We start from the raw sequence: 125,818 nt of genomic DNA, 5'->3' as shown, positions 1-125,818 counted from the left end.
CTTCTGTTATGTTGTTCTTCAAGCTTGTCAAGATGCCCTGTACCTGCAGTGGTAACCCTGCTATGATGCCTTGTACTTGTAGTGTCAATTGTAACTCTACTATGGCACCTTGCCCCTGTAGTATCACTTGTACCATTAACTTTAACACTCCCCTCAAGAGCAAAGCTCTTGCTGCTTGATTCTATGAAACATACTCAGGGTATACAATGTTAGAAGCAAAGATATTAATCATGCCTAACTTCTTGACCAGTCTCAAAAAGTTGTTTATACAAAGTGCCTTAGTAAAAACATCTGCTAGTTGATTCCTTGTGGAAACATAAAAGGCCTTAATAGTACCATCAAGAGCTCTATTCCTCACTATGTGACAATTTGCCTCTATATGCTTAGACCTTTCATGAAATACTGGATTAGCAGCTATGTGTAGGGCTACCTGGTTATCACGGGGTTTCTCATGGCTAATATGTAAATCTTTCAACAAAAACAATAACCAAGTCAGCTCACAGGTAGTAATAGCCATAGATCCGTACTCAGCTTCTGCTGAGGATCTTGAAACCATAGTTTGCTTCTTTGACCTCCAAGTTATCAATGCATCCCCTAGAAACACACAATAACCGGTAAGAGATTTCCTAATATCAAGGCAGCCTGCCCAGTTAGCATCACAGTAGGCTTTTAGTTGCAAAACAAACTCAACAGGAAAGAACATTCTCTGCCCTAGTGTGCCCTTGACATATTGCAAAATTCTAATAGCTGCTTTCATGTGTGGAACTCTAGGATGTGCCAAATATTGGCTTAATTAACCTATGCACTGCATAGGTTATGTTAGGTCACAAGTTTACTCAAAGTTAGATACATTAGCTTCCCTATTAGTCTTCTAAATTGGCTAGAATCTGGAAGCAACTCTCCACTATCCTTAGACAACTTCAATTGTTGTTCCATGGGTGACTGAATAGGTTTGCATCCAAGCATTCCTGTTTCTTTAAGAATCTCAAGAGCAAACTTTCTTTGATTCGAACTAATACCCTTCTTGCTCCTTGCAATTTCAAGTCCTAAAAAGTACTTAAGTGAGCTAAGATCTTTAATTCCAAACTTCTGATCCAAAACTGACTTTAAGGCAGCAACACATGTTGAATCATTGCTTGTGATGATCATATCATCTACATATACCAATAATGCAGTGAACAAGTGACCTTTACTGTACACAAATAAAGAATGATCAGCTTGAGATTGAACAAAACTAAGTTGTTGGATTGTAGCTAACAATTTTGTATACCACTGCCTAGAGGCTTGCCTTAAGCCATAAAGAGACTTAATTAACCTGCAAACCATAGGAGTGGATAATGAAACAAATGATGAAGATGATGAAACCCCCCCTGTACTATGAAAACCAAGAGGCAAACATTGATGTCCAATTGATGTAAAGGCCAACCTTTAGCTAAAGCCAAAGCAAGTAAGACTCTAACTGAAACAGTCTTAGCCACAGGAGAAAAAGTCTCAAGGAAATCAAGACCTTCTCTCTGTGTGTACCCTTTGGCTACTAGCCTAGCCTTATACCTCTCAATAGTCTCATCAGAGTTCAACTTGACCCTATAAACCCACTTGCATCCAATTGGTGTCTTACTAGGAGGCAAAGGAGTAAGCTCCCAAGTGTGATTCTTCTCAAGAGTTTGAATCTCCTTGTCCATTGCCTCTCTCCTAAGTGGATCCTTGACAGCTTGGTAGAAAAACTAAGGTTCTTGATGACAAGAACTAACTATCAATAGGTAAGATTGATAATCAGGTTCCAAATGAGAATAAGTGAGGCCATCTGCTATGTCATAACGTGCACCAAAAAGTGGTTTGGGAATAAAAGTGAGAGCAACAGCATAAGGGTAGTCCTACAAGTAAGCAGGTGGTTTGGAAAGTCTGGTAGATTTCTTAAGAGGTGCTGGTGTGGGAGCTGGTGCTGGTATAGCAGATGTAGTAGTTGACATAGAAGGTGGAGAAGGTGAAACTGAAACACTAGTAGCGAGTAAAAATGGAATCAATATCAGGAATAACAGTGTCTAAAGGGACTGATTCAGATGAAGAAGGAACAAGAACAGGAACAATAGAAGAATGATTAGGAGTATCAGGTATACCAATTGGAGTAACAAAAGCATCATTACCAACTCTGGAAGAAGTATGAGCATCAACCTCAGAAATTGAAGTAAAGGGATCTGAATCTGCAGTATTAGTAGCAGCAAAAGGAAAAATCTCTTCATGAAAAATAACATCTCTTGAGATGAAAACACTATTAGTGGAAAAATCAAGAACTTTGTAACCCTTCACCCCAAAATGATATCCTAGAAAAACACATTTTTCAGCTCTGTGAACAAATTTAGATCTATTATGAGCAAGTGTTGAAGCATAACATAAGCATCCAAACACCCTTAAGTGAGCATAAGTAGGCACATGACCAAAAAGTATTTCAAAAGGAGTTTTGTGAGAAAGAGGTGAAGTAGGAATCCTGTTGATCAAATACACTGCAGTTAAAACACAATGACCCCAAAGATATAATGGCACATGTGACTGTGAGAGACCTCGAAAGTGCCCCTCAAGAAAGAGAGATTTTTTGAGTGCTTTTTAGGGCACCTCTCTTTTTGGGTAAGTGGTGTGGAGTCGCCACTTATTTTTTATATACAAAAAATAAGAAAAACTAAATAAAAAAATACGTGACTAAATTGCTTCGTTTCATTGTTTGAATAAAAAAAAAGTACATGTTTGAAAAATTGAGAATTACATGGCTTTGGGTCCTAGTTACAAACTACCAAATAATTACATGGCTTTTTATCCTAGTTACAATCTACCCAAAACAAAAATAAAGATAAAGCCTAGATCTACCTATCCAAAGACACTAAATTCGGAGGCTAGGTTACAAAATGGGAAGGTGTTAAGCACCCATTCCGCCTAAACATAATCTGATATTCTAGACTCTTGTAACCAATGTATCGCTTTTATGCATTCTATGAATGACATGTTGTGCATATGAACAAAATTAAATCACACAAACTTATTTATGAATGCATCCTCTTCTTTGAAAAAAAAATTCAACGTTTTTGCAACCAAATGGGTTGGAATTGTGACTTAAATATCTACAACTTTCCAGTTTTGAGTTTTTGGAAATTCACAATTTTTGACGACCAAAATTAACTCACAAGGGGCTGATGTAAATCTGGCCGAAAATTATTATTTTTCTTTGGACACTTTTTACGTTAGGGTTTTGAAGGGAGGCGGTGGAGAACGAATTTGGGAGAGAAAACCTTGTATTTTTCTTTCTCTAATGGTGGCTTAAACTCTTTACTAGGGTTAGGGGTTATGTTTCTTCTATATGGTATGAATATTCAATGTGATTCTCTCTAAACTTTTAGACAATAACATATTTGATTGTTCAATTAGATTTTTTTTGATGTATTAGTTGTTCCATGATTTCAATAAGTTCAATCATGTTTTTCTTATTGTTTAGATGAAATTCTAATAGTTTCAAATAGAAATCACATTTTAAAGTGAATGGTTTTTTCTGAAAATTATTTTAACCGCATTATTAATCAAGGTTATCATGCGTTCTTGAATTGTCTCAGTTCAACCAAATCATAAGTTTTTAAATGTATAAGAACAATCAATTATGAAATATATATTTTCTTAGATCACAAAAAATCTCATATCGATATAGGGAAATACCTCGATGCCCTAGTATTTACATTATTGATTTAAATCAGTTTTTATTATTATTCTTGTTAATAATCACCAAGCAAAAGTATTTTTCTTCTTCACCCAAATTTTTGTTTAATTATATTGTCTTTGAATTAACCCTACTTCTTGTGGTTAAACCTCGGTACTCTGAGAATTATATTGATACGATCTCCTGCACTTGAGAGTGGGCAAGCAGCCACCAAGTGCCCGTGAGGCTGTGATGAATTTGGTATCATATGATCTCTTTGGCACTTTGGTGGAGTGGATATTTTTTAGTTATCCTCTAGCATATTACAAATTTTATTGCATAACATTTTAAAACTAATCTTATCACATAACATTTATAAACTTGTGTATTATCAATCACATAGAAAAAAAAATATTCATTTACTTGATTGAAGTTCATCAATCACGCGAAAAATTATTAGGTACTTCCGGAGTATCATAAATGCATACTCCCTCCTCTCACATGAATAGTGGGTTCCACCATGAATTTAATTAGTGGGGCCCAATATTCATGTGAGAGGAGGAAGTGCGCATTTATGGTACTCCAGGAGTACACAGTAATTTTCTCAATCACGCAAAGAGACTTGTAGCTTAATTAACGCATCTTTGTGCAAGGTTAGCAACATAAAATGTATATATTTCTAACTATTAAAAAAATAATAATAAATAACTTCACCAGTCAACCGCTTACCATAAAAAACATTTGGTTTCTTGAGTGATCCAATGATAAAAGACCAATCATCGTGAAGTAAAAAAAAGAAAAAAAAAAGTAAGGAGAGAGAGAGAGAGGGAGAGAGAGATGGGTCTGGTTTAATGCATTATGGATTCTAGATTGTTGCATTAGCCCCAATAGCAAGGCTAGTTTAGTTGGGGCTTTGTATGTATCGTAATTTTGTTCCTTTTTGGGCCCCGCTGGGCTCCTAACATTTTTGAGCAGCTTCAGACCCGCTCCTTCCCTTTGAGGCCCATGGACTAATCTCATTGGGTCACAATTTACATGGGAAAAAATTACTTTGGACTAGTTTAAAACTTTAAATAAAACAACATCGTATGATTAATTGATTATTTTAACATATATATTGATGGTGTATTAACATTATTTCACTCCAAGTCATTCGATGTCGTTTTGCTTAAGCATTTTTTATTAACATTATCATCATATCATGTCTAATGGGTTGATGATATGAATTGAAAAGTATAGAGTTTGATTAAAAACTCTTTAAAATGTTAGATTTAATTTGAAATCATCTTTAAATTATGAGGTTTTAAATAATATTTCAATAAAGAAAAATTCTTTGAGAAGAAATATAATTTGGTAATTGGTAGCATACGATATGAGTAAAAGTGAAGGCAATCGTATATGGTGAGTTTTACTAAATTCATATTTTTTTAATCAGTTGGGTAATCTTGAAGGCCTCTTTAACTTTCTTTTGTTTTCTTAACACGAGCTGTGTCTAATAATCTTCTTATGTGTTTGACAATCGGCCTCAAGTCATCCTTTATAGATCATATAGGTTTCTTACTTTTTCAATTCGGACCAATCCTGATATGTTTCTTCTTCATCACATGGTATTGTGAAATGAAATTTTAAATATATAAGGTGGTTTTCTTTTTCTTTATTTATTTTTTTTTTTTTTTTTAAGTTTTATTGATTCGACTTCTCTACTTTGACTTAGATATACTTCGATATTTTTCTTTATATTTTGATATATTTCACTACAAAATATTTAGAAATTTTTATATTACATTTTAAATAGATATATTTTTATTTTAGTTTTTTTTTTATTTTACAATTTGATAATTGGAAGATGGGATATTTAAATCCTAGACATCTTCGTTAGAATACTAAGAGTATTAATTGAGCTACAAAATGACGTCTTCGTTAGAATACCAAGAGTATCAATTGAGCTCCTTCTCAAAAAAAAAAAAAGAGTATCAGTTGAGCTACAATAATTTAGCAAAAATCTTTTAATAGAACATGTGTTACATACCACCTCAACTTTAATATCTGTGTTAGGTCTTCTGCATTTATGTTTTTTTTTATTGCTTTTTAAAATAGATGTTAAAAGAGTGATATTAATGTTTAGTTCTTAAGCATAGGTACATAAAAGCTTGTTTTAGCTAAAAATATCAAGACTAAAATGCAAATTGTACCTTTTAAGTTTGACAAAATTTCATTTAAGTTCTCTAATACTACTTTCATTTAATTGAGTCCTCTAAATTTTAAATTTATTCAATTCAGTCCTTATGGCCATTATAAATATTTTTCTCACATGAGAAAAAATCTATAAAATTAATAAAATATTTTATAGATTTTTTATGTGAGAATTTTAAGGGAATTGAATGAAAAGACTTTTTTTTTTTTTTTTGAGAGCCCAGGCCAAAGCAGACAGGGGAATGAAAAGACTTGAGTTAAATAAATTTAAAATTTAAAGGATTCAATTGAATGGAAAGTAAAATTAGAACATTGAAATGAATTTTAGTCAAATTTAAGATGTGCACTTTACATTTTAGTCAAATATCAACTAATTTTAACATGCAATTTACGCACAATTTTGAAAGACTTTTCTTTTAGGCTCAATTGTACTTTTGTATAGCTTATTTTTCAAATAAAATATCACATTCAATTACAATATCATGAAATATTTTTTCTTGAATTTTTTGGAGCTTTGATATAATTCCTTAGGTGATTTATCCTAAAATTTTTAATTGAATTCAGCCATATAATTACATTAAATTTAATTCTATTTGTAATAGATATTAACAAAATTTATATTGTATTAGTCAATCAATACTGCAATGCTTTTAAATTTAATTAGAAAATCTAAAGCACTCCACCAAATTCACCTAAACTTCAGCCCCTTTGTCAATACTCTCGATGCAAAGGAAGTGGTCTCAATCAAATGGCTCCTTTCAATATTAAAATATAGAATTTGGTTTCCATTGTCCCTCCCTTTCTCCTTGTTGATTTGTTTGAGCCAGTCATTTATTAAATAAAGCCCCACTAATTAAGTTAGTTGTGGTTGTGTAATTATTGGTTCACAATGTCAAATCAGCTGAGGAAAAACAAACATATTAAAACTTGCAAACAGGGCTCTTGCTGAAAACCCACCAGACATTCCTCATCGATTATTTTCCACACTTTTTGTCAGTTTGGTTAATTGCTTATTGCTGACTGTATCATCAATAATATTATTTTCTGATTACTTATCAACTACAGTGAGCAATAAGTTTAGCAAAAAAAAAAAAAAACTACAGTGAGCAATAAAGTCTTTTTACACACACACACACATATATATATATATATATATATATATTTTAGTGAGCAATTTTTTTTTTTGAGGTAAATATTTTAGTGAGCAATTGGATAGTAATAGAGTCGACTTTTTTGACTTTGCTACCATAAGCTAATTTTCGTGTGCAAGTTTTATTCTTTAGTTTTTTTTTTTTTCCTTTTTCTCCGCCGCAAAGTGATGCCAATTCCACCTCTTGAGATTAGGATTTGGTATGCATAGAAATAATTTAACAGATAAAAATGATCTTTTTAATTTGTTCTCGTGTCTAATATCTTACTCGTCAAATGTTGGACTATGTCTTAATGGGTTCAGCTTTTTTATAAAATGTCAAATAAAAAAACAAAAAAAAATTGTTATGTAATTCCACCTTTCACAGCCCTTCTATGACTATGAATAAGAATTTATGATCATTATGTAGGAGGTAAGATAATTAAGAGAATGGAATTGAATTTCTTCAATTATGTAAGCTGTTAACAGTTGATTATGACAACAATAAGAATAAGTTTTTTAGTTAAGATAGACCACATTTGATTTTCAAAACTTTTATATATATATATATATATATAATCAATAATAGGGAGTGAAGAATTTGAATTCTAGATGTTTTCATTGAAAACAATAGAAGGTATTAACTAATTGAACTATAAGGTCTAATTTTCAAAACTCAAATAAAAAGAAAAAATATATATATTCCATTCATATTATGTTGGATTATATTTATAAATATTATAGATTTGATTAATCATTCGAGTGAAATGATAAAATCATTTTTATACATTTAAAATTCAATCAATTCTAATAAAAACATCGACTTCCTTTTGCGGATTTCGAATTTTTGTAAATAGCTTTTTAATGCATGGCTTAAATTGTTTTGACCACAAACTTAAAAGGCCTATAGTGCTGGATCCTTTTGTCAAAAACTTCTGCATACATGAATGTACAATGTCTATACGTTCCTACACAGATGTGACTTGAATTCATTAATTTGTAATATGTAACAAATGAAAATGACTCTATCTCACCTTCCTATATTAACTTTTTAACATATATTCAAATGAGCATGGGGGACAGATTTTTCCAGTAGACTTTACGCTCTAAAAACTCCCTCCTCAAACTTTTGTTGTTAAAATATATTTAGATATATTTTTATTTCTATATACTTTACTTTTAGGTAAAGAAAGTACTATTTAGAGTTTAATATAAAGTGGGTAACTGTGTTTGTTATATCCTTGGGACCGCAGACATAATTCCTAGTCTACTACACTAAAAAACTCTGTAAACAACATGTATCTTTTCAAAAGATAAACTTGTTTCACGCCTCAACTCATCCACCTAAAAGCTCATAAAATTGATAGTGATTTTATTTATTATGTTATGAGATGATTTAGAAGCACTAACATGGTAACATCTCTGAACGTGTTCTCTAATTTTATAGTAAATTTTAATTTATGTGAAATGTTATTATTTAAATGATAATTGAAAGATTATGAAATTCAATTCATTTATTTGTTTACGATCTTAGTAATTATAATATGAGCAAGACTTAGGTACAGTACTTAGGTGCTGTTCCTTAGGTTCCTCTCTTAAAATTCTGCCATATGGCTTTTTTCTCATTAATGGAAGTGTATTTTTTAAGTTAAGTAGCCACATGGCAGAATCTTAAGAGGGGAACCTAACAAACAGCACCTAAGGTACTGTATGTAAGTTTTGTCCTTATAATATAAGGAGCATTGAGCAGGATCTCAATTTCTGTGCGAGTGCCTTGTGTGCAAGGAATTCTCTAGTTACTCAGCCAACAAAGAAAACAGGAATTGTCTAGTTTTTAAGCTCAGATATTGACTCCCATGAAATGTCAAGAAATAGAGGTCCTTCCTAAATGGGTTCCAAGTTGCAATCCATTTTATACAAAGAAATGAAATTTCCATCTTATGGGTTCCACAGAAATAATGTCAGCAAGCACAGCGCGCACACACACCTGTCAGACACATTTATAGAAAATATATATATATATATATATATATATATATATATATATATTTCAATTTGGTAGCCTTTTCTGGACGCCAAAAGTGGATTTCCCATAGTGATCAATCGAGTAGACTCAGGGAAAGTTTTGTAAAAAAGGCATGGTTGCATGTGATGTGCCTTTCTTTTGTACTTCTTAGCTTTTTAGTCTCTTCTACAGAAGTTGTTTGTGATTTTCCTGAAATTATATGGAAACTATGAGGAACTTTGTTATGGCTTGGTTGGAAACTATGAATCTGGTTCTGACTTGGTAAAGAAAAATACACATCATCTTTTCCGCTCTCTTTTAAAAATTAAAAGCACCCACAGCGATCAAGACTTGAGTTGAGACAGAGACTCTCTTATTTCAATTCTAAATCCATTCTCATCTACCAAGAGGCACAGTTGAGACTTGAGACTCTTTCTTATTTCAATGAGTAATGCCATGTACCCAAAAACATAATTATTGACGTTGAAAGTTGTAATAAGGAAAACATAATTTTGATATTTTATTATTGAATAATTATTTAGTATATCTAAAGTAATGCTTGTTCCTATAGATTAAATCTATGATGAAAGATCAATAATCTATAAAAGAAACGCTATGTCAAAGGTGTTTTAGGACATTTGCTAATGAATTATTTTTTTAAAATAATAATATAGTTTTTAAGAGAATTGTAAAAACTCGTGAGAAGAAATTGATTATTTTTTTCATAAAATATTTCTAAAAATATTTCATAAATAAATGTTTTTAATATCTATAAACTTTTCTTCTAAACTAAATGTGAAATATTACATGGTATATCATATAATATCCTAAAATATTAATGGATTTGATTGCAGGAGTTTTGATGATCATAAATTCATAATTGCATTTTAAGGAAGAATTCAAGACCTGTAGTCGGTAAGAGAAGGGCTTGTGTCCAATGAAAGTTTCCACTTGACACGTTAAGATTCGGACACGTTTCCAAGAGTGAATACGTGTCTACAATCCAACGTGTCCTGTGAAAACTTCCACTGAACACAAGCTGCACCCAGTCGGCAATAAATTTTTCTAAATTAATTTTTGGAGAATCAGTCAGACCAAAATTAGAAAAATAAGATGCATGAGCAAATGTGACAGATAAAAATGGACAAAAAGACTCCAATTAGTGCCGTGTACTGACTGACACATGCATGTGTGGAAAAAAATCAGAAAAACGCAAATATTTTTTAGAACAGCAGCAAACATGATTCACGGCCAATTTGGCTGCCTGCTGCAAGGAGTGGTGGATTGGCCACGTTCCCATGTCCTTTGGGCATTTGATTGATTTTGATAGCAATTCCTATTCGGTGGATGCTAGCAATGCACACCCCGCAACGAGTATCAAGTATAGAGAAATCTTCTTCTTCTTCTTCTTCTTCTTCTTCTTTTTTTTACCTATAGTGTGAGATTTTTTCAATAAAAATAAAAGGGTAATAGATTTTATTCATTCAAAATCATGTTATACAATAATAAAAAGAACAGAGGAGCACTCATCTAATCAAATGGTCTTCTCATTCTTTTTTGCAACTCTAGCAAGAGTTAGAGCAATACAATTACAGTATATTTTAAAAAATAACAAATTATATAAATAAATTATACACAAATCAGCTAAATATATTCCAAGATTCATGCCACTTCCAAAGAACACATCCTATCCAAAAGATAAATTTATTTTAGCAATTCCAGATCATCCAACAGGCCACACACAGAACTTCAAACACAGATTGAAGTATTTCTAAATAGCTGCATCACTAACTTCTTTAAATTGAACATGCACGGGTAACTTAAAAAGTTCCAAAAAGAAGCTTGAAGCCAAGCAGCTTATGCAAAAGAAACATTCAAATAACAATTAATTACATGAAAATCAGCTGCTTTAGAGCATTAGCATCTGGGATGCCAAAAAAATTATATTTTACAACCTAAAAACCTACTTTATTTATTTTACCATCTCATTTTACAGCTCACCAAATATCTCAGTTTTTATTTTTACATACAACTCTATAAAATAATATAAACTACAAAACAAATAATATACAAATTTATTGATTTCTCTCTCATCTCATCTCTGTCTCTCCTCAACAACCAAACTCACACAAGCCACCAAGCCAACCACCCAGAAACACCAAACCAACCAAACAACAACAACACCACTACCACCTCTAAAACACCATTAAAAACCAAACCAAACCCCCAAACCCACCATTGTAACACTAAACTGAAATCCTAAATCCAAACCCAACCAAATCTCAACCCACAAAACAAATCACAGCTAAATACCCATCACTTGCAACCACCAACAGCAACCCACAACCACCGAAATTTATACCCACCACCGAAACAACACCACACACCACCAAAACTTTGAAACCAACCCAAGAACCACAACCTACTCAAACCCACAACCCATTCAAACCCAAGCCTTAAACATCGATTCAACCCACGGCGACAAACTCTAGCGATCAAAAGCCACAACCCACGGCAAGCAAGCAAAAGCCACGACCCACGACAAGTGAACTCCGACGAGAGAAAGCCACAACCCACGGCAAGCAAGCAAAAATTAATCATAAATTTTAATGTTTTCATGGTTATTATTTTATTTTATTAACTTTCTTATTTAATTATTAAATATATGCTTGAAAATAATTAAATTTCCCTCACATATATAGATATATTAGTCAATTTTGCTAGTTTTATAAATTTAATATCTATATTTAGCCTTTAATTATGACGTCATCACGGTTCAACCTCGATTCAACCTCAAAAACCTTGACCCTCTCCCTTTTACGGTTCAATGAACGGTCCGAGTCTGAAAACCTTGCTCATACCCAGATGAAGCATACTTTTTGAAGTTTTGATTGTAAAGTAGAAACTCAAGGGTGTTTCACACACCCCCCCCCCCCCCCCCAAATGCTAGTGCTCTTAGAACATAAAACACATAAAAAAGAGTTTGAAAATTTCCTAGATTAGAGGTTGAAGTCGTGTTATCTTTGGAAGCATCATCAACGGATATCAAGTCTAGTCTCACAGAGAAAGTGAGATCTAATTAGTTAAATTAGTTTGTGTCTTAATATTACAAAGAAGATATTAATTTAAGATATTAATGATTTAAATTCTATCATATCTATAGTTAGAAAAGTGTTCAAACGCAAATAACTCTTTGAGGTTTGAGTGAGTTGCATACAGAACCCCTTACTATCGATTTTATAGTATTGACTATTAATCCATAAAGTTTAAGAGTTAACCAAATTGACTATTCTCCCTTTATGAATAACAGAAGGTATTATTTTAATTAAAAAAAATGTTTTTTTAACTAAAATTTAATAAATATATATATATATATATATATCATAACAATACAATACAAAAATTTAAAGGAAAAAAAAACACAAAACCTGTTTGGTTAATAAGAAAATAATGAAAATTAAAAGAATGTAATTTGAATCCTATTACAGTTGGATCTTTTTATTTTTAATATATTTACACAATTAAATCTTGCTAGAAGCATTACAAAATTTTTTCAATAAGGTAAAAAAAATTACAAGAACAAGAATAAATAGAACGTAGTACAGATTATACGGAAAAATTACTTGAACAAAAAAATAATTACAACAGAGTATAGAACAAGACACACAAAAAAACTTACAGATCAAACCCACCTAACATACCGCCTTACACACACACACACACAAAAAAAAAAAGACAATACCCATAAATTTTCATCTGTCTTTTTTGAGTTTTTCCCATTCATTTTACTCCATCTTCATAGCCACCAAACAAAGGGCTGAGCAAAAACACTTAAATATTTGAAGTGGAGTTGCATTTAATGGAGGGAAAAGTAGGAATAAAATCTTCTCTCATTCTAATCCTTTAATTCTTAACCATGATATTATAAAATAAAATAAAAATTCTTAGCCATGACATTCGATTAAAATTTGAAGAAATTGAAGGGTTTAAATGAAATGAGATCTTTTCTTTACAAAGTATAATTTATTCTTTATTATATTTTCAACGTGGGACTTGTAATACTTTTTTTCAATATTTCTTTCTTATTTATAGAGGAGAAATCATATCACCTTTCAATTTGGGACTTGCAATATTTTTAAAATAGTTCACAATGCAGTTTTTTTTTTTTTTTTTTTAACTACTTATTAACATAAAATTTTGAGTCTTGTATAATGGGAGTGTGAGGCCTTTTTATAAAGGGGTAATAAGTTTTTTTTGTTAATTTAGTAGTACCAATGTGAATGATCTTAGGCTTAAGGCTTGAGTGGACACTTGATGCTAACCTATTATTGCATATTTTATAGGTCACTTTTGAGTTTGGCAAGCAAAATGATTTTATGGCAACTATAAAACTAATGCTATGTTTGGATGTTGGGGGAAGGAGGGGGAGTAGAGTAGAGGGAGGGAGAGTAATTTAATTACCTCGTTTGGATGTTTTTTAAGAAAAGAGGGAGAGGGGTTTGGAGGGGTTTAAATTACTTCTAACCCCTCATTTTTAATTCCCCCAAATTTGAGAGATTTAGAGGGAGAGTGGAGCATAAAAATGCTTGATCAAATGAATTATCAAATTTACCATTATCATATTAACAAAATTACAAACAAAAAGACTAATTATTCCCCTCCCCTTACTTAATTTTAAAAACACACAAATAAGGTGGAGGATAGTCATACTCCTCTACTCTCCTTTCCACTACTCTCCTTCCCTCTACTCCCCTCTCTCTCAAAACTTCCAAACATAACATAATTTCATGTAGATTATGATATCCACTCGCACAGTATCACAAGATAAATGTTACCACCCAGTGGCATTATTACAAGGAAGTAAATTCGGTTGTAAAATCTGCCTTGTGACACACGGCCTCCTACACTTTTTTTTTAATTTGAATTACTAAATTAAATAATAAATACACAATATATTCATTACATTTTTTTTCGTTCATTTTTTTATGCCAATTTTTACAACCTTGAATCCTTTGGAGAAAAAAATTGAAAAGGAAAATGCTAGAATTTCAAATTTTTTTACAAACTGATAGTATGATGAATGATTATCGATAAGTGAAAAATAATGTCAATAATGGATCCAAATAAGAGCGAGTAAAAGTTTAATATAATAATTTGTAAAATAATTTGTTATTATAACATTACTCAATTGAAGATAATGAAGTTTTTGTCCAATGCACATGTGCACGAGAACAAGTAAAAGTTTAATATAATAATTTGTAAAATAATTTGTCGTCGTAGCATACTCAATTAAAAATGTCAAACACCCTCAAAAAAAAAAAAAATGTTGAAACTTTTGTCCAATGCATATGTGTGCGAGAACGAGTAAAAATTTAATATAATAATTTATAAAATAATTTTTCTTTATAGCATTACTCAATTAAAAATGTTGAAGCTTTTGTCCAATGCATAGTATACACGACCGAGTAAAAGTTTAATACAATAATTTGTAAAGCATTACTCAGTAGGAAATGTTGAAGCTTTTGTCCAAATGCATATTTGCACGGGACACAATATGATGCTGTTGGACACGAGTCCACACAGTATCGCGTCCAGCTGACAAATTCACGGGACAGAAGCGATTGAAAAATGCTATGGATCCATGACTTTAAAGCCTTCACTTTTGCTAATTACAGTGTACCAAAATAATCACCGACAACAGAAATATTGACAACCAAAATATTCTTTAAAAAGATTCTTGGCTTGTATTCCACAACCCTAGTGCTAGTATATAGCTCCAATAAATATTAAAACAGTAGACGATTTCAAATAAGGAAATGGAATCGGTGTAGGTGTAGAGTCTGTAGACTGAGTTAATTATTCATGTTGTCCTTAACCCAAGTACTCACAACTCACAAAGTCACTAGTTGACTTACACTCCTGAAAATTCCATAGATTTGTAGGCGTAGAAGTAGAAGTACCAGCTGTTTAAATTCCCCATCTCCATTCTATTCCACGAGGAAACTGCCCTGTGATTTACCCCTGAACCCCCCAAGAACTCTCTTTTCTATTTCCCAAATAAAAATTCCCTCTCTTTCTCTTTTATATATACATCACTGATCACTGATCACTAGCTAGCTAGCTCCATTACAAGTATCACTATAAGTTGATAGTATCAATCTTAGTAGTATCTGTATCTCTGTGTATCACAATTCAGAACCATGTTGAAGCAAAATCAGCAACCGTTCATCCTAGAAATCACTGTACTATCAGCGGAGGGACTCAGCACCAACTGTTCATCCAAACTCTTTTCAAGGCGAATCAGACCCTTCATCACCTTCACCACGGTGCCACCTAGTCCGTACAACCACCACAGCAGCAAGGGTGATAAGAAGTGCCACGTGTACAGAACAAGGGTGGATGATGAAGGAGGTACAAATCCCAGGTGGGGTGACAAGTTTGATGTCCCTTTAGACCACTCTTTCTTTGCCAACCGATATTCAACCATTCATCTCCAACTCTACACCAAGAGGCTCATTGTGGGCCAGGCCCAATTGGGTTCGTGCCAGATTCCGGTTTACGATTTCGGGTCCTCTCCGGTTGGGACTGTTCGCTACCTCAGTTACCGGCTACGGGCTAGAGACGGTTCTAGGAGCCCCGCAATTGTTAACCTCGCTGTCAAGTTACAAAGTTTTGTCCCGGTTTCCGGCCTTAATTCAGACACGTGTCACACGGTAGTTGGTATACCAGTCACGGTGCTCCCACGTGCTGCAGCTGAGCGCAGTCGTTTATAGATGCTGGTTTAGCTGTAAACACTAGACTAAAATCAAGAGTATTTGTAACTCAATGACATTGAAATGTTCTTGTGTTAAATTTTTCTCATATTCTTGTAACTATTGAGGTTAAAAAAATAAAAAATAAAAAAAGTGTAAAGACTGTTTGGCAATTATTTATTTTTGATAGCTAATTTATATAGTGTTTGTCATAAAAATATAATTTTTTTGTAATTTTAGTATTAAATGAGTAATAAATATCTAAAAACTAATTTATTAAATAAAAAAAAGAAGCTAAAAATTAGATGATTTGTAAAAATATTGGGACAAAAAGAAAAGAGCATTGCCAAAGGCACGCTAAGGAGACTTGGGCGGTTGACAAGTGGGACTCGTGTGATTTGAGCAAATCCAAGTGTTTGGAATTTTCCAATAATTTAGCGGCTAAGGTATCAAAGCCTTATCAAAAGGTCCCGTGTCAATGATTTGGGGTGGGATAAGAGGGCCAGAATTTTCTATTCTACTGGACAATCGCTTTATCGATTGTGTGTAAGAATAAAAGAACAAAAACTACTCAATCATTTTGTTTCTGCTTTTTAAGTGAGTCTGAGTGCACATTTGTGTGGTTTGGCAAATTTTAATTTTAATTTTTAATATATGTTTTTTTTTTTTAATAAAAAAAGTGGCCTCTTGAGCGTGAATTGTCTGTTAATGTTACACGAGTTGCTTTTCCTGGAATCGAGATGAGTTGACTTGGTTTAGCAGTCGGTTCACGTTTTCATCCTGCTGCCGGATGAATAAATTTGAATTCAAACAAAAAGGTGTATAAATATTAGTTGTGGTGGTGGTTGTTGTGATATGCAGCACCGCAGTTTCATCGCAAATGCCTGAGATATATGACTCCCAGTTGTTGACTCCAATAGTACCCATTTGCATGACGAGTAGAGTCTAAGGTAATAAACCTAAGTTGTTTTTCATAGAGATACTAATATGGTTAGCACCAACTTATGACAGTCCTAATCAGGAAAGATCGGGTAAAGTCAAGAAAAAAAAAAATAGAATTGACAAGCGTGATTATATAAAAGTGTTTGGAGTTGGAATTATTGGGTTTACGTGAGCAATGGTTCACACCAGCTCGAAGCTTGGATAATTATTAGAAAAGGATAAGGATCCCCTCCACATGGCCATAACCAGCCTTAGGTCAATTAGTCAACTAGAGCCTATCAACTTATAAAGGTAAATTCTAAAGCTATAAACTATTTTACAAAAACTTATTTACAAATTGCTAATTTAATGAGTAATTATTAATAAGTTAAGTAAATTTAGTGGCAAGTCCAGATAAGCAAATCAATAAAAATTTGTCACATCAATAGTTTGTAAAAATATTGTAAAATAATTTATACCTATAGCATTACTCAAAAGATGAATATGTTGACTGCATATTCCAACTCAAGTCACCACATTAGTACTCAGATCATCAGTAGTGTTCGTGATTTTTGCCTACATGAATGAGAGTAAATGAGTATTATGGTACATGTACAAATTATGTAAGGGGAAGTGTTTTGCAGGAAAAAGCTTTACATGGAATACAAAACTTAGCATGCTAGGAATGCCATCTTAATGACTCGTTTAACTCCTTGAAGAGCAGATTGCTAACAACAGGTTGAGATCTACATTAGAATACAAGTTGCCTTCATAGCAGTACATCGTTAAGTATCATTACCATGCCACGCTCCTGATGTCAGATGTTGCTTCTTTGATTTTCTTCTTGAAAGATTTAAAGCTACTCTGGCTTTTATTGGTCCATTGAAATGAGGAGCTCCGCTTTAGAAGATCAGATATGAGAGGTGATCCAAAAGTCGAATCCTCAGATGGAGTGTCATCATAATCTATGGAAATATAATCAATTAACCAGATTAACGCCTCTAACTTTCAGCATTTGTGCTTCATAATGAAATGTTGTTAACATTTAAGATTAATAGTGATGTTTCTAACAAATATGCCATGGAATAGCGAGGAGAAATTTGGAAAACTCGCTCCCCCGTTCCACCAAAGAGAGGCACCAGGGAAAAATAAACACAACATGGTTATTGTTTAGTTTGTGGTTGGAAGGAGAAAAATCCATCTTGATAAAACCAGCACACTGAAGAACTTCAATCTCTCAGCTGAAGAAACCTCCAGATCAATAACCATTCCTCATCTGAATCATTATTTTTGTACTCCACAATAAAACAAATAGGAAACAAAAAGAAACCTTTTAGATTTGAAAGGGGAACCCCTCTCCAGTAAATAACTTTACCAGAAGAAAGCTTTAGGTATTTATAGGACTCTAAGATACCAACTAAGAATTTCAAGTTTAGTGCATGAAACTGGTTCATTGGGTAATCATTTGAGAAAGAGGTAAGAACGCTAGTAAGAAGACTTTTTTTGGGCGGGGAAGATACCTACCAAGAATTTCAAATTTAGTGCATGAAACTGGTTCATTCGATACTCTTTTGAGAAAGAGGTAAGAAAGCTAGTAAGAAGACCTTTTATTTTATTTTTATTTTTTTTGGGGGGGGGTTGTTTGTGGTAGGGGTGTTGTTGGGTTTGGGAAGAAAAAAAACCAGCAACAACAATAATTAGCCAGCTTTGAAGGATAGGACTTCAAATTACCCTTCAAGAGAGATTGTAAAGGGGAAACATAAAAGGCTGCAATACTGCTTCTATGCATATTTCTAAATGGATAAAGCCCCAAACCCCCATCCCCCCCCCCCCTTTTTTCCCTTCATTTTCTGCGCGCAGAGGTGCTTCACTCTCTAATACAACCGCACTGCAGTTGCCATCTTGCTTATGCATGTTAATACTTATGCTTCTATAACTATTTGAAGATCATGCATCATAGTCTGATAAAGTATCACCTGAAGATGCTGGGAGCTGATACTGTCTTTTTAAGAATTTGGAGGCTTCTCTATCCTTCTTGTGGCATAAGACTCGTATTAAAGTTTGGGCATCTTCCAAGCCCATTTTGTCATGATTATGTGAGTCACGATTAAGTGAATCTAATCCCAATGAAATTTGTTCACTTGCTGTCATCAGCATCTGGATGACAGTACCAGTCTGCCAAAATAAAAGTCACTCTGATGTTAGTTTCAATCATTCAATTCTGGGTATAAAATTCTCAATCACCAGTGACAAAACCTGAAGGGAATACAGGCTTAGTATTTGCTCAGCAAAATTCGCTTCTTGCTCCACTAAAGAACGTGGTAGGCCTTCTCCATCAGCTATAAAGAATTCCTAGAAATTTATGCAGCATGGCTCTATTAGCAACTAATATAAATTGGTAACAGTTTAATAACAGGCGTTGAATATATATATCATGCAAGTTATCAATATGTGTGATCAAGTGCTGGCTCCACAAGATGAGAATCCCACAATTGGTTGTCATTGGCACCCAATCAATGCCACTTTCTAAAACTAATTAGAGGCATATTGAAGCATGTAATAATGGACTAACAACCTAACTAAAGTGCATGGAAGTCCTGGAGTCCCTCAGAGGAGTTAATTATGTATAGGAGCCCACACACAAACAAAAAAAATTTAACTCTGCAGTAAGCTATTGTGAAATTGGAATCACCCTATGGCAGCAATATGTTTCCAGACAACTAGACTAGAATAGAAGCAATAAGTCAACATATATGGAGCAATGCTGAAATAAAATGCGAGGCCAAAACATTGGAAATGTAACTGCAGTAAAAATGACAAGCTAAAGTTTGTTTCTACTCATTGGGTACGTCAGTAATTGTCACCCTACATTGTGCAATTCTTCTGCTCTTTTAATACAACTTTTCACCAACATGAAGAACACCATGTGCTTTGGTCCTATCACATTTAGTTTACAAATTCAATTGCTACATTTGACCCCCTTAAGGTTTGAATTAAAATGAAATCATTAAGGTTCGGTCCCAGTGTTGGTGAAAGCAAGGGGCACACTTAAGCACAAATGTCTCTTGGGGCCTAGGAGCAAAGCACAAGCGCACTTCCTAATTGAAGTGAAATGCACATTTTTAAAAAATAATTCAATAAATTTAAAATAATTATTAATGAGAAATGCAACAATCAAATGATCAAATTATCATATAAATTGAAGTAAAAAAAATTATATAATTAATATAGCATTTAGATAAGCCCTACTTTTGCAATTTTAACACACAAATTGCAAATCAAGTCTTTTTTTTTTTTTTGGATCGGCTAGAGATGAGTACTTCCATTTAATATCCTTTCTTACATCTTCAATATCCATAATGCCCTATGACTAATAGTAATATTAGTTAAGAATTTAATCACTTAATGACTATAAGTCTATAAGAATTAGTCAGCTATATTCAACATCAACCACAAAAGTAACTAAATAATTACCACAAATATATTATATCATTCTTCTTTTTTTAATGAAAGAGCTATAAGAATATGAGCTCCTAGCAATATGGTAACTGGTACCAGGCTGATATCCAAAAGGGAAAAAATAGAATAAGAAGAAGTTGGGTGGCTACTGTTTGAAGGAGAAAAAATCAAGATAAAAATTTAAAAATTAAAATTTTTAAATAAAATAAAATTAAAAAATAAAAGAGAGAAGAACTAAGGGGTTTTGGGTTTCGGGACAAGTTACACTCAAAATAATTTTTTTGATAAGTAAATTACACTAAAAATATGCCAAATCAATGGTTTATATCATTAATGACAAGATCCTATGGTTTTAATTCAGTTTTGGTTTTTTTTTTTTTTGAAAAATATAAAAATAAAAACAAAAAAGTGCAGAAGGCACGCTTTGAGCTTTTTGAAAAAGCGCAAAAAAGCGAGCGTAAAGCATGCTTCTTTGAATGAGACTAGCTTTTGAGGCAAAAAACGCTTGAGGCTTGGGGTTTCGTGCTTTGAGAATAAGCATGCTCTTACCAACACTATTTGGTCCAAAGACCCACTGACAATTTCATTTTAATCCAACTTCAAGAGGTCAAATATAGCAATTGAAAAGTTTAAGGGACAAAATTGTGATAGGACCAAACCACATGGGTAAATTGTAATTGAAAATTTGTCCATAAGATGCAAAATCTGTTAATTTGGACACAACCCTAACAGTTTCACTTTAATTCAAACTTTAGAGTGTCACCTTTAACAACTAAAAGTTAAAGAACTAAATTGTAATAAGACCAAACCGCATTACAAATATTGGGGGTAAGGCTGACTACCAATCACCTCTCCCTAAACCCACAAAAGTAGGAATTTTGTGCAAGAGGTACGACCCTAGTTACAAAATTAGGTTGAGGGAAAGAGGGCAGTAGTTGTGATGTATGGGAAAGGGAATGAACGCTACCTCTGAGCTTATCATATGAATTTGGAGCATTACTTGCCTCATGCAGATTATAGGCATATAGGAAAAAATTTGCCCCGCATTTAGTTGGACACAATCACTTGCATGTGACATGAAAATGTTGTGGAAATCAAGTTTTCTGAAGAAGCTTAACATTGGTATGAAGATGTTTTAATTCAATAAAAATGTGCCCTTTCATTTGTTTTCAGACGGCGGTTTACTTATTCATAGCATAAAACAGCCACATACCTTCAACATATTAAGGTCATCCTCCATAAGTGTGATATCGGAATCAGAAAATGAACGAGAAGGACCTCCATTAAGCAAAACCCAAACATAGGCTTCCTGAACCGTGAATGTATGCAGAATTAGAACCAAAAAGAAAAGGTCCACAACAGATTAAATATTAGGACGAAACCACACCAGTGATGCTCGACAGATGCTGAAAGCCACAAGGTCTCTAAGAGTATCATCAATTAGACCACATATGTGGTCAAGAACCTACATACATGACTCTGATATTAGAAGAATCCAATCAAAGATAAGAAAACACAATCAACCACAACAACTCATCTTTCAAGAGTTGGTATACACTGACATACACATGCACAGAGAAAATTTACTTCAATATCTTACAGTATCAATCTGTGGAAGAACACCATCAAAGCGAGCACCTTCAACATTACCACGATATAAAGAAAAGGGGAATGCATCTCTAAGATCCCAGAACATTACTCTTGCACCTAGACATTAAACTTTAGGCTAATTAGGCTAATTGTCTACATAAGCATCCAAAGCCAAGTAATTAAGTATATGTAACAAGGCAGTCCCTTTTCTATCAAATAAAAATTTTCCAGCACAGAGAAGCTTGTTAAGACAAATGAATTTGATAACTTACCAGTAAAGTCACAAATTTTGTTGATAGAATCTGTGGCAGTATCCCTGATGCTGTTAAAGGTGGTGACAAACAGTTCATCAACTGCTTCACCACATGATGGCAGAGAGTTCTCTGAAGTTTCCAGAGGCTCCTCTTTAGCTGGATGAATTGTCAAGCATGAAATATATTCAACGTGCCAGTTTTTAACAATTTTCATTACAAAATAGTAAAAAATATATATCCAAGAAAACTAAATTACCACATTTAAGTCTGCGACACCACTACCATGAATAGAGTATTATGGAAAAAACAAACAATAGTATCTTGAAGGAAAAAAGAAATGTAACAATTTCTTACTACCTTCAAAAGCAAATTATTTATTTATTTTATTATCAGTAAGATTTGAATCACAGCCCCACACCAAACCCTCTCCAGTTTACTTTCTGAGCAAAAAAGGAAAAGATTTCTGTTTTTAAACTCGTCACTCTGGTTGATGCTATTTGATACAAGTCTAACCTGTCATGATGTGTCATCCATTACAAACATGTATGGATATTCTATCCAGAAGGAGAAAACAACCAAACTTATGAGTTATGAGGAGTTGTGGTCAAAGAGGACACTGTGCAACCCCAAGCAAATTCTATCTTGTTCACTCTTTGTTTCCCTTTGTGTGGGGAGGGGGGGGGGGGGTGTTAATTACATTATTGTGTCTGGGATTTCCATCTTGCACAAACAATACATATATAAAATCAAGGAAATTATGAAATGCTAGGTTTTCCAACGGATCCAACCACAATTAAAAAGAACTAACCCCATCTTTGAGCACCTGATGGTCTGATAAGTGCCCACGACTTTCTAATGCCATCTTCTAGTACTCCAATTTGTTTCAGAATATACTGCAGGAAGAAACAAAATATAATTTGGGGAGAAAATATCAGTATCTGGTGATATGTTTCTTGCAAATAAATTTGTTTATATTCTAGATTATTTTTAATTAATTTTTTTGGAATATTCTAACCAACTTTTTAGTTTTTACTCATTGGTAAATATCAAGGCCACAAGAAGAATAAAAAATAAATAAATAATTCTTAAAAACAGATCGGAAAAGTTATATAATGTAATTCTACTGTATTTCCAAACGTCTTCCAAATTTTACACATTTTCTGAAAATACTTCACAAATGTTTTCCATTTTGGTTGGTTGAATTATCATCTTCAAAGAAATAGCAATTACAAGTAAAAATTGAGAATTCTGAAAATACTTCACAAATTTTTTACATTTCAGTTGATCAAATGATCATCATCAATGAAATAGCAATTACAAGTAAACATTGAGAATTTCATATATAGCCATCTGAACAAACACTTTTCTAATTGGCCCTGCATAATCAATGATATGAAATATAGGATCGTCTCTATTTATAAATCAAGAGTTGTACTTACTTTAAGAGTGTTCAGTCTGACACAGAGTTTGGATACAGTCAATTCATTCAATATGTTGCTCACACCATCCTCCAAAAGTTTATGCTCTAGTACCTTCTTTTTCATTATTGGAATAACTGTCTCCTCATAACGAGTCAAGGGAGGAGCCAAAGGATATAAATGAGTCTTATCAACTGCAGTATTAAATGCACTATGATCAAAATCCAACTCTAAAATAGATTTTTCCAAGAGAACCATCACATTAATCAACTTGAATTTGATGAGATCAAAAAAACTTGTCCCAAAAACTTGTCAATTGCTCAGAAATTATAAAATAACTAGTGGGAGATATGAAAATTTGATCATCCAAGAGAATGTGAGGCTGATGTCAGAGGAGCACATTATAGCCCCTAAAATCCCCAGCAAAAGATGAGACCATATGACCAGAACATTTGATGAATTCATGAGTGATATAAACCTCATAACGAATTTCAAGAATACCACATAGAATGCGAAGATCTCCTCAGACCATGAAAAAAGCATTTAACAATGGAACAACAAGGATGTTGAATAAGCAACGCGTAACTCGTCCAGTGCCAATTAAATCTATGTTGCATTCCCCACCCATAAGGCATTGGATTTTTGTAAGAAATGATTTTTAAAATGGTCCAAATTGTAATTCAACTGAGGATGCCTACGTCTGCAAAAAGACAAGGCAGTCCAACTGGCAGTCATTGGAATCAAAAGTGGCCCATGTATATCAAACTGGATTCCATTTTATTCTGTAAACAAGCAAGGGAACTCTATCAAAACCCTGAATCATAATTACCGAAATTTTGATAAAGATTTTCATTTTGGTTTCTTTTTTTCTTTTTCTTTTTTTGATAGGTAATAAAATTTATTAATGAAAAAAAAAGTACACTGGCAGTATATTAACAGTGCAACAAGCTAGGATCTAAAATTACAAAAGTCAATAAACTCGGGTAATTTTTCTAGCATCATCATTTTTTATAAGTTTTCTTTTTCTTTTTCTTTTTTCTTTTTATAGGTAATTTACACATGCACCCAGTGGATTTTGAACCCGGACATCACGCTCCACTAACACTTATAAGGGGAGGAGGTGCCAATTGAGCTAGAGCTCGTTGGCTATTTTTATAAGTAATTAATTTCATTGGGCACAACCCAAGTACATGTGAAGTATACAATTGTTACACCTACAACTTCTCTATCATCATCATTATGTTATAGTCTTATAGATGTCTACATCAGGATTTATGCAACAAATTTTGTAGTATAAGACCATATGGAGACCTTCAACCAATGACATGACACAATCAACAGAATAACAAATCCAAACAAAAAAAGATCAAATACCTCTTTAGAATTAGTCACAACTGTACACTAAAAGGCAAGCACTACAAAATGAAGTACAAACAACAAGCAATATGCCCAATCTTAAATATGCTGGAAGATGAATGTACACTTTACCTAGCTGGTTGAGCAATTTTAGCAAATAGGCATCCAGACTGTGAAAAATAATAGATAGCAGAGCTTGTAAATGTGTGATATCCATTGAAAGATTCAAGCCAAAGAATTGATCCACAGTCTGCAAGTTATGTTGGATATAAGGGCCTTGAAATGAAACACCTCCACAAGCAGCTCTATGATAAATTTATAAGCAAGCAAACAAGAATGCAATAAAAATAACCCAAATTCAAATATATATATATATATATATATATATATATATATATATAAATTATATAACTAACATGTGAAAGCATATTAACATTGTTATCCTATTCTCCTATTTTCATATGCAATAACAAAACAACAATGATCACGAGAACATGAAGATAGAAAATTCAAAGTGAAGCAAAACACACGCCTGCAAGTTGATGCAGCCTACATAAAGCTACTCACATGTCATGCTATATATTTCAAAAAAAGTCTTGCATGATATCATGAAAAAGAAATATTAAACACTAGTATTTTTTCTTTAAATATTTTTTATAAGATACACCAAATTATTGTCACAGGAATAATATCCACCTCCTCTATGATCCTAAACACTTCAACTATAGATGTTGCCATTCTTTGCTGAGATGATAAAGGCTCCCACTCCTGCACATGAAAAAACTCAAAGTTAGTTTGGCAAGAAATTAAGCAAAAAAATACAGATGATATCCAAAATACACCACTAAAAACATAGTTCTTTCTTGTACTATTTTTTGTCTTCCCTTCTTATCACTTCCTTCTTAAAATAACGTTAGACCAGATGATTTCCAGATTGTATAAGGAAAGTAAACATGACATCAAATTACTTAGCATAAATTGGAGCCAACCTCAAGATCAAACACACGTCCAGTCCATTCCAGGATACGTGAATTCTGAGCAATCACCCAATCAAGAATTATTGGCTTAGCAACTTCTCCAATCTGCAAAGGAAAGGGACAAACAGCTAATTATCTCACTTTTTTTAATCTAGATCATGCTGAAGAATACGAAGCATCTCTTACAAAGTAAATTTTTTTTTGATAAATAATGACTTTAATTGATATGGAGGGGAAACTCTATGTACACAAGGATTTCAGCACAACAAACATTAAACACAAGGGGGGCTATATTCCATGCAAAAAAAGCTCCTCTATTTACCAAACCAATCCTCCAACAAAAACCTTGTAACAAAAAAAACACTCATGTTACAATTATGAGCTCCAGCATGGACACCATTTGAACACCAACATTGACCCGAGAGCAAAAGTAATGCACAATAAACATTGTCTCTAATGCAATCCAGTTCCAGAGTATGAGTGGTAGTAGTCCCAGAACAGAATGATCATCTCAAAACCTCTCTGTTTTGAGAATATATGAGGTCCAACATGCAGGTTAAATGGAAAAGAAGCATGTAAAATGCACAATGAAAATTGTGCTGCTTGATATAAGCTCATCTATTTTACATGTAAAAAAAGGTCATCTATTAAGTAAATAATTAACCCCAGAACAGCATCATCACCTTATTATCATCATTGCAAAAAAAATTAAAGGCAAGCAGTAAACATATGCCCGATAGGAAAGAATTTTTTTTTTTTTTTTTTAATTGTAACAATATTTATGCTCCGTTTGTTTCGAGAAAATATTTTCAATATTTTACCATGTTTGTTTTGTTGTAAAATTTGGTCAACTATACAATATTTTCTAGTCAAACTGTAAAATTAAGGCAAAAAGAAGTAAAATATTTTACACTCGAAATTTTGGTAAAACATTTTACATTTTACAATCTCTCACATGTAGAGATCACATTGAAAGACCAGCCACTCCTAACTCTCTCCCAAGCCTGACAGGGAGAGCACCCACCAGCAACACAATCTAAAATGCCAGAGATGGCATCTCTCCACTGCAAGTCAAGCATCGAAATTGCAATTTGTGTTTGCTGATCTGTATTTTTTTTTTTTCTTAAGCCCTGTAGATCTGGGTATGTTTTGTACAAATCTCTACCGCTAGGCCTTGTCATACAAAAATTCTATAGATCTCCACCTGTGTCACGCAAATTTGGTTTTTTTTTTTTTTTCCTGGTATGCAAAACTATGTTTTTTGGCTTTTTGCAGATCTGATTTTTTTTTTTTGGGGGTTGCAAATCTGTATTTTTTTTATAGCTAATATGAGTTTGGGTGGTTTGATTCATGGCTGTGTTTCTTATTAAAATTTTATAATTTCAACTTAGGATGATGAGAATTTTGAGTTTGTTGTTTCTAATTGAAGATTTTCTTTTTTTCATTTTACACTTGCAAATGAATTTTCAAGTACAAACCCAAACACTGTAAAAGGAAAATATTTTCAGTGTAAAATATTTTACATCAAAACAAACGGAGCGTTAGTGAATTTCAGAAACACATGTAATTAGTGCCAAGGGTAATGAATATGGATGACAGACTAATATGGCAGTTTCTTAATCAAAGGGCATATCAAACAATGAACACAATATAAAAAGAACCCTTACTGTAAAGTTCTGATAGTATATTATGTATATATACACTCAATATCAAGATACCAACATTTCTCCCATTTTAAAAGAAAAGATAATCAAACCGGATAATGGTCCAGATCTTGGTTGAGATGGTGATGCTGCCTGTTTTCTTCACAAGCAGAAATATACAGCTGAGTCAGGTCATCATCCAACAAATGAGCAGCTGGAAGCACCGTTCTGACATCTTCAGAAAGATATGACACTCCCTTGAGAAACGGTTTCTACAGTGTTAAAACCACAGCCGAAAAAAGGTACAGAAAATTAGTGAAGATAAACCAGCTGCGAAGTGTGAGAATGATTATCATTAGAAAATTAGAGAAACCAACCAGTCTTTCCCCATAAATTTGGTGTAGTCGCATGGCTGCAATCATCCCAGATTCAGGACACCAACGACGTAGCACTGGGAAGAACACACTGAACTCTCTCTGAGCAATCAATCTTAGCTCATTTGCAAGCAGGGCCAAAGGATGCGTCCCTAACACTTTAGATTCAAGATCTATAGTGCTTGCTACCTAGCATTAAAATCAAAACAAATTTATCTAACAGAAACATGGTGAGCGTAACATATACGAACATCAATAAGCAAAAATTCAGGTGAAATGATAAATCTGACTCACCCGCCTGTATGCAGCTCTGATTGATCTCTCCACATATGTTTTGAGTTTTCTAGTTGCACTCTCATTTGAAGCATTCAACCTGATTAACTGCATAGAGTAAATATGAAGTATTGCTCCAATGGTCTTAGTCAATGAGACTAAATATGCAACTACTTCCCAGCAACAGCAGAACAAGTAGATAAATAAATAAATAAACACTTTACCATATGAGACTGTACAGCTAAAATCACTATAAACTGTTTTGCTAAAAACTGAGCAGAAACCAAACCCCTCTTTAGGCAGCGAGATGCTTGTTTTATTTTATTTTGTTTTTTTATCTTTCAAAATATTTTCACATATTCTTGAGATTTTGGTGTATCTCTTATTACTTCCCAAGTATGTTGGCTGTGCCCCTTTGTACTCTTTTAAAGAGATTTGTTAGCATTGATGAAAAAGTATTTGAGCTATTTTTATAATTCTCAGTTTTCAGGTATAGGCTTTTGTTTTGATCCACTAGGTCTTATTTTGTGTTTTACCATGCAATGGGTATTTGTAGATTATTAGGTATTTAGTTTGGGCTTAGTAATCAAAGTCCATTAAGTCCAAGTCATATTAGGGTTAGATTGAATTTTAGATAAACATTTAAGTAACTTTTTAAAAAAAATGGTTTAAGCTAAATGGAAAACAGGTTTTATAAGAACCCATCAAGGTGCAGCTTAGTGGTTGGAGGCTTGGGATGAGCTGTAGGCCTAGACATCTTGGGTTCGATCCGGTCTAGGAGTTCCCCTAGATTACTGATACACACATCTGGCGTGTGGGTTGTGTATCCGTGGTTTACTCTCCAAGGATTGGTTCAAAATGCCCTACCTTAGTGGGGTTCCACGTCATTAAAAAAAAATATATATATATATATATATATAAGAATTTTGCAATAATAATTCCCTTGAGAATGTGTAATGCAATCCTTTTCCTCTTCCTTTTTCTTGTCTCCAAAAATTCATCCCGCCTTCAAATACTACAATCCAACCTTGATTTAATGCGCTTAAACCCCAAAAGGCCCAAGTCAACCCACTATCATCTAGGAAACAAAACAATCCAAAAAAGCCTGCTACAGTTATCAGGATCGGTTCCAATTGATAAAAATACCAACAAGGTCCTTGAACCAATGGGAAGAAAACAAGAAATGCCTAAATAGCCAAAACACGCGCAATCTAGCAGCAGCATGACAATAACAAAGAGATAAGCAACTGCCTCAGAATACAAACATGGAAAATCAGCTAACCAAGGCCATGCCTCTATAGGTCTAACTTACTGGCCATTAAGAGCCCATGCAGCAAAGCAAGCTGCAACAATTCTTTCAAAAGTAATAAATTTATTATATTACGCCAAAAGCCTTGTAGCTCAATTGGCACTTCCTAGCTTTTCCAACAAAGAAATCCAGGGTTCAAATTTCTCCTCCCCCAACTACTGAATTATCAAAAATAAAAAATAATTTATTATATTTACAACCCCCCCCCCCCCCAAAAAAAAAAAAAAAAAGAGTTCAGTGGCAGCATGCTCAGTCTCCTCCTAGAAATTACACTCTGAAGTTTAAAAGAACAAGAAAATCCAAAAATGAATTACCATGAACAGTGAACACTGCCTAGAGCATCTATCCAATCATACAAAAATCCCAAATTCCAATTACAAGGATGAAATGCTGCAACATTCTCCACTAGGGTTTGAACAAGAGATTGACTCAGAAATGGCCCTTCCTATCAAGAATCTATCATCTTCTGTTTGTTGATACCCCACAAATTGCTAAATTATTATTTTTGAAATCATGAGGTCAGCACAATTTAGAACTTTCATTCTCAACCAGAAAGGTAAAAGAAGAGAGGAGAGAGGTAGGCAGATTAGCATATTAAAAGACGCCAAAGCGTAGGGGGGGGGGCAGTGCAGGGATTCTACAACAAGGCAAACCAAGAAAGAAAAAGAAAAAATAAACTATTATGGCTTAGAAGGTAGCAAGGGCATAGGAATAGGATTACTGGAGAATATTTATCAGGCACCGGGAGAAAAAGAAATATGTTAGGCCATGAAATTAGTATAAGATTGATTCAACTACCAAAATAAATGTGAACCTACACAGCAGCAAAACGAACCTTGATATCACCAGAATCACCAAAAGTAAGAATTCCAACTGCTGACATCAAGTTCATTATCCTAGAGAAGTTTGTAGGTTCCTGAAACAATAATCTCATAATTAGAAGAACATCTCTGAAAATAATAAGGAACAAGAACACAGTTTACAATGTGTAGGTATATAAGGGACTTCAAAGGATGCAACAATAGCCAGTGAACAATAAAGAACATGAGCATCCAAGTCTACCTATTATTCAGAAATAATAATAATAATAATAATAAAAGTTAAAAATAAAAATAGAGTTCAGTGAAAACACCTAAATTAGGCAAAGAACAAAGAAATACATGCCATTTACTGCATATTGTTACAATCTCACAATTTTTTTTAATGTCACTTAAATTGGAACAATGGAATATTATATAAGAAAACTATTGAGGAATAGGTATTACCTGACTGAAATGTAGGTGATAATCTTGCAGCTTATCATCACACCAACTGCTTATCGAGAAGAAAACAGCCTGCACCAAACCTAACTGTATTTCACTGCCATTGAATTGCCTTGAACATGCTAGGCTATCCATGTACTGCTCTTCCTTCTGATCGGCATTTTCACCAGACACAACTTTCTGCAACTCATGGAGAGCATGTTCTAATAGCATGTCCTCATTTGTCCCTACATACTTCAATAGGAAAAATTGCCTTAGATAAATATTAAAAATCATACAGATGTATAGTTTGAAAATATAGCTTATAGGGTATTCTGCATTAAAATGAGAGTAACTAAGGACTATCTTATATAAATAGCCATATAGCTAGTAAATATATTTCATAAAACCCACTGCTCTGAAATTCAGAAATGGTTCAGTACCATCAAACAATTAACATATGGAATCAAAATCTATAGAGAAACATTTCAACACCAGATCAAAAAGGTGTGTTTATACTTTTATCCTTCAACAAACAAAAATTGTTGCTAAATTTTACAGTGTATACAAGAATATGAGATCTTACCCTCCGCATCCATATTGCAGATACATACGGTAATTAGTATGACATGAATTCTACTAGCCTTTATTTGATGCACTATAATTCAGCATTAGACATCCCTCCCAAGATTATTTTATCAGCTACTGTAATTTCACTTAGAACCAGGAAGTGTATTTTACAACACCTATAGAACTATTTAATTTTCAAGATTACAAGTTCTAATAAGATAAAGAAAATGAACAAAACTGTGCCACATTAACTCACATTGGCCATAAAAGATCGAACAAATCTGAACTACACAACAAGGTAACCCACTAAAAAATAAATGATTACTATCACAAAACAATGATTAAAGAAACCAGTCACATGGCTACATCAACAAATCCATGAACATTAAAGGCTGTTGAGATTATGTATACCTGCTGGAAAAGGACCCACCCATATAATACATTATGCATTTTCTGTGTGATGCCTAAAATACACCAGGTCAATTTGTTAAGCATCAGCAGTTCATTAGATTCCTAAGCACAAGTAGCAAACTGAACATCATTAAAAGTTAAACTATGCCACAAAACCACTTAATTGAAATTAATATAAGAAAACATATACCTCTATGAACTGGCCTTCATCAAGAACGTCAAACACACCAAAAAGTAATTTCTCATAAAGTCTAATGTTCAAGTGATAACCAGCAGTCCAACAATAGGTTTCACCCTGGATACTAAATTTTCCCGACAGAGACGACAACTTTAACTCCACTTGTGTAATAGGCAACAGAACATCAGCCCGTTCAGAAGGAGACATTGTGATATCCCACTCCTACAATATCCAACAGACCAATGATCCATTATTAGATTTTATGAAAAATTCAAAAAAAAAAAAAAAATCAGAGCAGACCAATAAAAAAATTATACCAAACTCAAAACATGATACCTTAGAATTTCTGATCTTTGAGAGAGAGCTTTTAATGGTTTCACGTTCATATGCTTCAAGATTAGCAGAGAAGTAAAGAAGCTCTTCTAAGATACTTGCCTATAAAATGGTTGCAAACAATATTGTGAGTTGGTTAAAATAAAGACTTCTGCAGAACTACAAGAAAACCATCTACAGTGTTCATTATTATATTCAAAATCTCACGTAGTTAAGATTCTTACCATTTATTTTGGCTTAAATAAGTGAACACTATATTTTTTATCAAACAAAGTTTTCCTCCAAGTTAGGTTGAAGGAATTGTGTCACAGTTTAAAAGACCATCCACATGTATTATATCTCATGATTCATTAAATCATTTAAACAAGTCAAATGACTTTATAATAGATCACATGACTAAAAGTACACATAGATAGTCTTTGAAATTGCTGCATAGTGAGTTGGAGTAACTATCCTCCAAACAGAAAACATTGCTTTTTCTTTTTGTTTTTTCTTTTTATCAGGACTAAACAGTTGAAATCAAAGCACTACCAGCTTATGCGGGAGAGTTAAATACTATTTTAATCTAGTCTTATTTTATTTCATATCTTGGGATCCAATATTTCCTTCAACCAATATTGGGGACCGGATGAGATGGAAGTTGAAGCCTAATGAGGATTTTGAGATCTGTTCGTTTTATAATAAGTTCAGAGGTTCTTCTTCCGTTGTCTTTCCCTAGAAAGGTATTTGAAAAGCTAAGGCCCATCAGCGTGTTTCCTTCTTTGTTTGGACTATAGCTTGGAACAAGATTCTCACAGGGGACAATTTGAAACTTCGGAGTTTTGATTTTGTTGATTGGTGCATTATGTGTTGTTGTTCTGGGGAGACTGTGGATCACTTACTGCTTCATTGTGAGAAGACTCATCGGTTGTGGAGTTTTATTTTTAAATCTTTTGGGACTTCGTGAGTCTTACCAAGAACAGTTCCAGATCTACTCTTTGGTTGGTGGAATTAGTGGAGGAAGAACTCATCTAAAATTTGGAATTTAGTTTCGTTGTGCTTATTGTGGTGTCTTTGGAAGGAGTGTAATCAGCGGACTTTTGACTTTTGAGGACTTGAATAACTCCAGAGATCATTTGCTTGCTTCTATTAGTGGATCTTTATTAGACTGGTCTCGGGCTTAGAGACTCACATCTAGTAATTTTCTCCCTTTGTTCCTTTGTTCTCTCCTCTTTTGTAATTAGTTTTCTTCTTGGTTTTCTTCCCTTTTCTATTTCTTTCTTTTCTTTGTAAATTTTGGTTTGCACTGTGCTTTTCATGCATAAAGTAGCCTTTCTTTCTTACTTATCAAAAAAAAAAAAAAAAAGACAAATGTATTTTTATTTTAGGCCCTAGTAGTTTAGTAGGTTATTAGTATTTTATTCCTAGAAACAAAGTTATTTTTTGTAAAAACAAAGTTAGCTCCAAACTGGTTACAGCTATCTCTTTCAATCCACTATGTAGCGAGTTATAAGACTATCTATGCATATTATTTAAACAAGTCACATGACTTATTAAAAAGTCATGTAACTGAATTTACACATGAATGGTCTCTTCAATCTCCACATAGTGGGTTAGAGGAGATAGCTCCAAACCGGTTTGGAGCTAAACTTCTATGAAGGATTTATTTGATGAATCAAGTTTCAATTGAAATTCCTCCATGGACCAATGCCAACTCCAACTAACCGTTAAGTGCTAACTCTTAGAGCTTTTCTTTCACTTAGTGTTGACTCCAAGCAAGTTTAGGTGTAGACACCCCATTTTATAACACATTTTTAATTAAATAAGTGGCAACTTCCATGTAAAACCATCGATCTAAGGGGGAAAAAACACCTACAGTGAAATGCCCATTTTGAGGGACATCACACCTGGGGTTGCAGTCATTCACACTAGGTCATCTATCTTTTATTTTCCTGTTGCAAACATCTAGTTTGTCTATCCGAGATTGTGAAGTTTGGCAACATAGTGGCTTATGGCCAGGTGCCACCATCACTTAAAAGATTGCGAAGTTTCAAATTCACTATCCAAACACAGAATGAAATTGCTGAGGTTGTCTCAATCTTCAATGAATTTTGCTCTATGTATTCATGCAAAACTAAAGCAAGGGTGAGAAGTTTAGTTGATTCTCAAACATGTGGGAAACGTGAATTATATATGCCAAACAATAGTGTATATAGATAGTTCAACCTGTTCTACTATGCAATGGATTTATAATAAAACATTAGGCAAAGTTAAGCAATACCTGTCTACTCTTCCAATGTATATAAGACTTTTCATTAGGAAAATCAGACTTGAATACGCTATTCAAAAGTCCCAATGAGATTTTAGGAATATCAATTGATTCCCAAATTCTCCTGGCAGCCAGTTGTGTCAATCTCTGTCTTATGCATGCATCCATTGCTTCTGAAATCTATCAAAAAAGTAACAACTTACCTCTTTGGTTGAAGCAATGGTTAAAAAATTAAAGTAAGCAAATTGAAGTGAGAAACATAATAATTTTCACTTAGCTAATTTATTGATTGCAGCACTGCACAGAGACACAAAGACTCGGTATTTTATGAAAAATCTATGTATAAAATAATTGAAATCAAAATAGCTTTTCTTTCATTTTATCACATTCTTAAAGTGGGAGGATTAAGTGAAAATAATAACATCAAAAAGGATAAAGTAAAAAAATTGACAAATAAACAGAACGTAATGTATTTAATGACACAACAAAACTTCTATCTAATGATTCACAATCCAGTAAAATTTAGCTTGAGACCAAAAATATAATGCAAGGAATAAAACTAATAGAGGAAAGGAAAGAATAGTTTATAAACAGGAGATGGATCAAAAAACTGCCAGCCAGGCACTAAGAGTACATACAAACATGTTTTAAAGTAAAACAGTGGCTTGCTCAAACTGCTCAAATGCATATCAATTATTTGGCAGTTACCATGCATACACACAAATGAAGATCCATGTGTCATTCAATAGTCATCCATTAACGTATATGGTCAGTAATACATCTAATGTAAACAAATGTATTTCTGACATAAAAATCAGTTGACATTCGTACAGAACCAACCATTTCCAAATCTTTCCATGTGTTATCTGAAAGTCAACTTTAAGATATTTTTCAGGCACATAAAGAATGGCAGCTAACATTCATTAAGAAAAGGACATTATAGCTTGCCTGCATCTGAATGCGAATGGTGTCTACAAGCTCTGAATGTCTCCCTCGACCCTGAGATTGTTGATTTATTTTCTCCCTTTTAGTCTTTAACCCTGACAAAAACTTAGAACTCTTCTCTTTCCTTCTATCCTCAACTGTATGTACTTCAATCCTAGTTATATAGAGAGCAAGAGTGACAGATTGAGAAAGCAAGAGAGAGAATGCATACTAATCACACACATATGCAAAGAAAGAAAGCTTACCCAGAAAAAACCAAAGATGAAAGCAATATTTCATAGGCTGATTCTTGTAAGTCATCATCAGACAATCCTTCAAGAATCCTGAATGTATGTATCAGTGTACTCAAAAGATGAAAACACGCTTCAGGATAGAAATAAATGCATTCTAAACACAAATATATATATACATATATATATATATATATAAAATAAAAAAATTACAGGAGATTACTTCACAATCTGTGGAACCATGTATATACACCCATATTTCCAAGTACTGTAAAGTTCAAAGTATACCAACCAATACCTGTGTTCAAGCAAGGTAATCCTAATGGAGGAATGTTTACATCCTCTACTTGTGACAAAGGTGTGCACGTTGTCGCATTGTATTTAGGACTAAAGTTATCCATAGATGCTCCAATGTTCTTGACAGTCAAAGGATCTGGATGTCTAGATGAATACGATGCATTTTCAGCAGTTCGGTTCACATTAATTGGAGGCGGAGCTCTCCTGGGAGGTGATCCAGACATGTCCGGATCAGAAAGAAGAAAATAGGAATCCCCTAATTGAGATTGAATCTACCAAAACAACAATGCATATAGTGAGATAGCATCAGCCAAGGCTCAGAATATAGAAATTCAGTGTAAATCTAATTTTTCACTGCTTCAAACTACAATTCCTTCCTTGTAACAAATAACAGAAACAAGATACTAGAAGAAGAAAAAAATCGCAATATTTCGAGTATGGTTTTACATATGCCTTTTTGACAAATCAAAAACCTAAATCTCTAATTAACATGCTACTAATTGGAAATTCAAAACTAAATATCTAATTACTCAGCAACCAAACGAGGAACTAAATAAATTTAAAATAAATATATAATCACATAAGTACTTGCCTAACACAACGTAAATAAAGATACAGAGTATTTCCTCACCATAACTGGATAAGAAGATTCATCGAAGTACTTCTTAGTTGCTTCAGAAATATCAACTACTCCACCTAATGACAATAATACAATAACAATTTAAACATTGAGAACCAAAATTCACACCAAAAATTAAAATTAAAATTAACATACACTCCGTTTGATCACCGATAAAAGAAACCAAAAAAAAAAAAAGCAATAATTAATAGTGACCTAATTCCTAAGCTCAACTCATCTGAACCAAGCAGCTGTATAAAGCACGGTTCAGTTGAGTATAATTCTTCATTTCACAGTTCCTAACTCTGTTTGGTTGCCGAGAAAACAAAAGGACAATTAAACGAACTCTAAGAGAAATGAAAAAATACTAACCGGATTTGATGGAGTGTAGGATGTAATCGGCGCTGAGATTATCAAAATCGAGGTCGGAGATAGAGGTGACGTGGCCGGCCGGGGTTCGGAGCTCTTTGATCAGAGAAGAGGAGAAGAGGAACTCTAAGAGGTTGCGACGGTCTCGACGGTATCGCTGTAATAGAAGATAAGACTGCTTCTCCATCATATGTGATCAGAGAGAGCGAGAAGAAGAAGAAGAAATGGGAAAAGAGGAGGCTGGGTTGGTTCAATCGGAGAACTGAGAGTACGACAATGAGTAAAACCAAAAGGTGTTTTCAGTATTCGAGGAGCGCGAAAGGCTGAGAGGAGAGGCTAAATTTGACATTTCATCATTTTTTTTTTTTTCCTCTTTTTTTGTTCTGTGTGAATTATTTTTGGGCCCATTTGAAAAAAAGCGTGTCCAAAAGATGGTCAATGCGGCGCTTTTGCAACGGGGACACACAGGGGAGCCCAATTTGTAATAATTGGGTCCCTTCTCATGTGGATTTCTCATTATTCAAGTGAAACTATAATTTTTTTTTTTTTTTTTAATACATAGATATCTGTTTGCTTAGCTGAAAAAAATATACACCGGATTTTCTTTTCATTTTCAATTTTTTGTGGACTCCACCACTAAAAATACAGGTTTAATTTTAGTATTTTTATTCAATTTTCATTTTCAGTATCTCAAAAGTTGAATTTGAATATAAAAAATGAATACAATTTTTCAATATTTTTATTTTTTATGAATATGAATACAGTGGCATAATCGTAAATATTGTGAAAAAAAAAGGTTACTTTATTGTGAAAAAAAGTTTAGAAACATCTGTTACTTGGATTGAGAATAATCCATCACCTATTGAGCATGCCTTAGCTCGAGATGTAATGTTTATTGCATGATTTTTTAATAAAAGCTCAAGTATTACTTATAAAAAAAAAAAAAATGTTACTTTATTTTTGTGATGTGATGTGTGAGTGAGAAAAGTTACTTTTTAAAAAAAGTATAAAATAATAACCAAACCCGAGTATGATGTATTTTATAGCCAAATTATGCATTTAAAACAATTTGCCAAATACTATCAAATGTAAAAATAAGTACTTTTTTCTATATTCAAATTTAGGATTTGAATATAAAATAAAGAAAATGAAGAGTGGATACAACACTTTTTAAAATCAAACAAGCCCTGAACATTTCATTTTAAAATGCCAAAATATGAATAGAAATACTATGTTCATAAGATTTTTAGAATATTTTCACAACAAATTTTAAGTGATAGGTTGTTATTAGCTATTATAAGTTAGCAAAAAAGTAATTTAAGTTGTGATTACAAGTTATAACCAATAACAACTTATCATCTAAGATTTGTTGTAAAAATATTATGGACGTAACACTTACTGAATTTGAAATATGTCAATTGAGCTACAGGTCTCTCTTGGCTAGAGAGCATATAATAAAACAAAAGAAAATAAAGGGTATTCATTCAGCAGTCATTTTTTTCTTAAATTAAAAGGTGTATATATTGTCAAGTTACTGAGAACTTTTAAATAACATGACACCACGTACAACTTGAGATTTTGTAAATATTAATATGGACTATTTGGGGACATTTTGTGCTATTAAAGTATCGATATCAATCTGTGCAAATGTTTCTATTTATTTTAATGTTAGAATCTACTTTTTCTATTTTACACAACTACTTTTCAAAACAACCAACAAAGCAATACCAAAACAAGACCCGCACATTTGATCATCGATTTTGGCAAACCCACAAAATTCTCAAATATCAAATACCAAAATCAAATCAAACCTAAAAAAAACTAAAATCAAATAATTATTAAAAAAGAAACATTTCTCAATTGCCTAAGTCGCTTCCTTGCTTAATATTTGTGATGGCTTTGGAGTGAAGTGGAGTTCGTTAGAGTTTCGGAGTGGCAATGGTTGTGTTCATTGCAATGTTATGGCTGAGATGTGGGGTTTTCTTTGTGGATTGGGCCTTAACTATGAGTCTATGTAGGTGAAGTATTTGATGTTGAGATTGTGTTGGGATTTTGTGTTTGGAGGGCATATTTGTGTAGGTGAAGTATTTGATGGTGAATTTGTGTGGGGATTCTGTGTTAGGAGAGTATATCTGATGAAGTAGAGAAAGAAGCAAGTGAGGGGGAAGAGAGTGAAGGTAATTAAAGGGATGAGAGAGATCACATACAGGAAGAGAGAAAATCTAATAAAACATAAAATACAAATTAACAATAATCATGTAAATACAATGGATATTTAGACAACTCTGTCTTAATTGATGTATGAGATTTTAGGGGTAAAACGTGTAAAACTAACCACTTTTTTTTTTTATAATATTACAAGGAATTGTACGAGTGCTCTAAACATGTAAGTAAGGAAAACCAACACCTAACACATTATAGAGAAAACCGTGTGACAGCCAAGGCATACTATATGATTACTTCAGCTGATGGCAAATTTTAGGAGAAAAGGCAACTAAAATGTTAGGATCAATGGTTTGAGTGTCTAGTGGTATTAACATAATTTGTTGTACTCAATGTCTACTATTAGGTTAGTTTTATTAGGGGGTTGCATTGCCATTGATTACTCCCTAGTGCATGGTAATGTACTAATACGATGGCTAGATCCTTTTGCAACATGGGTTTAACACACAAATTCAAAAAAGTAACCTTATAGAGCAGCATTTTAGTCCGGGCCCAAAGCCGAAAGCATATAGTATTGCACGCTCAGGCTTGATCCTATAGCTGTAAAGGCCTGCTCATAAGTCATAGTTTAGCCCATCCCATTAGATTTTCTTCCTTAATCATATATTCCCTAGATTTACTTCATCACTACGAGAATAGACCACTCTCAGTACTCGTTGAAAATGTTTATTTTAGCAGATTTATTGGACTTGAAAAATACTACTAAACTGCAATACACTTTGAAAAATATTAAAAAATTAAAAAGTTATATATAGATCAATAAGCTCAAAAAGAAAAATCATGGCAAATATGTGATTGAAAATACAAGCATTGATCTTTAAGGTTTGGTTTCAAACCACTTTTTCGAAAGACAGCTGCAATGCAACTTCCACATTAATAAAGCAGCTCCTGCTTCCAAGCGACAACCGGATTGAAGACTAACGCGTAGCATGTGTTTTCTATACCAACAACATCATGGTTTTTTTCTTTTCTTCAAGTGACAAAATTTTCTTATTTTATACAGTAAATAACAACAGAATCTTACAAAGAGCAAGTTTAAAAAGGTAGTTCACCTCAACAATGTATAGCTAGCAAATAGAACAGCCATTCACAATATATATAGTTAATTGAGACTATAGACCTTCGGACAAGTAACAAAAAAAAAGAAGGCAAAATACAGCTTTTGAGATAATTATGCCGCCCTTGTAGTCAGGCATTTCAAGATACCAGGGCATCGGTACACACAACAGCCCTATTGCCGCCTCCACGATTACAACAATTGGGAAATTCACTATAACTACAACCGAGGCAGACATTAAGAACAAACAACATCAACAGCAGTGAAAGTGCTTGTCTTTAGTCTACTGACATGCTGCACATAAAAAATACATTGGAGCTAGCTGTATACAGTGCTCGCCGGCTTGCCATTCACAGTATTTTGAAAGTCTTCTATACTTCCTCTTGACCATGGCTGCTACTCTTCAATATGTTGTACTTGCAGAGGGGACAAGTAGCATTGATATAGAGCCACTTATCCACGCAGTTGCAGTGAAAATGGTGACCACAAGGAAGTTCTCTAAGCTCGACCCCATCGTCATAAGCAGAAAGGCAGATGCAACACTCCTACAGATATTAGGAAACAAGCTTTTGTTAAGCCACAAAAACGTTACATAGGAATTTACATAAGAACATGGATAAAAGACAAGTTCATAACGAAACAAGCTTAAATACTTGTACCAAACCAAAAAAAAAACATTCTGGAAAATGTGTTTTACTTCATTTTTGCATAAAATTGTAATAACAGTAGGAGAAAACAAAAGGCAAGGAAGAAAAGAAAGCTAACCAGGAAAAAAAAAAAAACTAAAATATTAAACTACATACCGCATCGTCCTCCGAAAGAACATGTTCAATCGGTGAATCAGTGCCACATTCAGTCATTATCCCTCCAAAAGGTCCTTGTCCATCACCAGAAAGTTTCTCGTTATTGTCAGTCCTTCGAAATTTGAATTTTGATAGCTGTTCAATGTCATCTTTTGTTGCACCTTCCTGCTTTGAAAATAGCCGATCAGGAAACAAAGGGGGGGAAGAACATCAGCATGAATTACAATATTTCACTCTAGTAGAATTTAGAATCATACGAGCTGCCTGAAAGTAAAAATCAAATTTTCAAGCATTGCCTTTATTTTAATATTCAGATAATAGCAAATTATTTATATCTGATGCCAAGTGATACATCCAATAATTGTCAATCAAACCAGAGAAATTTTTTTTTTTTTTTATAAGTCAAGTAGTCCATAGATATTAATTATACACTTTTAATCCCAAAATAATACGAGCTAACATAGGACAAAACTTTAGTCAGGGACAAAAGGCAAAAAGGATTATGCAGTTAACCCCATACAGTAGGGTCTACCACTTTGCTGAGCTGACTTGATATTTCGATGTGCAAAGTATCATAAACCACCATAAGCAGATGTCAACATACCCTTTGGGATCTGGCAATTCAAACACTTCACTGAATAAAGGTACAACAAATCAATCACCACCCCTAGCCGGTAGGTCTACAATCAGTATTATATTCCAAATGCCCAATGCGGGCTTGCGCATTGAAAAGTCCCCATGCACTTCTGCGCCTCAATCATAAAAGATTAGGTTCAGAACAATTTTTAATGTATAAATAAATGTTCATGTCTCCTATAAGGAAAATAATCAACCCATGTCATTCTAGCACAACATATACCTGCAGGCTGCAGGCTTCACAGAACCTGGCCACAAAATTTAAGTCAAAAGGATACTCCAATCTCCATGAGCAGTCTCCTACTTCAAAAAGTCCACCCAATCCCTTTTATCCTAAATGATAGTAGAAGAGTCAGATGAATGCAGCAGACAAAATATAAAATTTTGTCATTCATCGATAAATCCATCACACACCTAGGCTGCACTTTAATACAATATAATCTAATCCCCACATTCTCCTATGAAGCTGTACCTAATGTGGAGAATGATATCTTACTTATCACCAAACAAAGGAATGTCAACCATGATTTGAAGTGTGGGGGGAAAAGATTATACCCACTGACCTCTGCCTAATCTTGTTTAATGCATTCTTTTCACCCCCTTATCTAAACAAAGGAAGCTGTACCTAAAGCATTCTTTTCACCTCCTTATCTAGTATTTTGGGGGTGAGAGTTATATTGGTCCATTGCAGAGTCAACTGGAACCTAGTACAGTTGGCTTCATGGTAAAAGTGCAAGAAAATTAGGATGGTAAATCTGCCATGACATAAGTTGGAGGAAGCCTTTCTTGACATGAAGGACAGGATCACCAATTTACCAAGTGCTTCCTTCTGCAAAACTTGGTATATTTATATGTTACCTTACAGCATGACAAGTCAGTGCATGCTCTACAAGGATGAACAGCTCTATATATAATGTTCATAGAAAAAAATCCCTCCATTCTGTCCTTTTATTTCTTTTTTCTTGCCAATGTATCATAATTTTTCTTGGTTCTTAGTCAAAGATCTTTATTGAATAATTTGGGGAAAAAATACAATTAATCATTAAATTAGAACCTCCTGTTTAGGTAATTGTATAGCAAAGTTACAGGAAACGAGATGCATGGAATTGGATTGTGTTTCCAGAGGATGGGGAAATCTGGTTAACTCTGGTCTAGATAATCTAACAAAACATCAACACTTTGTAAAAAATATAAACTCCAGTCAAAATTTCAGACAATTATTCTTGAAACAAATGAACCCACCGTAAGCTCCTTTTACCCCAACCAAAAAAAAATTATTTTGTTTTCCTTGTCCATTAAACTTTAAAATCCACTCAATATGGCAATGAGAAGGGCTCTGTGGGACAAATAATGGTCCCTTGTAGGTACATCAATAAGTAGGCAGCCATATTTGAGCACCATCAAAGCAATATGTACCCAAGCATGCCACTTCCAGAGGTGCATCGAAATCAAATTCCTAATGAGGCCAGAATAAATGTGGCTCCATGAAACATTTCCAACATATTTAATTCTAACTTCCCCCTATAAAACTTACTAAATAACAAAATCTCAACAAAAAATCACAAAGAATACAACATGCAGCGAAACTGATGAAGGACAATCTAGGCTTCCCACCTAGATCAATCCACGGTTAAACCTTCAATTTGCACGAAGAATTCTTTGATTAATAATAACAGTCTAACTACAAAATAAACCATCTGGAACTTTTATAGAGCTTCCAAGAACATAAGAGATAAAGATAAACATCCATAATACTAATGCTAACTGAACTCAAATAGTAATCCAAATACTAAACAAATCCTTATCTAAGAACATGAAATTCAATCCCTATCACAACTAAAACTAAATAAATAATTACTTAAATATAAAATTATCCAATGAAAATTCAAAATAAAATATTGAAATAATTTCCGGTTGTGCTCCTGCATCAAAAACCTACAAGTAGCAGAGCGTAATTAAAGGCTCAAACCAAAAATAAATGAACAAAGTAGACATCGACTAAAATTCCACCTATATTCAGTTATTCACAAATAGGCATCAAAATCCTTTCGGGGCTGACTATTTAATCTCCTGAAAGTCTACCATTAAATTGAAGACCTTCCCAAGTTAATCAACTCTCTTTATTTATTCTGCCATAAGAAAAAAATCAGATGGACCCACCAACCCAGCAAAATAAATAAATTCAGATTGAATCACCTGCTACAGAAGTAATTGCAGGACTAACCCCATCATAGGGAACATCCAATTTAGAACCCAAAGTCACATACTCAGTGACTTTGTCTGTCACTGTTATTCAATTGAACTTTATATTTGCGATACATAATTAGTCAGAAATGTTTAATCCATTAAATGAGTCTTTCTGGTTTCAAGTTTTAACCTAAAAATTAAGTGGTAAATTATTTCTAGGCCACTATTGCTGCTCAGAATTCATACAGCATAAATAAGTTAGTGAAATAGAGCACTCAGTGCGATGAAAAAGAAAACATATGCAAGGAAAGTAGTATAACAGTCCTACCTGGTCCGCCACAGCATATAAAAGTGCTATGATACATGGAAGACAGCAGCAAACAGCGACACCAATGACACATGCCAGTGCAACACAGAAAACGACAAAGAAAACATCAAAACCCAGGAAAATTATACATAGCCTGCATTCCACATCATATTACCCAGTGTAAGATTCAATAACAAAAAATGATTCAATTTGAGAGATAGAGAGAACGAACAAATACCAGTAAAGCTGAGGTGAGTCATGTGCTAAATCCTGACCACCCGCAGATACCCAGTAGAATCCGATGATCCACCAGATAAATGAAAACATAGTATTTGCTGATTCAAGATGTTTTGCTAGACTACTGCAAGGATAATAGCACAAAAAGATCATATATAATGCAATCTCAAATCATACAAGTGTATTGTAATAAAAACCCTCCCAATCCAATAGGAAATCAATCAAATAGAATTAGTCACATAAATAATGTCAATCTGAATTTTGTAAAGCTTCAATTAAAAATTCCAACATCTTATACTCCACATAATGTACCCAGCACCTACTAACTCGAGCAAATCGTAGAAGTCGAAACACATAATGTGTTGAGTATAATCAGTTCAAAAAGGAAACCACAGCACAGAAATGTATGTGATAAAAAATAAAAATTTAAAATCAAATCATCTCACCATGCATGATACAACCAGGAAAAAAAAAAAGTCTTCTTTCTACAGCATTTCATCAATAACAAATAGTTCACACATTTCTTCATACACTATTAAAAATATAATTTCCAATACAAGAAAAAACAAGGCTCCAAAACATAAATACAGAAATGAATTCTGTGTTCTCATTTTCTACCACTACCACAAAAAAACATAGATATCAAAAACCGCATAAAAAAATTCCATACAATCCCACACCAAGGTTGGCTTCAAACTACACCCAAACCCACTTTCATCCAATAAACAAAAACTTGGAACAAAAAAAAAATCAGAAAACGATGCAACTGACTATAAAGCTTCCAACTTCAACAAGAGAAGTCTGTTTCTTTCAAAATGTATCAAACACCCAAATCGATTGTATTAAAAAAGAGAGAACGTAAAGCAAAAATTACCCAGAGCTCTCCTCATCCAAATGCTCCGCCAAAGACACGTACTGCTGCCCCGACTCGTCTCGGGTATTGGCCCCGCCTTCACGGCCCAGGCGTCGGCGGCGCAGGCGCCTGCGGTACTCGACACAGACGCAGGCCATGTGGAGGAGGCACTGGATGGCGTAGCCGAGGATCCAGAGCCTGAGGTGCATGCTAGGCGCCTCGTAGCGGCTAAGGAAGAGGACGGTAGCAGCGACAACAACAAAGGCGAGATTCCAAAGCACGTCGAGGATCACCACGGGCTTCGAGTAGGCCCAGTCGCTCTGGCGCTCCTCGAGCTGCTCCGCCGCGGTCTCCCGAACCATCATCGACGGCTCGCGCATCACGCGGCGGCTGCTGGCTTGGCGGAGGAACCGCGCGGCCTGGCGGAGGCTCTGGCGCTGCACGAATCGGCGGCTGGTGTTGGGGTTGTTTGGGCTGATGTTAGGGTTAGAATCGTCGCTGGAGTTGCTCGAGGTGGTGGTGGTGTTGTTCAGAAACGGCGTCGTGTCCACGATGTCGGAGGAAGAACGGTTCGGAGACCTTGTCGAAGCCATTTGTTGTTGCTGTGTCTAAATTTGGGGGTGTTGTTTTGGAAACCCTAACTCGGTGAGTTGAATCGTTCAGCCCATGCAAGATTGAGATAGGTAATGAAAGGGATTCGAGATCTTATATGTTGAGGTGTGAAGAACGAGAATGAAAGAAAGGTCGGATTATTTAGGTGTCGACGATGATGCTGAAAATGATAAATGATAATGATACTAAAAAGAGACCCTTTTTTTTTTTTTTTTGTCTCGAGTACATTTGGTCAGGTTATTACAGTTTTATCTGGTACAGGACAACAAAATATCCCACTCATCTCACATTGATCTTTGTCTCGAGTACGGTTGGTCCGGTAATTACAATTTTATCTGCACAGGACAGCTACTGAGGATTTTTTTTATATTATTATTTAACAACCTTATTATTATCTAATGCTATTTTTTTGGAGACAAATTCTCCAAATAATGCTATTTTAATTTTATTTGCAACTCTAATGTTTTTAATGCCGACAAATACCTTTTGAATTTAACAGGTACAAATCTTACAAATTAAGAAAATAGCCATTAGCTCTTATCCAAAATGGAATTCTATTTAAAACTTATTTGAAAAGTAAACTCTTTTGGTCTTTCTAAGATTAGTTGAGTCATGTTAAAGACTTTATTAAAAAAAAAAAATCATGCTTAAGACAGGCAAAAAAAAAAAAATTTATAACAAATTTATAACATTCTTTAATTAACCCATCACTTCATTGAAAAAAACAAAATGCAAATTGTCACGGACTCATGTTTAAGATGGTTGGCTAATTTATAAATGTTGTGAAGAAATATTTGTAACCCTTACCTTTATTGAAATGATTTATACCAAACTTCAAACTATCTTGGGGGCCAAAGATAGTTTGAAGTTTGGCCCCAAGATATTTTGAAGTCTGAAGTTTGAAATTTGGTATAAATCAATTTATTATTGTATTAAAATAAAATAAAATAATTAAGAGTCTAGTATGTTAGACTTTTTGGTGTTTCAAAAAAATCTACCCGGGCAAATTTGGTTTTAAGTGTAAGTAAATATCAAATAATAAGGTTCCAAATTTTACATCATTTTTTGTTTGGCCAGCCACATGTATCTTTTGAACATTCATAGTCAACTTTAAAAAAAAATTAATTAAATTGACTTAATTTACATGTCTATTTGGGAATAGTTTATTTAGCTGAAACTAAAAACTTTTGCTGAAAGCTTAAAAGTACTGTAAATAGTAAATTCTAGATAAAGATAAAAAGTAACTGAAATAGTGCAGTAAAATTCATTAATAGTATCAAAAAGTACAATGAGACTCATGAAAAGACATATAAAATAATATATTTACATGCAAAGTTGGCGTTGTCACTTAGAGCAGTCAAAATCAGATACATATTTGATATTACAAAAATTGAGCATGTTGAATAGTGTACGAAAGAGTAAAGACATGGTTTTGCTCTTAAGTTTTAAGTGTCAAACTACCACAAAGTATTGCAAATCTTGCAAGCCTATTTTTGCTTGGCTATTAAGAACCCAATTGCTTAAGGACTTTTGCATTATTTGGAGTTTTTGTTTTTTCCTTGCCTTAAATTGGAAGGTATAATAAAAATAGCATTATTTATTCTTTTTTCTTTTTCTGGCTATTAACATTATTTTGACATTGTTTTTTTTTGTTTTTTTTTTCCTCAATTTGCTTTTAGCATTAATAATCAGGATTTTCTATTACTAAAATAAATGCTAGAATTATTAGATATGAGAATTCTGTTATTACGTATTAGTTTGAGGGCATAATTAGTATATCAATCCAAAAATATAATAATTGGCATTATAAGAAGGAATTATTACCAATGCATTAGTGACTTGACAATCCTCAATCATGTTAGCAAAAGCTAGATTTCTTTTAAAGAGGTAATTAACTAAAATCATAGTAATTATTAGTTATCTAAGATAAATTATGCTCATTAATTACTCTAACATGTGTCCACACAAATATCCAAGCATTATGCATCATGTTGGTTAATCTTTTTCACTTTAAGCTGTGGTTAAAAAAGAAAGGGTAGGAGCAGTACTCCAAATGAATGTATTCGGGTCAATATTAACATTTAACAGCTCTCAATTCATCAAACTGTAACAAAATATTTTTTTTTTTTGATAAATCAAACTGCTACAAAATTAAGGGCAAAAATAGTTTTAGAAGTGGGAAAGATGAACAGACTACTAGTGGCTCCAGGTCAGCTGTGAACTTATATGAGTTTTCCTCTGTATTTCTTCTTGCCATCCAAATTAGAGACCCAATCCCAAATACAAAACCATACAAATTAATATCCATGAGTCTTATTAAATCACTATCAATAACATATAGAAAGAATTCAAGCTACAGCAACACTAATGATATAATAAGAAACTATGATCATTTACTTTTCAGTTGCTTCAGCTGCATAAACAACAGATTTTAAATCCCTTTTTAATATTGTTCTTCTTGTTTTTATTTGCCACAGCAACATATAGAAAACAAATTAGTGAATTACTAATACATAAATCATGGTAGAAGTATTTATCCAATTCAAGCAATAATTCCACATTGTACTCTACAAAAGTTTGCACATTAGGGATAGCCTATTAAGCGATCATTAGGCTCTGAATGGGCAAATGCCAAGGGTGAGGAGGGAACTTTGAAGTTTGCTTCACCTACAGCATATTCTCTCAAGACAAGCTCTACTTCTTCTACTACCCCTATTCTCCGAAACCACCTAGCCAATATTTCTGAAGCTTCTTTTCCAACAATAATACCACCCTTCTCTAAATTTACCAGAAATTCTAATGCCTTGTTAAGCTTGTTCTCGTTTTCATAAGCAGCCAACACCAAAGCCACACACTTATCACTTGGTTCAAGACCAGCCCTCCTCATATTTTCAAATGCAATACCTGCCTTTTGACTTTGACCTGCCATTCCATATGCATTTATAAGAAGCCCACACAGCTTAACATCAGGAGGTATACCGGCACACTGAATTGCATCAAAGACTCTCTGAGCTCCTTCAGAATCACCAGTCATGGAGTATGCTCTTAACAGTGCCTTGTAAACTTCCCTTCCAGCGGATATTTCTTGGGCATCCATTTCTCTAAGTAAAGTCTCTCCTTGCTTTGGCATTCCAGCTCGGATGTAGGCCATGATCATTGAGCCATATGATCTTTTATCCAAAGTTTCTCCAATCAGCTTGAGTTCTTCAAAAGTTTCTTCAGCCAGTTTAAGATTCCCAGCTTTGCTGTACATGTGAATCATGGCAGTTAAAGTTACCTGATCGCAGATCACACCTTTACTTTTCATGGATAAGAGGATCTTTTCAGCATCTTGAAGTCGGTTCTGCTTCCCGTAATCATGGATTATTTTGGTATAGTCACGAACATTGGCTTCAAAAGATTCTTCTAAGAGGGTAAGTTCTGCCACCTAAGGAAGTGCAAAGAGCCATGAATTCACTTCAGGTTGTAAGGAGGTTTAAAAAGTCTTAAGTTTCATTTCAATGCACCAAAATATACAATATCTGTAAGAAGGAAATTTCAATGAGAAGATTAACATTTTTAGATGTCAATTGCAGTAGAAATAAGGTAGGCATCTGACCAAAGCAAAACAAAATCATGTTTAGTGCAGAAACATGCTAATGCTCTATCTTCTTATAAATTTCTTCAAAATAAAATGTTTCTTATCTTCCTCATTTTTGCTTAGCCAAAATTTATAAAATGCCACAACTTTCAAAGAAAGTAAACAATTTAAGATTATATTGTGTCACATATTATCTATTTCTTCCAATATTGAACCATAAAGACCTCTTTAAGTGGTTGAAACTTGAAAGTCACCAATTCTAATTATATTCCCTATTGTGCTACACTATGCCAGTCCACAACAATAACCTCTCATGGACATTAGATCTCACCAAGTGAGGTAGAACTCACTTAAGACCTCATCACTAGACTAAAGATAAATTTACTAACATTTGATAGGTTTGACACACTTGACCTTTTTCCGGGGAATTCTATTCCCACATAAAAAATTGGCTAAAACCAACCAGAGCATTTTGGAGCTCGTCACTGTATACTGGCAAGAACCTCACTAAGTCAGTAGTATGATCAGAAGCCTTCAAAAGACCTGTGTGTGTGATTTCCATAAAGATTTCATCTAATATTTTCTCCAATGTGGTCTTCAACTTTATATAAGCCTTGGAACTCAAATCAACATTATACTTAACACTACAGTAGCAACTAACAAGCAAATTCAAACCAAGACATTCTTACAATTACACACACACAGTGCAAGTTGTCCAATCAGGCATGAGTTAACGAAATCAATAAAGATTAGAAAATTGCAAATGAAAAAGGAAGAAGTACCTGAAGATAAAGCTGATAATCCATTATCTTCAACTCTTTAAGAACTGCAAGCCAGTCAGCTCTATCAGGCTTCATACGCCTCACCCAAGCTGCTAACAAATCAGACAAACTGCCTTTTTGAGGAGATAAGCAGATAATCTGCTTCATAACGGCCATACATCGTTTGGTCATTGTAGGAGGAAGTTGAGCTATGGCCTTCTTTTGGGCTTCTGTGATGTTAGTACCTATCTCTACCCACTTATACCTCGGTTTCTCTACTTTATTCTCTGGTTTTCCTGTATCTTCCGCATTGGGAGCACCCAATTGACAATGTACTTTACCGAAACTAAATTCTCTGGGTGTTTGGAAAGTACAGTTTCGCAAGGGAAAGTAAAAGGTTTTCCTAATATTATTGATTAATGGGTAAGTTGACTTGGGATAAATTAGCATGTTACAAGCATAGGTCCCCATTAGCAAAGTGAAATATCAAAATATAAAAACGTGTTTCATATATTTATGAATTTGCCTTCTTTTGAAATATTTAACTAGGGGCAATCCCTCAATTTGCATATCTAAAAAGAAACTGGCATAAATGGATGAAAATACATCAAGGGTATCAATGAATGTAAAGAATTAGATAATAATTCATATAGGTTAATGTGGTTGATAAAATGACACAGAAAAGCATAAACTTGTAAATTGATTTTGACGTTACAAAGTGAAATAAGATAATGGAGAAATGAAACAGAAGAAGATAAACAAAGAATGAAAGAATTCTGCTTCCCACAGCAGTAGAGGCAGTAAGGAAACACTCAAGACTGTTCTAACTATCCATAAAGTAAACCAGGATGTTTAAAGGTTACCCAATGAACAATCCGAGAACTCAGGCAGATAGCAGAGGAGGAGCACAGCAAGGGATAAGAGGAAAAAAAACCTGTTGGTGATACAATCTGGTAATGGAAGGAAGTAGAAAGAAAGTGTATGGGGATCTAACTAAAGAGATGAGTAAACTGCTGCTTGATGAGTGGTGATTTTAGTTTGAGGCCTCTGGTTTTGTAGATACAGATACTGGCTCATATAGACTTGGGAGAAAATCACCTGTAACTTGTATGCAAACCCTGCAATATAACACATTTGGCCCAACCAAAATCAGACACATCAATAAATCCTAGTCAAATCCACATTAGTAAAACTAACAGAATCAAGGGTTAGGGTCAAAATAATGCAATGAAATAATAGCTTTTAGCTTCTGTGCAAGAATAAGTTATTCAATTTCTACAATCCAGAAGAACATACAAAAAAAAATACACTGAAAATGTTTTAACTTGTAAGACGTGAATAAACCAACTAAAAAGAAATATAATCCCATAAATTAAGTTAAATAAATAAATATATATATATATTTTAAGTAATGGGCTCTAATAACACAACATTCCAGCTCTCGAGTAGTCAGGTTCAACTGCGAAATACAAAACTGGGGACTGGAGAGCAGCTTGAGCAGACAATGCTAATCATGTTCATTACAAATATATAAACTGAACGCTTCCATGAAATTACAATCCTCTTATAACAACAGAATCGAGCAATCATCCATTCAGAAAATCAACAAACTAATTACATCATCATTTTCAATGGTTAACTTTCAAGGCTTAAACTCTTAAAACACTCAATACTCAGGTAATGGAGCTCATGCAAAACTCAAATTTTACAACTTCATAAAACTAATTATTCGCCATTTACTCTCACATGCCATTATGATTGCAATAAAATTCTGGCTATTCAACACTTGAAACAAAACAAAACCCGGCATTTTTTTCAAACAGTGGCTGGACCAATGGACGGAAATTTTTGGTTGAATAACGCAAGGCACGGGAATGATAGTGAAATTTAGGCACTTATCCATACAAATAATGAGGCCCTGTTTGATTTTCCAAAAAAAAAAAAAAACAATGAAAATTTCAAATTGTGAATTTTCTTTTCTATACCGACTAAGTAGTCAAATAAAACTAGATAATATAGCACTTAGCTATTAAAAACACACACACACAAACACTAGATAATATAATAGGACTAAACTTGTTGGTGCAATTCAGAAGCTAGATTATCATACTTCAATAACTATAAAGAGAATGAATGGTGAAGTAAGAAACAAACCTACGACGTCGTTAGGAGGTCAAGTAATTGTTGCTTTGGTTGTTGTTGTGGCCTTCGTTTGCAGTATGCAGAAAGAAGAGCAAAAGCCCAGCTGAGCTTCGCGAATCGAGTGGTTGCCTTCTTCGTTTGCCTCTTTTCTAAACCCCACGATTAGATTGAGAGGTACGACGTCGTTGAAGCTCCACTACTCTATTCTCAATCGAGGAGGCTTGACTTTTATATATATATATATATATATATATATATATATATAAATCTAAACCTAACATAATCTATACTACTATTTAAGGGACTGTTCCTGTTTGGACTAAATTTTTTTTAATCCAAAATACCCTTATTTCCCTAAATTTAAGCCCAGACAAAACTAAAGGACAACAAAGTAAAAATACAACTTTAACTCCTACTAAAACATTGTCTTTTCAAAATATGATTACTCTCTCACTAATCCATTTATCCACTTATTCAGAAACAAACTTCACGTTTAAACTTTTTTCTTTCTCTATTTTTTTAATTGGCCGAAAATATTTCTTTTTTTTTTTTAAACCCACGTTAAAAGGTTACTATTTTTTTTTGTAAAATTTAATAATTTAAAAATGCTTCTTTAACTTCCACTTAAAACATTATCTATAAAATAGGACCACACTCTCACTACACTCACGTTGGTTTTCAAACTCAAATTGATTCTTCTTCAGTTTTCCAATCCTCTCAATTCCTTGTTAATCTTCTTTTCACCATTATCATCATTTTTTCTATTTATTCTGCTTAAATTTGCTCTTGCTTAACGGAATGTGTATGTCAATATACATTTGTCTTTTCTATTTTGGTTTTCTAATTCATAAATAACTTCTTATATTTTAAAAACAAATCAAATATTTGTGTACAATAGCCCTTCTATTTCAACCTCACATTTAATTTCTTTCACATATTTCTTCAAGAATGTACTAACTAGAAAATGAATGGCATTAGTGCAAGAGAGAGTGGTGATTTCGTTGATGGGCTTTTGGCAATAGTTGTTGATCACAGGCTGCATTCTGCAAGCAAAGATGAAGCAAACATTGTTTGTAATCAGGTTTCCCAAATTCGTATACAACTTTGAATTGACATCCTTTTGGCTCTCTCTCTCTCTCTCTTCCTCTTTTGGTTTGATGATGTGTATAGAGATTAGAGGTAGATTGTGGCTAATATGAACTTTGTGCAGGAATCAGATGTGAGATTGCCCATTGTGATTGGTCAAATGGTAGGCTGAAACAAGGTCACTTGCAAGAAGTAGCTCAGTAAATGAGATATTTATTTATCTAAACTCCATGGAACGCATGGATTTTCAAGATTTTCGTGTATTTTGTCCTCCAATTCCAATAGTTTGTTTGAATTTTGGACTTGAAGTGTAGTCAATAGCAAAAATGTATATATCTCTGATGACCTCTATTTAGATACCTCACGCCTGTTGGGTTCTCTATATCAGCAAATTATGTTTGCTTCTATGAGTTGTTTAGTTTACATTTGATTTCCTTATTTTGTTATTATTATCCTTTCCATATCATTATCTTCTTTTTTTTAGAATGATTCCATATCATTATCTTATCTTATCTTTTTTTAATATTTTCTTTTCTTTTATTTGGTCTGATGAGTGTTTAATATTTTCTCTAATTAATGAGTCTTTTTTAAAGAGTGAGAATGATATATATTATTGTTTTTTTTTTTTGTCTATTTTTTCACTAACCACACGTTTTTTACATTGCATTAAAAAAAAAAAGATACTCTCATATTTTCTTTAATTCCTATTGTTTTGTTCAAAATTCAAGTATGAGTTCTATTTGAACTCAAATTACTTTTTTAAAACTCAAATTGATATTTTTAAAAAAAAAAGTTGAACATTGACTTAGAATTTAGGGGGAAAAAAACTTATTCTTTTAACGTGGTTTAGAGTCTGAAAGAAAAAAAAAAAAAAAAAAAAAAAAAAAAAAAAAAGATCTTTTAACTCCCACATAAAATAGTGCCTACAAAATAGGATCACATTTTTTCAAACTCCAAATATATTTTGTTTGTATAGGTATACATTTGTTTTTATTTGATTACAATATTATGGTAGAATTTGGTTTATATTTGACTTCCTTACTTTCTTGTCATTATTCTTTCCATATCATTATCTTATCTTATCTTTTCTTTTCCTTTCTTTTTTAATCTTTTATTTTCTTCATTTATTCAGTTTGATGAGTGTTTAATATTTTTCTCTAATTAATGAGTTTTTTTTTTAAAGAGTGGGAATGATATATATTTGTCTTTAATTTTTTTTTTGTCTTTTTTTCTACTAACCACACGTTTTTTACATTGTATAAAAAAAAAAAAAAAAACAGTCTCACATGTTCTTACATTCATGTTATTTTGTTCAAAATTCAAATATGAGTTTTATTTGAACTCAAATTACTTTTTTAAAACTCAAATTGATATTTTTTTTTAAAAAAATTCTGACTTAGAGTATAGGAAAAAAAAACCTTATTTTTTTAACGTGATTTAGAGTCTAAAAGTAAAAAAAACAAAAATTCTTTTAACTCCCACATAAAATAGTGCCTACAATAATGGTGCAAAACTATTGATCCAATTGATTTATGTTTTTTATTTTTGGTTGGGAAGGGGGGGGGGGTGCTGTATTCATTTATTTATTGAAAGTCTCAAAAATGGATCAATTTTGTTCAGTTATATGCTCTAAAAACTATTCCTTAATTCTGGATTCAACATGTAAGTTGATTGTAGGACGTGTTATGTTAGAGCTGGTGCTACTATTAATCATATTCACACCACTTTTTGAGTGGAAGCAACAATATTCTAATCAACTTGAAGCAAATCTAACCATATTCCAAAAACATAAATATATATTTGAAAAAGAGTAATATGTGAAAGAAATGTGAGATTGAAATAGAAGGGTTATTTTATTTTTACAATAATGAACAAATATTTTATTTGTTTGTGGAATATAAGAAGTTGCTCATGAATGTGGAGGTGAACTTCTAGATATATGCGTACTCATTGGAATGCAATCTAGATAATGATATTTATCATTACCAATAAGAGTAGGTAATGGAGAATTTTTAATTTTGAAATCACTAAATGGATTCTAGAAAGGTTTTTTTTTTTTTTTTTTTTGCTGAATAGAAAACAAAATAGTTTACTCTCTAATTTTAGTACTCATTTAATAAGGAATTGTAAGGACCAAAAATAATGAACAAGCCCAAAAGCCCAAGGGAGGTCCAACAATTCAAGGTCCAAAATAATGAATTTGTAGAAAGGGAACAAAACAACAAAGGATAATGGCGTCCTGAAAATTTCACTTGGACAATTAATACAGGCACTTAGATTTTTCTCTGAAAAGGATCTATTACATTCACTTGTCTCAGTTCTTTCTCTCTTCCCTAAAGCAAAAAAGCCCCCCCTTCCTAGCCACATTCATCCTTATTTATACTCCTTGCTTTTGTTATCTCCACCCTTCATCTCTCACCTATCCCAGCTCTTTTGCTGACACTTGTATATTTACTTGTAGAAGGTAGTGGAAAGAAGTTCCTTAGCTGTAACTTGTACTGTTCAGGTCACCTCCACATCAATGTGTTGGAGCATTTTAATATTAAATAATTAAAATGAATAAAATTTATAACATAAATGTAAAAATGTGGGAGTGAATGTGGAAGATGAGAAGTTGGTGAAAATGTTTAATCTTACATTGAAAATGAGAGAGACTATTTTGTTTTTTTTAATTGTGGTGATTAATGGGCTAACATGAATTGTCTCAAATATTGGGCCAGATACGTGCGCAAGGGGGAGGTAAAAGGTGGAGGTGTCAAATTTGGAAATGAATCAGCACCTTGGATCCTCTTACTTGACAGCCCATTCAGAGTAATTACCATATCCGTTGGTGAGTAAATGGCCCGAATTAATATTCTATTTTTATTATGGAAAATAATGAGCCATTAACCCACTTAATGGACTATCCGTTTGGGCCTTTTCATTATTCAGAAAACTCCTTATCTCACCATTAATTGTGTAACTCTAGCCCACCAAAATAATATCCAACAACTAATCTTGTAACACCCACTATATCATAATAATGGACCTAATTAATCATATTAATTTGGGTAGTAATTTCGTGAGACCCATTGAGCCTATAAATAGACCCATTCAGACACAATCCAAGTTACTGCAATATACACTACAAAAAAATAGAGAGATTCTTGGCAAGGAAGGGTGTTCTTTCTGGTGGAGTTTTGGGCTTGAACACTTTGTGCAAAGGTTGCTCTAGCCATACGACACTTGTTGGGCTGTTGTATCCTAGGGGAGACAAGTCAGAGACGGTCTGCACCGGTTACAAAGTTTAGCCAACCAAGGCCTTGAATCTCCTTAAAGAGAGCGAGTGCCGCGCCTCAATCCAAATAGTGTTGTGTAATCTCTTTCTTTAAATTAATAAAAAATTCAGAAGTATTATTCAGTTTCTCTTTGTGTTATTTCCATTATCATTGTGTTTGCACCAACAATTTTAAGGAGATTCAATACATGGAGTCTACACAAGAGAAACCAAATGAGCCTATTGGAGATCTTAACAAACAATTTCGCTTTAAAGGAGCCCACTTCAAGAGGTGGAAAGAAAAGGTCCTCTTCTACTTAAGCCTTCTCAAAGTTGCCTACATCCTTACTGAGAAGAATCCGTCAAAGATTCTTACCGATGAGATGAGTGACGAAGAATATATTCTCCATCAAGAAAAAATAGATAAGTATACAAAAGATGAATATAATTGTCGCTCTTATCTATTGAATTGTCTTGCCGATCATTTCTATGATTATTATGATACAACTTACAAGTCTGCTAAAAAAATTTGGAAAGCTTTACAAAATAAGTATGATACCGAGGAGGCAGGTGCAAAGAAGTATGCTGCTAGTAGATTTTTCCGTTACCAAATGGTGGATGGAAAATCGGTGGTGGATCAAGTACAAGACTTCCAAATGATTGTAGCAGAATTAAGATCCGAAGGCATAAAGATTGGAGACAATTTGGTGGTAGCTGACATAATTGACAAACTACCACAATCTTGGAGGGAGTCCAAAAGACTTTGCGGCACAAACAAAAGGAGACATCCTTGGAGACTTTGATCATACGCATCCGTGTGGAGGAGGAGGCTAGAGGACAAGATGCATTCATGATACAAGAGAGCAATGGTAATTCCACCACAAAGGTAAACCTTATTTCATCCAATAATAATATGCCCAAAAATCATTTTCCTAGAAATTGTCAATTGAAGCAAAAAAAGAAAGCCTTTAAAAACAATAATAGATCACCTCAAGGAAGGGGAAACCTGAATAAAAATTACAATAAGAACCAAGGACCCCTTCACAAGATCAATTTAATAGATCCTGTTTTGTCTGTGGCAAGAGTGGGCATATTGCTCGATTTTGCAAATTTTAGAAACGTGAATCTATCCCGCAGGCTAACGTAACTGAAGAGCCTTTAGTGGCTATGATTACAGACATCAATATGGTGCAATATGTTGAAGGGTGGTGGGTAGATTCTGGTGATAATAGGCACGTCTATTATGACAAAAATTGGTTCAAATTGTACACTCCTTTTGAAGAAGAAAAAACTGTTATGCTTGGTGACTCTAGCAAAACCAAGGTTATTGGGAGTGGTGAGGTTGAATTGAAATTCACTTCTGGACGTGTGCTAACATTGAAATATGTACTTTACACTCCGTCCATGAGGAAGAATTTGATGTCAAGTTTTTTGCTTAACAAGGCTGACTTCAAGCAAACTATGGAATCTGATAATTATGTAATCACTAAAATGGATTATTTGTGGAAAAGGGTTATGCTTGTAATGGAATGTTTAAATTAAATGTTGAGAATAATAAAGCATCTATCAGTTCAGTTTATATGCTTTCTTCTGTTAATTTTTGGCATGCTCGTTTGTGTCATATAAATAGTAGATATGTGGGAATCATGAGTAGTTTATGATTAATTCCAAGACTGTCAAAAGATTTTGAAAAATGTGAAACTTGTAGTCAAGCTAAAATTACAAAAAGGCCTCATAAAAGTGTTGTAAGAAATACCAAATTGCTTGAGTTAATTCACTCTGATTTATGTGAATTTGAGGAAATTTTAACTCGTAGAGGAAATAGATATATTATCACTTTTATTGATGATTTTTCAAAATTTACAACTATTTATTTGTTGAAAAATAAAAGTGATGCTTTTGAAAAATTTCAAGATTTTTTAAAAGAAGTTGAAAATCAATTCGGTAGAAAAATAAAAAGAATAAGAAGTGATAGAGGCCGTGAGTATGAATCAAGTGCATTCAACTCATTTGTTCAGTCTTTGGGAATTATCCATGAAACTACTGCACCATGTTCACCTGCTTCTAATGGTGTGGCTGGAAGAAAAAATATAACTTTAATTGAGTTAACAAATGCCATGTTAATTGAATTTGGTGCACTTTTACATTTTTGGGGTGAAGTTATTTTAACTGCATGTCATGTTTTGAATAGGGTGCCACATAAAAAGTCACACACCACACATTTTGAGATGTGGAAATGACATAAACCAAATTTGGGATATTTGAGAGTATGTGGTTGTCTTGCTTATGTAAGGCTTACTAACCCTAAAATACCTAAATTAGGTATAAGAGCTACTACCTGTGCTTTTCTTGGTTATGCATTTAATAGTGCAGCCTATAGATTTTTTGATCTTGAAAACAAAATAAATTTTGAATCTGGTGATGCAATTTTTCATGAAGAAAAATTTCTTTTTAAATTGAAAAATAGTGGGGGTGAAGAAAATATTTTATCACAACCTAGTTCTTCTACTTCACATCTACAAAATCAAGAAAATCTTGAAATGAAACCTAAAAGAAGTAAAAGAGCTAGAGTTGAAAATGATTTTGGTCCTGATTATTATGCTTTTAACATTGAGGAAAATCCACAAAATTTAAAAGAGGCCTTAACATCACCTGATGCTATATTTTAGAAAGAGACTGTAAATGATGAGATGGAATCTCTAATTTCTAATAAAACTTGAAAATTAGTAGATCTTCCACCGGGTTGTAAGACTATAGGTTGTAAATGGGTCCTTAGAAAAAAGTTGAAACCGGATGGATCAATAGATAAGTTTAAAGCTAGACTTGTTGCAAAAGGCTTTAAACAAAAAGTTGATCTTGATTTCTTTCATACATTTTCTCCGGTAACAAGAATTACATCTATTAGATTGTTAATTGCTATTGCTGTAATTTTTTATTTGAAATTCATCAAATGGATGTAAAAACTGCTTTTCTAAATGGAGACCTAGAGGAAGAGATTTATATGGATCAACCCGAAGGCTTTGTAGAGCTTGGACAAGAAAGCAAGGTATATAAGCTAATTAAATCCCTATATAGCTTAAAACAAGCACCTAAGCAGTGGCATGAAAAGTTTGATTCTTGCATGATTGAGAATGGTTATAAATCAAATGAATGTGATAAATGTATTTATTCTAAATCATGGAATAATTTACATGTTATTATTAGCCTTTATGTGGATGATATGTTAATTTTTGGCTCAAATATGCATGTTATAAATGAGACAAAAAGTATTCTTAAAAGCCATTTTGATATGAAAGATCTTGGTGAGGCTAATTTTATTTTGGGCATGAAAATTACAAAAGTATGTGATGAAATATATCTTGATCAATCATATTATGTTGAAAAAATATTAAGAAAATAAAATTTTCATGATTACAAAAGTGTAGCTACTCCTTTTGATTTTAGTGTTCATTTATTTCCCGTGAATAATGATGATGAGATTTTTAATCAAAATGATTATGCTAGCATCATTGATAGTTTGCGTTATGCTACTGATTGTACTAGACCTGACATTGCATATGCAGTAGGAGTGCTAAGCAAGTTTACTAGCAAGCTTAGTAAAGATCATTGGCTAGCTATTGAGCGAGTCATGAGATATTTAATTGGTACCAAAAGTTATGGCTTGTTTTATACAAAATATCCTGCTGTGATTGAAGGTTTTAGTGATGCCGATTGGAATACTTTGTCAGGTGATTCTCTCTCTACCACTGGTTATATTTTTACCTTAGGTAGTGGTGCTATTTGTTGGAAATCTAAAAAGCAAACAATAATTGCTAATTCAACAATGGAAGCTGAATTAATAGCATTAGCTTTAGCTAGTGAAGAGGCGAATTGGCTTAGAGATTTGTTATATGAAATTCCACTTTGGGAAAAGCCAATTCCACCTATATTAATTCATTGTGATAGCACTGCTACAATTGTAGAGTTAAAAACCGTTATTACAATGGTAAATCCAGACCTATAAGAAGAAAGCACAGTACCGTGCGATCTTATTTGAGTAGTGGCACCATAACTGTGGATTATATTAAATCTAATGATAATCTTGCAGATCCATTTACCAAGGCCTTGGCAAAAAATAAAGTCTGGAATACATCGAGGGGGATGGGACTAAAGTCCATAGAATCATGAGCCATGTATGAGGATACCCAATCCAAAGACCAGAGATCCTGAGAATTTGGTTCAATGGGAAAAACGAATCATACGATGGTCGTAAGAAATGTACAATTTATTTTATTAATTATTTATTTTGTAAATAATTTTTTAATTGTTCATCCCTATAATGTAAGTGCATTTATCCTGTAATGTGGAGAGATTGAGTAAAAAACTCTTAATGAAATTTGTAACTCGTATGAGTAGGGTGTCAGAATTACAGGAGCACCCTTAACAAAATTTCACCTATGTGAGTATGGGGGTGGGGCCGCTTCCTATGAGATTTGGACTTAATCTCAAATACACTCATGAAACCAGGATCAGCACTTGGCCGTAAAGTGCTAGCTATAAAAGCTCATGTCAACACTTGGGTTGTTATGTGTAAGCAGTGACGCTTAATTTCCCTAAAGCAGTCCTAGTACAAGTCGGAGACCACTATGACTCTGGAGTTGAGATCGCTGTTTTACTAAGTGAAGGTTCAATGCAGAGCACACCTTCATGATGCATAGTGACCCATCTTTGCCTGGTAATCTCTCTTTAACTACAAATTTAATATTAAAATGAGTGGGGGATTGTTGGAGCATTTTAATATTAAATAATTAAAATGAATAAATTTTATAACATAAATGTAAAGATGTGGGAGTGAATGTGAAAAATGAAGAGTTAGTGAAAATGTTTAATCCCACATTGAAAAGGAGAGAGACTATTTTGTTCTTTTTAATTGTGGTGATTAATGGGCTAACATGAATTGTCTCAAATATTGGGCCAGATACGTGCGCAAGGGAGAGGTGAAGGGTGGAGGTGTCAAATTTGGAAATGAATCAGCACCTTGGATCCTCCTACTTGGCAGCCCATTCAGAGTAATTACTACTTTGTGCAGAGGTTGTTCCTCCTACTTGGCAGCCCATTCAGAGTAATTACTACTTTGTGCAGAGATTGTTCTAGCCATACGATACTTGTTGGGCTGTTGTATCTTGGGGGAGACAAGTCAGAGACGGTCTGCACCGATTACAAAGTTTAGCCAACCAAGGCCTTAAATCTCCTTAAAGAGAGCAAGTGTCGCGCCTCAGTCCAAATAGTGTTGTGTAATCTCTTTTTTAAATTAATAAAAAATTCAGAAGTATTATTTAGTTTCTCTTTGTGTTATTTCCATTATCATTGTGTTTGCACCAACACAATGTAACAGATAAAGCTGGTGCTCCTTATTCAATGCGGCCAGAAAGCTTGGTACGAAGCATTCAATGCGGCGTTCACAGCTACCTGCCCTCAAATCTGATATTTTCACTTTCTCTATTATGTATCACCAAATTACCCCTTGTACTTCTCTAGGCAATCCCCTTTTTGCATCCTCGGATTCTCAGGTTCTTGACTTTCATCCTAATTGCCATCTCTTTTGTTCCTTAAGCTTCACATTTGGTCCTTGGGTTTTCATCCTGGGTCCTCGGGTCTTCATCCTGGGTCCTCAGGTCCCCACAGGAATCATGAATTTAAAAAATGCTTAAAACTGGTTTGTAGATATTCTTATGTAATATTCAAGGTGAAAATCTGTTTTGGTATTTTGTTTAACTAGAAAGGGAGCACACGAAGCAACACAATTCCTCTCTCAAATAGCAATGACCTTTGGTCATACAAATTGCGTTCATTAAAGCAGTGAACAACAGGAAATGCTTAAGGAAGGAGCACTATCATGCAATGATAAACAAATGCAATCTTATATAATTTTTGGTGCTATAGAGCAAACATATTCTGCTATAGAATACTCTTGGACTAATCACCTATAATTATGATTTTGAGTTGTTCCTCAAGACAAGTTGATGTCAAGTGCACTACGACTTAGTAAAGTGCAAGTTTGTAGTTTGTATCCTGCTGACTTGAATGATAACTATAGCTCTTAAATAAAGCTCATTCTTTATTCTCTCTCTCCTATTTTTGTATGTCTCTGTAAATTCTTATATTGGAAGGGACGAGGGAAAATATAAGAGACAAATGGGGGGGGGGGGGGGGAGAAATGCAACACATTACATATCTCATTTTCTCTTCCCACTCCAACACAAAAATAAAAAGAAGGTCAGCATATATAGTCACATTGGTAAAACCATTGGTCAATAAATATTTAAGATTTTGTGTTTTTATTACAATGAAAACCTGTCAAAAAAAGACGCAAGTTGCCCACTTTACATTACAAAAAGTGCTTAAAAGTAGTTGCTAAATTTAAATTTAGGCTATTTTTAACTTTTGTTATGGATGTGTAGTAAGTGACTAAATTTTAGGATTAAACAAAAATTGATAACTGCCATAATTTTTTTTTTTTTAATCTGAGAAGATAATTGCCAAAAACAACAACAACAACAACTCCAAAAATTAAGGAAACGTGTTCATAAAAAAAAAATAAAGAAACATGGAGCCTAGAGCATTTCCTTTAACAAAACTAACCTTTGAGTAAGCGCGTGAGGCTCTTTTATTTTTTTTTGGTAAATATTAATAATTTGCATTCATTATAAATTAAAATTACTACACATTTTCCAATCACTAAAAAACTAGAAGTGTGATGAGTGTTAATATTTGGTACAAATGCATAACACTCATCAAGTTAATGGAAAGTCTCCCCATTATGAGTGTTTTTAATGTACAAATTTTAGTTCAAGTTAACATAAAATTGTTTTTAAAAGAATGCTTTAAGGTGGCTTTACACGAATTGATAGCTCATCTCTATTAAAAGTTTTTTTAAAATTCACTTTTAAGTCACTTTAGTAATCCTCTTATAAGGAAAATAGTAGTTCTTAATTGATTGCGTTTTGGGATTTATTGTAAACGAGACGTTTGGACTTTGGAGTTGTCCCTCTAAATTTTGATCCATTTTTTGGTTAAATATATATATATATATATATATATATATATATATATATATATATATATATATATATATATATATATATAAATCTTGATCTTTCAAACTTGATATTCTTTCAATCTTGATCTTTCAAACTTTATATATTTTTTTAAAATATATATATATATATATATATACTAGCCTTTGGGTAAGAGTTAATTTAGAGTATTTATTATAATTTGGGATTACTACGTTTTCCAATCACAAAAAAAATCTAGAGGTGTGATGTGTATTAAGTGTTTGCAGGTGAAATAACTTTTCATCACACCCCTAAGTTTTTTTGTGATTGAAAAATGTAGTAATTTCAAATTATAATAAATACTCTAAATTAACCCTTACCCAAAAAATAGAAGAGCCTCTGAGCACGCGCTCACGCGCGTGCTCAGAGGCTAGTTTAATTTAAGTGTGTGGGGTGTGAAACTCCCTCTAAATACTAGAATTTGATCCTTATACTTATGTAGGCTTAACTCTTAACAATTGGATTGGCATTTTTTTTTAATGAACCCAAAAAAAAAATGTTTCAAGCATGTAATTATTGACCTAGTCTACTTAAACTGAAAAAAATTTACAATGTGGAATACCCTTGGGTGCATTAGGGTTATTCACGTCATGACACCGAATTTTTGCAAAGTCCACGACTTGAACCAAGCAGGTCTTGAATCCACAAGTGTGATTTAGTCTAAAACTCCTACCAATTCACCACACCCAAGTCATTCGATTGACAGTTACAAGATCCATTGTTTGCTCTAAAATTTTACCAACGTGATACATTGTAATTTTTTTTAAAAAAAATTTAGAAGGTGTTAAATTGTATTTTTATTGCCCACCCAACGTCTCAATTTTATTTTTTTTCAAATCCTTCATTCCTTCTTCGTTTATTTTACTATTTTTTATTTGGGAAAACCCGTTTTACCGGGTCAACTGACTTTATAGCGGTCCTAGCCATTCGGGCCTCCCAATGTGGAATGGCAGCCCATTTGTTTTAAAAAACAGCATTTGATTTCTGGTCTATTATTAAGCCGTTTTCTTAATTTCTCCAATTTCCACCATTTTCAAGCCTCCTCTTTTCAATTTTTTTTTATTTAAAATTCAGCTTAATCCTCCTAAAGAGTTTTTCACAATTTTGATGATTTTCCATCACTTTCCATCGAGATTCAAGTGGGTTTTCCTCAAAAATATCAATTTCTCCCATATCAACTTCTCCTAGCAAATCCATTTTCTTCCTACCACTTCCATGGCTTCCACCTATTCACAAGGGGATTCAAAATTTATTTCCTTTGATGGCAAAGGTGGCAAGAGATACAAACCAAAGAGTTGGAATAGCAATGAGGATCTACTTCAAGACAAAAATACCCACATGTCTTCACAAGCCCTTCAACGGGTAAGTTCATCTTTCTTTTTACTTCTTTTTGGTGAATTACATGCCTTGGATTGTTGTTTGGAAGTGTGTGATTACTTTTGTACGTTGTACAATGGTTTTGTTAATGCTTAGAGAGTGTTTGTAGAAAGTGTGTTAAAGGGCATGGGCATTTTTATTTGCATGAGCTATGTCCATGTGTAGTGTTCTTGGACGAGTTTAGTCGTATTAATTTGGTTTGTTAGGGAAATGTTTTTTAGTGGAGGGGTATTTAGTTGAAGTCTCGACCATGATCAATATGGGACAATGCTATTCTTCTCTTTTTTTGAATCAAGAACCGAATTCTTTGCTTGCTTCTTTCTGTTTTTGTATTTCATTGTTGTATGTTTCTGACATTATCTTTGCAATTTGGAAAATTTTTCTGATTTTTACGTTGGTTTGTTGTGTGTGTGTGTGTGTGTGTTTTTTTTTTGGTTAGAAGCCTACGTCTTACAAAATTAGGGGGTCTCTTTCAGACGTTCGTAATTGTTGGATTGTTATGGGTCCTGAGGTTAAGGCCAAGATTTCTGCTGCTGGTTTGAATCATTTTCTTACTTCTATATATAATGATGGGATCGTTGAGCACAAGGACATCAACCTTATCATAGCTTTATCGGAAAGGTTTTGGGATACTACGAACACATTTCATTTTCCGGGTATTGGCGAGGTAATGTTGACACCTCATGATTTTGCAGTGATAACAGGTTTGAGAATTGGGGGAAAGCGTATAGAGGTGAATGACAATCTCACCAACTGTGATGTGGAGCGTTTATTAGGGGGGTTACCTCCTAAAGGGTCTGAGCTGAATGTGAAATTGTCATGGCTTGTGAAACATCTTCGGGGAATTGAGGATGTGGAAATGTGTGTACGGAGTTTCATGCTTCTGCTCATTGGCCAAGTGTTATCCCCAAACACTGGGAGTACAGTCAGTCTCCGTTACCTGGCATCCTTGGAGAATGTGGATGATATTGGGAAGTATGATTGGGGAGGCATGACTTACGCAACCTTACTCCATTATATGGTCCAGTATTCCCGGTGTGCAATGAACAATTTGGGTGGTCCGCTATTTACTTGGGAGGTAAATTTTGGGTTTCTCAAATTTTTATGTTCTAAGTTTGGGAAATTTGAGCTTGATGCTGTCTTGTTTTGTGTTTCAGATTTGGATGTATGAGTACTTTGGGGTTGGTCCTAAGCTTCATAATTCTAAGGCTCTGGTCTTTCCAAGATTTTTCCGTTGGTCTTCCAGGAATAGGATTAGTGGGGGCAAGAAGCGTACATTACAAGATTGGCGATTAATAATTGAGAGCTTGACTGAGACGAATGTGAGTTTTTTTTTTTTTTTTGGCTTTCTTTTCGTTATTTCTTTTTGTTTTGGGTTGCTCTTTTTTTTTTTTTGGATGAATTAGTTCTTTTTATATTGCAGATGAACTTAGACCCTTGGCGGGCTGTCCCAATTTCTAATGAATATTCTGGACTTACCTTGAACCGCTGTAAGATCTTATTTGAATGTCCTTTGGGGAGGTACTGGTACCTGGGTGATCGAGTGCTGGCACAGGTGGATCACAAATACCCTCCCCTCTTGCCACAAGACCCCCCTGACTCGATGCGAAAAGGAGGTTTATTGGAAGGAGATGACTTGAAAGCAGCTCTAGCTGGAAGTGATGCCATGGGAGTGGCTGGAGATTATGGAGAATTTGTTCAGAGGCGCCTGCAGGGGCGCTTTGCACATTTATGTGGAGAGACTGTGAGTTGTTTTAACGGTGCCTTGGTCATGTATAGTAACGGCCTTGTCTTGCAAGGAACTGCAGAACAGGGTTCTGATTCTGAAGGTTCATCGCCTGAGGGGATTGCTCCTCAGCCCTCTAGTCATGTTGAGGGCCCCCGTGGTTCTTTCCAGGAGAGGTACCCTCATTTTCCTTCATGGTCATGCCGAGTGATGAATCAAGATGGCTCTATTGGATATATGCGACTTGACAGGCCTGAACATGCTCCAAATGTTCCATGGACGGGCCAGGTGGCAGTATGTTGTCTTGCATTCATCTGGTGCTTTTTATTTTTGGTGCATGCTTGACAGTTCTCTTCATGCAGATTGGGACTGATCTTGTTAATGAGAGTCTGCTGATGATTGAATCACTACAACAAACCATTTATACACAATCAGCTCAAAACTTCGCTTTGGTATATTCTTTCCCCTTCTGTCTTCTGGAGATTCCATGTTTGAAATTTGTTCTTTTCCCCATTTGTCTTCTTGCCTCCTTTGTTGGCATTTTGGTTGATTGGTCTTGGGTTTGGGGACACACATCAAGTGAATCTCTCCTGATATTTGTAGATTCGCTTCTTTCTTGTACATAGTTATTGTTTTTTTTGTAATCTTTGGCTGCTTTGTGTTTTCTTGCATAAAGTAGTCCTTAAAAATTGTGAAGCTGGGTTCTCAGATAATTCACTTTGCAGAGGGCGGAGTTGGCAAGTGCACGGTCTCACATCCAGACTATGGAGGGATTGTTTGAAAGGCTTGGAGTTGGAGCTGGTCCAAGACGATCACAGCGGGGTGATGAAGGAGGTTCTGGGAGTCGTAATACAAGGAGGTCGTCTCGTAGGAGAACCCGAGGCCCTTCTGATGAAGACGAAGACATTTGACTCTCTCCATTTCCTGCAAAGCAAAAGATTTTTCTTCTTCTTTAGATTGTGTTAGTTATTTAATGTGATGAACAATTAGAACTTGCTTACTCCGTAGACTATGTATATACAGGTTGGAATCTATGAAAACCGAGGAAACTCTACCCATTTTCACGATGAAAATTTGTTGCAAGATCAGATTACTTTCCAATGCCCCTAGTTTATGTTAATCTGATGGATTTTACAAGCCAAAGAAAAAAAAATGGTAGCTCATTCATTTACAATTGATTAAGCACGTCACAAAAGTATTAGCCTAGTTCATTTACAAGCAACTAAATTATATGCGCATAAGTCCAATTGAAGTTATAAGTCAAATGCCCCTAGTCTACGAAATGTTTTTTATTTGCAACTTTCTAATGCAGCCTAGTTTACAAACAATTTTTACAAGCTATGGAATTATTGCATACAAGCTACATTGAGAATTTCTACATGTTATGAAACAAATACATCTGGGGTTTGACATTGATCGAATGCCCCTGCTATACAACAATAGCGGCTCTAAGAATTTTTTTTAGGGTGATCACTTACAAATTTAAATTATACAGAATCTAATAAAGCATTAACTTGAATATTTGCTACAATTGTGAGTCATGTCACTAAGGAGAGTAAAATTGTTGTGACTGCAAAACCAAAAAAAGTATAAATGTCGTCACCATCAAGGAGAACTGGCAACCATAATATTTTTCTTGGTACTATTTTTTAGGAAAAAATGAAATTAGAGATTATTTTTATTGCATAATTTGAACAAGCTACAAATTTAAATCTTCAGCGATTTTTATCTTTTTGTTTTGTAGTAGGCTTTTTATTGAATAATTAGATCACTTGTTGTAGTTTGGTCTTATCTTATTTTTGTTTAGTTTATGTTTGTTGTTATTTGGGCTAGTATTTATTGTTGTTATTTAAGTTTTTTTATTTATTTATATAAAAGGGATTAAGGATTATGCTTGGGAGCATAATTAATTTTGAAGTAATATTACGTCCGCAGTATTTTTACAATAAATTTTATGCAAAAAACTGTTATTGGTGAATAAAAATATAATATCAGTATTGAGCCCAAATTAGAATTAATAATAGCTTACAACATTGGATTTGTCATAAAATTATTGTGAAGATGTTGAGAATGTAGCATTATTCTTATTTTTATTAAATCCAACTTTTTGTAATTCTCAAGTTAGAGTGTTCAACATTTTATTAGGGTAGCCACAATAAATTAGTTTAGCATATAAATTTTTTTTTGGCAAATATATATATATGCAATTTTTTGCAAGTCAAGGCAGTTCTGTGACCACCCTGGTTTGCATGTAGAGTCGCTAGTGGTATACAAGTGTGTTTATTTACAAGTTATAGGCTCAAACAAGGTTCGATATTGATCGAATCTCCCTAGTATACCAAATGCGTTTATTTTACAATTTGTGAAATCAATATGTAAAAGTTCAAATGGGCTTTGATATTTGTTTTTTTAGAGAAAGTTTCAACCTATGGTAACTGCTTCTGATGATTGTGCTTTTTGTTATCAGATCAAGACACCAATCGATTTTTTGTGTAGACGAAAATTGAATCCAAATCTCTTACATAACTATCAGAGACTTTACCAATTGAGCTAACTACAACTCTCGAGCTTTGATATTTGTTGAATGCCATAGTTTATGAAAAATGAATTTATGACTGATTTGACAAGTTAAAAAAAAGTTATACACACACACATATATATATATATATATATATATATATATATATATATATATGTTAATTCAATGCTCCTATCTACAAAATAAATTTTTTACAAATAATAATCTCACTATTTAAATATTACAAAGGGCAAGACATTATCTGAATGGCCCTAGTGTAATATAGTTGTGTTTCTTAATAAATCATTTTAACTAAAAGAAGTTGTAGTGATTGAGTACTAAAAATCACATTAATCCCCACCTACACTATATAGGTTGAAACTATCTTAAAAAATCACATTAATTCTATGTCAAATTGGTGTGAAAACAAAGTCAAATTTGCAAAATTAGAAAAATAGGGAAGGCCTAGGCCAAGTGCTGATTGGCGCTTGGCTTGAGGCTCAATTTGTTGATCAACAAACAAAGAGCTGGGGCCAAGTGTCAATTGACACATGGTCCTAAGTTTTCAGTACGATTTCGTTTCGCGTTCTCATCTATTTTAACCTTTCTTTTCTAGGTTTTTAAACACAATTTTTTTAATACAGAAGATTTAGGGCCTATTTAGTACTCATTCTAAACTTATATTCTTACATTTTAAATAATATTACACACTTTTTTACACACTTTTTTACCCACACGTATTTAAAAAAACTATAAACAACATTTTTCAAACTACTCTACCAAACACTCCCTTAATTTTGTCAAAATAAAAGTTTGCCCATCAGTAATAACTATTTAAACACTTATTAAACTCAAAAACTTGGATTCAAAATGGAGAATTCTAAAAACCCGAATCCAAAATAGAGAATTTTAGAGCTTCATATCATCTTGAATCTTCAGAAGAATAAGGGTATATTTGGTAACTGTTTTTTCCTCTTATTTTCTGTCTATTTTTCAGACTAAAAAACTTGTTTGACAACCCAAAATGGACTAAAAACAAAAACTGTTCTCAAAACTCAATTTGTGAAGGAAACTGAAAACATGCAAAAGACTGTTTTCAGTTTCTAATTTTCAAAAGTCAATGAAAATACGCATTTAATTTAATGAATCTATTTCATTTAATGAGTTAGCATTAGAGTTTAAATCCTAGTAACTACATATTTTAGTTTTTTTTTCTTCAAAAAACTATATATATATTTTAATTTCAACTAACCAAACATGTTATTTATTTCAAAAATACAAGAAATTTTTTTTTTTTTTATATCCCCAAAAACAAGTTTTTGAAAATAAAAAGCAAAAACGGTTACCAAACATAACCTAAGTCTTTTGTCAAAAGACCAAGATTTTTATTAAACACCTCTTTTAGACTTTCTTCACTATCAAAAATGGACAAAAATAAATTGCTTCCCACTTATTGGGTGGTAAAACTTTGTGATCCTCGCCATAATTGGCAAATATTAGACTTGAAAGCTTACTTGTTGAAATCTTTCTTAGGTTGTATTTTGAGCACAAGTGTGAAATAGGTACTTCATTTGACTTGACCTCCATCACTCTTTTCCCTTTCATCTAAGAGACGAAACATTCTCCACGTCCATTTGAAGGGAATTACAAAACAAAGATGGTATTAAAAAGGGAGAAGGGTACATAAAATACAGAGGGAAAAGGATCCAAGGAAATTACAACAATTTGTCGATATAAATGCAAATGAGAATAGGAAAAGAGTATGGGGATACTACATGAGAGGAAATAACAAAGAAATAAAAGTCTCTACAAAAATTTGTTATTTCAGATGAAAGGTTTGATCTTGCAAGAGATACCGCAATTTAGAGCTTCTATTAGGAATGGCAACGGGTCGGGTTCGGGCCGAGTTTTTGCATACCCGGGCCTGACCCGCGAGCCAAGACCCGAAACTCGGACCCAGACCGAATATTAATCGGGTTTTTTTCTCGGGGCCCAGACCAACCCCGCGGGCCCTGTTTAACTTCTTGGGCCCAAATTTGGCCCAATCCCCAAAAAAAAATTTGAAGCCCATTAAATTTTTTTCCTAAATTCAAGCCATCACTACATGATGTAAATATGGGCATTGTTAGAGATGAAAGAAAATAAATATGACAAATTAAAGAGCAATGGGAAATGAGAGAAGAAGTTCAGTAATGAACGAACTGAGATCGGGCTAATGTCCTTTCTAAGGGGTTGCCTGAGGCGTGATAAGGCGAGGTGAGGGCGTGCTGAGGCCGTGAGGCGTGAGAGGCTGACTGAGGCGTGGTGAGGTGAGGTGAGGTGAGGGAGGGGCTGATTGAGGCATGGTGAGGCGAGGTGAGGAGGAGTGATGAGGCGAGGTAAGGGGGAGTGATGAGGTGTGGTATGGCCTATGAGGGGCTGACCGGCTGAGGCGTGACTCTTGAGGAGTTGAGGCGAGAGGGCTGAGGCAGTGAGGCGAGAAGGCTGAGTGTGTAGTGAAAGGGGCGGCTGTGTGTAGTGAGTAGAGAGTAGAGACTTAGTTAGGGTTACAAAATCAGGTGATATATATATATATATATTTATATATTTATATATTTATATATATATAAGGGGTGTTTTAGTAATTTAACATACCGGGTATTTATCCGAGTATTTATCCGAGTCGGGTTTCGGGTCGGGTCCGGGTTTTTTTGATAAAACCCAGACCCGCTTAGAGTTTTTTTTTTAAAACCCATATCCGACCCTATTCTTTATCAGACCGGGTAAAACCCGGCCCATTAGGGTTAGGCCGGGCCGGGTATTCGCGGGTCGGATCTAAATTTCCATCCCTAGCTTCTATTTTTCAAAGACCATTGGACTCAAAAAGAGAGGAATTAATAGTGACTTATTGAGTGGTAGAAGTTTTTTAAATCATAAACAATGATTTAAAAAAACTTGAATGTTCAAAGTACTAGAATTGAATTCAGTTCTTGATTTTGACCTTTTTTTCCCCCCTCCAATTCAATTTTTGATTGAACTGATCGGTCTGGTTCGGTTTTTAAAACAATAATCTTAACAATTAATAAGTATATCAAAGTGTATCCATTTGTCAAGAAAAATACCACTTTTTCTTTTTAATATAATAATTCCGTAGTTACAAGGAGACTTGGAGTAGGGGTAACAAAATTGGACATGACTTGCGAACTCGACATGACATGAAATTAGTAGGTTATGAGTTGAGGCTTAATGGGTTCGTGTTATATTCGAGTTGACACGACGGACCCGTTTGATAAACGGGTTGGGTTAGTGTTCAACCTATGAAACTTATTTGACCCGTTTTACCTATTTAATTAAGTGAAACTTTACCAATATATATATCCTTCAAACCCTAAGTATATAAACTTATTAGTTGTTGTGGTTTATTTTCTTTGACATATTGTGATTGATTATTTGTGATATTGGGATATGTTTTAGTTTTGAATTATTATTTGTGATGCAATTATTCATTAATTTTGAATTTTATATTTAAAATATTTATTTTTTTGTTTTTAATAAAATTTTTTATTCATTTTGATTAAATCTGATAAACAGGTCGACACGATTGATCCGTTTAATAAATAGGTCGTATTAAGGTTGGGAAATCCTAATCTATTTAATAAACATATAAAACTAGTGTTAACCTATATAGTTGGATACGCATGAGTTTATCCGACACGAATCTGACAGTGAACATGAATTGCTACCAATTATTTTTAAGGTATATATATAGTTTAAAAAATATATATATAATAGGAAAAAAATAAAATAAAAAATGGAGCAAGGTTTATTAAGCATCATTTGAACGTTTTGTCGGGCCTCAGAAAGAAAAACATTGAAAGGAAAAGGTTTTACTTTTCCCCATCTTTTGTGCAATTTCCCTCCAAATCGAAAAGAAAGGGTTTTGGCCATTTGCCATTTGGGGGGTGGTATAGGGGTTTTGGTTTCCGAATCCAGAGCAAAAGCATTATTAGCATAATATAGCAACCCAATCTGTTTATAATCTGCAATTCCTTTTTCTCTCACACAAAAATGGCTGCTTCTTCTTCTTCTTCGTCTGGAGGGAGCTCGAGCAGTGGCTACGACATGCCATGGGTAGAGAAGTACCGTCCCAACAGGGTCGCCGACATCGTGGGCAACGAGGATGCCGTGTCCAGGCTCCAAGTCATCGCTCGCGACGGCAACATGCCCAACCTCATCTTATCCGTACGTTTTTTTCTTTTTCAGTCTCACTCAGTCACTGAAATTACAGTATGTAGAAATCAAATTTCTGGGAAGTGCAATTCTCTTTGGCAATTTCAAACTTTATCAGCATTCATGTATATTTGGATTTTGATTTGTTTATTTATACTTTTTAAGATTTTTTTTTTGTATTTTCTTATTCTATTTTATATTTTCAATTAATGCATCAGTGGGGAAGATTCAGTTGATTCAAATAGAATAAATATGACTGACACTCATTAGTCAGTTGATGAATGTGTTTGGGTTTGGGTTATGTGGAAATTGTAATGGCAAGCAATTTAATCATATCTGTTAAAGAGTTCCACTGGGAAGTTTGCATATGATTGTTCTCTGCTCCTGTTTGTAAAGTAAAAGGCTTATGATGCTGCTCATCCACTTTACATTGTTTATTTAAGGGTCCTCCTGGAACCGGTAAGACCACGAGCATACTGGCGCTAGCACATGAGCTTCTGGGACCAAATTATAAGGAGGCTGTTTTGGAGCTAAATGCATCAGATGACAGGTGGGTAAAATTTTCTAGGCTTTAGTATCCTGTCTCTTTTTTTTTTGTTTTTTTTTTTCTTCTTCTGGGGGGGCCTTTTTGGTTAGGTTCTGAAATATGTTATTGTTGCTTTGTCTTTTTTAGGGGAATAGATGTTGTAAGGAACAAGATTAAGATGTTTGCTCAAAAGAAAGTGACACTGCCCCCTGGGCGGCACAAGGTAGTAATCTTGGATGAAGCTGACAGGTAAGTTCTAATGATGATGTCTCTTTACTCTCCAATCATTAAAGGCTTCTATCTGGAATTATTGTAGTTTGTTGTTTGATGTTATATTGTTCTGGCTTTGGTATATTTTCTTCCATCTAAGCACATGTATCAAATGTTGTATTTGTCAATAACCTTTTCAATTTTCAGCATGACATCTGGAGCACAGCAAGCTTTGAGAAGGACAATGGAAATATATTCAAACTCCACTCGTTTTGCTCTTGCGTGCAATACTTCTTCTAAAATTATTGAGCCTATTCAAAGTAGATGTGCTATTGTTCGATTTTCAAGATTATCTGATCAAGAGATACTTGGTCGTCTCATGGTGGTGGTTGAAGCTGAAAAGGTATACTTAGTTTCCTTAATAAATAATGTGCCACAGGTGCATAGCAGCATTACTGTGATTCAATGTCAATGCAAATTGCTTTCAGTTATTAATTTAGTGTCTATTCAGGGCACTAAAAAATAGGCTTGTTCTCTTTGTCTGGTTTTTCGAAAGCCATATATCCCTTATTCAATAAAGCTTCATGATATATATATTTTTATAATTATTTGGTTATTTTAGTATAATTATTCAGTTTAAGTTTTTTCTCACACCAAAGGGTTCGAAATATCAGATCTTATTCATGTATTCGATGAAAGCACGAGTTTCTCTGTCCCTACCTGTCAGCATGTCAGTGTGTATCTGCAATCTTACATTCATGTATCTATTACCAATCCCACTTAAATTAGAAAAATTAAAAGTGGGGGGGGGGGGGGAGACTAGGATCTTTCTATCAGTGCATTATGATTTTTGGAGTATAGTCTGCCTCTTTTTTTAATTATCTAGGACACCAATTATTGTCTGATTCATATGCCTTGAAGCTGGAACTTAGTTAATGCAGTTCTCGGTGGGAAACAATCCTCTCCAATTGAATCCTCCAATTCTTATCCATGTTTAGCAGGAGTGTGTGATACGTGACATTTATTTGATTTTTTTAAATGCCACATGTCTTACATTTAAATAAAATGGGAGGGAATGAGAGGGTTCAATGGGAGGGGATCTTATTACTTTCTAGGCTGTCTTTGATGTTTGAATTTCCTTGTGATTAGATTCTAAACATAATGCCTCACTCCTTGTTTAGTAAAATTTATATTTTAGTAGTTTCAGCAGAAAGCATGGACTGAAAGGTATTCCCAATTCCCTACATCTAGTTGAGCTTTGGTGTTATAGTTACTATTATTTTTGTATTACCCTAAAAAATTTCACTATTTTAATAGATGGTTATCTCTCTCTATCTCCATCTCTGTTGCTCGCTCTTGTTGTGCATGCGATGCTTGGTCATTATGAAAAGTTCGAGTTCCAAGCTGACTCTTTTTGGGAAGGAACATAATTAAGCAATTATGTTGACTCTCTTTCAAAGTGAAGAAATTATTAGGAACATCACTTGAAAGTTGTTGCCAATAAGATCTCACATTAAAATGTTTGATTGTTCATCATGAACTGGTTAAGCTACTCACGTGCGAAGTGCAAAGACAATTTTATTTCAACATTTAGAATTCAATTATATTTTTATTGGTCAATTGGATTTTATTTTAGGTCTTATTATTTGATAAGGTTATTAGTATTTTATTTAATTTCCTAGAGTCAAGATTATTTTTGTAATTCAATAATTGGACTTTCTTAAGTCAATTGGAGGTTTAGTTCTAGTGGTCTGTATAAGCACAGTTAGACAGTTTGCTTGAGTAATAAAATTTGTTGTTGGAATTTTTCCTTCAAAGAGCTTGGCACTGATTCTAGGCAACTCTAGGTGCTGATTGCTAGATTATGTTCTCTCTTGCTTGGGTGTTGATTCCTACGTTAATTTTTTTTTTTTCAACTCTTCAATTTCGGTGTTAGTTTTGGTTTTATCTTGCGTCAGCTACTTGAATGCTTGTATATTATTGCTCTGTCAAATGTGCAACAAGATAAAATGTAGTTCATCTAGCTTGCTTTTGAAGGTGACATCAACAACCAGGTGGAAAATGTATGTATCTGTTTAGATAGCATTTAGGCAATTTTAGTTAATATGAGTGGACTTTGAATGAATTCTTCATTTTGTTTGCAACAGAACCATGACAAAGGAGATTATATGGTAGTTAAAAATTATTGTAGTTTATTGTCTGTTAAATCTGGATATTCTATTGCTATGCATTAGAAATTTAGAAGAAAGATGGAAATGTGTAGTTGATATGTGTTTGTAACCAATGAAGGTTCCCTATGTTCCGGAAGGTCTTGAAGCCATAATTTTCACTGCTGATGGTGACATGAGGCAGGCATTGAATAACTTGCAGGCTACATACAGTGGTTTCCGTTTTGTCAACCAAGAAAATGTTTTCAAGGTTTATGACCCTGAATACCTTCTCAGTTTAGTAATTTACTTTCACTATATATAGCTTGGGAGGTCTATAATGTCTGTCATTGGTTTTCAGGTTTGCGATCAACCTCATCCATTGCATGTGAAGAACATGGTGCGCAATGTACTAGAAGGGAGATTTGATGAATCTTGTTCTGGTCTCAAGCAGCTCTATGATTTGGGCTATTCCCCCACCGACATAATCACAACCCTATTCCGCATCATCAAAAACTATGATATGGCTGAGTATCTAAAATTGGAATTCATGAAGGTACAAATATCATGCTGACCTTGATCCTTCCTACTCCTCAAATGTCTTGTCTTTGTTACAATATTTAATTCTTGTTCTCTTTGAGTTTCCAGGAAACTGGATTTGCCCATATGAGAATCTGTGATGGAGTTGGTTCATATCTTCAGCTCTGTGGTCTTTTGGCTAAGCTTGCTCTGGTTCGAGAAACAGCTAAAGCTGCATAAGTAATAGTAGTTACAACCTTTTTTTTAGTTAAGGTAGTAGTTACAACTTGAACCTTCTTCAATTTGGTCTTTTGATGGTGAAATTGTTACTGTAAACATGAGAATTGTGCTGATGCTCAGATGTGACTGTTTTCTTAAGGAGTGAACAAAAGTTTCAAAGGGAAGTTCAACTTGTATCTGAATTGCCTATTAGTATCAAGTAGTGTGGTACCCAACATTGGGCTTTTCTTCATTTTAATATAATATATGAAAACCAGTGAGTGTACTTAATATTAAGAAACAGTGGATTGTATAAATGAATGATGATGAGAGGGTTGCTCGTGAGATGTGGCATTGGAGTCAGCCAAATTTCTTAAACCCAACCCAACCAGCCCCCCCAGAAGGTGGGGTTACAATTGTTGGGAGCAAATAGGCACTCTCTTCCAGTTTGCGTTCATGATACCTTTGTTTACAAGCTGTATGGGATGTCATGATTTGAGTTCAAACAGGTAAAGAGGAAAGTTCATGGCCAAACTTGACTTAGGTCTGGGGAGTTGCCTTAACAGGTCTTGAACTCTTGTTGATATCTCTTACCATCCTGTTGTTTTGTTATTTTACTGGAGATTGTGAAGTTCACCGCCAGGAGCTGGAATATAATACCCCAAGGATTACTTTTAGTGGCTCATAAGGGTTCAAATTCCCTGTGCCTCTTCTTGTGTGTTAAGTATAGGGTAAAGCTTAGATTCAAGGTGTTGTATCTTAGGTTTTCTAATTGAATTCAACCATATGGTTGGATGACCAATGCAATGACAAGTAAAAGACTGTTATCTTTTTGAAAAAATAATTAAATTCAATCATGTAGTTATATTGACCAAATAATTAAATCCAATTTTGTAGTATGAGATCAATATAATCACATGATTGAATTTAATTGGGGAACTTAAGGTACAATATTTAAGAAACTGTATTTAAATTTTTTTTGATCAATTTCTAAGAAATTATCCGAGGTCAATTTCATATGAAATATTCTGACTCTTGATGACAATGAATACATGAGTGAGCATGCCATCAAATGTAATGTCCTTTGCGTTCTAAATTACAACTCTTGTATCTTCCTGAAGAAAATATATACATGAGTTTGATTCATGTGATTTGGTTTCATTTATATATTTTTTTGGAATGAGTATTTTAAGAGGCCTACATATTGCAAAAAGATGTCTTTTGACTCTTTGCATCGATGGCAAAAATGTTCTGTCCGTGTGGTTCTTCCTTGCCTTGAATAGGGGTGAGAGCGGTAACACGTTTTACTCCTCGGTCTTGAGTGTGTATATATATTTTTCATCTCTCGCTCTCTCTCTCTCTCTCTCTCTCTCTCTCATACACAGACACACATGTATATAGTTACCCTCACAAAAGTTAAGGATGATTAGTACCATCGACGAGTCAAGACAAAAACAGTGTCATTAATTGAAACAGTACCTTAAAAGTTAACATTCATAAATAGTTTGTTATCAACATCAAATCTGCTCTCAATATAAATTATAAATAATTGCAGTCAGTTAAAGTATTTCTTTACAGTTAAAAGAATCCACTTTCAGTTCAAAGCAATTCAGTATTCAATAATCCCCGAAATGCTTATCTTTTCATTCTTAACACTTTTATGATTGTCCCTCCCTTTTCACTCTCATCTCTAACTTATCAATGCAAGAGCTACATCATTAAGTATTAACAAAATATTTGCAATCCATCTTGTCCTTTACTTGGCCTTCTCTCACTCACTTTGAAGAGGAAGGAACGTGGCATCTACGTTACAATTTCAACTTGTCTCGTCACCATCCCTAACTCTTTAAATTCCTTCATGAAAAAGATGTATTTCTTACTTGAATGTAATCCAAATTTACTTCCTTCCTCCCTCCCTTTCTTTTAAACCATGATTGCTACTTTAGCTCAAATATATTTGCTTGTTTAATAAATTTTAAGATGTATTTTAGGTAGTAGGCTTATGGATTTAGGACATGACGTAAACCCAAAGGTTTCAGATACAATTCATCGCACTATTGATCCATAAGATTTTCAAAGTATCTTATGAATAGAGAGTGGAATAGTTTAGCTAAAGGATGAGACACTATATATATATATATATATATATATATATATATATATTTTGGGGGTCTTATAGTGTAACACTATACTTCACTACGGTCCACTTTTTGATCCAGCAATAAGCCCATAACGAGGAGCCCAACAACTAAAACCGGTGTCGTTTCAGTCTCTTGGAAGTTAGAAGTCAATAACTTTATCCTTGTTATTAAAATTGGTGAGTCGTGAAGTGCTTTGCTAGGGTTTCTGCAACTCAACTAGGGGTTTACGAGCGGCGTCACCTGCATCCGCTGCCATGGTTCTCAAGTAAGCTTCTCTCTCTCTCTCTGAATAACATCGATTTAAATGACTTGTTTTCACGATTGATTCTACCAAATGCAATATTTATGACAATTCCAGCCTTCTAGATCTGAAAATGACATTCTTTTCCTCTCTTTCTGGAGACCATATATGTTATGAAAATTGTTTGTTCTTTACCATATTTTGATTTTGACACTGCTATCCGGTTTTATACTAGAATAACAATGGAAACAACGATGTTTTGCTTTTTTGGAGAGTCAGGTTTATGTCATGAAACCTTAAAAATTCATTAAGTTTTGTAGAATATTAACAATTTTTTTTTCTCAATAATTTATTTATTTAAAGAATCTGACTAGAAAATAAAGAATTGTATGAAAAAATTGAATAACCACTTCAGAATGCTAAGAACGAAAACAGTTTTATGATTCGGAATAGAGAGGCTAAAACAGGAATGAAAGGCTACATTCAATCAGATGAACTTTCAGTTTGGTTTTTGATTTAATCACGTGTTTATCTTGTGGGAGCCAATGATTTGTAACTGTGTGGCTCTTTTAAATTCTTGGTTTAATCAAAGCTTTTGCACTTGGCGCTTGGTTGTGCTTTGTGTTCACTTGTGTCCTATGATATACTGATTGTGTATAATGTGGTATTTGATTTTTGATGTTTTAGGACTGAACTTTGCCGATTCAGTGGTGCCAAGATATACCCTGGTAGGGGTATCAGATTTATTCGGTCTGATTCTCAGGTAAGTTATGTCGGTGGGATTACTTGGTTTTGTAACTCCAACAAACTCTTCATGCATGCTTCATAGCATATGTTTCACTCTTTTGGTTCTTCATTTATTTCTGGCTCATAAGATATATCTATACTAAAATATGCTCTCTTGTTTGATTGCTTAAGGTTTTCCTCTTTGTCAATTCAAAATGCAAGAGGTATTTTCACAACCGCCTGAAGCCATCAAAGCTTACATGGACAGCCATGTACAGGAAACAACATAAGAAGGTGATTTGATGTTAGAACTTCTCCTTTTGATGTTTTAGAATCAATTGATTTCCCGGTTTGTTATGCCCCTTTTGGTGCTCTAGTTTTTGATTTATCTGTTGTTTTCTTTTCTGGTGCTTCTTATTAGGACATTGCTGCTGAATCTGTGAAGAAGAAGCGCCGTGCCGCCAAGAAGCCTTATTCAAGGTCCATTGTTGGTGCCACCTTGGAAGTCATACAAAAAAGACGGGCCGAGAAGCCAGAAGTCAGAGATGCTGCACGTGAAGCTGCTCTCCGGTATAGTTGAAACTTTCTGCCATACTTTTTTGATTTGCCAGGTTTTTAGATTCATTCTGGCGTTTAGCCTAGTTGTTTAATGTATAATTTTTAATAGTTCTATTTGTGTTTTGCTGACCTTTGAAATTTCAGTGAGATTAAAGAGAGGATCAAGAAGACCAAGGATGAAAAGAAGGCGAAGAAGGCAGAGGTGATGGCCAAGACACAGAAGACACAATCCAAGGGTGGTGTTTCTAAGGGTGCTGTACCAAAGGGCCCCAAGCTTGGAGGTGGTGGTGGAAAGCGTTGAGCGCTTTATTTATCCATTTTGCTACATGCGGCAGCGTAAAACTATTAAAAGTGTTTTCTCTCTGAATTTTTTGTATGGATTGCTTTGCCTTCTTAACGGCAGGGCTTATTTTGTTATTTATCCCTTGATATATAGTTGGAAGACAGGGTGGCTTTATATCACTTTTAAACTAAGCAATTACTTAGCACCAGCTGTCTGACTTAGATTTTAGGCTTTTTCTGTGAGCATGCCTGGATGATTCTTGTTTTTATTATTTGATATGCTAGCTAGATGTTCGGGTTTGGCAAAACTAAGATGGGTTATTCTGGGGCTGAGATTCATTGGTAGTGTCTTTGGTAGCAACGAATGTGGCATATATGCCTTTTATTTACGAGAGATTAGAATCTACCCCGAACTTGTGAATCACACCATTAACTTAAGTCGAGCCAGAGCCTGAAGTAAGCTTATGCATGCTTGCAGCTGAATACATTATTAGAGGACAATCTATGTAACGGACTTGCAGCTGATATTAATGTAGAGTCTGTGGTTCAGTTCCATGCCATGTTTTGACGATTCACCCATTTTGATATTACCAACCTGGTGAGCCCAATAAAAGGCTTAAACGAACTATAGGATTGGCCATTTGGATCATCGGTTAGAGCATTCCCATAAAGAGAGTCAAATTTTTTAGCATTTAAAATCTCAAAACACTACTTTAACAATTTTAACACCTCAAAACATTATTTTTTTACTACTTCATTTAAATATTATTATTTTTATTCTCTCACTATATTTCTTTCTCTCTCTATACTTAGTCCATCACTTTCTTCTCAATCCAAGCAAACCACAACCACAGCCACTGCTAGCCACCACCACCAAAAAAAAAAAAAAAACCGCTAGCCGGCAGCCACCACAATTCCCAACAACCAAAATCACAAAACCCAAATCCACAACCTCATCACCACCAGCAAGCAGAAAAAGAAAAACAACTTACCAAAATCACAAACCCAAACCCACAACCTCATCACCACCAACAACCGGAAAAAGAAAAAGAAATACAACTTACCAAAATCACAAACCCAAATCCACTGTGAGACCCACAAGCTGAGCCACCCACTTCTGCTGAGAAACACCACCGAGAATCATCAAGCAACCCAGCAACTAAGACCCATCAACAACCCATCGTGCCACCAGACCCATCAACAACACCACCGAGACCCATCAAAATCGTCGCCGAGGCACCACTGATACAAAACAACCAAGACCCACTAGCACCGAGAAGCACCAAATTAGACCCACATCACCACCATGGCAACCACCATTAGAATCACAAATTACCTCAAAAAAAAAAAAAAAAAAAAAAAAAACCCAAACAATTCACCAAGACCACCACCATGGGAAAAAAAAACCCATAAAACATCATCACCACCACTACCATCATGATTTTTCAATTGTTGATGCCGGTGAAAGAAGAAAAGAGAGAAGAAGTAAGACCGGTGAGAGAAAAAGAAAGAAGAAAAGAGAGAAGAAGTCAGACATGTGAGAGAAAAGAAAAAAGAAATGAAAGAAGAGAATAGTGAGAGAGATCAGATCGGTGAGGAATAAAAAAATATTTTTTTTGTTTACAATCCAGCTACGATGAGCTGTTATCAATGACAGCTCACTGTAGCTGAATGCTAAAATATTTAGCATTTAACATCTTTATTGTAGGTATGTTTTTTAGGATTTGAGGTGTTAAAAATGCTAAAAAATAGTATTAAGCATTTTTAACACCTTTGATGAGAATGCTCTTAGTTCTTAGGTAACTTCGCTACCAAGTTCTTCAAACTTTTTCTAATGCATTCATGCAGTGCCAAGAGGAGCATCCATCTCAATTTCATTTTTCTCTAAAGTAATCGTGGATCCATTCACCTTTTTCCAATGCTAACAATCTGTAAGCATGCTCACGTTACATCTATTTGGTTATACTCTGGGGTACTTGTTGAATCTCTTGGAGCTTTCCTCTTTCACAAAACCATCAACCTTAAATCAAGTCAGTTTATCAGATCCCTCATCTCCCCCTGGTATATGTTTAAACAAACCTGTTTATCAGATCGTTCACCAGATTACGATCAAAAGCCTAGGGGCTATTGATGCACAGGATTTCTTTATCAAAGGAGAACAGAAGGTGTTCTCACCTAAATCTCTCATTCTATCATTGCTTAGTTGTTAGGAATCTAGCCAAGATAGAACTAATCCTTTCCTAGATCCTCTATTGTACCACTCTCTAATCTTACCTAAAATCAAAAGTTTTAAGTATTGCTACAATCGAAAAGATATATAGTTCATCACAATAGTAGTGAGAAGTTACCTAATTATAACTAATAATAACATGCCACAAAGAATTTGTTGTGAACACCCCAAAGTTCGGTATAAAAAAAAAATCATTTTCAATTAGTTTCATATCAACATCAAAAGCCATACGCAATTAAACATATCCAAAAGTTTTATTATCAACGAGATTAAAAGTTGCTTGTGTCAATGCTCTACAAATTTATGAATCGTCTATCTTGATAATTTTATTGCTCAATCAAAAATAATCAAGCGTCAATTATTCTTATGACATAGGTCAAAATGACTATTATTATCAATCACCTTAATATGGTTTTGAGATATCATATCCCAATTAAAACTTCGACTGACAAATAATAGATAATGATATCGTTCAAGGTTCATCAACTGTCCAACCTCCAAACTCATTTCTCTTAAATTTCTAATTTTCTACAACAATATATAAACATGTTCCATAAATACAAATTCAAGAAAAATGATGGAGTGAGTTTAAAGAATTGTCTCAACCTCCAAAGAAGTCATATACATGTAATAAAAATTGGACAAAGTTTGGCTACAAATTTGATTGTAGCCCATGACTACAACTTCCATTAAAAAACTTAACATAATTACATATTTTGAAAATCTAGCAGTTTGATTACATGTTCTTTATATTCTTAATGAGACTATTAATTTTGTCAAAGTTTTCACCCACACAAGCATATCGTTCAAGGTTCATCAACTGTCCAACCTCCAAACTCATTTCTCTTAAATTTCTAATTTTCTATAGCAATATATAAATAGAAAATCTCATGTTCCATAAATCCAAATTCAAGAAAAATGGAGTGAGTTTAAAGAATTGTCTCAACCTTCAAAGAAGTCATATACATGTATAAAAATTAGACAAAGTTTGGCAACAAATTTTATTGTAGCCCATGACTACAATTTCCACTAAAAAACTTAACATGATTACATATTTTGAAAATCTAGCAGTCTGATTACATGTTCTTTATATTCTTAATATATATGTCAAATTTCATGTTAATTGGATGTTATTTACTATTTGATCTATAAACTTATTTTTTATGCATAATTTTATACTACAAAAATTTGAAATTTAAACATTTGATTAATGATGTAGTTATTGATCTTTGATCTTTTGAAATTTTTGCAAGTATAGAAAATATAAGAAGAAAATGTAATCATGCAATAAAAAGATATTGAGTGGAGTTGTAGCCAAGCTTTATCCATAGCAAATTTCTTTACATTTTTCCATCAAATTAATATAGCATCTAATTGTATTGTACTAAGTAAATATTTAAACACAGCATTACCAACAATATCCCTCATGTAATTCAATCCCTATCTGGATTGTGTATATTTCAAAAGCATTTAAAAAATAATAATTTATGCTAGCATTTAGTCGACAAAGACTCGCCTTTGGTTTTGATAATAGTTGGATCTAAATTTATGATGATTCAAAAAAGGATATTGATGCAGTTTGGATTGTATTTCTAAACACAATTATCCAAAAGATTTTTTTTAAAAAAAAAAAAAGGAAAGAAGAGAGAGAAGAAAGCTCGATCCTGTTGAATTAGTTGATAATTTTCTCCTTCAATTAGATTTTCCTATGGTTTCAAGGGAAGTGAATGGAGAGAGATCAAGCAAGGCAAATGCATTTCATGGCGGACTTGAGGGAATGTTCATTGGAAGATGTGTGATAAAGAGACAAATGATTATATATGCGCTTCTGTGTATATCATGGACGGGTTGCTTGAGAGATGAAAAGGTAGATTAGTCAGCATCCTGTTTGGATTGAGGGTGGAAGGAGAGGGATTAGAGGAGAATAGAGTAGAGTTGGCTAAAAATAGGCTAATTTTACTCTACTATACCTCTCTCTCTCTCTCTCAATCCAAATGGACATTAAATTTTAAAAAAATACTATACAATTCCTCAAATCACTAAATTTTCATTAATTGGATAATGAAAATTATATTAACATGATGAGAAATAAATGGAATTCCAAACATAACAGAATGGCAGAAACAAAATCTTTTTTTTTTTTTTTGAAAAGGCATTAATTAATTTATCTTTGTGTTAACTATAAAATTACACAAAATTTAATGATATTAATATTAAACATATCACGATTAGGAATTTAGGGGATAATGCAAAAGGTCTGTTTTTTTACTTTTCCGCAAAGTTATTAAGATTAAGATCCTACATGAGATCGGTGAGAGGGTTTGGGGATCGGATCGTAGTATTGGCATGGAAATCGTAAAATCTTAATTTCTTATTAAAAAAATGTACTTAAAAAAAATACTTATTGTACGAACCGAGAGTACCAACCCGTTTTAGATCTGGTGACCCATTCACTAGGTGTTCTCGGTCTATTTCGATACTAAGCTGAGCCCAATTAAGCCCAGCCAAACATTTGGACGGTGTACCCCCTCCCCCCCCCCCCCCCCTCAGCGAACACATGTGAACATGGAATAATGCCTTGAGGAAATCCGCCCGCCAAGTATTAAACAACGTCTAGTGCAAGTTCTAAGGGAGTTATATCAACGATACGCATATAGTCCCATTTGGTTAGGAATATACCACTAAAGGGCCACTGACTTGGGAAAGACCCCCTTCATCATGACAACTCCACTAAAATGAGGCTATAAATAAGAGAAGACATGCATGAATTAGGGGTTGAAAAAAAATTGGGAGGAGTGAGACATGAGTGGAGTAAGGAATAAGAGAGTTTGGGCCTTTAGCAATATCCTAAATTCCATCTTGTTTGGGCCTCCCATTATGGGATAATCCCAACCCAACATACAAGTAAATTGGGGGCCTAAGTCCAAAAAGCTCCATTCAATTGGGTTTGGCTACCACACTTATAATTATAATTCGGAATATATATTATAGAAATATTGAACAAAAGTAGTTTTTGACACAAATTGTTAATAAAATGGAAAGTACCAAATTACAAATACATAAACAAATGTTCAAAGTTCAAAATTTACAACTCACAAATACCAAGTTTTAAGTTCTAACACCACAAACATACATAATGTCTCACATAAATAACTCAAAAAAAAAAAAAAAAAAATAACAATACCTAATATCTCACATAAACAACATAAAGCAAATAACAATTCCATTAAACAATTACTAAAATAATATGATTCATCAAATAATCTTTCTAACGTTGAGAAATTGTAATCAGTACGTGTTTGTTTAGAAATTATAATTAGCTAGTGTCTATGTCAGGCAACTAACTACTCAACACTGGAATTACCAAAAAAAAAAAAAAAAAACCCTCTATCAACGTCAATGGTCTTTCTCATAGCGGCGCCACCATTCTCACACTTGCTCTTTACTCTCTAATATCTTCTTTTATCATCTGCCTTATGTGATTTTGTTGATTAGGTTAAGCAATTAAGGCGATGTGAGATTTAGGGTTTTTTTTTTTTTTTTTTTGCATTTTTGATTTATTTTTATCAATTTGGTTGTTAGGCTTATCTGTTTATTACGTTTTTATTTTTATTTTTTATATAATCAGTTTTGTGTCTTTGTGCTCCATTTGGAGGCCCAAAACTACCCCCCAAAAAAAAAAAAGATTTTTCTTTCATAGCACAAGATCTTTAGTATCCCAATAAGATTGGGATCCTATAAGATCTTAAGATCCAAATTTAAACCCCCGTACAGATCTCACTTCACTAAAAATCATAGTGAGATCACGAACGTTTTAAAGAGGTAGGATTTTAGGAGATTTAGATTGGGATATTGATAACCAATTCGTCAACATGTTTTGAAACTATGTGTATATATAGAGCATTGAAAAAAAGGTGTATATGGAGCAAATAATTAATATATTTAATAATACATAATAATAAACATAAAAAAAAAGACTATCGAATGCTCATTAGTTGGATATTAAAATATAGATTAATTTATTATGACAAATAAATTGAATTCTAAAAAGAATAGGTCAATAGGACACTAGAAACCAATCCAAATTTTTTGTTGAAAAAAAACATCAATTAGTTTAGGGTCATGTTAACGAATGCCCTTAAAGTATTGGTTAACAATTCATTTTAGGAAAGTTTTAATACCACTTTTTATGAGAAATGAAAAAAACTGTCAAAATATTAATTGCTTTATTTCATTTTCCCAAAAAAACTTTCTTTAAATGGATTATTAACTGATGATGCCGAAAAATCACCAATAAGCTACACGCATTTCCAAATCGAAACAACACCTACAAAACGAAAAGCGAAGACCTAACAGAGAGCACCGGTGTGGTGTCGGCCAAAAAACCCTCCGAAGGTCAAGTTAGAAATTTTCATAACCCTAAAGTGCCAAAGTTGAGTCAATAATGCGTACCTTTATTTATGAGGGTTTTGGAGTATTTATAGTGGTGTTGGGTTAGCATCCATGCCTTGCCCATGAAATCCTTTCCTTCTAGAATTGGAACTATTTCCTTTTGCATACCTTCTAGAGTTCTTTTCCTCATAGGAGTCTTTTGATCAAGGCTAAACGTGTGACGCAAGAATTCTTCTTATACACACTCACGTGGAGATCAAGTAAAGCCACATCAGCCCTAATTATATAGCGTAAATCCCATTTAGGGTTTCTTGGAACCAAACTTGGAAGGATGACCACGGCATTATACTCATCCGTCTACTGTGGATCCGTCCTCCTTGGCTATATTAAATATGAACCCGTCATCCATGTATATCCGTCATGTTCATTTTTATTCCCCTTCAGTTGCCCCCTCACTCAATGGATCCGTTACAATACTTTCATGGACCCATGGAGTGACGGTATAAAATTTAACGCCGAACGAATGCAATGGATTTGATAGGATAGCTCTGGTTTATTAATGTCGTACGTGCACGTGTCGGGTTTTAATAGGTGGTTCGCTCGAAACGAAGCGTCTCCTCGACTTCCGTGTTGTTCCATCTATATATACGCTCCCTGCTCCTCTCATTTGCACATTTTGGAAATATTTGTTTGATTAGAGAGTAGTCGTCCACTATACTTCGATCCGTCGCATTATCAATTTTATAATATCGTCTCTCTCCTTCCCGTCAATATCAACGTATCGTTGGGCTATAAGTATCCATTTATTTCTATCCATGTCTTCATATATACATATTTTATATATTTCTCATTATCATTTCTCTTTAATCCGTCCTCCGTTAGTAGAGACCTAGAGAGTCTTAGGATTTTTTTTTTATCCATCACTTGTAGGTGTCAAATGTCTAGTGAGGCATCAAGTGGTCAGTCATTTGTCTGCGAGGGGGCGAGCTATAAGGAGGTGTTCCTGTCAGGTCAAGAAGATCCGGGCACCTCCAGCGAGGAGAGGGACCCGTCAGCCGGCTCTCCGTCTGATGTAGAGGATGAAGAGCAGGGTGTAGACGGGTCAGAGTATGATTCAAACGATGAACTAGACGGCGTAGATCCTCCAGTTTAATCCGACATAGGTCCAGATGGGCTCAGGGAGTTCGTCCTTCTCCCCTTGTGGACGGTGAACGATTTTGTTTCTTCCATCAAACAATCCCACTTTAATACTCTTAGACAAAAGTACCAGATACCTGACAACATCCCTATCCGTCTACCCTCTAATTTTGAGAAGTGCTACTATGAGGGCCTTAAAGACATCGGGGTGTACAAGCAAATGCTCAAGGCGGGTCTTCATTTTCCTTTAAGTTCCTTGCACCGTCGTCTTCTCCAATATTTGGGTCTGTCCGTCACCCAAATTTCACCGAATGCTTGGAGGGTTTTTCTAAGTGTTGAAGTTTTATATGGGGTAATGTTCGACAGTGCTCGGCGGTTGACAGTGGAAGAGTTCTTTCATTGTTACCGTCCTGCAGAGATTGCTCAATCAAAGGGCATGTATAGTTTTGCTCCGAGAAGTCCAGTACTTAGGCTAATATGTGAAACACTAGATTCCAATAGGAACTGGAAGGGTCGATATTTTTCCTTCAAGGTGACAATTGGATGTGTCACCTGACGACCGAGAATACATGCTTGTAGATACAACTTGGGGCATTATGCCTCCGTCTGGTATGTGCCGTCTTCTTTAATTTCTACAAAACTTGTAGAAGTTTTATCCTAACAGTTGACTGTTGCAGCTCGTGATCGTCCGCCAATCTTTGTCGAGCAGTTTGGATTTCTTGAATTTTTTTTTCAAACTACTCGTCTATCAGAGAGGACTTGGATCAAATTAGTTACTTTGGACACCATACATTAGTACTGTGACGGTCCTGAGCCTACACATGCCGCCCGTTGTTATGACAACCAAGTCCGTTCACGTAAGTTTTTGTAGGTTGTCACTTTTACCCGTCTGCTTTTTTTGTTTTCATATAAGTTGATGTTTTGCCCGTCCACCATGGATGCTGCTAGGAGGAGAGCACTTATTAAGCAGCAAGCTACTGTTAAGAAGAAACAAGAAGGTAACCTTCCCCCTAAGACGGGTTTATCCATTCAGTCCGCGAAAAGGTAACCTTCAGAGAAAGTTGATCGTCACTCGAAGAAGCAGAAGTTGGTGACGGGGTTGGCTGCCGTTCAGGGGTCCGGCGAGTTAAAGATGCTCCCCAAGTTGGGCATAGGCAGGAGTAAGGGTCTAATGACCAATCCGGACCCCGTCAAGGAAAGGCCTCCCGTCTTGCTCCGTGAAGATTCGCAATATGCCCTCCACAAAGTTACTTCCATCCTCACTGATGAAGACTATGAGGATCTAGGAAATCATGCGACGGAAGGCATGGGGGAGATGGCCTTATATAGTCTTACACAGGTTGGTGCCATCAATTTATTATCTCCATCATATGATAGTGTAGATTCTAACTCTTTCATACTGGTGTAGGGGGTCCTTATGGCGAAAGGATTAATGGACCGTTGCCTTACACAAGAAAAGACTTTGGAGCGCGTTTGCGCGAAGTCTAAAGCGATGGGTGAAAAGTTAGATGAGTTGAAGCTCTAGAAACACCGTCATGAGGAAAAGCTTAAGTTATTCGAGCAGGCTCGTTCTGATTTAGAGAAAGAGGTAGAGCTGCTGAGGAAACACTAAAGGCCAAAGAAGAGAGCCTTTGTCAAGCCAAGATCGAAGCCGTCCAAGAGTATTGAGACTCTGAAGCTCTTATTAGCGAACTGGCGACTTCTTTTGCCGACAATTTTGATGACGGTATCCGTCAAGTTAAGGCTTTGTTTCTGGACTTCGACCTTTCTCATATCTCCATTGACGGTGAAGGCCAGACCCCAGCTCGCCCCGTTGACTCTGAAGCGATGGAAGACCTTTTTGGTGGAGATCCTGGTGATGGCTGGGTTCCAAATGAGACTACGACAGAAAACAATGCTCAACAACCGTCAATCCAAAGAGAAGTGGATGAGGGTAACACCATCGCCTTGGAGTAGCAAAATATCCGATTTTGTATTAGGAAAAGTTCATAGTTTTTTTTGCTATTTGAACTTTTTGTACTAGTCACATTTCTTATGTACTTTGGTTAAACTATTTTGATAAATCCGTCCATTTCATGGTCGTAGTTTTGGTTATTTTGTAACTGTTCAATTGGATGGATATTCTTGGGTTAACTTGCCTATTTCGTGGAATAAAACTTTATCCGTTGCAAGACAATCCGTTCACACTATACAACTTTTATCCTTAATAGGTAGACCCGTCCATGTTGTGAATATGAAGAATTTTCAACCTAAATATGACAATTTGTCCACTCCGTGGACTTGAATAATTTTCATCCTTTATGGGATGATCCGTCCACTTTGCGGACTTGAGTAATTTTCCATCCTTTATGAAAGGATCCGTCCATTTTATAGATTTGTATAATTCTCATCCTTCATGGGAGGATCCATCCACTTTGTGGACTTGGATAATTCTATCCTTCATGGGATGATCCGTCCACTTTGTGGACTTGAATAATTCTCATCCTTCATGGAAGGATCCGTCCACTTTGTGGACTTGGATAATTTTCATCCTTCATAGGATGATCCGTCCACTTTGCGGACTTTAATAATTTGCCATCCTTTATGGGAGGATCTGTCCACTTTGTGGACTTGTATATTGTCATCCTACTTGGGATGATCCGTCCACTATGTGGACTTAATACATTTTCATCCTTTTTGGATGATCCGTCTACTGTGTGGACTATATATATTTTTCATCCTTCTTGGATGATCCGTCCACTATGTGGACTTGATAAATTTTCACCATTCTTGGATGATCCGTCCACTGTGTGGACTTGGTAGATTTGGAGCAAAACATATATGCTCTGAATAAACTCCCCTTATTATAATGGACTGGTAGACTATATTGGTCATAGAAAATAAGAAAAAAACGCATTTTGGCTTTAAAAGTACTTGTAGAAAATAAAAACTATGACTATCTAAAAATAAACTGGAAATGAGGAGGTAAATGTTGCTGTCGTCTTTGCCCTTTGTCTACTGGTAGTATTTCTTCAGGTGCTCCGTGTTCCATAGATGACTCAGCTTTCTTCCGTCTAGTGTCTCTAAGTAGTACGTTCCCTTCCTATGCCATGAAATGATCCTGTATGGTCCTTCCCAGTTAGGACCTAGTTTCCCTTGGGAGGCATCCTTTGTAGCGCCAAGTACTTTTCCCAAGACCGGATCTCCCACTTGGAAGTTCCTGTGCTTGACCTTGGAGTTATAATGCTTCACCATCAGGTCCTGGTATAGCGCTAATCTCTGTTCAGCTACGGCCCTGACTTCGTCCATAAGGTCGAGCTGTAAACGCAAAGCTTCATCATTCTTGCTTTTGTCGTAGTTCTCCACACGGTAGCTTGTTAATCCTACCTCTGCTGGTATGAGAGCCTTGCTACCATACGCCAATCGAAACGGTGTTTCCCCTGTCGGTGTTCTTGCCGTTGTCCTGTACGCCCATAAAACACTTGGTAATTCGTCCGGCCATATTCCTTTTGCCCCCTTGAGCCGGGTCTTGATAATCTTAAGCAAGGATCGGTTCGTGACTTCAACCTGTCCGTTGGCTTGCGGGTGAGCGGGTGACGAGTAGTGATTCTTGATCCCAAGCTGAGAACAAAAGTCTCTGAATCTGTCATTGTCGAATTGTTTTCCATTGTCCGAAACCAGCACCCTCGGAATTCCATACCTGCAAATAATACTTCTCCATACAAAACTACGGGTATTCTTCTCCGTGATAGTGGCCAGAGCCTCTGCTTCCACCCATTTGGTGAAGTAGTCAATACCAACCACTAAGAACTTTAGCTACCTCACCGTTGTCGGGAACGGACCCATGATGTCTAATCCCCATTGTGCAAACGGCCATGGGGCCGTCATAGGGATAAGTTCTTCTGTTGGTTGCCTTATGAAATTGCCAAATCGTTGGCACTTGTCGCAAGCTCTGACATATGTGTGGCCATCCTTCTGCATTGTTGGCCAGTAGTATCCTGCTCGGAGTAGCTTGTGCACCAAAGACCTTGATCCAGAATGGTTTCCACAAACTCCTTCATGGACCTCCCTCATCACGTAGTCTGCTTCTTCGTGGCCGAGGTATCTTAGGTATGGCCGGGAGAATCCTCTTTTGTATAGGACGTCTTTAATAAAAACTAACCGGGCAGCTTTAACCTTCAACTTCCTTGCGTCCTCTTTGTTATCGGTAGCTTGTCTTCCTTGAGATATGCCACTATTGGAGCCGTCCAACAACACTCATTGCTTACCTACTGCATGCTAATGTCATCTAATAATGATGAGAGTAGGACGAAGGACAATACCTGTTTAGGGATGATCATAGGTTCGGTTGAAGCTGCCTTTGCGAGTCGGTCGGCTTCTTGGTACTCCTCCCTTGGGATTTGAATCATCTTGATTTGGAGGTTATTCGTTCGACCCTTCACTTCCTCAACATACCTTTTCATCCTTTCATTCTTGTAGTCATAGCTCCCATTAACCTCGCTGGTCACGATTTGAGAATCGGAGTATATGACCACACCCTTAGCTCCTGCAACTATTGCAAGGTCCAGTCCTGCTACCAAGGCCTCATATTTCGCCTCGTTGTTGGTAGTAGAGAAGTCCAGACGGATCATGCATTCGATCTTATCTCCCTCCGGGGTGTGGAGTACAACTCCAACACCTCCAGCATGTTTATTGGAAGATCCGTCTATATGGACTCTCCATATGGGCGTCTCTTCTGCCCCCTGGTCTTTTATGATAATGAATTCAGCGATGAAGTCTGCCAATATCTGTCCTTTCACGGCTACCTATGGTTGGTATCGAATATCGAATTCACTTAGCTCAGTCGCCCATAGCACCATCCGTCTGGCAGCTTCAGGACTACTCATTGCTCTTCGTAAGGTTTTATCTATCAGGACATTTATGATATGTGCTTGAAAGTATGGTTTGAGTTTCCGAGCTGCGGTTATTAAAGAAAATGCGAGTTTTTCCATCTGAGGGTACCTCTCTTCTGCTCCTCTCAGTGCTCGGCTTATAAAATACACGGGCCTTTGTACCTTACCTTCTTCTTTAATAAGAGCTGCACTGAGCGCTGCTGAGGAGACGGCAAGGTATAGAAATAATTCTTCTCCTGGCATAGATAGGCTGAGCAACGGCGGAGCGGAGAGATACACCTTTAACTCTTCAAATGCCTTTTGGCACTCGTCTGTCCATTCTAATGATCTTTTCAGTGTGCGGAAGAAAGGGAGGCATTTGTCCGTTGCTCTTGATACGAATCTGTTCAAGGCTGCTATCTTGCCGATCAAGCTTTGTACTTCCTTTACTGTCCTTGGAGGAGATAGTTCCATGATCGCCTTTACCTTCTCTGGGTTGACTTCAATGCCCCTCTAGGATACCATAAATCCCAAGAATTTTCCTGCAGTTACCCCGAACGCGCACTTGCTCGGATTCAGTTTCATTTTGTACGATCGTAGGGTACTGAAAGTCTCCTGGAGGTCGCTCATGTGATCAGACTCTCGAATGCTTTTCACCAACATATCATCTACGTAAACTTGCACGTTTCGGCCAATTTGGTGCGTGAACATCTTGTTCATCAATCTCTGTTACGTGGCTTCGGTGTTTTTAAGCCCGAAAGGCATTACTTTGTAGCAGAAAAGCCCCTGACTTGTTACGAACGAGGTTTTTTCTTGATCAACCTCATCCAATTTAATTTGGTTGTAGCTGGAGAAGGCATCCATAAAGCTCAAGAGTTCGTGTCTTGCAGTAGAATCCACCAAGGTGTCAATACGCGGGAGTGGGTAACTATCTTTAGGGCACGCCCTATTTAGATCCGTGAAGTCGACACACATTCTCCACTTCCCGTTGGCCTTCTTGACCATTACTACGTTTGCCAACCAATCCGAGTAGTACACTTTGCGTATGAAGTCTGCTTCTTGTAACTTTTGTATTTCCTCAGCTATGGCTCGATCTCGTTCTGGGGCGAATACTCGCTTCTTCTGTCGGATAGGGGAGAATGAGGGTGATACGTTCAACCTGTGGACTATGACCGACGAGTCGATTCCTGGCATGTCCTCGTGACTCCATGCAAAAACATCTTGGTTTTCCTTGAGGAATACTATAAGCGCTTGTCGGACTGTTTGGCTGGCCAAGGTGCCAATTTTGGTGGTCTGTTGGGGCCTAGAATCGTCGAGGTGTACCTCTTCTAACTCTTCTGCCGGTTCCGCTACCGTTCGTTGTTCCTCGATGTTCATTGCTTGCAGGTGGTCGTCCATTTCCATTATGGCGACGTAGCATTCTCTTGCAGCCACCTGATTTTCGCGCAGCTCTCCAACTCCGTATTCGGTAGGGAATTTGACCATTAAGTGGTAGGTCGAAGTTACAGCCTTCCATGCATTGAGAGTGGGCTGTCCGAGGATGGCGTTATAAGCAGAAGAGCAATCAACCACAAGAAAAGCTACATCCTTGGTTGTTTGCTGAGGGTAATCTCCAATTGTCATAGGCAACGTGACGACGCCCAAAGGGTAGACCCTTGTTCCTCCGAAGCCAACAAGTGGTGCATTTGTTGGGATCAGTCGTTCTCTACCAATCCCCATTTGCTGGAACGTGGGGTAGTAGAGGATATCCGCTGAGCTTCCGTTATCCACCAAAACTCGATGCATGTTGTAGTCCCCTGCCCGTATACTGACGACAAGTGCGTCGTCATACGGGTGGTGAAGGCGTCGAGCATTTTCTTCCGAAAACCCGATGCTAGGGTTATCACATCGCACCATTTTCGGTGAGGAACCTGTTAACTGGACGCTTTAAACCATCCGCAAATAGGTTTTTCTGGCCTTTTTGGACGACCCTGCAGAAGTAGTGCCCCTTATAATCATCCATATGTCTCCTACAGGTGGTCTGGGACGCTCGTTCTCCCATCGAGGATTTTGTTCCTAGAGTTAATCCATTCTCTCTTTCCTCACAAACCTCTGCAACCTTCCTTGCCTAATGAGGGCTTCAATTTGTTGTTTTAAGTCATAACAATCCGTCGTATCGTGGCCATGATCGCCATGAAAATGGTAGTATATGTCTTTTGGCCTCTTGTTCAAATCTCCCTTCAGCTTGCCAGGAAACGTCAGGGTTCCTTCATCTTTGATCTGCATTAACACTTGGTCGATTGGGGCTGTGAAAGGGGTGAAGTTCGTGAATCTTACCGCGTGTGGTTTGGGTCGTCAATCTTCCCGTCGCTCTCCGGTTCTAGCCATCTTCCGTCCCTTATCCGATCGTGTATCTTCCTGCCTTTCCCTTTTTCTAGGCTTTTCCTCTCGGGCCAGCAAGGCATCCTCTGCGTTCATGTACTTCGTTGCCCTGTAAAACACTTCGGACATAGTCTTTGGGCCATTCTTATACAGAAAAAACAGGAACTTACCCTTCCGCAGCCCGTTTGTGAACGCTGCTACAAGTATCTTGTCATCTGCCTCTTCTATTGAGAGGGCTTCCTTGTTAAAGCAAGCTATGTATGATCTTAGAGTCTCGTCTTCTCGTTGTCTAATGTTCATTAGACACGTGGTAGACTTCTTATGCCGGTGACTCTCGATAAAGTGTGATACGAACTGTGCGCCTAATTCCTTAAAAGTGCCGATGTGCCGATGGAATTAGGTGTCAGCTTACTGTACCAGTCCCTCGTAGGTCCTTTCAATGTGGTGGGAAAAGCCCTACACATGATTTCATCCGGTACACCCTGAAGATGCATTAGGGTCTTGAAAGATTCCCAGCGATCCAATGGGTCCTTGGATTTGTCGTAATTCTCCACCTGAGGCATGTGAAATTTAAAGGGAAGGGGGCATGAACTTACGAGCGCTATGAAAGGCGAATCAGTTCTATGGACTAGGTCATCCAGGTCGCTGGAGATTCGACCTCTGAGGGCGTTCATCATCACATCCATCTGTTCCCTCATCTCCTGCATCTCAGCTGCTATGTGAGGTGGTAGGGTGTCCGAGATGGATGGCCGGTTAGTATCCTGCCTTTCCGGTTTACTAGGAGCGTTGCTACCCTCAGGCCCTTCCGGGTTCCTCCCATCTGCGCTTGCACCTCCCTGGTCTTCCTCTGGTGCGCTTGGGTGTGCATTCCTTTGCCGCAGTTGCTCTTCTAGATCATGATTCTGCTTGGTTAGGCGCTCAACCGCCGCCGCAAGCATTTGGACTTGCCTCTCTAAAGCTGTGGTGTGTGGTTCGTCGCCTTGATTGTTGGTTGTTGCCATCGATCGAGTGAGTACCATGTAACTTTTTGTCTCAGGGATAGAGCAAAGGATGATTACCCTCCAGTGTTGATGCTTTCCCACAGAAGGCGCCAACTGATGATGCTGAAAATCACCAATAAGCTGCATGCACTCCCAAATCGAAACAACACCTACAAAACGAAAAGCGAAGACCTAACAGAGAGCACCGGTGTGGTGCCAGCCAAAAACCCTCCGAAGGTCAAGTTAGAACTTTTCATAACCCTAAAGTGCCAGAGTTGAGTCAATAATGCGTACCTTTATTTATGAGGGTTTTGGAGTATTTATAGTGGTGTAGGATTAGCATCCATGTCTTGACCATGAAATCCTTTCCTTCTAGAATTGGAACTCTTTCCTTTTGCATACCTTCTAGAGTTCTTTTCCTCATAGGAGTCCTTTGATCAAGGCTAAACGTGTGACGCAATAATTCTTCTTTTACACGCTCACGTGGAGATTAAGTAAAGCCACATCAGCCCTAATTATATAGCGTAAATCCCATTTAGGGTTTCTTGGAACCAAACCTGGAAGGATGACCACGGCATCATACTCATCCGGCCACTGTGGATCCGTCCTCCTTGGCTATGTCAAATATGAACCCGTCATCCATGTATATCCGTCATGTTCATTTTTATTCCCCTTCATTAACCAATGTCTTAAGGGCATTCATTAGCATTTTCCATTATACTTGTTTCTCAAAAAAAAAAAAAAAAGTTTATACTTTATAGTGTTGACTGTTGACCTTGGATCTAAAAACCCACTTGGTTTTGAAGTAAATAAAGGGAAATAAGTTAATTTATTACTAAAATTTGTCAGAAGCATGACACAAAATTTAATGATATTAATATAATACGTATTACAATTAGGAAATAATGTTAAAAATTCCGTTTCTTCCTTTTCGTCACTATGTTTTGAGCGTATATAGAGAAAGTAATTAATAGTATTAATTAATACATTTAATGCCTGATGATAAACATGACAAAAAAAGGATAATTATTAGGCACTCTCGAAATATCATAAATGTGTACTCTATCCTCTCAAAATTCAATAATTTTTCAAAAAAAAAAAAAAAAAAAAGTATCAACTCATATTTTTGGTTTATAACCGTATCTTTTGATCTCCTAGCCCCCCATTAATTCTTTATTCTTCCCAGTAAATGTCCGCCTAAAATTCGTTATTGGTACAAAAATCAATACGACGTTGTTTCGGGCAAATTATAAATGCACGATGACGATGACGATGACGATGACATTGTTTTAGATGCCATGTACATCAATTATTTTAATTATAAAAATCAGTACATATATTCATCCATTAATATTTTAATTCTTCAATTATTTAAATTTCCTGCTTCTAATTAGGAATGCTGCATTCAGATTCAAATTCTCCATAAATGCAAATCATTTTAATTAACACAAAAGGTCAAAATCAATGGAGCACTAAACTATAGCTATACACGTCTACGAACAAGGGGCTTCTTCCTATAAATTCTCATCACCCTGTCACTGTCAGGTGCACACGCACTACACAAACAAATAGCTAATACATACAACTATGGCTTCCTTTTCCCACGTCCCAATTTCTTTCTTTGCCTTTGCATCCCTTCTCTTTTTGTTCCCGCTCATGTTTTTGAGTCATGCTTCTATTGAGCAAGAGCAACCATCATCACATTCTAATATCCTGCCTGTTTCGGAGCCAATAAAACCTTTAGTTGGAGCATCACATTCTAATATCCTGCCCGTTTCGGAGCCAGTTAGGCCTCCAGGCGGGGCATCACATTCTGATATCCTACCCGTTTCGGAACCAGTCAAGCCTCCAGGTGGAGCATCACATTCTGATATACTGCCCGTTTCGGAGCCAGTCAAGCCTCCAAGTAGAGCATCATTCACTTCTAGGAAGTTGAAGGTTTAACATAAAAAATAAGTGGTGTATGAGTCTTCTAAATAAATAATTATTAGTATTAGGGAGTATTGAGGGACGTTTGATAGAGTGGTTGCTGCTAGTTATTTTTATCTTTTTCTTTACTTGCATGTTAGGTCGTTATTTCTCATAATAAAATGTACTAAGTTTTTAAAATGTTCATATAGTATTCTCCTTTTTTCTTTTCTTTTTTTTGTTCCTAAGAGAGATTTAACTTGGTATGTTTTTCAGTTTGGGTTTGACTTACTTCTAGTACTTTTTTAATTAGAATCTCATTTTGTTTTAATAAAAAATGTCACATCACTCATTAACTAAATAAAATGTGAAGATTAAAACCCATTATCACTTGTCATTATATATTTAAAATAAAAGAGGATCTCACCGGAGGTAAGTCAATCCCTTCTAATTTCTACCAACAAATTCAAACATTGACAATAACCATATCTTTGACTTAGTTCGGTTTATATTCCACATAAGTTACGGATTTTTTTTAGGAAGAATAATGTTATGGATATAATATTTTTTTTCCAACTTTTTTTTTATAATAATTATTAACTCAATATGTTGTGATTAAAGTAATTGTGGTGGGCAAAAAGTGGATCAGACAAATATGGTTGGTTTTAATCCAATTACTATTCGCTCACACAATTAGTTTATATAGATGAGATGCAAACCAACCTTTAAGTATCCATTATAAAACAGAAAGTGAAGGTCAGATCAAAACTACATGTGTAGTGATTAGTATTCAACTGGAAATGCTTAGAAATGCATAAGTGTTCGTCCTCGGGTTTAGTCCGAGAATGATGTTTCAATTGGTGATTTCTCTCTCTCTTTTCCTCTCCCAAACTAGACCCCTACCCTTTGATCCGGGTGCTTTTTGGCTTTATATAACTTAGCAAAGATGCATCTGGATCTTACATTTGGAGGGTCATGATCGGACTTTCTTGATATTTGTCCCATCAAGACCTTGCTAGAAGATTTTTACACTAGGGTATTAGCTGTGGGAACACTATTCATAATCATTTCTCCATTAATGCGGCCAACTAAGTAGTTGTAGTGCATTTATTGCGGAGGGGATGACCACTTTGTCCTTCCCTTTTCTTCTCTTCCGTGATCAATACCAAGTTATATTTTTCGAGGATAACCCACCTACATTTCTCGAGATTTACCTCCATATGAACTTTGTCAACCCTTTGGATCCTCGTCTCCCACAGTAATTTTCTTTTTACTTAAATTTACCACCGATTCTATATTTATTATGCATTAATGACAGCAACTAGTTTAGGAAAAAAAAGTCATTGAAAAATGTAATGTTGGTATACATTATTACTGTTTAAAGAATTTACTTTGTATTATTAATTGAAAAAGTTTACCTCCAAATTAAAATGGAGGACAATGGCCATTGATATAGACTAAGTGACACTTATATTCACATTAAATATTTAAAAAATCATATGACTTGTTTAAAAAATACATGTAATATGTCAGAAGTGGAAAATTAATACAAAAAAGAAAAACATTAAATGATATATTTGAGTAAATATTTTGAACATTTTTTTTTAGAGAGTTTCAACTTATGACGTTCGCTCTTAATGATAACTCTTTATTATTAGACCAAGAAACCAATTGGTTTTTGGTGTAGGTGAAAATTGAACTCCAGAACTCTAATTCATCAATCTAAACATTAATTTCTATATTTGGTATACTTTTAGATCTCATATATTTTATCTTTTTATCTTTTATTTTTTAATGTATTCTTTCAACAATTAAACCAACGACCAATTGGTTGAACTTGTAAACCATTATACCACTTTCTTTATGGTTCAATTTTTATTTACATAGTATTGAATGACATCATAACTAGAAAGTGTTAGTTGAGTTATAAGGCTTGTGGTAACCATCTAAATGTTTAAACTAAGGAATTTTTTCTTAAAAAAAAAAATCAAGTGCTTAAACTAAGATAAAAGTGGATCTTGATATTTTCTTTTGAGAGAGTTTCAATCTATGGCGTCCGCTCTTGATAATAGCTCTTTATTATCAGACCAAGACAATAATCAGTTTTTGGTGTAGGCAGAAATTAAACCCCAAATCTTTTATACAACCATCAGAGACTTTACTAGCTGAGCTAACTGAAACCTATTTTTGATATTAATAACACAAAGCATATACTGTACAAAAAAAGGTTTGGTCTTAAAAAATATGGTGTCAAGTAACTATTTCTTGATTCTTAAAGGGGGAACAATGTGACTATTTTATTTTTGCAATACGTGGGTGGCTACCCTTATTTGAAGATTTGGATAAAGTAAATAATTTCATGGGACTATGATTCCACACATTGAGGCCAACGCGAAGGTGGCTTTGGCATTTCAGCCCATGGGTTAATGGAATGGGATCTATGGTTGCTTTTGGGTTTTGGGCAAAATTATGGTGGCCGTGTGGCAAGGCTTCGCCGTCCTTACCTTGTTGTGTTTGAGGTTTTTTATTTTATTTTTTATTTTTTTGAGAATTTGTTATAACACCCCATAATTTTATTACTTATTTAATTCTTTTACGTAAATTAAAAAAGAGGCCCACAATTAAATGGATATAATTGATCTGAGCCTAAGATATTAAAAATAAGATAAATACTATAGAATATGAAGCTCAAGTGAGGTGGCATAAGTAAATATATGGGCCTTGATAAGCTTTTTAAAAAAAAAAAACCCTAGTCTTTTACTTCTTAAGCTACACGTGTATTTGCTGATGGGGCTTTCTTTTGCTTCAGCCGACTATTGAACTTTGCTTTTCTTCATTGTGGCTGTGTGTGGAGACTGCAAGTATGGCTCTCTTCTGCTCTAAACTTAGGAAGGTTGAAATACTCAATGGCTAGCTTTTGTTCCCACTCTTATAGCATTTGTTATTGGCGTACCTAATAGAAAAAAAAATAGGGGCTGGTGTTATGGATCTAAAGCTAGGAGTATTATATTAGAACAAGGGTGCTTTGTGGTTTATATATATTCGTTTATAGCCTCACCTTGTTTACTGTCAACTTGACATGCATCACACTTTTATTATTGTCTAAAACTAGTCCAGCGGCATCAAGGGAACAATAGGCAACTAGATTGATAGTTTAAGGCTATTACGTGGCTTCCTGTATTAGATTGAATATATATAATAAATTTTTTCGCTATGAAGAATTAAAGCTTTTAAATCCTTTTGGCGAAAAGCAGCCACAACATCCAAATATACTTGGTTTGCTAGCTTTGACAGTACTTGCCGTGTTAATTAAGTCCACCAAGTCATACCTATATTTATTTCTAGCATCAATTAGAAGTCTTAAGGCTTTGATCACCTTCTGTGTAGAATACCATAAATGTGCCTGAGGCAAAGGAGAGCTGGTATTTGATGGATCCCAATCTAGGAATTTGACTATGAAATCAGTGTTATGATCTTCTATTACATCCGTACAATTGTAAATTGTGTGATAAAGAATTTCCCAAGCTGCCTCAACTTGATGAATTGCTTTGCCATAGCGTCTGTGGAAATAGGACTTAGATTGAATATATATAATATTAGAGTGAATAGATATGAATAAACATATGGTTGTTCATTTGGATTGATTAGACATTCATTATTCGGCCATATTGAAGTTCATGAATATCTATAATTACGTTAATGGAAAATTTGACTAGGTAGCAGTATTTTTAAGTCCAAAAATTTGATCAAAGCTGAAAGTGAATTGGATAGTTAAGTGAATAAGTAAAGGATTTTTGATATATCGGTATTGTCGAGGATAAAATTGTTTAAGTGTAAAAAATTGATTTTAAGTGGGAAATTGTGTATTGATGGACCTATCTTTGGTGTTGCTAGGTTCTAATCCTACTGATTTGTTGTGATTCAAGGGAGGTTGGTTTCATATTTTTGCAACTAAGAGGTAAGTGGTGTTTACTAATTTTGGGGGTTTTCTCAAAACAGTGTTGATTATTAAACTATTTTATATCAAATAAATATGTTGATATTCTATATATAAATTGACATTTTATAAATGCTTGTTGTGCACATTGACTATTTGTTTTATGAAAAACTTGTGAGACAACCTAAATTTATTTATATTTGTATGTGTGAATATACCCTTATATTTTTGAGAATTGTGAATGGATTATTTTTGTGAGCGTCTTGAATATGTTTTGAAAACCTATGGTAAGCCGTGATTAAAAGTTCAGTATTGTATTTAGTCCTTAGCAAGGGACAATCATACTGCAATTAGTCCTTAGCAAGGGATGGTCCTAAGAAAGGGGATAGTGCACATTTGATAGCTCCTTAGCAAGGGAGTGCACTTTTAGGTTCCAAAGGAGCCATCTTTAAGAAAGGGGATGAAAAGGAGGTTCCAGTCCCAAAAATAGGACAACACAACCCTTTCAATGGGGCGTAAACGTTGACCACGAGAATGCCTAGGAAATTGTTTATATGATGGTATTGATAGTATATATTATGATGACTCACAATATAAAAATATATTTTTTATATGAAATATTTGATGATAAAATATTGATGAGTTACAAGTTATGAATTTGTTGTAAGAATTATTTATTTAAAAGGTTTGTTCCTACACCCCAATGTTAGTGAATTCTACTTATTGAGTTATCTCACCCCCCCCCCCCCCCGGAGTAGACGGTCCCAGGAAAGGGGACATTGCACATTTGATAGCTCTTCAGCAAGGGAGTATACTATTGAGGATCAAAAAAGGAAGCTCTTTAGCAAGGGAGTGCATATTTAGGTTCCAAATGAGCCATCCTTAAGAAAGGGGATGAAAATGAGGTTCCAGTTCCAAAAATGGGACAACACAACCCTGTCAATGGGGCGTAAACGTTGATTATGAGAAAGCCTAGGAAATTGTTTATATTCTTGGAAGACTTATTTTGTGGAACTAAGGACTTTATTATTATTTTTATGGCGTTAAACATTTTACTGGGGAATTATTTTGAGGATGTTTTGTCTTTGGTGGATTAGAGTTCTGACATTTGTGATGAGATTTTAGGTTGCTGGTTTCTTTTATAATATTTTTTTTTATGGATTATTCAGATTAAATAGACTTTTATTGCTTATGATTTTGGGGCGCAAGGGCAGAGCCAGGAATTTTTGTTTGGGCGGGCCAAGTTGCGGTACTAATATATTTATTAAGACAACTCTCATATAAATACATATATATATATATATATACACACACACATATGTATACACTTTTTTATTTGATAAGTTATATATATACACTCACCCAAAAAAAAAAAAAAACTTAGTATTTTCAATCAAAGTTATGTTTGATAACGATCTTTATAAAATAAAATTTATTTTTTCCATTTTCATAGTGAAATTCTTAAAAAATTTTATTTTAAATACAAATTATCAAATTTTATACTAAAGTAAAAAATATTTCAATTGAACTAATGAAAATTTCAAAAACGTGCAACTAAAAACATTAAAATAAGTTAGGCTTCAAACATATTTAAAGTTATCTTGCTCTAACCTATTATGTGTCAACTAAAGACACATTTCATGTGTAGTTTTAGTGACAAGATTTTTTTAATGAGTCGGTGACTTGTTAATCGCCACATAACGGGTTAAAAAAGATAAATTCAAACATGTTTGATGCCAAACTTTATCAAATATTTAATAGATGTAAGAACACATTTTAAAATAAAAAATAGAATTGCAAAAAATAAAGTTTTATCTTTATAACTATTAGACCAATTATTTTTTTTAAGAGCATCATTTAACTAATTCAAATATTTGGGGGGGCCAACTCTTATTTTTATAGACTAAACTTTGAAAATACTAAAATAATTATATATATAATTTTAAAAATTTCAAAATTTTGGGGGGCCATGGCCCCCAAGCTTCAACACAGCTCCGCCCCTGTTAAGGCGTTACATTTGTTGTGTTTGAATTGATCAGTGATGAGGTGGAGAAGATTATTTTATTTTATCTTATATAATACTCTTTGGTTAATATATGCTTTTTTGAGGGAAAAGGTTTTGCTTAAACTATAATTACGACTGTTCCTAACCTAATTTTTCCACCACCATGAATTTCAACAATATTGATTTTTTTTCACATTTAATTTTTTTAAAGAGTAATTTGCATTTAATTTAAACAGATATATATAAAAAAAAGGGTATGAACTATGAACTATGAACTATGAATGGGGACAACCACTAAATAAAATTACATCAACACTATAATATAATAACATCAACATTTATTTTTCCTGAGTTTAGCTCTTTATATGAGTTTTTTTATTTTTATTTTAATGATGTATTCATGTTGCTTTAGCTCTTGCTAGTGCTACAAAAGAGAAAGACGAGAGCTCATCTTTTCTCTTTCCCATTGTATAATGTGTTATTAAATTAATAAAGTCAACTACCTTTTTCTCTATTAAAAAAAATAATATAACAATTTTCTTATTTAAAGATTCTTAAAAGTTATGGAATGTGGTAGTTGGAATAGGTCCCTATGTACTGATTTAGTCTTTGCTCACCGTTACAATTTTTTTTTTTACTCGGAAGAATTTTGGTTTTTCCCCTCTATTTTACTTAGATGAAAAGTGGAGTACACTATCACAGGCTCACAGCTCACATGTCTTCAACAACTTCTTCAATCTCTATCAATTACTTATATTAGAATTGATGAGGCAAAATTCACATTATTTTAGACATCGGATTACAATGGACTTTTATCTTCTCAAAAAAAAAAAAAAAGTTAGCCCATTTAAGGAGAACTTGAAAAAAGGAAATGTAGATTATTTTAGGAATTGAGAGAATGGCATTTTAGGGAACTTTGAATGTTATGAACATATAAGAAAGTGTCAACTATTTGAATTATAATGCCCTTGGCAATATATATTAAACAACTTGAACTTAATATGACGTTGCTACTTTTATTTATGTGGACTAATTTGTTATATAATTTTATTCCAAGACACTAATCGGTTTTTTGGTATAAGCAGGGATTGAACTCAAATATCTTATTCAACTATCAAATACTTTACCAGTTTAGTTAACTGGAACTCATGAGGCAAATTTTGAGTCTTTGATTATTAAATATGTGGAAAATTGCAATAGAAAAGTATAAAAGAAATCAAGGAAATTCAAAAAAGGAAAAATTGCAAAGGAATAGTGGTAGTTATAGGTGTTATAACATTAAAACCTCTAGATGAAATCACATTCCCAAGTGCAAGGGACTGAAGGGAGTATTTTATCATTAGGTAAAATTATATTATATTTTGTTTACTCATTAGCCAACAATTTAACATATTTAAAGGAGTTTTGAAATAAATTTCTATTGTTGTAAAATAGAGGAAATATATAGTCAAGAAAATAAAATATGAGGATGATATTATATCTAACTTGCTTCTTGTCTAGTGATCATCCATCACAACATTTTATTTTTGAATTGATATACATATATCTCTCTTTTACGCTTAGTTTCTCTCTAATTTCCTCAGAGCATTACAATAGGAGTGAAGGCTCATATATATAGGCGGAAGATGAACTGATGAAGCAACTACAAAGGGGCAAGATCCCCTGAAGTTGTTGCACCCATTTAATGTGATGGACTTACGTATATCACCCGTGAAGAGTAAATAGTTTCCAATAAAAGAGAATAGTGTAAAACAAAAAGTAAATAGTATATAGCATCTAAAGATTAAAAAAAAAAAAAGATAATATAGACAGAAGACAGGAAATGGGGAAGGAGGGAGTAGGAAGAATAAATTGCTATAGATGATTGTTTGTTCTAAAGCTTACTTTAGTTTAATTCAATAAAGTAGTTTCATAGCTTCAAACGCCTGTCTAAGAAGAATTTGGTGAAATGATTTCTGTATATAATTAATTATGAAGGAAGAGTTTATATACAATTTGATCTAGCCCCAAACCAGAGCAACTAATCTAACAACCTGAAAACAAAAATAACAAACTTCATCACATTTGGCGCATGTGTAAACTAAACTGTGTTTACAAAGACACTGAAAACTACAAGTTGTATTTGTCAAATACAAACTTAAACTACTGTTGTTTTCTCTTCTATTTCCTTTCCCTTCACCTTGTGTGTTCTGCAGCTAGAGACTTTTGCAGTGTCTGACTTATCTTCTTGCTTATCTTGAACCATCACTTGATTTACTTAGTCCTATCTTGGTTAAAAGCTCAAAAAATTGTTTGAAGCTTAAGGCCTTTGTAAGCAAGTCAGCCAACTGACACTAAGTCTTCACATGAATCAACTTAGGGTCTGTTTGGATACCGCTTATTGCTGAAAACTGAAAACACTGTAGCAAAATAATTTTTAAATGTGTGAATAGTGCCGTGGGGCCCAGTTTTAAAGAAAAATTTGCATAAATTAATAACTTTCGGGTCCCGTGAACAGTGCACAAAACCCACAAAATAACGCCGATTGCAACATCCAAACGGAAGCTTAGTCACCTTAGCTTGCACCTTATCTCTTGCTACATGATAGTCTATTTCAATATGCTTAGTTCTCTCATGAAAAATTGGATTAGAGCCTATATGGAGAGCTGATTGACTATCACAAAAAAACAAAGCTTCTCTGCCATGATCAACTTGAATGTCCCTCAACAAATAGAGGATCCAAACTATTTCACAGGTAGCCACTACCATGGCCCTATATTCTACTTCTGCAGAAGATCTAGAAACAATGGATTGTTTCTTAGACTTCCATGAAACTAATGAATCTCCAATGAAAATACAGTACCTAGTGACAGACCTCTTTGTATCTAAACATGATGCCCAATCAGAATCAGTGAATCCTTTTACATGAAGCTTTGACCTTGCAGAGAAGAAAACCCCTTTTCTAGGTTCATTTTTCAAGTACTGCAAAGCTTTAAAAGCTGCTTCAAGGTGTCACTTTCTTGATTTAGCCATAAACTGACTCAACTTATAGATTGCATAAGTGATGTCAAGTCTGGTAATTGTTAAGTACAACAACCTCCCAACCAATCTTTTGTATTTGCTTGGATCATTGAGCAAAACACCTTCATACTTGTTGAGCTTTAAGTTTTGTTCCATGGGCACTCTTGCAGGCTTACAACCAAGCAAATTAGCATCTTCCAAAACTTCTAGAGTATACTTTCTTTGACAAAGACTTATTCCCTTTTCTGTCCTTGCCACTTCCAATCCAAAAAAATACTTTAATTCACCTAAGTACTTCAGCTTGAATTTTTGATCTAGCAGTACTTTAACTTGATCAACTTGGTCTTTATCATTGCTAGCTATTAGAACATATCTACATAAACTAACAAGGCAATGAATGATGCACCTTGTTACCTAGTGAACAAAGAATGATCTGCCTTGGACTGAATGAAACCCAACTATACTAATATGGTAGAAAACTTAGAAAACCATTGTATTAAGGCTTTCTTGAGACCATAAAGAGACTTACGGAGTTTATAAACTTGCTCTCCCTTGTTGTGAAAGCCTAGAGGGAGAGCCATATACACCTTTTCTTGTAAATCCCCATGGAGAAAGACATTGTTCACATCAAGTTGACTAAGGAACCAGCCTTTCACAGCAGCCACTGCAAGCAAAATCTTCACAAAAACCATCTTGGCAACAGGGGAAAAGGTTTCAATATAATCCAAACCTCTTTCTAAGTGGACCCCTTGGCAACCAACTTGGCCTTATATCTTTCAATAGAGCCATCAAACTTGTACTTGATTCTGTGCACCCACTTACACCCTATAGGCTTCTTGTTAGGTGGTAGATTAGTCAAAGTCCAAGTTTTGTTAGCCTCTAAGGCTGCAATTTCAGCATCCATGGCTTCTTGCCATTTAGGGTCACTTACTGCTTTATGATAATGAGTAAGTTCTGTGATAATGGAAATAGAACAACAAAAAGCTTTGTATGTAGGTGAAAAATTATCATATGAAAGGAAGGAAGATAAAGGATGAGAAGTACCTGAATGGAACGGATTAAAAAAAGGGGCAGAGGTTACTTGACTACAGTGATATGCCTAAAGATAAGAAGGAGATTAGATAGTCTAGTGGACCTTCTAAGGGAATTTGGATTCTGATGTTGGATGGGGACATCAAGAGCATTAGGATATTCCTGAATATCTTCATCAAATTCATGATGAAGCTCAATGATCGAAGCTTCAAAAATAGAAGATGAAGATGAAACAAGTAAGGAAAGATAAGAATCAAGGAAAGTAGAAGGAATAGTTGGAATATTAGGTAAAGGAATCAAGGAAGGACTACAACGAACAGTACCAGGGGGTTTGGAAAAAGGAAAGATTGTCTCATGGAAAATGACATCCCTAGAGTTAAAAATTGAATGAGTCTGAAGATCAAAAAGCTTATACCCTTTGATGTTGAAGGGATAACCTAAAAACACTGACTTTCTAGCTTGAGGAGAAAATTTGTGCTTGTTAGGACTAGTATTGATAGCAAGACAAAGGCATCCAAAGGTTATAAAATGAGAATAAGATGGAGTTTGATGAAAAAGAAGTGAGAACAGAAATAGATTGTGTGTGTGTATATATATATATATAACAAATGGCTTTACACCTGTCGGGAGCAGTTTTTGAGCGTAACCACGTGTCTTTCACTAGAGGTGTGACTTTGCTAGACTTGGATTTGTTTTGGAGAGTTCAATCTGAAACTCGAAATTAAGCCGCATAAACCAATAGCTTCCAATGCATTTTTAAGCCTACAAAATGGATAAAGCCCAAAGTCTAAGAATCATGATAATGGTTAAAAATAAATAAATAATATATTTAATTGAATAGCTTTGATTAAATAATTAGTTGAACATCATTATTATGTGTGGTGGGCCTTTTTATGTCCTGGGCTAGATTGCTCCTGACGTACTATGGCCCAATGATTCTGGGATAGGAGAGTTGAGACTAGCCTAATTGAAACACACCTTAGGCCAGTTTGTGCGCAAGTTAGAGCCTTAGCAGGGATCTTGGTGGAGTCACGTGCCCATGGCAAGAAATGTTGTCACAAAAAACGTTATAGCAAGAGAAACATAATACAACATGATAACTAAAATATTTTAACTAAAGTACTTTATGTTGACAACGATAATGAGTAAACAATTCCATAAAAGAGAAATACGATAATGTAATTATGGCATGAGTAAATTAATATCAAGAAAATAGCGTTAGTCCTTGATCAATCATAACAGAAGAAGGAAGAGGATTAGTTTGCTAAAGAAACAAACTTGGCTCCTTGGAAGATTCAAGTCCAAAAAAGGAATCAAACTCCAATGTAGCTAACCTCACAGGGGAATCCTGCCATAGAAATCACTCACTTTGGAAAATGAACCTAAGTGGCTTAATATCAGATTCTTAACTTGCTAGAGAGTGGGGTATTGAGAAGGAGAGAAGTGGGTAGCCTATTGGTGCATGCTTTTCACTCCTATCACTCCTATTTTCTTTCTTACTCTTGGTTTCCTTGTTATCTTTGTTTTTCTTCTTTGTTTCCTCTCTTTTACTTCTTTGTTTTCCGTGTTCTCTCCTATTTGTTGTTGTTGTTTATTGTGCATGGCTATGACCTTTTATACTGCCTGCCGTGATAAGATTTACAATTATTAGCCCTCAACCATTTTTGGCCTATTATAGGTGTCCTTTCGGGCTGCCCACGGGTTTGCTAGCTGCCCAGCCACCACCACTGCATTGCGTTGGCTGAGCCATGCCTCATTCCTAGACAAAAGTAGTTTTTGTTTTGTTTTCTACTTCCCTTGACACTCCCATTTGGATAAAGGTCGGGTTTCTCTCCTACTAACCCATATAGCATGCACTTAGTGATTCCAACTCATGTTTGCCTCTTTTGGGTGAAATATCATCCAAGCAAGACATTTCCTCCAAAAGAGCCTAAGCGGACCCAAAATAAGCTCCCCCCTTCTCCTCACCACCAAACCACAACCTCTCTTACCTCAAACCCGTGGCCCACCTCCCCTGTATTGGCTAGATATAGGTAAGTGGTGTCTGAGCCTTGTGTGTGCTTCATTTCCATATGAGTCCATTGCTTTTCTGGCGTTCATGCATTTGCCATTGCCTATGGATTTGTCTGCCTTTGCTGCATGTTTTGGCACTTGTTTAACTTTTATGGCACAGATGAGTTCTTGGGTCTTCATTCTTTGCATCTCGTTTCTTCTTTGGGCTGAGCATTGCTTAGGTGTGGGCTTTCTCTTCTTTAATTTGGCCCCTATCTCCTATCACTTATAGTTCGTTGGCTAGCTGGTGCTCCTGTCATGCCACTGTATTGTTCCTGCTATGATGTTGTTTACCCTTGTTTACTGTACCACTTTTGGGCTTGCGGACTGAAGTGCTTGCCATGCCAGTTTCATGTGTTATTCCTTCCTTTAGTTTACATTGCCTAGTATTCCTGTTGGGTTAGTTCATATAACATATTGGGCTTCCCCGACCCATTTTTTTCCTTTGGGCATCCTTGGCTCGTTCCATTCTTTGGGGCATCCTTGGCCCATTTCATTTTTCCTGCTCCTTACTTACATTCCCATAGGTTTTTGCTAAATATTTTAGGCTTCCCCGACCCAATTACCACATCTTTTACCTTCGGGCTCATTGGCCTTTTGAACCAATCTCATTTACTAATTCCTTTCTTTGGGCTCCTCTGGCCCCTTTTTTGCTTTCTTTTTATTTCTTATAATTCTCATGGGCTTACTACTTCATTATTTAGGGCTCCCTTGGGCCCCTTTTGCTTTCTTTGGGGTCATTTTTCTATTTTGTAGGCATGTGGACCATAATTTCTGCCATTCTGGCCCAATAGTCTTTACTTTGTTGTTTTCTTTCTCCATCTCTTTCACATTATTGGGCTTCTTCCACCATCATGCCCTTCTGCAAAAAATGGGCATCAACATTAGGAATGGCAACGGGTCGGGTTCGGGCCGGGTTTTTGCATACCCGGACCCGACCCGCGGGGCAAAACCCGAAACCCGAACCCGGCCCGAATAATAATCGGGTTTTTTATCGGGACCCAGACCCGCCCCGCCGGGCCCCGTTTAACTTATTGGGCCTAAATTTGGCCCAACCAAAAAAAAAAATTTGAAGCCCACTGATACAATTTTTTTTATGGAAAACCCCTCATACAGAAGTAATGAAGTATCATCAAATCAACAATTTTAACTTCAACTTTAACCAACATTTTTGTGAACTCAAGTTTTTTTCCTAACCACTGATATAATATAAAACTTCCAGTCACAAAATCAAAATTTTCTCAGCTTATTAGCCTGATCAAAACAAGCAACAGTTCAAAAAAAGACAAGTTTGCGGATTTCTCTCCTTCCAATTCCAAACATAGGCATAAAGTTTTAACATAGAACAACAAAATTCATGATACCAACACCACTAAACATGAAATCACATAAGCTGAGAAATGAACCAAACTTTAACAGTAGTGAGAACAATTGTAGCGTGCTTCTCCTGCCACTCCGTCAGATCTTTACGCACATTCGACACCGTCGTTGTCACGTCAGACGCCTTTGCTTCCTCTGCAAATTTCAAAACCAAACTGGCTTTCGTTTTCGTTTGGGCTAGATCGGTTTTTGTTTTGAATACCGAAACACATTAGAGAACGAACAGACAAGATCAGAAAGAGGGCTGTGCGGGCTGTGCTGTGCTGAGGCGAGAGGGCTGGCGAGAGGGCAGGGCTGTGGCGCTGTGCTGAGGGCTGGCAAGAGAGGCGGCTGTGACCTCTGTGTGAGTAGAGAGTGGCTGTGTGAGTGTAGAGAGCAGAAACTTAGGGTTACAAAATCAGGAAAAAATATTTATATATATAAGGGGTATTTTAGTAATTTACTTAACCGGGTATTTAAACGGGTATTTAAACAGGTCGGGTTTCGGGTCGGGTCTGGATTTTTTGATAAAATCCGGACCCGACCCGGACCCGCTTCGGATTTTTTTTTAAAAACCCATATCCAACCCTATTTTTTATCGGACCGGGTAAAACCCGGCCCATTAGGGTCGGGCTAGACCGGGTATCTGCGGGTCGGATTTAAATTGCCATCCCTAATCAACATTATGTATTAAGTGATGCCCAATATTAGAAAGCAATTAGTTAAGTGTCATATGTCCAGTAATAGGATGAGTCCAAAATAGTCCATATCCAGCTGTGGTTCATGGTTCATGTTCAACATAATAAAGTATGTCCAGCAATGGTCAATGTCCAAATAATGTATGTCAAATAGTTTATATCCAGCTGTGGTTCATGTCCAAATAATATATGTTTAGCGGTGGTTTATGTCCGAATAATATATGTCCAGCGTGGTTCATGTCCAAATGATATATGTCCAGCGGTGGTTTATGTCTAAATAATATATGTTTGATGGTGAGATAGATTCAATTTATCATTATATATATTCTTTAATGAAGCATTAGTGAATCCATGCTTATTAAATAGTGAGATAATATTAAAGTAGTTTGCATCCAGCGCTGCAACAGTGATGAGTTAACATATACTTAATAATGTAATCTTGAAGATAGAGAAATATTGACTTATCTTTATGTTTTTGATTCCAGCTGTATAACATCACTTTATTCTTTATATGATTTGTGACTCCAACTGTATATCATTGGTGAGCTAATAACATTCCTGCGATATAATAATATGAATACAGCAGTAAAATAGTAATGAATTAAAATATACTCAATAGTATAATTTTAGAGATAAAAATATAATGACTTATCTTCATAATTTGTGGCTCTAGCCGTATAACATTAGTAGACTTATAATATTTCAGCAGCATCATAAAATGAGTCCAGTAGTATAATATGATATTATGAGTTCTTTCATGGTGACTTCATAATTGAAAGGGAAAAATAGGTGCAACTGTAGGGAGAGAGAATATGTCCAGCCATGTGCATAGGTTGAGTTTATCCTCTTTATCATGCACTTAAATGATTTTCCCCATGTAATACTCTTTTAGTTTTTAGTCAAATATGAGTGTTATTACCTTCCATAAGAAAGACATTAAGTATTAGAAATTTATGTATTTTGTGAAAATAACTTTAATATGAAAACATTGTGGCTTCTAGGAGAAGAACTTTTAGTCTTTGATGATGCGATTCAATCAGTAGGCTGGATGATCCGGATTTGAAAGGACAACTCGCTCTCCAATGGCCTGAAAAACAAAGTAAAACAATCAAAGGTGACCGGAACCGCCGGCCAAGAACCCTTCGATGGTAAAGTCAGTTTTCTCTATATTCTTGGAATTCCAATCTTTTGGGAAAAACTGTTCAACGAACCTTTACTTTGTCTGAATCAGTGTTTATATAGTGTTCCCATAGACGGTTATCGAATGCTGGAACCTCCCCTGGATTCAAGGAGGCACAAGGATTAGACGTAACTGCCATAACCGTTTAGGAGTTACACTTCTATTTCACAACGGATACTTGACAGTTATGCGTGGGATAAGGGATTATCACATTATATTCGGAGATTTTCCTAAGTATGATATCCTCGTCTTGGAATTCCTTCGTCGAGTGTGCCTGATAATTCCAAGTGTAGCATCCTCGTCCACAAATCTTTATGTGGACGAGTCCTCTCGAAATAGTCTGTGCGCATTCCATGGACGAGGGATGTAGCTTCGCTATCATCCTCAGGACGGCCTTGTCCGTTACCCTCGTCCTGAGGATAACTCCTGGACGGCTGCCGAGGTGATAACCGTCTAGGGATGGTCTGAGCGTCTTCATCCCACATCAGTTGCCCCTCATCCAGGAGTTATTTAACGTATCGACAGATTTTAGGACGAGTCTATCCCTTTTCTTTTCTTCTTCTCTCTTTTTTTTTTTTTTTTTAAAAAAAAAAACGCACTACGTGTCGCACATCCATAGGGGGTTAGTCAACTAATTTTACTCCTTCGAGGCATGCGCCACGTGTCGCCTTCTAATTGGTTCCGTCGTTGCGGTTACCGAGACTTTTCTGCCTATAAATAGTGGTTTCCCTCTCATGCCCCTTTCACTTTTTCAAATTTTCTGCTTTGACACTCTCATCTGTCGCTTCGTCTAAGAATATCCTCAGCATCCTTAGTGTCCCTCGTCTAGAGCCAGGTAATCTCTCTACACTTATTCTAGCTTTCCTTTTTAAGTGTTAGGACGTTTTCAATGGCCTCCTATTCGTCTAGCGACAGTGTGGTCAAGGCCATAGACGAGTATCATGACGACTCTAGTCATGACACCTCCAGTAATGTCAGTAGTAGTAGTGGTCACACAACTGAGGAATACACATCTGGTGTTCCTGGAATTCCTGTAGAAACCTTTCAAGAGAGTATTAGGACGAGGACAGCCTCTGGGGCTGACACCTCGACGAGCTCCCCGCCGTCCTCCCTTTTGGACGAACGGGAAACCGTATATAGTTGTGCTCTAGAGGTTCCTTCTAGGATGGACGAGAGAAGGTTAGATGCCCTTAGGAGTTGGTTTCAAATTCCTGATGATCTAAACCCTAGGTTAGCTGTCCGAGGTGAATGGTGTTGCCAGCCTCGTTTTGGAATAAGTGTTTATGAAGCTTATCTGTTAGGGGGGCTTAGACTTCCTTTGAATGCCTTTGCTAGGGAATTACTCACTAGGCTGGGCTTGGGAGTGTGTCAGCTTAACCCCAACGCATGGAGACTAATTGTCTCCATGCAAGTCTTATGGATAGAGGTGTTTGACGGGGACCGTCCTATTACCGTGGACGAGTTCTTGTACTGCTATAAACCCTCCGAGATAAATCAATCTCGAGGCTTCCATCAGTTCACAGCCAGGAGCATTGACTGTAGACTGATTAAGTTTTTGCCCTCGTCTGACAGAAACTGGAAGACGGAATTTTTCTTCATCTCTGGTTTCTGGGCGGGGCATCCCGTTGAGATTGGTAGAGACTCGTTTGCTCCTTATACTGGAGACATAGGGAACCTTCGTCTAGAAGGTATGTTATGCTCTTCTTCTTTTTTTCTTTTTTATTATACTTTCTCTTTGGACGATGGTCTAACCTTAGCTTCCTTCTTCCCTTTCCAGCCGTTGGACGACCTTCTTTGAGCAAGTTCCACCGTGATCGCGTCCACAGGGCCCGTCTACATTCTGAACGAGATTTTCACTTGTTAGTGACCCTTAAGCGTCTACACAAGTGGGGACTCGGCCCTGAACCGTCCGTCGAAACTTTAGCACACGAGCTAACTACCCGTAGACGTGAGTGCTCCTCTTAAGATATGCGTTTTTCATTTTTGTTTTATTATTATTATTTTTTTATTATTATTTTTTTATTTTTTTAGGAATGGCAACCATAAAGGGAAACAAGGGGAAGGAAGTGGTCGACGAGGTAGCTAGATCTGAACCTCAACCCCAGCCTCGTCCTGTTTCTGGAGAAAAAAGGAAAAGCTTGTCCAAGCATGTGGACTTGGTAGCTTGCCAAGTCGTCGGGGGAAGAAGGCTAAGTCTGGGTCGTCCAGGCCTGAAACTGCTAGGCCTGATCCTCCTTCCCAGTCGCCCGTCCTGGTCGTTGATGTAGACTCGTCCACGCCCCTTAGTGTCACTCCGTCCAAGTCCCCTGCTCCTGACTCGTCCCAGCCTCGAAGGATTTCTACCAATTTATTGGAGAATGAGGATCTGGCTTGGAAACGATTCCAAGAGGCTGTGAAAGGTGAAGACGTAGCTGCGTGCTACGACATGTCCTTGAAACAGTTCGAGCACTCTGGCGTCCATGATCTCTTCAAGGTGACCATTTTTCCTCGTCTTGGTTTATCCATGTTTACCCAATGTCATTTCTATCTTCTGAACTTTCTATTCTTCCATGTAGGCAATGTCAAAGTTCATAGCTGCATCTAAGCAGGCCACAGAGATGGACAGGACGAGGATCCTTCTAGAGAAAAGAATAAAAGAGACCAAGAATGACTGTAGGACGTGGGCGAAGGTGGCGAACAAGGCCAAGGACGAGGCTGAGGAGTTGAAGGCTTTGGTGGGGGAGCTGAAGTCCGACGCTACCAAGAAGGACGACCGTCTGGAACTTCTTCAAAGGAAAAATGACGAGCTGAGTCTTCTTCTTAAGAAAGCTAAAGACGAGGCAGTGGAGGAATTCAAAGCGTCCAAAGAGTTTACTGACCTGCATGGGCCACCATTTTCCATTCACTTGGTTAATGACCAGTTAAGAGTCTCCTCTGATTGTTAACAACTCCGCCCCTAAGGACTTGGCTAATTCCAATCCTTTGAGTAGGGCCTCATACTCAGCCTCGTTGTTGGTAGTTTGATACTACAGATGGGCCGCATACTCCAGCCTGTCACCCTCAGGGGACTTCAGTACAATTCCAATCCCTCCTACATATAGTGTGGACGATCCGTCTACAATAATCACCCACATTTCATTTCCTTCGTCCTTGTTCAGATCGTCCTGGCTAGGGGTGAATTCCGCGATGAAATCTACCAACGCCTGCGCCTTTATCGTATTCCTTGGGAGGTATCTGACATCAAATTCGCTGAGCTCAACGGCCCACTGTACTAGCCATCGAGCAGCTTCCAACTTGCTCATCACCTTTTTTATGGGATGGTCTGTTAGGACGTTGATGACGTGTGCCTGAAAATAATGTCTTAGCTTCCTGGAAGCCGTGATTAATGCGAAGGCTAGTTTCTCCATCATTGGGTATCGTCCTTCTGCCCCTCTCATCGCGTGGCTTGTGTAATAGACCGGTTTCTGGACTCTCCCCTCTTTTCTGACTAACGCTGAGTTTACTGCGTGTGGGGACACTGCCAAATACAAGTACAACTCTTCCCCAGGTACAGACGAACTCAACAGTGGTGCCGTCATAAGATACGTCTTCAAGTCTTGGAAGGCCTGTTGACACTCGTCCATCCATTCAAAAGCCTTCCTAAGGACTTTAAAGAATGGTAAACATTTGTCAGTAGCTTTCGATACAAACCTGTTGAGGGCGGCGACTCGTCTAGTAAGAGACTGGACTTCCTTGATATTTTTCGGTGGCTCCATGTTCAGTATTGCCTGGATTTTATCCGGATTCGCCTCAGTTCCCCTGTGCGACACCATAAACCCCAAGAATTTCTCCGATGAAACCCCGAAAGCACACTTGCTTGGATTTAATTTCATGTTGTACCACCGCAACGTATCAAAAGTTTCTTGAAGGTCGTCCAGATGTCTATCCTCGTCCTGACTCTTTACCAGCATGTCGTCTACATAAACCTCCTCATTTCGCCCGATTTGAGGACGGAACATATGGTTAACCAGCCTTTGGTAGGTTGCCCCCGCGTTCTTCAAACCGAAGGGCATTACCTTGTAGCAATACAACCCTTGGCTCGTAATGAATGAGGTCTTCTCCTGATCTGCTTCATCCATCTGTATCTCGTTATAACCTGAGAAAGCGCCCATGAAGCTAAGTATTTTGTGACCTGCCGTCGAGTCCACTAACTGGTCAATGCGTGGCAGTGGGTAGCTATCCTTGGGGCAAGCTTTGTTTAAATCGGTGAAGTCCACGCACATTCGCCACTTGCCGTTAGCTTTCTTGAACATGACCATGTTCGCCAACCAATCTGGGTAATGAACTTCTCGGATGAACTTCGCGGCGACCAACTTCTGCACCTCTTCCTTAATGGCATTATCTCGCTCGGGAGCGAAAACTCTTTTCTTCTGACGTACTGGTTTCGAATAGGGACACACGCTTAGGCTATGGGTAATGACACTCGGATCAATGCCAGGCATGTCCTCATGACTCTATGCAAAGACATCGAGACTTTTCCTTAGAAACCGGACCAAAGCGCACTTTGCCCCCTCGTCCATGCTCGCCCCAACTCTAGTATACTTCTCAGGCTGGTTATTGTCCAAAGGGATGTCCTCTAGTACTTCAGTGGGTTCTGCCGTGACTCTTCTCCCGTCTATACTCATTGCCTGCATGTGCTCGTCCATTGCCAGCATGGCTAAATAGCATTCTCTGGCAGCCAACTGATCTCCTTGTACTTGGCCTACCCCGTGCTTAGTTGGAAATTTGATAGACAAGTGGTAAGTAGAGGTCACCGCCTTCCAGCTATTCAAAGTTGGTCTTCCAATAATTGCATTATATGACGACGCACAATCAACAACAAGAAAATTTACCTCCTTGGTTATCTGCTGTGGATATATTCCAACGACCACTGCTAGTGTGATGGTGCCTATCGGTTGCACCTTCATTCCTCCGAATCCTACCAACGGCGAGTTCACTGGTAGAAACTGATCTCGTCCTAGCCTCATTTGTTGGAATGCTGGGTAGTAGAGAATGTCCGCAGAGCTGCCATTGTCTATCAATACCCTTCTGGTCACGTAGTAAGAGATGAGTAGGGTGATGACTATAGCGTCATCGTGTGGGTGATGAAGTCGTCCTGCTTCCTCATCTGTGAATGTAACGGCCTGCTGGTCCACTTCCCTCGTCCTAATAGGTCGTCCGGACAACTAGACGTTCTGCACCACCTTCAGGTATGTCTTCCTTGACTTGGACGACTGCGCCGTCGAGTTTCCTCCTATAATTACCCTTATTTCTCCTAGTGGGGGGCGTGATGATTCTTCCATCTTGGCCTTCATTTTCTCATCTCTCTGGTCTCATCCAAGGAAGTTCCTCAATTTTCCTTGTCTAATGAGATTTTCTATCTGCTGCTTCAAGTCAAAGCACTCGTTCGTGTCATGCCCATGGTCTCTATGAAAGCGGCAGTACTTGCTCTTGTTACGTTTGTTGGGGTCTCCCTTCATTTTATCCGGCCACTTCAAGGACGGATCGTCCTTGATCTGCATAAGGACCTGCTCCAACGGCATAGTCAGGGGCGTATATTACTGATTCCTCACGGAGGAACTCGCCTTCTTACTATCCTTATCTTTCCTTTCGTCTACCCGAGCTTTCTTTGGACGAGGTCCCTGATCCGGATAACGATGGTGACCCACTTCCGAGCGTTCTGCCCTTTTTCTTTTCTTGGCTATGATAGCGTCTTCAGCATTCATAAAATTCTGGGCTGAATGGACGAGCTCAGCCATAGTCTGTGGTTCCTGCTCGTAGAGCTTATGAATGAACAAGTCAGAATTGACTTCATTATAGAAAGCGGCCAGCAACAACTTGTCATCCATCTCGTCCACCGTCAAGGCCTCCCTATTAAAGCGGGTGATAAAGGATCACAAAATCTCATTCTCCCCTTGCTCTATAGTCAACAAACTAGAGGAGGAACGCTTGTGACGTTGTCCTTCGATGAAATTGTTGACAAACAACTTGCTCAATTCTTCAAATGATCCTACCGAGTTTGGGGGTATCTTGCTGAACCACGCTCGCACTGGTCCTTTAAGTGTGGTGGGAAAAGCTCTGCACATGATCTCGTCCAGGACCCCCTGCAGGTGCATGGTCATCTTGAAAGTTGCAATGTGATCGCAAGGGTCGCGATTTCCATCGTACGAGTCTAAAGAATGCATTTTGAACTTCGGGGGTAGAGGATGACTGTTGATGGAAGCTGTGAAAGGGGAGTCCGTTTGATGGACCATATCGTCTACTAGGTTTATCCTCCTCATATTCTCCCTCATCTCATCCATGGCTTTCCTCATCTGGTCCATCTCTCTCTCCAAGTGCGGCATCCTTCTTGAAGTGGTACCTCTTGTCTGATTCTCGGACTTGACATTTTCCCCTCCTCCTTCCTGACTCGGGGCCCGTCCCTCCATGTGCCTATCTTGGTGCTACCTCCTGAGGTTGATCTCCTTATTCAACTCCTGGTTCTGACGTGCCAGTTCTGCCATAGCGGCAGCCATGGATTGTATGTGTTGAATAGAAGGCGGTTGCATTACGGGTGCTGATCTGCGATCGTGAAAGGGGATTACTAGATGCATCCTTACTCTCCTGGTGGCCTGGGCTAGTAGCCCTTGATCTTGTTCGAACCATTCAACCTTTTGCCTGGGACAGAGTAACCTTTGACAACAAAAACACGATCGAACACAAAGAGGACAGTGGATAGTGTTTGTTTGCTCTACTCTCGTTAGTCTGTTTCCCACAGACGGCACCAACTGATGATGCGATTCAATTAGTAGGCTAGATGATCCGGATTTGAAAGGACAACTTGCTCTCCAATGGCCTGAAAAACAAAGTAAAACAATCAAATGTGACCGGAACCGCCGGCCAAGAACCCTCCGATGGTAAAGTCAGTTTTCTCTATATTCTTGGAATTCCAATCTTTTGGAAAAAATTGTTCAACGTACCTTTTCTTTGTCCGAATTAATGTTTATATAGTGTTCCCATAGACAATTATCGAATGCTGGAATCTCCCCTGGATTTAAGGAGGCACAAGGATTAGACGTAACTGTCATAACCGTTTAGGAGTTACACTTCTATTTCACAACGGATACATGACAGTTATGCGTGGGATAAGGGATTATCACATTATATTCGGAGATTTTCCTAAGTGTGATATCCTCGTCCTGGAATTCCTTCGTCGAGTGTGCCTGATAATTCCAAGTGTAGCATCCTCGTCCACAAATCTTTATGTGGACGAGTCCTCTCGGGACAGGCTGTGCGCATCCCATGGACGAGGGATGTAGCTTCGCTATCATCCTCCGGACGGCCTTGTCCGTTACCCTCGTCCTGAGGATAACTCCTGGACGGCTGCCGAGGTGATGACCATCCAGGGATGGTCTGAGCGTCTTCATCCCACATCAGTCTTTAATGTTCATATGCCTTCCACGAAAAAGGGTTCTTGTAATATGTTCTTAGAAGAGTGTTTAATGTCTTTTAAGGTGTACGGAGATGAAATACAATATATATGTTTTGTGAGAAATGATGTTTGTAATGTGTATGGGAAGTATATGTAGACACTTTGTTGAATATGGATCTTGTATATATATACTTTGTGAGACATGGAGTTTAAAGATATATGAGAAGTACGTATGGATATTTTGTGAGGAATGTATTTGTAGAATATAGGAAAGTATAAAAGATATTGAAGTTAAATATAGTAAATACATGAAATTATAGCTGTTGCTGGAGTGGTTTTTTGTGTTATGTCATGGATTATGTTGCCTTCAAAGCAGAGAGATTTCATGAGAAAGATCGAGAAGGAGATAAAGATGTGTTTATGGGTAACAAAATGATGAAGTTTTAGAATATTGAGGATGAGATAGTAAGTATATGATGGGTAATAGTGTTATGTAATAGGTGTGTTGTAATAGTGTTATCTAAGAAGAGAGATTTTGTAAGAGAAATAGAGAAAGCTATGGAGATGTGTTTATGGGCAGCCAAATGATGAAATTTCAGAATAAGAGAATGAGAGAGAGATGGATAGTGGGTGTGTTAGTGTATGGCTTGGTCCTCTTTATATAGAGCCAAGTATGTAATTTTTTTTTTTGATACAAGATAGAATTTTTACTCTAACCTAATCTAAGTGTATATGTGTGTGAAGCTCCCTCCTAGAGACTTGAATCCCGGCCCTTGCCCCCCACACCCCACAAACACTTATACTTGTGGAGTGACTATCGCACCAAAGGTGTATGATGGTGCCAAGTATGTAATTAGATTAGAATTAGTTGAAGAAAAATTTAGCAGATAAGGAAAGGTCTTTGACAAAGTAAGTGATTTCATTATTAGATTTTTGGTTTGTAGCCAAAAGAAGAAAGTTTGAAACTTTAAGGCTGTTGCTGCAGCTGTCCAGCAGTTGACACAACAGTATAGCAGTAGCTGCTGCAGTTGATAGCTTTACAACAGTAGCTGTCCTAACACAGCTGAATGATGTCAGCTGTGTGAGGTCTTCAGCTGAAGAAAATATTTTGCATTAATTAAATTCATGGGTTTGGCTAAAAATGGTAAGATAACTTTTATATGATCTTCCTATTTTTGGTACTGTAACTAAAGGCTAAGGATCTTAGCTTAAAATGACAGGATTTCTTTTATAGGTTATTTGCTTCTTTGGGTATGGCAGCAAGCTTCTGGGAATGGGAATTAAAGGGTTAATGATGTCACTTTGAACATGTGTCAATGGCCTAAGTTGTTGCTGGAGCTATTGCAGTTAGGAGCTGTTGCTGTTTCTACTGGAGCTATTGCAGCTTCTACTGGAGCTACTATAGCTTCTGCTGGAGTAGCTGCTGGTACTTTTTGGTTAAGTATTTCCTTTTGAAAAATTATATGTTTAGTTTTATTACAATATAATTTTAGTAAGTAATAGACTCATTGATTGATATTTGATGAAGTTTTAGAGATGTAATTATGGTCTCTTTGTATTGTGACCAAATCTTCGAAAGCAGGGAGGACATTTAATGTTGGATGAGATATTAAATAGATTTCTTATATTTAGAGATAGCCAATAAGGTTTAGGTATATGTTTGGGATTGATGAAAATAATAATATAATTTATATCAAATAATATAATTAGCTTATATGATGAGTATTAAGTTTTAGGGAGCAATGTGGAGTTTTATCATTTTAAGTTTTATGTGATATAAGAGGCTTACCAAATGTTGCCTATTACACGCTGACTTGTCAGAGTTCAGGGAATTGGGAAAGATATGCTAAGCAACATGTTTTCTTTATCAACTTTGAACCGCTGGAGTTTTATTGAACATACTTCTTGGCTCTCCAAACCATGACTCCCAAAATTCCTCCGATGAGACTCATGAGCTTGGATCATGAGCCGAAAATGAGATGTCGTGCCATGAGCTTGAACTATGGCTTTGATGAGATAAAATATCGCCATGAGTTTTGGACATGAGCTTTGGCGTCATTTTGTGAACATGGGCTCTTTTAGGCTTTAAAAGAGGTTTTTCTAAAATTCATAATTTGTTGATGTGGTGCAAAAATTTCATGTGGTGTGAAAAAATTGTCCTCACCAAAGCCTTAAATCATAGTTGTGCTACTAATATCTTACTAAACCATTAAATCTTTGAAGGGTTACATTTTGTGGCATTCTAACTAATGTGATAGTTTTGTAGTTTTAGTCAAGTCAACTTTCCAAGAAGGATTATCATAAGAATCCTGTGGTAGTTATATAGTTGTTACAAATCGTAAGGAATGTTGGCAAGGGGCTAGAAATGTTAGGTGGTAGTTATTAGTTGTTACAAATCGTAAGGAATGTTGGCCCCTGGCTAGAAATGTTAGGTGCCTTTGTTTCAAGCAATGTGGGATTATACGAAGGATTAAATATGCTCTTCTAAGGCCCTAGAATTATATATATGGATTTTTGATATTTTGATAATTGTGAGCATGAGAATTCAAACCTTAGGTGTTTTCATTATAAAAATCAAGAGGTGTCAATAGAGCTATAATGTTTTTATTGTAAAATTTTATATGTATTACTTTTGGGATCTATTGCCTTTATCGAATTTTATATTTTGTTACTTTTGGTTTTTATAACTATTATGGGATAAAAATGTGATAAATTGATTTTTTTTTAATTAGTATAAAAGTGTTGTATGTTAAACAAAAATGGAGAAAATTTGACATTTGGATTCTTATATGGAACCATGGAAGTTCAATTAAGTAATCAAAATTAATAGGAGATGTGAAATTAGTTTTTTTTCCCTGCGAAGTGAAAGTTGATGGTATTTAACTTTTTATGTTTGCAAAGGAAAAGTTTAAACAATATTTACATTTTTATTGAACACTTTTCCTTTCCTTTCTTTTTTCTTTTTCATTATTATAATTTCTTCAATCCCATTAAGCTACTTGTCAATAATATATCTAAAGAGTAATAATTAAAAAAGTATTTGCGTATTGTGTAGGTTAATTATAGGCTAGTGCATTGTAGAATTTTGTAGGAAGGATCATGGATGATGGTTTGTTCTTAGCCTTCCCACCAATTTCTAATCCCAAATAGATATAATAAACCATTGAAGAAAAAACATCATCGAAAAAAATAAAGTAAATAAAGAATAATTGATTGAATTAAGCTAAAGGGTAGCAACGAGATTCGAAGGAGTGATGAAACAATTGTAGAACTGAAAGAAGTGATGTAAGAGCACTGCCATCAGGTGTGCCAAATGCCAAATATTTGGCATTTGACACACTAAATACCAAAAACCAATCCTCATCAAGTATTTCAAATCTCAAAAATTTTGGCACACTGCTACAATACTGTCTCAAATATGAGACGGTACGAACATCAATGCCAAAATTTTTTTGCTTATTTTATTTACTTTTCTCTCTCCTCCCAACACATATCTCTCTCTCCGTCTGCAACACATCTCTCTCTCTCTCCGTCTGGTTCCCTCATCGCCCTCTCTATTCCTCTTTTACGCCAACCTCGTCACGTCGATCTCACCCTGCCACTGACCACCACGCCACGCCACCAAGCTTCGTACCGTCCACCACGTCATCGAAACCTCCCACCATTGGATCTCTCTCAATCGGCCTACAGTGGTGGGTTTTACTTTTGGGTCTGTTTGATTTGGGACGGGTTTTGAGATTTGTGACTGTGGTGACTTGTGGGTTAGTTGTGGAAGTGGCACTGTGGTTGTGGCAGCAATTTAGTAGTTGTGGTGGTTATTTTTTGGGTTGTTGTGGATTTATTTATTTATTTTTTATAAGGTGGTATTGGTGGATGTAGGTCTGTGCCAGTGGAGGCTGTCGGTGTTATTGCAGCAGTGGTTGTTGGTGGCTGTTGTTGCGGCAGTGGTGGTTGTGGGTTTGTTTGATTTGGGATGGGTTTTGAGGTTTGTGAATGTGGTGGGTTGTTGTGGATTTTTTTTCTAGTTGTGTGTGTGTGCGTGTTTTTTTTTTTTTTTTTTAAGGTGGCGTTGGTGGATGTGGGTTTGTGCCGGTGGTGGCTGTCAGTGTTATTGCAACAATGGTTGTTGGTGGCCATTGTTGCGGCAATGGTGGTTGTGCCGTTGTTGATGATGATGGGGAGGAGTAAATATTTTATTTTAATGTGTAGTAAATATTATTTTAATGTATAGAATTGAAGAGCAAAACATGTGATGAATGAGATATTGTAAAATGATGTGGTAA

At 35.6% G+C, this 125,818-nt stretch overlaps 6 protein-coding genes across 12 annotated transcripts; 3 read left to right on the top strand and 3 right to left on the bottom strand.

Annotated features, from left to right (window-relative positions):
- The first annotated feature begins 15,203 nt into the window (after positions 1–15,203).
- Positions 15,204–15,776, top strand: LOC142612101 (BON1-associated protein 1-like). The gene has a single exon (XM_075784226.1). It carries the CDS (start codon positions 15,204–15,206, stop codon positions 15,774–15,776), a length of 573 nt encoding a protein of 190 aa, XP_075640341.1.
- A 1,387-nt stretch (positions 15,777–17,163) lies between these two features.
- Positions 17,164–37,081, bottom strand: LOC142613627 (protein unc-13 homolog). 4 transcript variants are annotated; one of them, XM_075786063.1, is made up of 27 exons: positions 36,774–37,081; positions 36,414–36,478; positions 35,784–36,054; positions 35,501–35,567; positions 35,259–35,409; positions 34,323–34,490; positions 32,066–32,164; positions 31,742–31,951; positions 31,552–31,653; positions 30,595–30,825; positions 30,165–30,245; positions 28,042–28,128; positions 27,751–27,936; positions 27,487–27,645; positions 25,743–25,835; positions 25,450–25,521; positions 24,886–25,003; positions 23,419–23,591; positions 22,788–22,872; positions 21,998–22,135; positions 21,736–21,842; positions 21,523–21,600; positions 21,349–21,444; positions 18,933–19,028; positions 18,653–18,851; positions 17,476–17,641; positions 17,164–17,252 (listed from the first exon to the last, which is right to left on the bottom strand). In XM_075786063.1, exons 1-27 carry the CDS (start codon positions 36,958–36,960, stop codon positions 17,222–17,224), a joined length of 3,516 nt encoding a protein of 1,171 aa, XP_075642178.1. In that variant the 5' UTR covers positions 36,961–37,081; the 3' UTR covers positions 17,164–17,221. The 4 variants fall into 4 exon arrangements, 2 of the variants coding, with proteins under 2 accessions (XP_075642178.1, XP_075642179.1); XM_075786064.1 differs by lacking the exons at positions 17,164–17,252; positions 17,476–17,641 and having other exon boundaries at positions 18,675–18,851; positions 18,946–19,028; XR_012840292.1 differs by lacking the exons at positions 17,164–17,252; positions 17,476–17,641 and having other exon boundaries at positions 18,797–18,851; positions 18,946–19,028; positions 21,349–21,413.
- Positions 37,082–40,013: 2,932 nt separating this feature from the next.
- LOC142613203 (E3 ubiquitin-protein ligase At4g11680) lies at positions 40,014–45,922 on the bottom strand. Of its 4 annotated transcripts, none has more exons than XM_075785440.1 (5): positions 45,095–45,922; positions 44,222–44,341; positions 44,005–44,137; positions 40,854–41,018; positions 40,014–40,595 (listed from the first exon to the last, which is right to left on the bottom strand). In XM_075785440.1, exons 1-5 carry the CDS (start codon positions 45,664–45,666, stop codon positions 40,422–40,424), a joined length of 1,164 nt encoding a protein of 387 aa, XP_075641555.1. In that variant the 5' UTR covers positions 45,667–45,922; the 3' UTR covers positions 40,014–40,421. The 4 variants fall into 4 exon arrangements, with proteins under 4 accessions (XP_075641555.1, XP_075641553.1, XP_075641552.1 ...); XM_075785438.1 differs by having other exon boundaries at positions 44,222–44,344; positions 45,095–45,900; XM_075785437.1 differs by having other exon boundaries at positions 40,854–41,021; positions 44,222–44,344; positions 45,095–45,846.
- A 2,136-nt stretch (positions 45,923–48,058) lies between these two features.
- Positions 48,059–52,369, bottom strand: LOC142611615 (uncharacterized). Its single transcript, XM_075783703.1, has 3 exons — positions 52,181–52,369; positions 50,048–51,144; positions 48,059–49,112 (listed from the first exon to the last, which is right to left on the bottom strand). Exons 2-3 carry the CDS (start codon positions 50,495–50,497, stop codon positions 48,270–48,272), a joined length of 1,293 nt encoding a protein of 430 aa, XP_075639818.1. The 5' UTR covers positions 50,498–51,144; positions 52,181–52,369; the 3' UTR covers positions 48,059–48,269.
- A 20,673-nt stretch (positions 52,370–73,042) lies between these two features.
- Positions 73,043–77,405, top strand: LOC142611622 (replication factor C subunit 2). The gene is made up of 7 exons (XM_075783712.1): positions 73,043–73,449; positions 73,881–73,987; positions 74,111–74,212; positions 74,381–74,576; positions 76,463–76,591; positions 76,682–76,876; positions 76,969–77,405. Exons 1-7 carry the CDS (start codon positions 73,276–73,278, stop codon positions 77,077–77,079), a joined length of 1,014 nt encoding a protein of 337 aa, XP_075639827.1. The 5' UTR covers positions 73,043–73,275; the 3' UTR covers positions 77,080–77,405.
- A 1,903-nt stretch (positions 77,406–79,308) lies between these two features.
- Positions 79,309–81,215, top strand: LOC142613808 (large ribosomal subunit protein eL24). The gene is made up of 5 exons (XM_075786315.1): positions 79,309–79,464; positions 80,128–80,203; positions 80,359–80,460; positions 80,588–80,736; positions 80,869–81,215. The coding sequence occupies exons 1-5, from the start codon at positions 79,454–79,456 to the stop codon at positions 81,023–81,025; spliced, it is 495 nt and encodes a 164-aa protein (XP_075642430.1). The 5' UTR covers positions 79,309–79,453; the 3' UTR covers positions 81,026–81,215.
- The last annotated feature ends 44,603 nt before the right edge of the window (positions 81,216–125,818 follow it).

The sequence above is a fragment of the Castanea sativa genome, chromosome 10 (genome assembly GCF_040712315.1).
Source record: "Castanea sativa cultivar Marrone di Chiusa Pesio chromosome 10, ASM4071231v1".
Classification (NCBI taxonomy): domain Eukaryota; kingdom Viridiplantae; phylum Streptophyta; class Magnoliopsida; order Fagales; family Fagaceae; genus Castanea; species Castanea sativa.
The sequence above is the reverse complement of the archived record's forward strand: the minus strand, read 5'-3'. Positions and strand labels throughout refer to the sequence as shown.

Coding starts and splice junctions, on each gene's coding strand:
- LOC142612101 (XM_075784226.1), top strand. CDS start 15,204: ATGTTGAAGCAAAATCAGCAACCGTTCATCCTAGAAATCACTGTACTA.
- LOC142613627 (XM_075786063.1), bottom strand. CDS start 36,960: ATGATGGAGAAGCAGTCTTATCTTCTATTACAGCGATACCGTCGAGAC. Junction 35,568..35,783: donor ATTACCTTGCTTGAACACAG/GTATTGGTTGGT, acceptor GGATTCTTGAAG/GATTGTCTGATGATGACTTA. Junction 27,937..28,041: donor TCAGAGCTGCATACAGGCGG/GTGAGTCAGATT, acceptor TTTTAATGCTAG/GTAGCAAGCACTATAGATCT.
- LOC142613203 (XM_075785437.1), bottom strand. CDS start 45,666: ATGGCTTCGACAAGGTCTCCGAACCGTTCTTCCTCCGACATCGTGGAC. Junction 44,345..45,094: donor TTGGATGAGGAGAGCTCTGG/GTAATTTTTGCT, acceptor TTATCCTTGCAG/TAGTCTAGCAAAACATCTTG. Junction 41,022..44,004: donor TATATGCTGTGGCGGACCAG/GTAGGACTGTTA, acceptor CTATTTTCAAAG/CAGGAAGGTGCAACAAAAGA.
- LOC142611615 (XM_075783703.1), bottom strand. CDS start 50,497: ATGGGGACCTATGCTTGTAACATGCTAATTTATCCCAAGTCAACTTAC. Junction 49,113..50,047: donor ATTATCAGCTTTATCTTCAG/GTACTTCTTCCT, acceptor GCACTTCCTTAG/GTGGCAGAACTTACCCTCTT.
- LOC142611622 (XM_075783712.1), top strand. CDS start 73,276: ATGGCTGCTTCTTCTTCTTCTTCGTCTGGAGGGAGCTCGAGCAGTGGC. Junction 73,988..74,110: donor CTAAATGCATCAGATGACAG/GTGGGTAAAATT, acceptor TGTCTTTTTTAG/GGGAATAGATGTTGTAAGGA. Junction 74,213..74,380: donor ATCTTGGATGAAGCTGACAG/GTAAGTTCTAAT, acceptor TTCAATTTTCAG/CATGACATCTGGAGCACAGC.
- LOC142613808 (XM_075786315.1), top strand. Junction 80,461..80,587: donor ACAGGAAACAACATAAGAAG/GTGATTTGATGT, acceptor GCTTCTTATTAG/GACATTGCTGCTGAATCTGT. Junction 80,737..80,868: donor GCACGTGAAGCTGCTCTCCG/GTATAGTTGAAA, acceptor TTGAAATTTCAG/TGAGATTAAAGAGAGGATCA.